At 39.3% G+C, this 144,179-nt stretch overlaps 2 protein-coding genes and 3 long non-coding RNA genes across 5 annotated transcripts; all 5 read left to right on the top strand.

Moving 5' to 3' along the window:
* The first annotated feature begins 24,472 nt into the window (after positions 1 to 24,472).
* col7a1 (collagen, type VII, alpha 1) lies at positions 24,473 to 115,410 on the top strand. Its single transcript, XM_084743036.1, has 90 exons — positions 24,473 to 24,768; positions 39,475 to 39,547; positions 39,663 to 39,843; positions 39,945 to 40,101; positions 40,974 to 41,067; positions 41,165 to 41,323; positions 41,502 to 41,659; positions 42,868 to 42,997; positions 43,092 to 43,211; positions 46,321 to 46,476; positions 48,311 to 48,430; positions 48,531 to 48,680; positions 51,541 to 51,657; positions 52,019 to 52,165; positions 52,322 to 52,447; positions 52,543 to 52,689; positions 52,904 to 53,026; positions 53,275 to 53,541; positions 54,080 to 54,223; positions 54,339 to 54,470; positions 54,640 to 54,786; positions 55,731 to 55,868; positions 55,964 to 56,113; positions 56,209 to 56,345; positions 56,906 to 57,032; positions 57,177 to 57,320; positions 58,219 to 58,388; positions 60,110 to 60,133; positions 60,295 to 60,321; positions 60,421 to 60,465; positions 60,567 to 60,686; positions 60,770 to 60,841; positions 60,939 to 60,974; positions 64,734 to 64,769; positions 64,852 to 64,896; positions 66,669 to 66,704; positions 66,814 to 66,858; positions 66,991 to 67,026; positions 67,316 to 67,348; positions 67,685 to 67,756; positions 67,873 to 67,932; positions 68,100 to 68,135; positions 68,231 to 68,311; positions 69,821 to 69,856; positions 69,972 to 70,016; positions 70,100 to 70,171; positions 70,309 to 70,353; positions 70,453 to 70,488; positions 71,647 to 71,688; positions 71,894 to 71,974; positions 73,552 to 73,640; positions 73,727 to 73,762; positions 75,380 to 75,451; positions 76,985 to 77,020; positions 77,906 to 77,941; positions 80,124 to 80,159; positions 84,367 to 84,402; positions 84,661 to 84,777; positions 84,855 to 84,926; positions 85,107 to 85,143; positions 86,775 to 86,810; positions 89,084 to 89,128; positions 89,404 to 89,466; positions 89,605 to 89,640; positions 90,569 to 90,649; positions 90,768 to 90,836; positions 98,649 to 98,684; positions 98,898 to 98,957; positions 99,874 to 99,918; positions 101,837 to 101,896; positions 101,974 to 102,099; positions 102,182 to 102,253; positions 103,887 to 103,922; positions 104,014 to 104,073; positions 104,193 to 104,237; positions 106,888 to 106,923; positions 107,257 to 107,313; positions 107,428 to 107,499; positions 108,579 to 108,650; positions 108,782 to 108,817; positions 108,916 to 108,996; positions 110,790 to 110,843; positions 111,161 to 111,214; positions 111,324 to 111,386; positions 111,465 to 111,527; positions 112,123 to 112,239; positions 113,400 to 113,477; positions 114,929 to 114,982; positions 115,131 to 115,179; positions 115,394 to 115,410. Exons 2-90 carry the CDS (start codon positions 39,484 to 39,486, stop codon positions 115,408 to 115,410), a joined length of 7,206 nt encoding a protein of 2,401 aa, XP_084599162.1. The 5' UTR covers positions 24,473 to 24,768; positions 39,475 to 39,483.
* On the top strand, positions 61,474 to 63,675 carry LOC146331615 (uncharacterized). Its single transcript, XR_014771730.1, has 5 exons — positions 61,474 to 61,588; positions 63,160 to 63,186; positions 63,286 to 63,339; positions 63,461 to 63,532; positions 63,615 to 63,675. It is a non-coding gene; the product is annotated as an uncharacterized LOC146331615 (long non-coding RNA).
* Positions 78,452 to 80,033, top strand: LOC146331614 (uncharacterized). The gene is made up of 3 exons (XR_014771731.1): positions 78,452 to 78,556; positions 78,650 to 78,715; positions 79,997 to 80,033. It is a non-coding gene; the product is annotated as an uncharacterized LOC146331614 (long non-coding RNA).
* Positions 80,246 to 84,305, top strand: LOC146331613 (uncharacterized). The gene is made up of 4 exons (XR_014771727.1): positions 80,246 to 80,294; positions 80,390 to 80,425; positions 82,805 to 82,930; positions 84,077 to 84,305. It is a non-coding gene; the product is annotated as an uncharacterized LOC146331613 (long non-coding RNA).
* Positions 115,411 to 116,984: 1,574 nt separating the features above from the next.
* On the top strand, positions 116,985 to 124,159 carry LOC146331611 (uncharacterized). The gene is made up of 5 exons (XM_084733516.1): positions 116,985 to 117,629; positions 117,876 to 118,001; positions 120,846 to 121,019; positions 121,412 to 121,594; positions 122,094 to 124,159. Exons 1-5 carry the CDS (start codon positions 117,338 to 117,340, stop codon positions 122,120 to 122,122), a joined length of 804 nt encoding a protein of 267 aa, XP_084589642.1. The 5' UTR covers positions 116,985 to 117,337; the 3' UTR covers positions 122,123 to 124,159.
* Positions 124,160 to 144,179: the final 20,020 nt, after the last annotated feature.

The raw sequence follows: 144,179 nt of genomic DNA, 5'->3' as shown, positions 1-144,179 counted from the left end.
GTGGGATTAATGTTACGACCCTCAAGTTGGGCTAGGGGGTGAGAGGTGTAACATTAAATAAATCTACCCGAGTGAAAAAGGAATAAGGGAAAACTGAGGCAAAAGTGCAAGCAAAGGTTCTTTTATTATCAAATTAAGTGTAAAATTAAGTTAACAAATTAAATAAAACAAAAGGGATGACTTAACCTACTAAATTAAAACAACACCACACGCACACAAAAGACAACAAGTGTCACAGACAACAAGTGCCTTTGCTAACTGGTGGTGCTAGCAAAGCACATGTCACACAAACCGCCACAAGCAGTCCAGCCTGCCCCTGCAGGACTGGACTGCAGACTTGCAGAGTGGCTGCACCTGCTGTCAATCACTACAGCTTACAAGGGGGAGGAGGGGTCGAATCTGGGCAGAGGAGAGCTCAGCAGCACATACACACTGAGGCACGTAACACTGAGTCAAAAAAAAACCCCTACAGTGCCCACGCTCATGCTGATGAAGGATAACGTCATCTGCTGCAATGATGTGACTCACTGTGCTGTAGTAGTTTTTGGACACAATGGAAGCGTTAGGCCACGGAGATATAAGATATATCAGACTTTGTTGTCACATGCAATACTTGTTAAAGGGAACAATTAATTGTTGGTTTGGATTATTTTCAAGGGATTTATTGAATATAAGAAACATATAGAACAGGATTTTTCAAAGTTTGAGACTGTGTTTCGCCCCTCACAAAAAGTTTGGAAAAACCTGGCCTGGTTTCACTCAATTCTTTGATGTGGATCATGATTATTCTCATTTGATCTCACAGACACTCAACAGTTGAGCCAATAGCCTAATGTTCCTGTTTTACAAAACTACACTACACTATATGAAACACATAAAAAGGTCTGCCCTAAGGCAATTATTAGTTTCTGAATCTGGGAAAGTGGGAAAAACAGTAAAATTACTGTATCCTAAAATTCAAGAACTATCTCTTTAACTAAATCACACATATTTTGGCTGTTCTGTGTGAACATGTAATAGCTAAAGTAATCATTTTTCCCTTCCCTTGAAACTGAACACCCCTGGGGAAGTCCACCTCCCACTAATGAAAGCTGCTTTCAATATACAATATTGTGAACTTTAATCATTTAAATATATTGTAAATCAAAAGCTCTTTCTTAGCATAATGGGATTTGAAAAGCAAATGTGTTCTATTTTTTTTTAACATTACACCTGCAATACATCTTTATTTCTTAACAGACAGTTGAAATTTTACACCCACAGCAGAAACAGAGCAACATTAGCATCAATTTTACTTTGTTTCTGTCCACCTAATGAATATAAGTCCAATATTCATTAGCACATTATATGCAAGTCATTTTGAATTAAAACAGTTTAAAAAGTTATTATTAATGCTTGTTTATTAACTGGCCGCTAAAATATGAAAATAAAAGATTTACAAGTGAAAAAGAATAATAAAGAATAAAATAGTACAACAAAATGATAAAGAAATAAAATAAAGAAATAAAGGAGAATAAAATATGACTAAAATTTTAAAAAATATATAATTAAACCCAGATATGTGATATCTGATGTTTGCTTTATTTAAAGAAGAAATGTACTGACGTTTTATTCATTTTCTGTTAATGAGTTCATGAAATTTCTATGAATTATAAACATTTTCTTATCCGTTTTCTTTTCTTTTCATTTCTTCATAACGCCTCTGTAAAGTTGCTGATATTGAGTTTGGCATGTGACGCAAAGGTCCACATTTCAAAGTGACCTGTCCCTAATTATCAGGCAGATTTCTTTAATTAATTTACTTCTTTCTTAATTTTCATATTGATTTTAGGTTGCCAACTTTACATCTGGTCAATAAAAATAGCCTTTTGACTAATTCGGGTATATTTATAGTAATGTTTATGAACTCCACACCCCTGTCACTTGTCCATCCTGACAACCAATCACTGACCGTTTTTCGAGTAGTCGGCCCACGTCTCTTCCTTTACAATGGAGGTTAAAGGGAAGTGATGATGTCTGAAAGACAGCGTGGGAAAAACGCCATGTGAGTCTCTGAAAAGACCAAATATCTCCGGAACCAGCCGATCAATAATCTCCCTTCACGGCAGGTGAGTGAAGGCCAGGTCTTTACTTCCCCTTGTTCCCGTTTATTTTCTTCTTTCACAAACTTTTGGTGTTTGATTTTCTGTTTGAGCATGAACCAAACAACTGACACCTGTCCACAGACCTCTAATTAACTTTGTTGGTCAGTTGATTTACTCGTTTTATTCTTTACTAAACTGAACCGCTAAAACTTTCCCACAGATCCTAATTTGATTTGTTTCGGTGAAGAGTGAAGAGGGTTTACTCCGGCCAAATTCTGAGATACTGAACTGAACAAACTGAATTCTTTTGGGGATTTATTGGTGAAGACCTGAAAAGTTGTGGTTTTATGTTTAACTATAAAGAGTTTCATATTTGTTTGGGACTTGATTGAAAATGATTCTCTCTCTTTCTCTTCTGCCTCTCTGGTTAAATGTGTTTTTTCATTGTCCCGTCAATACACTGATTTATACTGAACTGACTTGTGCTGCGTTGTCACCCTGATTATTTGCTGTGATTATTTGTGTGCTGTTGTTCTGGTCATTTTTATGACTTTTTTTATGAAGGTATTTGTGCATCCATGTGGGGGAATGACCTTTTGCTGACAGTCAATGCATCATAGTGATTTTTGCAAAATGTTGAGCAAGGGGAAGTAATGAATGACCACTACTCAAACTACCATGATCTAAACCTCTTTTTATAGATTAGGCCTCATTCAACAAAGTTTTCCCCACAGTTTTAAATGTAGTTACCCACATCCATCTTTTTAGACATGTTTTCTTATCATTCCAGTCGACTGACCTACATTTTCTATTCTTTCAGATGATCTGTGCTGCAGACTGTCGTCACTAACATGGAATCACTCCAGAATCTTTTGGGTCTCTTGACTCTTTCAGCAGTTGTCACAGGTAGGCTGTTTTTAATACAATGAAACACAGGGTTATGAGACATTTCTGAAAATAATTAATATTATTGTGGTTGGCATTATTTTCAAACCTTTATGTACATTCTGTATATGGCCTTATTTCTTAATTCAGGTTTATTATGTACATTTTTAGCTCTGTTTTCATTTTTTAATGCATAGTTATTAAAAACACTGGTTAACATTTGGGAATAATGTAATATATAATGTAAAATATAATACCTCCATTACTTGTCACAAATGTTAACCACTTTTGAAGGATTGTCACAAAAGTGTGTGTGTGCATACATACACACACGCAGTACTTTTCAAAAATTTTAGGTAGGTGTGAAGAAATACTGTAAAGTAAGAATGCTTTCAAAAATATAAAATGTAACGGTTTATTTTTTTGAAATTAATTTACAAAATGCAAAGTGAGTGAACTGAAGAAAAATCTAAATCAAATCAATATTTGGTGTGACCACCCTTTTCACGCCCAACTGGGGGTTGATGTCATTTCAACAGTGGTGGCCATTCTTGTCAGCATTACTGTGATTCTTGTGTTTGCTACGCTGATTTGATGAGTAAATAATTTTATGCGGTCATGTAGAAATTCAACGCCAGGTGTATGTGCTTGCTGGTTAGGGATAACTTGGCTTGTCTGTTATATCGCCAACAACATGTGGTCACACTGCTGCAACGTGACTAACAAGGATAAAAATGTGCAACCCATGACTTTGAACACTTTATGTAACTACCTCACCTTTTGGCAAACTCGCCATTCTAAGTTCAAAATGAGAAAAAACAGTCAGCAACTACACTGGTGTGGATCTTATGAGAAACTGGGTGGACTGGGGATGTTCAGTTAACAGTATTACCTTATGTGAGTAGTTATCTAACAAGCACCATCTACAAATTGTGTTTATAGATACTTAAAGTTTTGATATGAGTTTTACACACTCAAGTAAACAAGTTAGTCTAAGTATTTTGGATTTAAAATACACAAGTTGTCCAAGTCACAAGGACTCAAAATAAACAAGTTATTTTTACATGAAAATTTCAACTTTACTTATTTTTTGAGGCATAACTTTTTGAGTACACTCAACTTATTAGATTTTACAGTGTGGGAGATATTGTCCAATCATAGGTCTGTAAGATAGTTGAGTTTCATTTCCAAAATTTAAGTATTTGTTGACCTGGAGGAATGAAACTCAACAATCAATCTTTCTCCAGAATCACCTCCTGCACATTTAAGTGAAATATTAGCTACTGACTGTTCCACTGTATTAACCAGATGTTCAGATTTTTTTTAACCAGATAAACAATGAGTTGGAAGATGTTAAAGCTGTGTACAGGTGAGGGGAACTGCACAGCTGGCCTACAGTAGGTTCATCACTATAAGCAACTTCATTCATGTGATCCACTGTTGCTATAAAAATATAGCTGCTTTCAAATTGTCTAAAATTGTGTGTTTAAAATATGTGTTTGGACATGTGCTGGAGTGTTTGCTTGGTGGTCAGACCAGGGGTTCTGACGAAGTGGCAAAACCTCAGTCAAGAAAACGGAGCATGTTTGCTCAGTAAGAGAAGCCTAAAACACACAAGCAACACAAACAAAGACCCTGAGCATGTGGGAGGACAGACAGAGGAGAGGACAGAGAAACCAGAGAGAGATGTGGGGATGAAGTGAACATGACTGAAGCTGCTAATTCACCTCAGACAAGTACAGACACATACACTGAAACTGTGACGCACTAAATGACTCCTTCCTGGAATTCTCCACTTTATAGGTGATGTCTAAGAGTGTTGATGATGATCTGCGCATGCACATCCACAGTTGTGACGTATTAGTGTTGTGACTGTATAATTACTGGCCTTGCTTACTGAACTTGTTGATTTCCCAACAACAAACCCTCAGGATAAATTCATAAAGCTAGACACAAACACATATGAACCACGGACAAAACACACACTGAAATGCACAATCAGGCACACAGTGATTTATAGGTGTAGGCTATGTGGTGGTCAGCCAAGAGCCGGGGTTATGTGAGTGTATCAGACACACACAGATAGGTTACAGCCAGACTGCCTCCAGAAGGAAGGCCTGCAGACAGAAAGAGGCTGCCAGTCCTCTGTCATCGCATATCAGTGCAGTGCTGTCTGGCATAAACCCAGGGAGGCAGCCTGAAATACTTCACCGGTACTGTAAAATATCAGTACAAAAGTAAGAAACAGTAGTTTAAACATGAAGGCAGCAGTGATTCAGCTGCAGCAGCTGAACATATGCTCTGAAAATATCAGCTGTACTATTCTTCCATATTCTGTTAAACACACTTAAAACTGTCAGCACAAAGTCAAACCCTCGTCTCTGATCCTGTTTGTGAAGTTGATGAACAGGGTTTCAAGGCATGCAGGATTAAATCTTTGCAGATTAAGTGGCTCTGTTGGCTTCATCAGACCTTCAGCATGCACTGGGGTGGTTCACAGCTGAGTGTGAAGCAGCTGGGATGGACGGATGGATGGATGGATGGACCCTTGTAAACTCATATTATTATATTGTGAGGCATTATATTTTAAGATACAAATTATAATCCAACCACAGATAATGTGAGATTTCCATATGTTTTAAATCAGTGATTTTCAACCAGGGATACTTGAAAAATAGAAAATATGACTTAAGGCTGATCTTGAGCGTATTTACTGTCACAAAGATGCTCGGTGGAGAGGACACACCTCCCACAAACCTGAGTCAGTTTTAACATGTTGACACCATGTGCTGAAAGTGAGACTGCATGACAGCTAGTTGGCCAGTGAGCAGAGACGGTGAAAGGTAATCTGAAACTAAGCACACACAATTTCAGAATCACTGTTTTTATTATATAAATATATATATGTGTGTGTATGTGTACAACGTAATAATTTAGCTTTTAAATTTTGAATGTTCCATCCAGACACATTTTAATAAAAAATATTCTGCTATGTTTAAAGCTCTGAAAATGGCTCTGCCATTGAGAAATTCTGGATATGGCCTCATGCTCCTTGTGCTAGGTGCCAACGTTAGCGTTAGAGGAAGCATCCAAGGAATTCAGCCATATGTATTTGAGCCTCAGCCAGGCCCAGATGAGTAGTCTGTTGTGCACTAAAATTGGCAACTAGCAGACATATCAGAATGGTCTTTGTAGTTGTAGCCATCTCTTGCTCTCTGTAGCCCACTACAGTTTCAGGTTTCTTTGCCTTCATTACAGCAATTGGTTTTCAAATTTGTTACGAAAGCCAAATTTAGTTTGTCTGAGGTACGTTTGAATCTCAGATTTTAGGGAAGTAAAGAGACACATCCACCTTCAGTGGAGGAATATGAAAAAAACCTCTAAACTTTGCAGAGATGCAAGTCAGTGTACTTAAGGTCGGACATTAGGGGACATAAGCTAATAAAATAAAGATACATTTTGAGTGGAGGGGAGCTTTAAACAAGGAGCCAAAATGATGTTAAGTATTTTATTGCTGTGAGAACTGAAGAGATGATGCAGGTATAAGCTCAAATACCTGTTACCCTCACACATAAATGCCTGAAAACACTATTGCAGTGCACATCACTGGTAACAAGATATTACTAGATCCCACTATACCCTCAAGAATCCATACCACATCCATAAATCGTTAACCTGAGCAGGTATCCAAGCCTAAGATATAAACCTCATCACAGACCTCTCCCCAAAGCTATAAGTCCCCCCATCACTCAGCTCTCATCTCTTTTATGTACATTTGTCCACCCTGCAGTTCACCAGGGGGAGGAAAGCTGTCATTCATTGAAATGTCTGTTGCAGCAGTGTGTGTGCATGTGTGTGCATGTGTGTGTGTGTGTGTGTGTGTGTGTGTCCAACAGGGCTGAAAGGATTGCAGGGGGTGTGATTATGTGTACAAAAAAGACCAGGCTGGAGTCCATTCAAAAGGCCCTTGAGGACAGAAAAGACCTCTCACCCATTACGACGAATCCCCAAAAGCTTTTTTTATTTTTTCCTCATGCATCGTTGTGCTATTTACTGCAGAACTCATTTATCAGAAGAATGAAAGGAGCACATCTCGATGGGTGTGTGCATTATTAATCTGTGTAACAAAAATGGATCTCTATTCATCAACGTGTATGACTGATAAAAGCGCGGCAGTGGCTTAGTTACCAGCTGTGAGTACTGTAAACACGCAGCATAATGATGCACCAATAACTCATTAAAGCCCAGACTGAATTTCACAAAAACACTTGGATGGGCAGGGACAGCAACACTCTAATCCACGTCTTGCCTGTTATTGCTTCACTTTTTGCAGTGTCACGAACCGACAGGTCTGAACATGAAGGTGGCAACTCTGGGCAAAAGCCAGAAGGGTGGAAAACGTGTGACACTGTAAGCTACGAGTGTTCAGTGGAAAATGTCACATGTGTACAACAAGTGTCAGTTTATTATATATCCTAAATGACTAGAACTGATTGTCTTTAATCACTTTAAATTCTGTGACTAGAGTCGAGATGTATTGTTGGCCTCATGATGAGACAACACGCTCATTCTCAGCTGACTGGACTGTTTACTGTGTCTGTTGGTTTTAAACAAAAGGTCAGGGTGTCTTAGGTTTACTGTTGCTTTGTTGTTAACAAAAGATCGTCATTCTGCTTTGAACATCTCAGTCCTCTGAGTAAACTGAACTTTGACATTTACAGCTTGACTTTTCATCTGGATACTCTGCTTGAATTGCCAGTGTTGTTTTCCTTGTTGTGTCATATAATACTGGTCACTGGAGTCACCTGCTACAAATCTTGATTCGGTACAGTCAAATGAGAAGACCAATCTCTATTTCTGAATGGTATTTTATGCTTTTAGGTTGTAAAACATCCCCTTTACAAATAGATGTTATTTGTGTGAAGGATTTGAAAAATGTAATGTTTTATACATGAGAACAAAATACTGTACAGTTGTTCATTCAGACAACTGTAGGGCCAGAAAGTGACAAACATACCTCTGAGCAATAGTTAATAACTGGAACCACTGGAAAATGAAAGTGGAAATTTAGCATCAAAATCTGGGCAGACTCGAATGGGAAAGGGTTTTATGTCAAGAGCGCAAAAATGCAAGCTGGGATCAACAGGCATTCTGCTTTAGCAAAGCTATTCTTCAAAACAGAATGTTAGTCTGTTATAATAGTAGCACTATTGCAGTTGGATCATGGGAATATCAACTGAACATACTACGAACAAAACACAGCTTTAAGTTTTTCACTCTAACCACGGAGTAGACTGCAGAAGACCCAAAGAAAAATGTGTTTCCAATGTATTTAGAGCTTTTTACTGCACCATAGTGCTTCAGTAATGATCTGGTGTTTGTAATGTAAGTAATATAAGGGTCACTTACACTTTTCTGAACTGGAAAACAAATTCAAAACGGAAGTATTTGGGGGGAAATATGGTTACAACAGTATTCTCTCCTGTCATGCAGTACCATGGGGACACTGACTAAATTAAAGTTTTAATAATTTTCTCATTTGTCTTTTGGGGCCAAAGCTATTTCAAATCCCAATAATACATTTGGTGTCTTTAAACATTTGTGTTAGAATAGCCATTAATGAAGGAAAGAAGAAAAACATCAATATATCAGGTGATCCCAAACTTTTTAATGGCACTGAACATTATATATTGGCAGCAACAAATTGTTTAATATTTCATCAAGGCCACAGGAACAAAATCATGAGTTGATCTTGAAGACACAGTGTGAATCTCTGCTGCTCTCTGCAGTCAGTGCAGTTTAATGACACCTTCTTAAAATGAGCAGACATTTCCAGCCTCTCGTATTCAAGTATGTTCAGAGCATTTGTTTGCTATCAGCCCTTTAGAATAGTCTACTCATCATTTATTTTTAAATAAAGACACTTTACACTATTTACCCACATACTGTAGTAAATGAATCTTTGTTACAATCTTTTTCTTTAAATTCCACTTCCTACTTCTACTCCAGTACAATTCAGAGAAGTATGGTAATTTTTACTCTACTACATATGTGACAGCTTTAAATACTAGTTACTTTACATGTTAATTTTTTTTCATACAAAATACACAAAGAGCTTATATGATGTATTGTTATAAATCACATTACCCAGTGGTAATGTGCAGTTGAAGCAGTTGGCCAATTAATCAAGTGGTTGATTGACAGAAAATTAATTGCTAAACATTTTGTTAATTGGGATTTCTCACTATCTTTAGAATTTCTACAAACCAAACTGTGAAATCCTGCTTTTACATTATTGCATGAGTAATAATAATCCAATTATATCATATATTACCTATAATTTAACAACCAAAGGGGACATTTTTCTGCAATTACTGTTAATACTCTATATTTTCCCTTCCTTAGTTTAGTAACATTTCCAATGCTTACTTTTACTTACAGTAAGTAAAAGGTCTGAGTACTTCCTCCACCACTGTTGTCTATCTTTGATTCTGATTCAGTTTTATTCACACTGTGTGACTGTCCTGTGCTTCCCTCTACTGGTGGTGCAGTATATCTCACAACAAGCGACACAAAGGAGGGCATAAATGTGTCAAACATTATTAGATTAGGAGCAATTTAAAAACTAGTCTGCTGTAGTCTTCATTAATTTGATTATTAATTGTATACATGCACCATTGATAGTCAGATCTTTTCCACACATCGGTGTCAGTGAGTCCTTCAAAAGTGGATGCAGGAGAGGAGGAAGAGGAAGCTGATATTACCCAACACCCCAGGCTTTCTCTGCATGAATGGCTGATGTTAATCTAATATACTGTATGAAATGATAAATATAAATTTGTACTTCTACACTGAAACACTAGAGGACCCCAGAGAGTTGTTGTGTTTATCCATGGGCTCTTACCCAGTTACATTAAAACGAGACAGATGGATTGATTAGAAACCACCAAAATGTGTGTTTGAGACGATACAGAGTGAGGATTTTCTTAGTCATCTGTCTGAAAATAAAAGAAAGGATTATACAGTCAGACACACACAACCCTGAAGCTAATCCTCAACATTTCCCACCTGTGACTGTCAACATAGTTTCCTTTCATGTTCCCTTTCAAGTTCCAAATGTTGATTAACTCAATTTTCGTGCATGTTGACCACACTTAGTCACTTTTTTTTCCCTCAACATCAGAATTACAAAGAAAAGAAAAATATTTATTTTGGAAAGATACAGAGGTTGATACAAGTTGCAAGAAGTAATGATGATAAAATACTTGCACATGTTCTGAAAAGTGTTAAATGTGTACAGTGACAGCAGTTTATAACAAATGGATGCTTCATATTTACCTGCATTTGAACCTTGTTCAGGTGTCTCAGCTGGAAACTGCTTCCTGTCAAAAAAACAAGTCAGGTAAGTGACCCCTGTAAAATGGTGAATTGTTGTTTTTACACTTAAAAAGGAAGACACAAGTCCCCCCTAAAACTTTATGTACCATCATTCTCAAAGAAATATTCAACATTTTGGGAAATATGGTCATTCACTTTCATACTAAGAGTTAGATCAGAGGATTGATAACAGTCATGTCTGTAGGCGGCTGAATATAAAGCTACAACCTGGAAATCTTTCGCTTTAAGACTAGAAATGGGGGAAACGGCTAGCTTGGCTTGGTCTGAAGGTAAAGTCCAAAGCTCGCTAATTAAGAACTTGTGTGTTTAATCCATACAAAAACAAAGTGCACAATGATAAGTTGTGGTTTTGTGAGTGGTTATGTGCCTAACTATTTCTTGGCCAAGTATGCTGACTAAAACCTCAACATTTACACTGTAGGTTTTTTTTTTATTAATTAAACAAAGGAGATATAACACACATGTATGAGATATATAATTTAATGAACTTTAGAGGTGCTGGTGGGCAGATTTTGTTACCTTTCAGCTGATCAGGCGAGGTGTTTCCACCTTTCTCTTTTCTTATTGTTAACTTAAGCTCAGCTAACTAGCAGCTGACTGTAGCTTTATATTTACCATAGAAATGAGAGCGGTCTTTTCTTTGGACTCAGCAAGAAAGTGAATATCAGTGATGGATAGACGTACTCCAGTACAAGTACTGTTACGTTACTGAAATGTTACTCAATTACATGAAAAACAACTTTTGTTGAAAAAATATTTCAAGTATAAAGTATTCTTCTCAAAAACTGTTAGTTACTTTTTAAGTGTAAATGCATGCATGTAAAGGCATTCAGTCAAAAAGGGTTTCTGTTTCTCCAAATCATCAGACAAAATGACCCTAAGTCCTGCTCTGTTCTGTTCAGTGGTCATGCTAACCTCTCCAAACCTGTGCCTGCTGCCTCAGGATCATCTGTATGTCATGGTTTTCATTGCCTCATTTGCAGTCAGACGGCCTTATTGGCTCCAAAAATGCAGATGAAAGGTTTGGATATTAATTGTAATGTAATGTAATTATAACTTTGAAAGTAAAGATTATGTAGTGTAAGGTATACTCGTAAAAGTAGAATTCCTAATATCGCAAATTGCTAAACAGTTCTTTTGGCTAAGTTAATGACACTGTGGGCCTGTAGGCTGAAAAATGTTTATGGCTAACAGTCATATATACACATAAATTATCAGTTCATCTTTCATCTAAAAGACAGAGACCCTTCAAGAGAAGATGAAGTGTATCTGCAGACACACACACACACATAACTCTTGTCAGAAAAGCAGCAGTGCTCTCACTGTCAGTCACTGTGGTATTTGCAAGTCAACACTTTAAAGCCCCTGAACCCTGTTGTTGTAGAGAGTTATGTGACGGCTTGAAAGGTAAAGTGGTATTATTTTAAAAAGCTAACGCTCCAGTAAAAGCAGGACCACACCCAAAATGCGAACGTGTGATTTCTCAAAGAATTTAATTTTGCAGATGTTAATCTGGAGTATACAACATTTGCAACAGTTTTTGCTCCACTGGAGGCTCAAAGATACAGAGATTAAAAAGAAAAAACGGTGTCAACCCAAACCCACCATGCTATTTTTCTTTTTTTTTCTTCTTATCAAGGATATGACTCTCGCATGCATTTATTCCCCTTGAAACACGTCAGATCTTCTAGCCAAGAACAACGTTACCTACCATTGCAATTACTGAGGAAGGGAGCATCCAAGCCAAACTGGTGAATCATCAAAGACGGGGCCATTGTCTCCACCAGTTTGTTCAGACATGTCAGCACTCTGTTATTAGAAACTCTGTTCTAACATCAGCTGCAGCATTCTGCCTGTCTGCCTCTCGCTGCAGGTCAATGGGAACACACACACAGAGTTGTGAAAGTCAAGTTGTTACAGTAAATGAGCTGTGACCAGCCAAGAAGCAGAGAAATTATTTTCTATAACACAAAAGTGAGATCTGTAATTGATTTTTAAAATGTGGAGACATTTTATTTACTGTGAAATATTTGCAAGTTATTTCTTAAATAAAACCAGTACACGTATGCTCCTCATTTTGGACTGTGACTTTTATTGATATTACTGAAAGGCAAAACATGCATTTGTTTCTATGACATATCAAGACTTTCTTACAGACAATTTGCATGCAATTTTTTTAAAATGTAAGTGGGTTGGACATGAAAGAGCAGGTTGGTATGGTGGCATATTGTGATTTGAATGTGTGTGTATACAGGACATATGCAAGGAGATTAACATTGACTATCAGAGCACCTCACCTGGTTTAGAGCAGATCCAGGTGTGCCATTCTTTCTCTTCCAAAAGATTAAATCAATTACAGCAATAATATACTTAAACAAATTTGATCTGCCGCTAAATAAAATATAACACCTACTGAACAGAGTAATAAAGTTACATCACAATAATTGAATTGCCCATATGAATGAAATTTGGTGCCCTCAGGGGTAGTATAAAAAAAACCAGTCACAGCACTACAATTTCACCTAAATGTCTTTACATGCTTCTTTTGTCTGATAAATTCAGGTTAAAGCTGTTTGTTTACTCAAGTTTTAAGTACTTATCAATAACACATGTTTTGAATGTGTCATCTAGGAATTTTCTTTTGTTTTACTGTTCACACGCAATTTATTTTAATCTATTCCTCCCATTTTTGTTTTGTTTCTGTGCAGCATGTGTAGTGTCTTCATGTCCATGTGAGCTAGCTCTGTGCTGTGGACACATGTAGCATGATAACATCATATGTTGACTATAGTTTCAGAGCAGGGAACAGCCTGTGAGCAACCCCTCTCAGCTGCTTCTGGTTTGTTACCCCGGGGTTTCTTCTATGTTCTATATCGTGCTCTGTGTATTTGGAAAGAGGTCCTAACCTTTAAAGATAATCAAAACTTTTTGGAGTTGAAATTTATGACAAAAAAAGTGTCACTCACCATATGTTTAAAGGTCCAACGTGTAAGAGTTAGGGGGATTTATTAGGAAAATATGGCAGAAAGTGATTGATGTCTTAATTAGTGTTTAATCACCTGAAAATAAGAATCATTGTTTTTTTTGTTTCCTTAGAATGAGTCATTTATATCTACTAGGGGTGCAAGTTATCTATGAGTCCGCTATGTTGCACTGCCATGTTTGTGTAGCCCAGAATGGACAAACCAAACCCTGGCTCAAGACGGGGCCTTTCACATTTTGTTTGAGGTTCACGGCCATTGTAGGTTCTCCTAAACGCTTGAAAGGGGAGAGTGAGACAAGGTGTTTGCAATCTGCAAGGCTAATGTCACTAAATCCGACACACTGGTCCGTATAGCTACAGATAATGTAATGATAACATTGACTTGAAGTAAAAATGCCACATTTAGGGAAATATACTTTCTTGCCAAGAGTTAAATGAGAGGACTGATACCACCTATGTTTGTCTGCGAAGTACAAAAGTACCACAGCTGGCTAGATTAGCTTAGCATGAAGACTGGAAACAGGGAAGCAACTAGCCTGGCTCTGTCCAAAGATGACAAGATTCACCACCATCACATCTAAAGCAAAATAATTAAAGCTGGGTAGGCAGTTTTTTGTGGTGTCAATGGGCAAAAGTTCAATAATAACCTTTAAATATGTTATTCAAGTGGTATTCAAGTGAGAGAAAACTAGACTTCTGCTTCTCCACTTGGTTTTCAGGCTTTAGAAAATCTGGCCTGAGACAGGAGACTATTGCTGATCACAGGTCAATAAAATAGTTGATTTTCCTAAAAACTATTTTCAATATGTTCTTTCAGTTACTTTCACTCTCTCCTTTCCCCTGCTATAGTCACTGGCCTTTGTAATGGAGTTATGAGGGCAGGTCACTGTGCTGTTTGTCACCTGGACAGGTGGTATTTGAAGAGAATGCTGCAGGCGACTGAGGATCAAGACGAGAGAGCCGAGAGAGCTGTCCATCCACCTTACTCCTCTCCAACTCTGCTAGAGACAACGGGGTGAGCGCCTGTGAATTCCTGCCTCGTAATGAGGTAAACCGTGCCTCCTTCAGGTCCCTGCGGCAGAAAAACAGCCTGGGTCAGAACCAAATTGTTTTTATGGATAATGCTAAACAAAGACACTTTCTGAGCTTCGGCTCTGTCTCAGACAACATGAACGTAAGCGGATTTGCGTCTTGTCACCAGTGTGCACGCAGACAAAACACCAGATCCAATCACACAATAGTGTATTCATGAAGCTGAAAGGGAAAAAGACTCCTTACAGGACTAAATACACTCCACTCTCCTGTAACCTCTCCCATCCCCCAGGTTGACACACATCTTTAAATCCAGTTAAATCTGCTGAACATGTAGAGCAACCAGTGGTGGAGAAAAGGGAGATCAGTGTCAATCACAAAAGAAAGCACAGAAGACATCACACGTCATCAGTTAGTTCCTTTGCATTCCTCTCTCCATCTGAAAAACTAAAATAAAATAAAATGTGGTCAGTTCATGTTCTACATATTTTCTGAATTACACATGAATTCAATTAAAGAAAAATACAAAGAAATAAGCAAATAAAAACACTAATCATATGAGAAGATAAAGACAGGAGGGTATTTCATTTTGAAATGAAAAATATTATCAAATAGATGAGACTGCACTCAATATTTGTATGTAATGACACTATATATCCCAAACTTACTGAATAATCATAATAACAAGCTATACTACTTAAATGATTTTTAAATTATATCTGGTTTGTAGTTCCCATTGCCTGAAAAGCATAAGTGCTGAAAGAATGACAGAAATCTCTCACTGTTGGTTTCAAAGTTGTTTGGGGATGTTATGATAATTTTTCTCTGACATCTTCTCCTGGCTAAACATCTATGAAATAATATTGTGTAACCAAGTTGTTATCTAGCTAGTTACATGCTGCACTGCACATCAGCAACCCATTCTCATCCCATCTTGTCACTGCCCCTCAGTGTCTCATACAATCAGTCACTTCATATAAAATCAGAGTAACTCAGTTCAGTGTGCAGAAGTTTATGTTTTTACCTGAGATATTCCTGCGACTGACCAGCACCTCATCCCTGAAACTGGCTGTGCAGAGGGAGTTCTGTTTATTTAATAAGATTTTGCAGACACGCAAGGTATACTTTAGTGACTGAATCTGCCAGAAAGTCTCTTTTAGCACATGGTTAATTTTGTGAAACAGTCAGTTTTAGGCTCAAAAACTACTTGGGTTAAACTATTTTAGTACATATAAGATAAAACTATGTCTGGGTTTACGTTGCGTACATTACATTACGTACATTACGTAATGTCATTGAAGCCACCTGCAATATGAAAGTCACATGACGTGAGTCAGGTGATGCAAATGACGTGAGTCACAAGATGAAGGTACTCTGACGGAGGTCACATGAGGCATGTGACATTTTGTACCTCAAAGATTTTAATAATGTTATGGTTTCACATGGGACATGAACCCTGGCCTCTTGGGTGACAGTCCTGTGTTTGTTTGAGACATCCATCCACCACATCACCTTCAGATGTGGACAGTTGTTTTGCTAACATTAGTTAACTTTAGATGTGCCAGTATGTCACTTTTAAAAAAATTTCAAAAACAAACGAAAACAAAGTTGACCACTGGATCCACCAGGTACCATGCTTGCTCCACTGTTATTGGAGCACAGAGTAAAAAGGGGTGGGGCTTAAGAGCAATTGCAGTAAATTGCCCTCCAACACAAACTTGCCTCCCTAACCTTTAGGCAGTTTACTGTTGCAGCCTGGTTATGATTAAGACAGAGGGAAGTCACATGACACTATGTGAAGCAGAAGATTTTAAGGTGGCAAATCGTATGCAATGTGCAAATTGAAGCCATTTAAACCACAAGTCATCTTGTCTCTATTGTCCCTAACCAATACAAACGCAGTGTCAGGAGAACATACATTCTAGTGCTGGAATGTGCTTTTATTAGTGCAGCATGGTTACAATTTCAAAAGATCCAGAGCTGCACAACACATCTGCTTCACACAGATTTCTTTAGACCTCAGTCTGCCTGCCTGCCTGCCTGCCTGGATGTTTACACTAGCTCTGTCTCCACTCTCTAAAAGTACAAAAAAAAAACTGAACTGTAACTCAGTGGATAAGATAAGTAATCTTTACTATCCCTGAAGGACAGTTTGTGGCACTGTACAATCATTACACCCATCAACATACAATAATTCACACAAAGCACAGAATTACATAATGCTATTCAAAATACCAATAGCAACATGGACCAGTGAGTTCTTAAATCTGCTGGTCCTGCATCCTAGCAGATCACATCTGCGACCAGATGGAAGGAACCTGAACGAAGGGTGACTGGGGTCAGCAAGGACTGACTGGGCCATGTTTGTGACTCTGACTTTGTCCACATGGGAGTTGTCATTTAGACTTTTAGAAAGGGACTGTCCATCTGGGTAGCAAGTGTGCTGTCAAGGCTGTTTTTATTCAAACAATGGGAAAATTAAACATGCATAATAGACAAAATGTATCACACTTGGCATTACTGTCACATGGCATCATTTTAGCTCCACACATGGCAAACAATACAAAGCTGTTAACAGTACACACATATGTAGAGCATGTAGAAATACCAATTTGCATGTTATTCCCATGATTTATCTTACAGAAATCTTGTGCAAACATGAGTAACTTCATGAGAAAGTCAGTGACATGGTAAACTAATCTCTAGTGGTAAAGGGGCCCAGATGAGATCAGGAAACAGCCAGTATCAAAATAACAGCCACACACACAGCAGGACCTCACACCCAACAAAAAAACCCCACAAATAGTGCAAAGTCATAGTGTAAGACAACAATATGCAATAAAATAAAAACACATGGTGGACTAAAATACCACAGTCTATCACTCTGTACATTCAGGCACAGTTTGATGAGTATCAGTGTGACATTACCTGAACAAAAAGCATAGAATAACAATGATATTCTACATGATTGCTGGATAGTACCACCATTGTGAGAGAAACAGGGTTTTGCAGGTATTGCTATGGTAACAATAAATAGCACACACTAATTAGAGGCAACAGTGGGAGGCTGCTCTGTAAAGAATGCCGAGGAGTCTGATTTGTGTTGATGTAAATTATAGAGGTTGTTCCATAGAGAGGCTGGTGGGGGACAGCTTTTGGCAAGAAGACAACAGAATCAAGGACTGACTCTGTTAGACTATCAATATTTTTGAACTAAAGCTGCAATGATTAATTGATTACTAAATTAATCAGCAACTATTCTGATAATTCATTAATCAGTTTGATATCAGTTTCAATTTTTAGGAAAAAAACAAAAAACAAATTTTAGCTTCTTAAATGTGAATATTTTCTGTTTTCTTTACTCCTGTATGAATATTTTTGGGTTGTGAACAAAACAAGACATTTGAGGCTGTCATCTTGGACTGATCAACACTTTCTGATATTTTATGGACCAAACAACTAATCGATTAGTGGAGAAAATGACTGACAGGTTGATCAATAATGAAAATAATCGTTTGAGGAAAGACTTGAAAAATAGGTCTAAACCTGTGTAGCACACGGACGTATATATGTCCTCATGTTTGCATGTATTTTTCAACTGACAAGATTGTGACAGGATTAATTAATCAATTAATTGGGAAAATAATCAACAGATTAACCAACAATGACAGCTCTATTGAGAACAAAAATATCTGTATCATGAGGAACAGATTTCCATAGAGAGAAAATGATCTTCAGTCATGCCTGCAGCTTCAGCATGTTGATGTTTAGCAGAAATGTTTCAAATTCATTTAGTGTATTAGCATGCAAACATTCCTTAATTAGCTCCAAACACAAAGTACAGCTGAGGCTGATGGGAATGTTTATAATTTTGCCAGTATGTCACACACCAAAGTATGGGATAAATGGCTTGTAGATGGCGCTAGATGAAAAGTTGGGGATCAAATGATTGAAGTTCATCATGAAGTCAACATGAATGTGTTTCAGATTTCATGGCAATTCATCCAATAGATGTTGACTCAAAGCCACATGTCAACCTCATGGTGGTGCAAGAGGAAAAAATCAGACCACCAACAAACTCATTAGGTTTGAGCACCATGTATATCTATATCAAATTTCATGGCAACCCATGAATCTATTAGTCTATAAACTAGTCTATGTCATTATACCTGTGAAAAGCAGTGTACATAGGCAACAACATTCTAATGAATGTTTTTGTTCTTGATACTCAACTGAGGGATCTAAAAAGGACAGATCATTTAGTCCCTGGTCTGCTTTTAAAACCTCAGATGCTAGAACAGAGTCTGGGGTAGTGGGAGTCTTACTCTCTGTTACAGGAGGCATGGGAAAATATGTTTTTTGTGTGTGTGATTTGGATAAACATTGGGGAATATGTGGGAACGTTTTGGACAACCTTTGGCACATATTTCAGTGCGTATTAAACTGCTATCCCAAAATGACTGCTGCCACTAATAACTTTTCTGTATGGAGTCATGTATGTGCCACCAACTGCGGCACAAACATGTGTATCCTGTGACCATGACACGGCAGGTTTCTTTACAGCATAGGTCCTCAACATGGGGTTCATGACCCCTAGGCGACCCCTGCGATTTTGCAGTCAACTTATTATTTTGATAATAGTATATATATATAGTAGCTTTTTTCTTTATTAATACATGTCTGAAAATGCCAATTAGCATCAATCCAACATATTATTAGCAAAGATAAACAGGCCTATTTGTGCAAAAAATAATAATTATAATAATTTACACAACTTTCACAAAAGGTAGCTGAACCAATAAATCACTGTGCAGCAAACAGGTTAACGACATGTTATTGAAACTTCTTAACCAGTTAGCTGTATTATTGTCCCAGTTGAGCAGACAGCCTCGTGAGCTACAATGGATCGTTCTGTACCACCACAAGCAAGACTCTGACAGAGGTCTACCCTCCACCTCAGAAACCACCTATGAAAATGCATGGGTGAGGCTAACACACCTAACAGTAACCATACTGTTGACTTAGCAGCTACGGGGAAGTGCAAACAAGCAAAGTCTGAAAATATTCAATGCAATACATGTAGAAGGGAGCTCCTGCTTTGTCTATCTCTTAGCTGAGGGGTCCTGAAAACTGTTGAAAAACGTTTGCTGCAAACCCAGAACTTGTGACTGAGGCTGAGGAATCATCTCCTTTCATTTGCCTCATTCTCCTTCTCCTTCTGCCATCAAGTTGGGTGACCTCAATTAAGAAAAGTGAATGTAAGACTGTCTCTAAACTCTAGGTCATCCACCCCTCTCCTTGCCATTGTGGTTACTCTGCCTGCCTGAGGAAGACCAGGATTAAAAACCACTTCAGTAGACTGTCCTTAAATAATCTGAATCCACCCGGTTCCAGAAACTGAAAACAGTGACACTGCTGAGAAAACAGACCTGCATAAGAGGCAGGCGGCAGTCAGATGCCTTGTTAAAGCTCAACTCTTCTATAGCACATGTGCTGCTTCTGTGATGAGGTATGTCAAGCATCTGTGATTAGGGAAAACTTTTGTTTGGGGGCTTTTCTTGCCTTAATTTGATAGTACAGCTGAAGAGTAGAAAGGAAAGGGGGTGAAGAGAGAGGGGATAACACGCAGCAAAGGGCCACAGACAGGAGTCGAACCAGCAGCTGCTGCAGAGGACTGACGACCTCCATACATGGAGCAGACACTCTACCAACTGAGCTAAACAGCCACCCCAGATTGGGAACAAATTTTGCCCTTTTTTTGCAAGTTATGACCATTATTTGCTCCAATGATGACTACAGTTTGTGTGTCACAGTAGTAGAAAGTAAAAAAAAGCACAGGTGCAAATCATTAAAGTAATTAGGGCCTGAGCACCAGCTGGTGTAAGGAAGTGTTTTTCCTCTTTTTCTGCCAAATGAATCACATTTTGGGGTTGATAAACGTTTAAAAACTCACCAAACTTGCCACACGTGATATGGGTTTAGGTGATGTCTGTGTTTCACCTAAATGCACGAAATCTGGTATGCACATGCATCATTCCCAGATGAACAAAAAAGCCTTTCGGAGCCATAACAATAACCGAACAGGAAAATGGCCATTTCGAATTTAGTGGACATTTTTGGCGATGTCTACTCATTGTAAATTAACTCCTCCCACAAAATTAATTGGACTGACTTCAAAATCGGTGTGTGCAATCTAGACTACTTTATTAAAAGATTCAGTTATCATCATCATCATTATCATGGTATGGCATGGCTGTGGTGTGGCGTCAAATGTCAATGTTTCGCCATTAAACAGGAAGTTGCTGTAACTTTAGTGTAAAGGTTCAAATCTGCCCCAGACTTCACACTTGATAAGAGTCCCAGACTGAAGACACCTACATGACAATATTCAGTCATAGTTATAGTGCCACCTGCTGGCAAAAGGAAATTACATGTTTTATACCGTGACTGCTTCTCCTTGCAGTTTGACCAGATTCATTTCAAATGCGCTCAAACTTTAAGACCTTGATTTGAGAAGTTTTGTGAAGTTTTGTGACATTACGGCATTTTATTTTCAGAAACATTTTTCATCTTTTCAAGAGGGGTTGTGAAGTCGGACCCATATTGAGGCTCCTTAAAATGAGGTAATATCAGCTTTTATAGACTGTATTTTTGTATTCTCAAATTACAGTCAATTTTGTATTTTAATAATAATTTTCCATGCCAGTATTTATTTCACAGCATTTCAACAACTGAAACCTGGAGAGAGATCTCTAATTAACTTTGTTAGGAAGGTGATTTACTCTGTGGGGAAAAACTAAACTGAACACAGCTGAAACTTGGTAGGAGATCTTAATTATCTCCGCCAGGCATAAGTGATCACTTGTATGCATGAGCGTGCACATGTGTGATTGACCAACAGACCTGAGGCTTGTCCACAGCTGATCTCAGATACTACCAGACTGATCAGCCTATTTTTTCCATTTACAATTGTATGTTGAAGGACCTCTGTGACTCAGAACTACTGAAAAACCCTGAAGAACATTTTTTATGGCTCCACACTGGTGACAGCTGTGTCTACAGGCATTATGTTTTCAGGTCATCCTGTTCTTATGAACACAATATCATATAACACATTTTGGGAATTTCTTCTAACTTGGCACAAATGGACCTGAGGATGAACTGATTCAATTATGATGGATAAAGGTCAAAGGTCACTGTAACCCCACAAAACACATTTTTGGCCATAACAAAGAATTCATACACTAATTATGACAAAATTTCACTCAAATGCTTAATAGGATAGAATGTAATTATCTTACAAAATATGTGTAATTGTAATCCTTTACAGTTACTGTGAAAAAATATGTAATTTGATTACAGTTACTAATCAAAATGTTGGCAGTTACAAAGGGGTTATTTCAAAATGTTCTTTCTGGGTTGTCTGGCAGAGATCTGAATTCTACTAAGTGGCCTTTTCTAGTTTGATTTGTCTTGACATTGATACTGACATTGGGCCTTAATTACTGTAATTAAGTCATTTGTAGGGGTTGTTGTGTTTTTAATGTGTAATAATGCATTACACTTTTTAATTTACTGAGTAGTCAAATTAATATCCAAACCTTTCATCTATATATTTGTAGCCAATAAGGTTATGTGATGCAAACTGGCCAGTGAAAACCTTGACATATGGACCAAAACAAGCAGTAGGCACAGGATTAGAGAGGTGACTGACCACTGATCAGAACAGAGCAGGAGCTGAGTAATTCAGACTGAAGACCTGGAGAAACAAAAACCACATTCAATTGAATGATACTGCATTAAACATCAGTGTTTAAAAAGTAAAACTCTGTGTAGTTTTTTGGGAAGAATACTTTGTAGTTAAAGTTACAGTTCACCCCAAAATCACTTATAATAATCACTTTTTCCACTTACATTTTGTGCTATTGTCCATCTAGACAGTTTTCATGTGAGTTGCTGAGTTTAGGAGATATTAGCCAAAGATTAGGGGAAAATTATGGGACTGAATGGGACTACCTGGTTACTCTAGTGCAGGGGGTCAACAGATCATTTACTGTCAAAAGAGTGATTCTGGGCCAAAAAACAAAACAAAACATCTGTCTAGAGCCGCAATTCTGTATTTTCCTCTGAGACTTTTCTTTTTGGGGATTTGGCATCCAAAGTTAGTTCACAGAGACTCAAGTCTAGCCAACAGCAAATTTAGAAGAAAAGGCACTGAACTGTAGATGCAGGATATGAGGCATGTTTCAGTTGAATAAAATATTTCAAAAAAAAAGATTTGAATGTGGTGTATATGCTACATAAGAATCACTTTATGCCTACAGCAGTGATAAATGAAACTAAAAACTAAAAACTAAAAAAAAAAAGAGCCACAGGTTGCAGACCCCTGCTGTAATAGATACTCTCTTGTAGATAGAAAGTAGATTCAGTAGATTCTACTGCAGAAATTTCTGGAAAGAAACACTGTAATGATATGAGTTTTGGATTTGATAATAAATGTCTGGTTAAACATTTTAACACCAGTTTTTTTTTTTCTTTTATACATTTCTATACGTGGCTTGTGATAGAGACAATATTTTGGTAATACACCGGTTTGCCACCTGTATGAGGGGTGTATTTGTCTTGAAAGCAGTGCAAAATGTTGATGACCTCAGGCCAGTCACACTCTCACCTCATTACTTTGTTCAGAGCCGGTCCTGACCTCCCTGGGGCACTAAACAAAATTATGCTAAAGGGCCTTTCTAACTGACCCATGAGCCATATAAACCATTTTCCATTACCACACAGTCACACCTGACACCCCAGTGCTTCCACTATAACCCTCCCTCCTTTAAACCAGTTTGCTCCATCTGTTGGTCTAAGAATAAGTATATCTAAACAGAACAGAAAAGAGAATGAGAAGGTTAAAAAAAGGCTGTTTCCTGACTTTTTAGAGATTTGTGTTTCTCACAGGACAGCCACACTACAAACATGTGATGTTAAAATGAGCTCAATCTTAAACATCTACAGCAGTAAACAGCAGTGACATCAATACAGTGATAATATTAATACATCAGATATAACAACACTGACAAGGACCATCAGTGAAGCAAGCTGCAAGATGAAAGTCACATGATGCCAGTCACAGGTTTACATTGAAGTTAACAAGTACTGGGAGCGTCTGCAGGAGTTGCCAAGGGGCATGACCATACTTGCCAACCCTCCCAATCTTCCCTGGAGACTCATTGTTTCCTCCATGGTTTCCTCCAGGGGTCACAATCGTTTTTTGTCTTTTGTTTTACTCATAAAATTTTAAAGGAAATGTCAACAATTTTTCTAAGAGCAGCCTAATTAATATATCATTAGAAAACCATTTGTAAAATTAATTTTCTGTGTTGCTGCAATCAAATTTGAAATTAGACCACTGCATTTGGCTAAATGTGGTCCTATTGCGTTTTCAAGCTAATAATTGTCATAAGTTATCTGCAGGCATCTATTTGCAATATTTGTTGTTTCTTTAAAGTTACCAAAATGCAAGAAAAAAAGTCTATGACCAAAAAAAAAAAAAAAAATTAGGGGAAGATCCTTGAACCTTTGGTTTGGTTTTGAAATACTCCCTATTCTGAAACCTAATGGTTGGCAGGTATGGTCAATTTAAAACAGCTTTAGAATGAGAACGGGCTGGAATATCCGTAATTCAATCAAAAATCAAGGGATAGAGAGGTGATGCTTTGGTTAAAAATTTAAGTTTCTTGGATAAGTCAAATCAGTGTTATTCATGTAGTCATGAATTTAGAAAATATATTAGAATTTAAGTGTTTGCTCAAACTACATAGCACTTTTTTTATTGTCAAACTCCAAGTTCTTGTTTTAAATGTACGCAGGTTATGCAGTCACATGGACTGACGCGTCCTGTCATACCTGCAAAAGTAGCGGAACTGTTGGGCCAATGTTTCAGCTCCACATGGTTACACGGGGAGCTTGCAGACAGGAGCAGGGAGGGACGAGAAGCAAAGAGAATGAGGTTGGAGGGAAGAGAAAAAAAAAAAAACAGAGAGAGAGAGAGAGGGAGAGTTTAGGACTCCCCTTCAGGCATCCGAACAAGTCTGGACTGTTCTGCTGCTGCTCGTGTTCAACCTACACCGAGCGAGGCAGCCTCGGGAGTCAGAAACAGTTTCAACTGTCTCCTGCAGGGATGCACCGACAGGAGCTGAGCTAACCTCACAGTGGACGGTCGCTGAAACTTCCTTGTGCTTGTTTTTGAAGCTGTGACACTGGACATCGGTGACTGGGAGTACTGCTGCTGTGTGTCCAGACTCTGCACAGGGAGCTGGGGCTGGATATGCCACAGGTGGAGCGGTGGGAGGCGGCAGGCTGTGGCCCGGTGCACGGAGCAGAGATCCCCAGGTAAGCTGAGCCTGCAGATGAGACATTGGAGCTCTGCGATGAGTTCTGAAGGAGGGGAGCCGTTTTGATTTCTATGAAAGGGTCAAATTAAGATACATTTATGGGAATACTGATGTTGCTGCATGGAACTGAAGTTGTGCACAATGTGCACGCTGCATTTCTGCCACGGGATCAGGACCAGCGTTATGTCTGCACCATCATTTCATCATTGATTTACTCTGCATGTACATACTAGTAAGCAATAACTCGTAAACTATACGTATGGAGCAATTATGTGAATTGTGGCCAATACACCGCTCCTGTAGCCTGTTGCTTTCCCTGCAGCAACAGCCTTGACTTTGAACAAGACCAAGCAAAACATTCATCACCTTATGTTCACCCTCTCTGAAGTGTAATTGTACTCTAATACAATTGGATCAACATGCTTTGCAATATCAGGATCTTGTAGATGATTCCTGAGTGATTAGACTAAAAAAGCAATGCATTGCTAATGAAATAATGTATAACCTAGATAAAATATGCAAATTGTACTGCAACAAAATAGATCAGTGAGATTTTCTATATTAAGATCTTGCAAATGATTACTGTGAGTGATTAGATGAAAATAAACAATATATTTAAGTAAAGAATGTATAACCCACACAAAATCTGTAAATTGAACTATAATAAAATAAATCAGCAAATGCTTTGCAATATCAAGATCTTGCAAATGATTCCTCTGGATGATTAGACCAAAAACAATGCATTTGAAATGAATGAATCTATAACAGACAATCTATAAATTGTACTGCAATGAAATAGATCAGCAAGCTTTTTAATATCAAGATCTTGCGGATGATTCCACTGAATGATTAGACAAAAAAAAAAGAAGAAGCATTTTTTGATGAAATACCCCCTAAAAGTCTGTAATCGTACTCATTTGCCCTCATTTGTCTGTTTGGACAACTGTGGTGTTCACAACTATGTTGACCTCAGCTGAACTCATTTATGAGAGGGCATTACTCCTACAGTCCATGATGCTCCACAGAGGAAGAGAATCTCACTCCTACGCTTCCTCCTCTGCCTTTGTGTCTTGGTTGGTTTTGATTGTCTGGTCCACTTCCGAGGACATGCATGTCTTTGCTGTGGTTTGGCTCATGTTAGAGAAAAAAAATCCCCCCCTATTGACTTGGGATTTTTAATAATTCCAAGAGCCTTCAGCGGGGATGATTAGACTCTTCCCCTCTGCCTCACCTTCACCCTCCCTTATTTTCATTCATGGCATTGTTGCAGCCGTACTCGGCTCAGTTTTTGGCGTGCCAGTCTGGTACTGAATTGCACTGGACTGATCCCAAGTGTGTCATCTAGCCTCCATCTGGAGGACTGTTGCTGGTTACTGTGTGTGTTTGATGTGTTTGTGGGGGAACTTTTTCTGTTGTCCATACTTGAGGTTTAGGATGTGAACATGGGAACATTATTTTCAGATCTTCATCATCTATCATCACACATTTTGTGGAAGAAATTTGCAGCCAGAACTTTTACTTTGAGTGATTACTGAGTCTATTTTTAACTTGTGCTTCAATGGCTCTTAACAGTGTTTATGTTAGATTAAAGCAGCTACAAACTAGGAGATTTGACTTTTAGTCTAAGTTCATACATGTCTTTGAATGCGAAGGATAACACATTGAAGAATGTGTCTTTCTCCTGAATAAGTCCATCTGTCTTTTGTTAAAAGTAATTCAAAGCTTGTGAAACACTAAGGAAGACTAATACCAGCGAATCTTTTGAAACTTGTTCCAACAAGGGGTCAAAGAGGCTTTTCAAAAGCTGCTGTTTTTAGTAAATTTGTTTAGTTTGGAGGAAGAAATCAAATGATAATCTTTCTTGATGGAAGTGAGAAATATCTGTAGTTGAACTGAGGGTAGAGGTCAAAGGGGACAGGATCAGTCTCCCCTGGTTTTGACCCCCACACAGCCTCAGAGGAGGACTGTTCTGTTCTTACTACCAGCTTCTTGTGGCTACCAAGTACTTCAGTCCTGGTGTTGGAGCAAATTTGCAGGAGACTTTGGTAATTCACTGTGGCACCCAGCCCTCCTGACCCCTCCATCCCCCTGTGTCACTCTCTGTCCCTGAACTGATGTTATGTTGAGAGTGCTTGGCTCTTACACAATCCTGCACTCTGTCACATTGCAGTGGCCTGTGGCCCTCTGCCCCCCTGGGAGAATGGCATCTCTGCTAAACCACAGCCCTGTGATCCTGCCTGAGCTGAGCTTTCAGAAAACACAAGCCAGCCTCTGTACAGCTCTGGGATGAGTCCTAATCTCTTTTTCTTCCTGTCCCTCAAAAGTCCTTGTCTTCTTCTGTTGATGCAAGCAGGTTGTTTTTTCCTCACTGAAGACCTTTACACACCAACAGCGATGCAAATAAACACAAAGTCAAGCTTTTGAGCATAAAGCATGACACAATTTTGGGAATAAATTGCTGATGATGACCTGGTGCTCCTTTTACTTAATAAAAAGAAGAAAAAATGACTACCTGGGTACACACGATATAGAGAAAAAGGAGAACATGATGAATTTCACTGCTTAGTAAAGGAGCTGAAACTGTACCTAAGCCACTACACATTGTACTTCAGCACTGCTGCAACAGCTGGCACCGAATTGGAAGAAGCAGAGGAGTAATTTTAGAGAGCTGATTCTCCTGGAGCAGTGGCTAGCTGTAGGTAAGATGAATTGTATGATTTGTAAACAGTTCCAGCTGTCAGCAGTGCAGATTTGGTTCATTCGTACTCTGTCCTCTGCTTCTGTTGAAGCTTGTTATGCACACCGTTATCACACTGAAGCTTGTGTCTGAGATTTTTATCTCTGTATTTCTTTTTACCTTTTATCATAGTGTGATACTGCACAGATCTGTGTGGGATTGTACTACTTAAAGCATCCAACACCGTAGCAAAGACTGGGCTAGGAGAAGTGGTTGTTTCCAATCTATTTCCCTTTTATCATATAAAACAGAAAGAAGTGATCTACCATGTTTGCTGTTTAAGGTGACATTGTTAAAAACATGCAGTTGATAGGTCGGATGTGTACCTGTTGGAAAAAGATTTAAAAAAAAAAACGCAATATTGGATTCTGGATGCAAATTAAAAAATATTACTAACCTGCAAATTAATTACACGAAAGAAACAAGCATTTCTGTGGTGCAAAGGCCTTGAGACTGGGTTGCACCAAGAAAATAATAATGTTTTAATTCAAGAGTTTAATCAAAGCAAATTACTCTGCTTGCTAGCTTCTGGCCAGAGACCACAAAAGGCCAATTTTCTGCATGACCAGTCCTGACCATTGCCTGGCCGGACAGCATCACATATCTGATTCTGTGCCAGTCGTATTCACACACATAATTTGCACGATGGTCACGCCATGCGCGCAGCAGACACTGACCATAATGTCACACCCACAACAGCACTTATCACAGCAGCACACACTCAGCACACACTCAGACACATGCTTGCATGAACCTAATGTTAGCAATAGATTCTATGAACAGGGTAAAGAGAAGACAGACTGTCTACAATGAGACAGAGCAGCTGACGGTGTCATCAAACAGTGGTAAACTCTCTAGCCCTTCATGCTAATGTTAGCCAGCAGCAGATTGCTGTTCACAGACTGACAGTTAAAATCTCACCTCCTGTTCTGACTGAAGAAAAAACAACCTGTGTTGATGCATCTCCTCAAACATTTTCTCATCCAGACTCGTTTAACTTCTGCCTCTGTTGTATGTTCCACACGAGATCATGTGAAATCGCGTCTCATGAGATCCCACAAGATTCTGCGGAATCTTGCAAGATCGTGTCCCCGGGAACAGAGAGACATACATAATATCAATATATTAATGTAATAATATAACAAGGCCTGGCTGTAATGTGGCACACTTTTGGATAACATGTAAGTTATTTAATAATTTGTGTTACCATGAACATCCAATTTAAGACTGACTTAAAGTTGGAATCAGCCAAAATCATAATCGGCAGGTCAGATCCATAAAAAAATCATAATTGGCCAAAAAGATTTTAATCAGTCTCTAAACAAAACATTGTGTTTTCTGTATCTGGCTAAAAAAGTCAGTTAGCTTAGTTAGCCTACTCTTGATGACTTGGCAGAGAAGCTCTCAGTTCTCCTTGGAGAGAAACCTTTCGGTTGAATAATGAGTGATATAGCCAAATAATAGGAGATTAAAAACAGACAACAGCACAACAAGGAAAAAAGAGACCGCCTGGCAGCAACTGGAGTAAAAGAAAGACGATCATTAATCTCACCTGGGTTGAGTTCCTTAGCTTTCTTCGAGGAACTTGATAATTCTGCCCAATCTATCTCAAAAAGGCAGCTGTTTTAAAAGTTAAATCTCATCAAGGGTAAGTTTAAAGTTAATACTGGATCACATTTCAAATCAGAGTTTAAAGTTTAATCTCAGTTTAGAGTGAAAACTAAACTGAGGTTTAAAGGGAGGGTTAAGTTTAAACTTTCTGAATTCTAAGATGCAACATCATTTAAATTAAGCCATGATTTAATAAGATTTAAAAATTAATCCTTGTTGGTGCAATTTAATAGCTTCAATCTTTGCCTGATTCCTGTTGAGGGTGGCTCTTAGCAGCACTTTGCTTCTGTGTCATTGACCTTTTAACCCAGGTGTTTGGTTTAATTCCCAGGTGGCCCATAGAGGGTGTGGCCATGCCCATAAGCCAGTGACTTCATCCTTTTAAAATCCCAGGTGTTGGGGCCACCCGAGGAATGTACTTGATAAAGACTTGATGGGTGTCTTCATGTATGCTGTAATAAAGTTGCTGTAATAAAGCAGTTTATTAGAGGAAGTGGTGTGCTCCCGCTTTTGGCAGGTAATCTACCCAGTGAGTTATTTCAATAATTATTGGAAAATATATGTACCATAAGAATAACACAGATTAGGAGAGAGAATGAAAATAGAAAAGTCTGTGGGTGTGGAGTAGGAGTGGCAGGAAGGAGGAAAGAAGGAGAAACCTTGCTTTTTTGATGCATTCAGCATTTACCGCCACTTCTTTTAGTTGTCAGCTGGCATTTTTAATGGCCCTTAAATCACTAATGCCTTTCAATTATGATCTGTAAAGTTAGCCAAGATGTAGTTGCTCAGAATAGGCTGTGGGTATAAAGTGTGGTCTCAACACCTGGTTTACATAATAAAACCAGAAGTAAACATTGTTTTATTAGATTTCATACAGGAAGAAGAGGAATAACATGAAAGGTGATCGAGCTGATGTGGCACGTCAGGAGCTAATTGTACATAATTTCATTTTATAGTGTAGAAGTCTTAAAATAAGTTCTTTGAATGTTGAAAAGGGAAAGGGGCTTTACATTTGGAACATATTAAACTTTATGTGTGTGCTGCCTGTTTGGGACAAAAACTCTGAAACTGTTGGGTTTGTGGGATCTGCATCTTACAGAGGGAACAAACAGTTATGGGTAATTATGAGCTCCTGGCTTCAGGCAGTGTCTGAAAGTTTTCATTCTTGAACGAATTAAAAGAGGAGAAGGGCAATGGATTCCGGTGTCTATTTTCAGTTGTGCAAGTCTTGCGGGAATTGCTGCACTGTGTGCACTACGTACTCAGTAAACAATGGATGAAAGTATACATGTATTATTATAGAAAGACACAAGTCCTACTAAAACTTTAAGTACCACAATACTTAAAAGACAAGTTTGACATTTTAGAATATAAGCTCATTTGCTTAACTATTGAGAATTAGATTAGAACAGGGGTTTGCAATATCACAGTAAGGCTGCCTCCAACTAAAGATTTTACAAGTTGACTAGTAGTCATTAGTTAAACCCAATTGTCAAAGTCATTGCACGTTTATGATATTAATTTAATTATTTAAATATATAGATTTTGGGGTATGAAGCGAGCTGCCTGAATGTGCCTGAACCTCGTGCAAGGAGACCGAACATTTTGTTGACAGCACAGTATATCCTCACACAAGTCCTGTGTTCAAAACACGGGAATAGATAATAACCATCCTCACAAAATCAATACTCAGGGACCTGTTAACACAATGGATGATGTACTTGGAAATTAACTCGCTACAAACTTGCTGCTCGATGGCTTCATGCCTCTCTTGTCCTCAGTTGAACCTGCTGTCTTCACTATCAGAGTCTTGGTCTGAGTTACTGTGCTTCCCCTCGGTAATGGTACTGTATTCTCAATCCTCAAATCGGCCTCCGTTGGCCTCGGAGACTGTGTCCCAGTCTAATAGAACTAACTGGCTAATGGCAGCTACAACACAGTTGCACCAGTGGCTGCAGTGTTTCAAGAGAAAAGGTCCATGTCCAACAATGTCCTGGGCCTAACAGTGAGGCGCAGCTTCCAATCTGGAGTTTGAGAATTTGAGGCCTTTTTTTTCCTGTGACTAATGAATAAATGAAAACTGGGTAAAGTTTAGTTGACTATTTGGGGTCAGTCGTATACCGCAGTATGCAGTATTAACACCATTCTTTTGATAAATGGAATAATTTGGTGCATTTCACTTACTACTCTCATTATTTAATTAATGTTCATACAATTTCCCTTGACTTACCCTCAATATTACATTAGTTCAAGTGTAAAACAAGTAGGGCCTATCCTCATGAAAAAAGAAAAAGCATGGTGGTTGTTGCGATTGGCTTGTCAATAGCACAGTATTTCAAAACTGTGGTTATTGCAACAGCCCTAGTTCTCAGCTTGACACCCAAAAGAAAAATGTGGGTTTCTGTCCGGAACCCACACTTTCCGTGTTGGGGACAAGGCTGTGAGTCGGGGAAGGAATGTTAGAATTGCAGTCACAACTAGTAAGATACTGTCAGCAGCCCCACACACAGCACCTGAGCTGAACAGACCAGTGTAATAATAATAATATTCCTCTGTTTTAAGTTAATTTATGTATCACAGCATTGTCATACATTTCACTCAGTGAAAAGAGGCCTGACATCCTAAGTTTGGGATTCTATATAGAATGATACCACTCTTGTATCTGTAGGTAAATATATAGCAACAAGAACAACAAACACTAGAGACAGGAAGCAACTACTAGCTTGGCTTGTCTAAACGTAAGAAAATCTGCTTACCAGAATCACTAGTTAACACGTCATATCTTGTTTGTTTAATCCATATAAAAACCAAAGTGTAAATATGACACGTTGTGATTTGATGAGAAGTTATGTGCCAAACTATTTCTTGGCTAGGAGCAGTGACACTGTGGTTTTTGTTCTGATTGAACAAATGAGTTATAATTCTTTAATTCTTTAAATAATGAGCTTTAGAGCTGCTGCTAGGCGGATTATGTTAATGTCCAACTTGTCCAAGAACCTGTCCAAATCTGAACTGTTTCCCCCCTGTCTTCAGTCTTTATGCTAAGATAAGCTAACAGACTGCTGGCTGTAGCCTTATGTTCATCAGGCAGATATAAGAGTAGTATCAATCTTTGCATTTAACTTTTACTAAGAATTTGAATAAATGTATTCCCAAAATAGCAAACTATTCTTTTGAATGACCACAGGTTCTGTTTAGGAGTGTTGAGTTTGCAGTATCTATTGTAATGGCCAGAATAACTGTACTAACTTTGGTCCACAATGAACAACAACAAAGTGGCTGCCCTTCAATTGGGTGTCCCTTAATGTAGTTTTCTGTTTGCTGTGAATATTATCGAGTCTGTCAGCTTGTATTAACTACATATGTCTTTCATGTGGTTTAATTCTCACGGCAGCACTGACAGTCTGGTCTAGTCTGGTTTGGGTCAGTGTTCCAGCTTAAATGCCATGCAATGAAAGCGACCAAATTCCAGATGATGCTGATGTTCTTTGCATTCTTGTACAGACTCAGAAAATCACTCCTGTCTGCTCTTGTCCCGCTGTTCTCCTTTATACATCTGATTTCATCAACTTAAGTGGTTTCTCATGGTTTTGTCCCTGACAATATTTACTCTAGCTACTACCGCTCCCCAGAGTAGATCAGAGGTTTTGTTTGTTGGCTCAACATCTGTCAGCTATTTGCAGTAGCCGCTGTGACGTGCATCACCTTTGAACCTGATGTGTAAAGGTGACACAGGCCAAAAAAATCTACACTGAGAGCCAAGAGGTTCCAAAGAACAGGAACAGCAAGGATCTGATGCTTTTTTTTTTTTTTTTCAAAATGGCACATTTTGTTCATGAGGGTTTCACTCTGCATTCCAGACACACAGTAACCAAAGACAGACGCAAATCTGAGAGATGGGCTTGATTACAGGAGTGAAGTTTGGGGGGTGTCATGGGGCAACGCTGTGGCGAATGGTATGATCCTCTTCACTCTTAAAAAGAGTCATATCTGACCAAAGGACCTTTGTTTATCTGCTCTAATGAGAACAAAGACGACAGAGAGAAAGAGAAAACACACAGGCAGCATTTTACATGTCTTGGTGTATGATGTAGAGCTTGTAACAATAGGATGATGCTTGTGGTCATAAAAAATAATACATTTATGCACATTGAAACCTTAATTTCAAGGCATCGAACTTTTTGTAAATTATCAACAACAACACAGTCTTGGAATGTTATGAAGTATTTTTCTAACCGGTTGGTGTTTGAGACTAAGGCTGTCCCTGCCTGAAGATTTTCATAGTCGACTAGTAGTCGTCAGTTCAGGCCTTTTGTTGATTAGAACGATATCTATTTTTTCATACATTCATGCCTTTCTGAAATTTAATGGGGTCCACAGTATTATGGTGGTCATTTGTGTAAAACTTGTGTAAATCATCAAAGCAGCACAGCATCTCTGTTTAATGAAAAGAGGATCGTCAGTATTTATGATGATATTGAAAATCATACCGCTGGTGGCTGGGTGGCTCAGTTGTTGTCACCAATGTGCCAAGGCTGTGGGTCCCCTGCAGCAACCGTGGGCTCGACTCTCACCTGTGGCCCTTTGCTCTGTCACCCCCCTGCTCTCCCTCCCTCCTTCCTTTCCTCACTTCACCTGTCCTATCAATTAAAGGCATAAAATCCTCCCAAAAGTATATTTTAAATTCTAACAAAAAAAGGTGGTAATGTTTCTGAATGTGTCTAAACAACCAGCAAAGAGTCGGAACAGTTGTTCAAGACATGAGAGTAAATAACTTACATCTTAACAAAAACAAATACTCATGCGCTAATTAACACACTGGATGATGTATACTTAGAAATTAACTTAGTAATTAACAATACATTGCCTCAGTGCTGTACTCCCTGTCATCAAAGTGGCCTCCATTGATCTTGAAGGGCTTCCCACTCAATAGTTTAGTCGAGCATGAGTGCAAACGTTTTCATCTCAAATACCATTTTTTCAGATTATATGCGAGACCCATGTGGCAAGTTAAGTCATTAATACTCTATAGTATAGTGCAAATGTCATCTCAGTAATGGATAACACAACTTGCATCCGGCTGCTTTTGGCAACAGTTTAATGCAGGTTAGGACCGGAATTATTAATTTATCTTCAACAAACATTCGTCTGCTCTAGTTTACAGCTCATAGTATCTCATCATTTCAGTTTTGTCAGATCACAATGGAGGTAATTGAAGCAGAGCGCCTATTTTTCTCACCCTGTAACTACTTTCAGTCATTTTCAGGCTTTGCAACAGTAATGACATGCAGCAATATCACAGAGAAAGGCTTCCACCTGTGGTTTGACTCTTGGACTACAATTATTGAGAGCTAATGTTAGACATTTCATTATTTTAAAGTTAACAAGCTTATACTTAAGTCTTACGGATAAAGACTTAAGTATAAGCTTTAGGGTTTAAGTATAAGCCACAAGGAAGCATTATTTTGATTGATTCATTTGATTATAATTCGACTTAATTCCAGTGAAAACAGGATGTTCTGATGGAACATGTGTGGGCAGACATCTTCAAAACTAAAGTAAGTTCAGAAATGCTTTGTGCATAAACATTGAGTTAGTGCTTAATTCAGGGTAAGGAAGCTTACAGGGTAAACACAATAAGCTTTACAAGTAATGTATGGTCAAATATAAACATACTGCTCATGACACTGCCCAGTGTGTTTCAAATATACTTTCATTAGTGTCTGGAGGCGCAGAAAAGTAAGGAATGAGGTCAGAAATAGCAAAAAGGGAGACCAGATGTCATATTGTGAATTTTTGGCATGTCTGCTGAGTTGTACTGTCTTCAGTTATTATTTAACAACAGTACTCTATGGATAATGTAATTCTATCTTTCCAGTTGAGAAATATAATCCTGATCACATCATGACCATTAAAATCGAGCATTTAAGCTGAAGCAAGGAAAGGTCACCCAGAAGTAAGATGTGGGATGCTGAGGATATTTGATATCCTGCTCATTACTCATAAATATAATTATTCTAAACACAAGTATGGTGTAGAGAGCCAGGGAGCATGAAAGCATATACTTATATTCATCTGGGTTTGACAGAGTGGACTCATGTTTATTCTGTAAATACCTTATTATAGCCATATATTAGATTATTGTGTAATTTGTATATTATTACCTAAGTTCTAAGGTTGCAGGTCAGGGAGAGTGAGCTTTCTCTTATACATATACATATATTTGAAAACAGATTTTGGATACGTGCACATGTTCTGTAAGTCTGCCATCTTATGTTAGTACTGACAGACTTTTCATATTTAATGTGTCATTTTCCCTGACTTTAGTGTGACTTCACATCATAGATTTCTAATTTGTAAACACTGAACGTAACTGAAGTAAGCTGTACACTGTTTTCAGTGTTATTGGCGCACATATGACAGCGTAGTAGCAGGTTATAAATTAACTTGCAATATATTGGTGGCCATTTGGAAGGAAAAGGACTTACCAGCACCAACAGCACCTTGAAACAGCAATATATTAAAGTGAGTAACAGGTTGAAGTAGTGGGTTGTGCCATGCAGCGGCCACCAAAGGACAGTCCAGGATTTTGAGCAGTTGTCCCAAATCCTGTCCTGTTTCTCCTGAAGATCAACTGTTAGCCTATAATAATAATAACAAGTTAAAATGAGAACTGTCTGTACGCTGTATCAAATTACTTATGCAGACAATAATTATTACTTTTAGTTATTAAAATGTCCTGTTCCTTTTTTAAAAATATGTACAAGTATTACGTGTATTCACATGTCTCCCGCAGCTTAAGTTCGCTCTGCTGAGAAAGAAATTTGAAATGATTGTAACACACCTGTCATCTGTGCGTAATGATTCATACGTCCTGTAAACAGCCAGGACAGTGTGCTCAGAGTTAGAGCCTGATTTTACTCCAGTGTTATTCTAAACATTTTAATTTTTCTGACATTACACACTGACCCCCAATTCTCTTGTCTTGAATTTCACCTGTCCTCACCTGGTCACCTGAGCACCAGTACAGACAGCAGTGACAGCAGCAATAGATGTGTAGATGTAGATGGATGTAGAGCACTCTTATGTGAATGTGTATTTAAGTGGTCATACTATAATATGTAATATTTCCATATTGAAAAATGCTGCATGTACTATACAGTATATTTTGTTGAGTTCTATAGTTATATTAAATCAAATGTTTCCAACAATTAAATACTTTGCCATATGATGGAATCACTAGAAGGGTTTTCCTTCAACGTGGATAAAGGAAAAGCCTGGCTTATTTTGATAAGTCTGGTTAATGTGAGTATGCGATGGTAACTGACACCACTGAACTAGCCTGCTCTGTGGCAGACTGACTGTCTCAGTTTAGCTGCGTGTCAGAGAATTCCTGACAGGCAGAAACAGAATCTCAGAAGACGGCTTTTTATGCTCCCATCACTTATGTCTGTGTAGAAACACATGTTCAGAGTTTTTTCTATGTGGCCGCACATGGATTTATGTGTTTACTTAAGTCCCAAAGAACGTATTAAGAAAAAAAGTTAAGAAAATCATGTCTTACAACTTTAACTGTCTTCAAAGGCCAACAGATTATTTGACATAGAGTGAACCTTTTTATTTAAAAGATTAACCTTTATAATAAGTGCACCAAAGTTATAAAGGAGTGATTTAGTCATTCACTCTTTTGTTCAAGCTGTGAAGTTCAAACTTTATGCTGTGTTTTAATTTATACTTTCTCAGTTTTTTTATTTCTTCATCATAGATTTTTCTACTCCATGTCCAGTTTCTGACTTTCAATACCAAGTAGAACATAATGGTTTTAAGAGTCTTTGATTATATAGTTGGTAATATCAGTATGAACAGTTACTGACTTATGTCCTAGAGCAAAGTTAGAAATTTATTAACGAATACAAATAAAACAATTAGTAGGCCTGTATGTTTTTTCTAAAGTGATTTTTGTGGCTTTCTGCATTTTTCACTATATAGCTGAAGACAAGAAAAGGAAGAAAGAGAGAGGACAACATGCAGGTTGGCCTCGGGATAGAATTAAACCCGTACTGTGGTTGAGGCAGAGAGTCTACCAAGTGATTGGTGCAGGGCAGTGTGCCTTAGGATTATATAAATATTTTTAGATTTCCTTTGTCTGAGTGAATGTGTTTCAAATAAAGTCGAGTGCCAAGATATCTCCTTCACGTTGTTAATTGTGGTGGTATTGGCCTTTTTTCATTCAGTGTTGGGTTTGTTCTACAACTGAGAAGAAAACTGCTCTTGTTTTTTTTGTGACATCTTATCCTCTTTTCAATAATCAGCTGTTTTGGGCTGCTTATGTTCTTTGTGCACACTAGCAATGAAAGCTTGTTTTAGCCTGGCTTGACTTAGCGTTGACTAGGATAAGGATATCATTTAATCTAACAAAGATTAGAATCAGGCCTTTCATAGCTTAGTTAACTTTAGCCTCTACAGTTTGTCTGGAGAAATTAGCAAATACCAACTGTAACTTAACCGAGTGTCAGGATCCCACAGTTTTCCCACTCATCCTGCTGATGCCTCACATCTGTATGCACTTTTGTCTTCTTAAATGCTCAGTTTTTCAAGTTTAAAAGCTTATAAAAACTTACTTGTGTGCTTTTTACCCTGTTAGTTGTGCATCCTACCACAAAGCAGATTTTAAGCATTTTTCTGTTGTTTGCTTGCAGCCCATCATGCAATACAAACTCCACGGAGAGTAGGGATGTTCCTGGCGACTAATTTATCTGTCAGTTAAACTCAAATTTTAATTTACACTAGTTGCCTTGTCTAACAGTAAGAAAACACTCAAAATCAGTTAAAATTGACCACAATTTGTTAATTGTGTTCTCTTATGGTGTTGGCAGGGTTTAAACATTTGCTATCTTTATTTGAATGTTGAAAAGTGAGCATTATACAATACAAAGAAATGCATTTTTTGTTGTTGTTATTATTATTATTATTATTATTATTATTATTATTATTATTATTATTATTATTAATGGTATTTTTAAATAGGTGCACAATATGACCAGGGATGTGCTCTGATCATGCAAACAGAAGTTGTCCCTCAGCAGATTGTTATAATAAAGGAGGCTTCAGCCGGTAGTCAAACAGACGTTCAGAAGATGAACATGTTCAAAGGGATGATGCTGGCAGGCAGGATATCAAAGATACGAGGTGGTTCAGAACAGGTACAGGCAGGAACAATGGCTACAGCTCTAAAGCAGCGTACTGTAGACAACCTGACAAATAACAGGGCTGATCTACCCTCAGCATACACAGAGGAAGAAATGACTAATGGGATACAGCTGAACAGGAAAGTGACAAGATCAGGCAACTAGTAGGAATAGGAGGTTCAGTGGAGACATATATTAGGAAGGTAAGTAGCTGAGAGACAGAACCATTTCACCTAACAAGAGATGGTTATAACTCAGAGACGGGGGACAGCTATGACCTGGGGACACAAGAGAAGGAAGAGGAAGGAACAGGAGAAGTTATAACAAAAACATGGCCCTTTACAGTCTGCAAGCATGATACTGAAAGTGATCTTTTTTAATACCAGTTGATCCTTTAACAAGCAGTTCTGTTTTTTAAAATTAAATTATTATTATTTTCCTTCTAATAGAGATCTTAGATGACTCATAATTTCCAACAGTACAGGCAGCATTTTGGGGAAATGTGTCTAAAATTGTGCACAAAACATACAAATAACTCAATTTTGATGGGATGGTGCAGTTATAAAATTGGTTTGGATCTTTAAACATCATACAGCTTCAATAAAGTGCCAGAAAGACATGATGCACAATGATTGATACTGTCAGACAGAGTGAAATGAAATGATTTATCAATATTAATGGTCTTAAGAGGAAATAAAATGGTGGAAAATGGATATTAAGAGATTATTGGATGGATTTTACAGTATTAACTAGGTTTGGGCAATGTCTGCTGAATTGGCATATGGTGATGTCCATAGTGAAATATTACGATGGGCTATGATGTCGTTGATATCATTTTTATGTATTCTTTCTTTTATAATTTTTTATATCTATGTATGTAGGGAAGCACACAAAAGTTGCTGTTACAATAAACCCATGCTTCAGTTTTGTGCTCTCTGGCTGACACTCCTTATATATTCATCAGTTCTAAAACACTTAAATCATGATGTTATGATCGTAGGAGTTTCAGTGGAGGATGACATTATCCATCAGCCCAACCCTAAAGTTAACAGAAAACTTAAAAGGAGCACAAGATCACAAATTTGTAATTTGGTAAGACTGTTTCTTTTAAGGAGTTTTAATTGTTTCAGACATAATAAAAATATTTATTTGCCTCCTCTGTGCCCAGGTTGTGAAGATGTGGAGCTGGTTTTTCACTGTGACTGTCCTCCTGTCCTCCATGAAACAGGCTGAAGCTCAGGGTAAAAATAACTCCAGTTCTTTTCCATATTCTCCTCACGTGTTCGTGTGCCAGTTTCTGTACAGAAAGTGTGTCTCTATGTGCTCACATGTATTCTCCGTCACTTGCATGTGCAGGCAGGTGTAATAATGTGCAGGCAGCAGATATTGTTTTCCTCGTTGATGGGTCTTCCAGTATTGGCCGAGCTAACTTCCTGCAAGTGAAGGGATTTATGGCTGGAATCGTCAAGCCATTTGCCAGCTCTGTCAGCCAGTCAGGGATACGGTTTGGAGCGATACAGTACAGTGACACCTCCAGGTGAGTAACAGGATTAGTATTTAGATCATTGTGTCCCTTTGCATGCAATGACAAGGACTCTTGTATTATTTATGTATTAATGCGTGTTTCTCTCTCCACAGAGTTGAATTTACTTTTGCTACCTACGTGAATGGAACCGAGCTTGTCAACGCTGTACAAAATCTGAACTATAAGGGTGGAAACACGCGCACTGGCGCTGGTCTCAAGTTTGTCGCTGATAACTTTTTCAACCCTGCGTCCAGTCGGGACGTCCCAAAGGTCTGACGAGCAGCCATTCTGTCATGTTTCATAATTATAAAATTAAATATTCAGTAGGGCTGTAACAAATGTGTTTTTTTTACATTTGAATCTACTATTGAGGTTTCTATTGAGATTTTCAAAGTTTTTTTGAATAAAGTGATTCATCTGATAAAATAATATTTTTTTTGATGATTAAATCAACGCTCTTAGACGGCCCTGTTAATGCAGATGGTGCCTCTCTTTGTGTGTAGCAAGCAGGAGAGCAAGTAGATTTTTGACTCCAGTGAAAATGTTTGAAAGGCTACATGCTACCAAATATGGACTTAACCAGAATATTTCACTTTAGGGCGCCATTAATGAGCCAGAAGCCAGAAGTCCAAAACCCCAAGAGTCTTCATTTACTGCTGTAGCAAATGCTCACATTTAAAAACGTAGAACCAGCAAATGTTTGACACTTTTGCTTAAAAATTGACTGAAACAATTAAATGATTATCAAAATCGTTGGCAACAAATTTTCTTTGGATTGACTGATTAATTGACTAATTGTTGCAGCTCTGTTTTCTTGTGAATATCGGCAATGATGACTTCGATCTTTTGCCAATAAATTTTGACTCTTGGACTTGACAACGCTCTGGACTTAAACAATCCTATGCAGCCGCCACTAGAATCTACATATCTGCAAAGTTTCAGAACTACTGGGTTTAAACATAATGAATAGACTTGCAAAACAAAAGAAAAAAAGCTGCACAACATTCTGTTTTTGATTTAGAATTCAAATGTCAACATTATGAATTAAGGATTGAAGCTGTGAACTATTTGGTACAGCCCTAATATTTAACCTAACACTAATTATTTAATAATTCTACCTGTGTGTCCTCTTTAACTTTCAGATCACCATCCTGATCACAGACGGGAAGTCGCAGGACAGTGTGCAGGAACCGGCACAGAAACTGCGAAGTCAAGGGGTCCATGTTTTTGCAGTTGGTACGTTTCTCACTTGTAGTTTCTCCTCTCTAACTTAGCAGATTTTTGAGTGACTGTGATTTCCTTTTAACTTTGCCAATTCTTTTGTGTTTGTTAGGTATAAAGAGTGCAGACAGGGATGAATTGGCTCAGATCTCCTCCCAGCCCAGCAGTGATTTCACCTCCTTTGTTGGGGACTTCAAACTGCTGAACACTCTTCTTCCTCTAGTGAGCCCTCGAGTGTGTTCCAAAGCAGGAGGAGTGTATGCTAGCGATGGTATGTGGGCTTACTTAGATAGCATGACATCAATACACTGAAATACACACAGTCACAAATATGTGTCTGATTATTATCTCATGCTTTTTTGTCGGACTGTGAACCTGCGTTTAATTACATGTTTCATTCTGCTTCCCTCTCCTCTCCTCTCCTCTCCTCCCCTCTTCTCTTCTCTCAGAGGCGTTTTCTGGTCCATCCAACCTTCAGTTCACAGGCCAGACATCTGATTCTCTCCGGTTTCGCTGGAATCAAGCTGGGGGACCGGTGAGCGGATATGTGGTCCAGTACGTGCCGCTCTCTGGCCTGGGTCAGCCTATCACAGCAGAACTGCGTCAGGTGAGTCCAGGTGTTGGACAGTATCATTTACAGTAGCATCTACATTTATACACTACGGATAAAGAACACAACAAACCATGAATTTAAAATGTGTTTGAAAAAACTTACCACATTATTCACACAAATACATACACAGACTATATGACATTTGTTCAGCATGGAAACGGACACACATTTGCACTCTATACTTAACAAATGTAACACACCATTACTAACTCCTCCTCTGTCAAAACAATGTTGAATAAGTCGGGGACGAAGTGACATGACACAGTGTCAATCACAACTACCTAGATAATGTCAGCAATCACTGACAAATAATGTTAAACTAGCTAGTAATACACTTATCAGCAGCTAACAGACAGATTTACATTTCTGTTATTGTCCAATTTGTTCATTTTAAAGCTATCGTTACTCAGGACCTCCCTATATAAAACACAGTGACAGTAAACTCACCTTGTATTTTCATTTTGAAATCATGCAGCGATAATTTTGATAAGAATTTTTAATTTAGTTTTAGTGTTAGTTGCTTACTGAAAATTTTAGTGAGTTTAAGTCACATTTTAGTCTTTTTTTTTTTATTTTGGTCATAATTTTAGTCAATGCTTTGGTCATAGTTGTAGTTAACATTTTTGTGATAATTTTAGTTAGTGTTTTAGTCATACTTTTTGTCATTTTAAATTTTTCACTTTATTCAAAACTGTTTATTCTTTATCCTTCAATAAAGTTCAAATTGAATGGTGTGGATCTGAAATAAGCAAATTACTTTTCACTGTTACAGAAATAATGCTCTTCTTCAATTATTCATAGCATTTCTTTTGCATTTTCCTCTGCCAGTTGGCGACCCAATAAAAAAAAAAAGGGCTCTGATTCAGTTTGGGTTGCGACTCTAAGTTTGGGAAACAATGACCTAGATTGAAGTGGCAATTTGGAGTTTTAGGAGCCAAAGTCAATATTGCTTTGTGAGAAGAACACGTGCCTTCAGGCTGAGTATAGACATGTCTAATGGGTGGATCGTATTTATGTAGATGCTGTAGAGATTAAAGCTTGGAAGAGCAAAGAGTGAAATTCCCTTCTGTGTACCCTAACCTGACCCTGCCAGACCTGATGAAGATAGGAGAAAACCATCTGTCATTCGACTTGTCATTAACTTTGCAAAAACTTGTTTTAGCCTTGTCTGTATAAACACATACCTCTGTCTCTCCCTGCAGGAGACTGTCTCAGCCAGCCAGAGGACCTTTACCGCACGAGAGCTGAGATCAGGAACTGACTACCTGGTCACTGTCATCGCCCAATACCCCAACAGTGTGGGAGAGTCTATTTCTGCCAAACAACGAACCAGTGAGTGAAAAGTGAAGGACACAAATTCCTAATGGTAACACAGCCTCTCTCATGTTAAACTTAAGTTTAACATGTTACCTTTTTTTTTACATAGGGTCTTTGCCAGGGGTGTCCAGTCTACGTCTGATCCAGGCAGGCTTCTTCTCCCTCTCTGTGGGCTGGGATCAGCCTTCATCTGCTGTCCAGGGCTACAGACTCACCTATGGACCACGAGGTCAGGCACACATACATACCTCTGTTTCTATTTCTATTTCTATTTCTATTTCTATTTCTGTCTTTCTCTTTCTGTCTGCCTCCCTTCTGACTTGTGTATTTGTGTTTTTGTAATATTCAGTAACTTAGTAACAGACAGCAACATCTCTTTTGAACCCCAAAAAAAACACACATACTAAAATGCCTTTTCCTCACTTGCTTAGTTTTACTGTGGTATTCCTCAAGGGTCTGTTCTTGGGCCTCTGCTATGTTCAATTAACATGTTTTCTCTCAGTTAGATCATTCAAATGATGACACTCAGTGATGTCTAGATAGTCTCCTTGCCTTCCTCGAGGATATCAAATATGAAGCAGACTTCTAGAAACTTGGTGGAATAGTAGACGCTGATCTCTGTTCTGATGCTTAAGTGAAGAATGTCGTGCAGTCATGCTTTTCTCAGCTCTGTTTCTGTCTGATTTACACAAGGCAGTACATGCTTTCATTACGTCTTGCCTGCACGAATAATCAAATGTATTTTACCTTCCTACTCTTGCAGTTTTATAATTTTAATCACTCCCCAGTGTGTTTATGTTATTTGATCCTTCTGTTATTTATATTATTCTACTGGGTTTTACCCGATGTTAAGTTTGTTATTATCATTATTATTATTATTATTGTTATTATTAGAGAATAGCATGACAGAATTATCTTGTCACAAACACTAATCTTGGCAGAATGAAGGATTACAGTAAAAATGATGGAGGAAAAGAAGCTACAGTTATCAGTGACAGCTAATCTGTTGGTGGCAAGTTGGAAACATGTTGAGAATGTACAGCAGTGCAGGGAATATAAGCTTCTCTAACACTTTATAGAACCCTCCTCAGGCGCTGACTGTCAGTCAGGACTTTTATTGGCCAATCATTACTGAAAATATCAAGAACATTTTATCATCACCAGTCTTAAAATTGGATAGACAGAGAGAACCTTTACTTATATCATGGATTGTCAGTAATTTTGTCCTTGCATTTCTAGAGACAGGGTGTGGCACATATCATAACAGTGTCAAGATGTCTGGGTGCTTATACCATGATTCAGGAGTGAAAAGTAGCCCCTGAGGGCTGATATAAACAGTTTCTCCTCCTTCTGAACATGTGGCAGGAGTGCCAGTCTCACATGGAGCTCCTCTTCTGACTTGTTTGGCTTGTGTGTGTGTGTGTGTGTGTGTGTGTGTGTGTGTGTGTGTGTGTGTGTGTGTGTGTGTGTGTGTGTGTGTGTGTGTGTGTGTGTGTGTGTGTGTGTGTTTAAGAGTATTCAAATGAGGTCAGTGTGTATCCTGTAATGAGAGGTGCGATGTTTCTACCTGTTCCTTTGGCTGCTGGTTCTAGCAAATATACACGCTATCATGTTCTGTACAGACACACACAGACTGTGCCCCGCCTCTGAACAATATTTCAATCAGGAGAAACAAGTGAATGGAATAAAGATAAGTGTTTATTTTACAGATGATATTTAGGGATGTAACAATGCTGAAAACACAGAGTATGGCAGAATCATGATAAAAAAGTCCATGATGATGATATTTAGCATGGTATTAAAAGCCTAAGAAAAATGACAATGACACTTCCTTTATTAGTTAATAAATCTGATGTGTTAATTTTTTTTTTTGTTCTTGTAAAAATTTTCCTTTGTGCTTCTGCTTTCTTTTTTAATATATAAAATTAATCTAGCCAGCCATGAGCTAAGTATGTGGCAAAATGGGCATGTATTTTTATGCATGTGCAACTGCAAAACAAAAACAATGCAGCATTCAGTAGCAGGCCTTTTGTAAAAATAAAATAAACAAGTAGATTAATTGATTAACCATGTGATATCATGGTAGATATTGTCACGGTCCGGTACAGTATTGAAACATAGATAATAATGATAATAATGGTGATAATTCATCTTGACTTTAAGATTTTGGTGCTGAGAATTGAGGAGCGTCCTCATGGAGTCAAGACACTGTTGGTGGTGGCTGACAGCGATGGTTGGATCAGTTCTGTGGGATCAATACTTTGATAAAACTACTCATTTGGTATTGATCCCCTTTAAATAATTTAGATAATAAAATTAAATAAATACAGCACGTTGGTGGCTGCATCACTGCTTAACATTTTCTATAATTTTGTAGCATCCAATCTTTGTGCAAATAAACAGCCTGGTGTGGTGCGACTCTTAACCTGTAGATAAAAATACAGGACGATTCACTATTTGTTACAAGGAAGTGCCACATTTACCACAAACATTTCTATTACATCATACTCATATTTGCTTTTGTATTAAGTTTGTTATTGGGGATAATGATCTGTTTCATCTGACTGTCCAGTCGTTTTTGTTCTAAAAGTAATGTAATATTTTGAAAAATCACATATCTATTTAAAGGAGAAATCTGTAATATATTCACTGCACAAAATCCTAAAATAACTGTGATATGTCATCAGAAATAAGGAAACAATACTGTCTTCTCCGACAACCAGCGGCAGCCGGCTTGTTCTCCTTTATTTTGGCCTGTTTGATTCTGAACACTACATAGAGCTAAAATTAATACAGTATGTTTGCTGAATGAATTAGTGTTTGTTATAAGTCATAAGATGTCCATAGTGAAATATGTCAAATGGAGTCTGGAAGTTAGTTAAGGAGGCAGTCACTGAACTGAACTCCAGTTTGTGTATTTGTCAGAGCAGTGGGCTGGATAGAAGCTGATGGAACAGCTGAAATCACAATTGACAGCCTCAGACAATGACAGCAAGAAAATTATAAGTGAGCAGGTGTTAGAGGAGTGAAAGGCAGGATGGTAAGAGAAATAAACTACAGGCCTAAACATGCAAAAAAAAAACTGACTCAACTTTCACTGTAGCTTCATTTCTCTACAGTTGGCTGGCTGCCATTTTTAGGCTGCGTTCTCTGAGGTGAGAATGAGGTGACTTAATCAAGTGAGGACACTTTCCATATTTTCACAGCTTGTTGTCGGCTAATTAGTCTGATGACATCCTGTACAGTGTAATTATTGTGACTGCTATTAGTGCACTAATTGGTCTCCTGCATGCCCTCCATTTCTCGGTGTCCCGTCTGTTGTGTGGTTGGAAGAGCAGGTCAGCCGGCAGCTCAGCTGTTGGAGCAGTCTCTGTCTCCAGACTCCACATCCATCACCCTGGAGTCACTACAGCCCGACACGGAGTACGTCATCAGCCTCTACCCACTGTTCCCCCGAAACTCTGCATCCCCGTCCATCCTCAACGCCCGCACACGTGAGTCCACCCTCCATCCCATTGTTTTTGCCTTTTGCATTGTCATATGATGATGATAAATGCTTGTAAATTCATCAGTCATCACATAATATACAGTTGTATAATTTTGTATTATAGTTTTTCTCGCTTTGGTTATTTTTTTTTAGGTCTTAACTTTCACTGATCTGTAACTGTAATTGTCACGACCTTTTCATGCGACATCACAATACCATTGCATGCTTGCAAAAGGTCATACACTTAAAATATTTCATTCATTCTTCAAAACCAAGTTATTGTGTCAGTTATTCTGTCATCGGCTGAGCCTTCACAGAATGTTTAGATGTTTTTTCACCATGGCAGTCTACTCTAGAAATGTTTCGTGTATACAAATCTCACAAATGGTTTTGTTCTACTTTTTTGTTGACACTGATTGCTTACTGTACTATACAAGGCAGTGAGTTTTGTCTAGCTGAATGTTGTTGTGTATTGCACTAAGTGTTTTAGATTCAGATTTCAACAGTAGGTAAAAGTATACATTTGTATGTATATAGCAGATTTATTTCTATAGCAATGTGGTACATGTACTAAACAGAAAATTCACATTTAATCTTTCATGTAAACTCATATGGAATGAATAGGAAAAATGGTCACAAAATGACATCCATGCCAAAAAACCCCCCACAATGGCTGAAACGATGACAGAATGTTTAGAAGTTGTGAAGAGTTTCACTGAGGATCAAAAGGCCAACTTTATCGTAACATTATACAATCATACAGAGTACAGTTATACGGTCAGATTCAGTCTCAGTGGTGGGGGAAACAAACTCATGTTTAAATCGTAGACCATAATTCAAACCTATGCCCTTCTTTCTTTGAGATGAAAATGCTCACCACTATCTCAACAACTCATCAGTTTTCATTACCAAGACGTGTGCAAATTGTGCACAATTGTACTTATTCTTCTGCACACATGTGCCAATACAAGTGCAATTTGCTGTCGTGAACAGCAGACTAATTGTTCAGAGATTTGAAGTTATAGTCTTGAAAAAAAAAATCTTATTCTACAAATGAGCCAAAGCAAATGATAAAAACTGGGTAACAGTTTATTTGAAGTGGTGTGTATAAGCATAAGCTAAATCAGCCTTGTGCTGTACTCTGTCGTCAAACTGGCCTTATAAAATTTTAGGAGATCTTTATGACAAGTGCAAATGGTGCCACTTTAGTTGAAGTCCAGGAAATCATTCGTGACACCATTATAAAAGCATTTGCCAGTGTAATAAAACTAAGTGGCATTTTTATGACAAGTCCATTATGTACAACTTTACTTGAGGTCAAGGAAAATATTCGTGAGAAACTTGTAATGGTCTCATGACAGCTAGAGTCAAAACCAAACACATATGACAGTTTAATGTAATGTTAACACATAAAACTAAACATTTTAAGGATGTGAAGCTGTAGCGATAAAGACATTGACAGGTTATGTTGTATTGATTAATGTCAAGATGTTACAACAAAGACATTTCATACAATGTCAACGTTGCATTAAAAATGACCTAATTGAACAAATGACACTTACATTCATAAAAACTCCTTCATGCTCATGACAGGTGTCATTGCATTGTTATGACAGTGTAATGACAGTCTCATGCAAACCCTGTTAAAGAAAGTGTTACCAAAAACTGTAAGGCTACAAAATGGAGACATTTAAACAAGAGTTAAACACGATACAGTGTACGTTCACTCATACAGCAGTGATACTGTGGTACTGTGGATACTTGTGGTTTGTAATGTGTTTCAGTCTAATTACCAAATAGATTTCAAAGTGTCTGTGTGTTCATGTTTTTACACGTGTCAGTGCGCCTTGAGGCGGTGCAGCAGTTAACAGTGGAGACGGAGTCAGAGGGCAGCGTGCGTGTGCGGTGGAGAGGCGTCAGCGGTGTGAGGGCCTACCGTTTGGTCTGGGGACCGTTTACAGGTCAGGACAAGGCCGACATCGAGCAGCATCTTGGATTTCTGCCAGTTTCTACGTATTTGCATACAAATATCATGATATTTTTGTTTTCCTGTCCACAAAGGCCGAAATGTGGAGACTGTGGAGGTTGCTGGTGACAGCGAGTTTCACACTCTGTCCAACCTGCAGCCCGACACCGAGTACATCGTCACCGTCATCCCGCTGTATGAGGGCAACACTGAGGGCCCTGTAGCCACGGCCAGGTTCAAGATCGGTAGGTGTGGTTTCAATATTTCATCACAAGCTGCAAGGTATATTTATTTAATTTAGAAATTAAGGACTTTCACAGCCTGAGAGAAGAAGCTGCTCTGTCGTCTTGTCAAGAGCAGCAATTAATCAGTTACGTGTCAACTACTGAATTTGTCACATCTAATTTGATAATCAGTTATTCTTATCGATCGATTATTATTTGAGTAATTTTTTCAGTAAAAAAAAATCTATTTGCAGCTTTTTATTTGTAAATATTTTCTAGTTCTTTTCCTCTAAAACAAGACATTTGTGGACGTCACCTTGATCGATATTGTTTGTACCATTTTCATACACTTCATAGACCAAACAACTGATTGATTAATTGAGAAAATAATCAACAGATTAATCGGTAATTAAAATAGCTGTTCATTGCAGCCCAGGTCTGGTGGTACAGCAGCAGACACTTCTGTATGTCTTGCCAGACAGCAGCAGGGTGAACATGAAGTATCCTTTGGGCTCTGCACAGGCACCTCCTTGGTGTAACTGATGCTCAGTAGATGGGTACCAGTGATGTTCTGGGTGGTTTTAATCATCTGCTGCAGACTCTTCCTGTCCTGGGAAAAACACCAAACATCCCTTTCTGCTGTCTTTGAATATTCCCCTGTGTTCATTATACACTCTTCCCTCTGAAGACTCACGCACCCTAACATGGTTACTTGCCACAGATACGCTAAATTACATTCTATATTGGTGTGCTTTGTGTCTCCGATTAGTAGTTGTGGTAAAAGATTGTGTTTTGAGTGGGTGGTAGCCCTCTGCTGTGTCCTCCTGCCACGTACAGGGACAGGAAGCAGAGATGGAGAAGATGGCCCGCAGTTGTCCTCGTTGTTTGTCTCTCTTCTGCAAACCTACACATGTTACTGTTTAGTTCTGTTGAAGGCACATTTCTAGCACACCTACACACTCATTATACACACACGCCATCTGTCTCTCGTGAGTAATGCCCATATGGTGTCACTTCAGTTGCACCAGTGTTATTTGAATGGAGGCTGAGTCACTGCAGGGCTGCTGCACCGAGCAGAGAGCTGGAGGACTGGAAACCTCTGTGTGGCCTAATTCTGCTATCAAAGAAGTGAGATATTTACAGTGCTCTATGTACTGTACACCACAGTCACTTAAACTTTAGCTCAGCTTGTTTCTCCCTTGTTTGTTCCTGTTTAAACCCGTAGATTAACAACTGTCTGTTGTGTCTGTGGTTTGTGATGAGTTGGCTGTTCCCTCTCCCAAGGAAAAAATGTTGAGGTTGTTTTTTTTTTTCACTTTAAGTAAGGAACAGTTTGATTGAAGCCTTAGTATTTATTTACAAATCTATCATTACTATGAAATTTTCTAATTAAATTGTAATTGACAATAAAACCTAAACTATATGTCGGAAGACTGCATGAGTTTTAAAGTTTAAGTTACATTTTTTTATTTTGTGATTTAGGGATTTTGGTAGTTTAACCTCTTCCACATGCCCAACCACTTCAATAGCTTTGTATGGCATGTAGTCAAGAAAAATTATGTGTTGTGGAGTAAAATGTTGAATTTGTTAGTGTCTAGTCTGACAGTCAGGCCTAAAAGAGACATCAGTGAGTGTCTATTGCTCAGCCATTAGTCTGTAGAGTTTGTTTTTTTGGCCTGTGCTCTCCACTGACACTTCCCTGTTGATTTATTTCCATCACACATACAAGAAAAGACCTGTGGCCACAGGTCAGGTGTCTGTCTGTCTGTCGTGGGACTGACCCGTGTACTGATTTTTCACTCTTGGTCACAGAGAGCATTTCCTTGAACCAGGATCCACCACACCGGCAGCCTGAAGGCAGAGGTGTGATCTTGTATCTGAGATGAAAACATAACAAACAAAACAAACAACACACTAAATGATGTACCTGTCAGTGAGAGAATATTGGCTCCTCCTCAAAAGAGTCAATTTTTTAAATATTTCACAACAGAGTACTGACCCCGGAAGATGAGACCGCTGAAGTTCTAGCACGAATATGTGCAGGTTGTGTATGTGAATGTGGTAGAAATACTGCATCTGACTGTTGAGCTGCTGAATTATGGGTTTGAAATGGTTTCATAGTAGCATATTCATACTGTTCTGTTGTTTTGCTCTGGGGCAAGTGAGATACTCAGTTATGTCAAACAGAGAAGCTCAAACCCCCAATTCTCATGATGTTTCCTTACACATGACATTGAATCTCCACTACACTTTGGAAGTGAGATGCTGGCTGTTTCACTCGGAGGAATTATCTTCCGTCAGTCTTATAATTGTTTGCCTGCAGCATAAGATAAGACATGAAACCAAGTGTGATGTGTCAGGTTGTGACATTTAAGCAGACAAACCAGGATTTGTGTGTTTGAAATCTGAAGTTTCAAGTAACTGCAACTGTGTGTGTGTGTGTGTGTGTGTGTGTGTGTGTGTGTGTGTGTGTGTGTGTGTGTGTGTGTGTGTGTGTGTGGTGATGAAGTGTTGGTTATGTTGCTCAGGATGATTTACCCTTTAACTTCAGATGCAAAAATTGAAATAGAGGCTAATGTCTATAAACAGATATCTGCATATGAATGAAGATAATTTTTTAATAAAAGCTAAATTTTCATCAGATCATAGCCAGTGGGCTAAATTTCAGATGAACTTTAGAATGTATTTTGCACAGAAGCAACCACTAAACCAGTAAACTTTTCAGTGTACATATGGGCATTGTATTATTGCTTTAAGACAGACTTGAAAAAATGTGAATAATATCCTTAAACATTTTCATTATTGGATTGATAGGATTAGAGCTTTGCTCATGTCATATTACATAATGACATATTTATTACATAATGCGTGTTTCCCTCAGAGCGTCAGGAGCAGCAGGTTCTCAGGGCAGCTACCACCGGCCCCTCCTCTATTCGCCTCACCTGGAGAATCATTCAGTCCTCTCAGGGTTACCGCCTGCAGTGGCAGGAGGGAGAAGGTCAGATTTACATGTCACGCACACTCAAACATTCACTTTTCCATTTTGCCCCCTTTTTGTACTTAAGTTAAAAGTTTCTGCAGTTTTAAGGAGGAATATAATTATTATTGTGATGACATGACATTATTTTGACATGTAATGATACATGCTGTAAAGGCAAAGAAGGAATTACATTGAACTTCGTGTTCATACAAAATATAATCGTTTGAAATCTTATTTTGATTTTAATTAACCTTGTTTGTGTTAATATACTGTATGATCAGCCTGGCATGTAGTCTCATAATGTATTAGACACCAGCTCCACTTTTAAATTGCAAGTATAGAACATATATCCATCGTTCCACCATTGTTCTGTGTCCAGGAGGCCGTGTTCAGAGCCTGTCCTTTCCTAGAAGCACTACCAGCTATGAGCTAACAGGCCTTCAGCCCAACACAGAATATATCATCACCCTGTTCACCCTGTTCGAAGGTCGTGAGGAGGCCACACCTGTCTCAACCACATCCGTAGGTCAGTAACTCAGGTGGAGGGCACTAAATTCTGAATCTGGATTGATTTATGGGTCATAAACGTGCTGAGGCTGAATTCTAAGTGGTTCAAGATATGTTTCCATGTAGATATCGTTGTTTAAAAGTTTCATGATGTCCTAATCTCCTGATGTTGCAGAGGAACAGCCAGTGGGGAGGGTGTCCAACCTGAGAGTTGTGGAGTCTCTGGGCAGTACTGTCAGACTCGGCTGGACGGGTGTAGCCGGGGCCACACAGTACCGCGTCATTATCCTGAACACAGAAGGTGCAGTGTCTGATTTTATTATTTATTCTGATTCATTTTGTGCCCAGTTATGAATTAAAACATCTTGTGCATCTGTGTGTTTCATGTCGTGTCAGTGGGAACAGAGGAAATCCGTAATATCCCTGGAAACCTGACAACCCTCGACCTCAGAGACCTGACTGTGGGAGTGTCTTATGGTGTCAGTGTCACTGCACTGGTGGGGGAAAATGAAGGAGACCCAGTAACTGTCTACATTAAACCAGGTGGGCCATCGTGTTTTTTGTTACTGTAAGCCAAATCCAAAAAAATCACATCAAAACTTGAATATAATTCATTCTGTGCTGTTTTCATGTAATTATTAGCATGTTGTTACGCCTGGAGGAGATCATGCAACCTAGCATTTTTTTTGCACATCTATGACTGTATGCTCAAGCTTTGAATTTTACCACATGAGGCCCTCTATGCCCTTCATTTCAGAGCAAGGTGTTGGCAGAGTGACGAACCTCAGAGTGACAAATGCAAACAGTCGGAGAATTCGGATTGCCTGGATAGGTGTTACTGGGGCAACAGGGTACAGGGTTACCTGGAGACAAGGCAACAGTAAGTGTTATGTGTTTGTGAGCTCATCCTTTTGAATCCCTTATTATTGTATTTAGTCATTTACATCAAACTGAAGATGAGCAAAAGCTGTATTTTTAGATCTTACCTCATGATCCTGTAATAAACGGGTAGCAGCGGACTTTGAAGCTGGCTTTGCAGCTTCATATCTTTACTTCTCTCTTTGTTTTGGCTTGAAGTCATTTTTTCTATGTGCATGATTTTATATTTCCTCATGTTCTGCCTTGCAGATGCGGAGCAGTCTCGTGTTCTCGGGGCGGCGTCCACGGCCTACACTATCGACGGCCTGCAGCCAGATGAGGCGCTGGTAATTGGTGTTGCACCTGTGGTTGATCAGCGCGTTGGCGAGGTTGTCACACTGACCTCTCGGACTAATCCCCACGGTGGATCCGTGTCTGGCCTTCGTATAGTTGATGTCACATCTCAGAGGATACGCATTGCCTGGTCACTTTCCACCAGGGCAACTGGCTATAAGATCACTTGGCGCCGTGACGATGGTAAGAATTGATTAGGATTAATACAAGAGCTGCGATGATTAGTTGATTAATTAATTAAGCAATTAAAAGAAAACTATCAATGAATAGTTTCAGTTGTTTTTCAAGCAGAAGTATCAAAAAATTGCTGGTTCCTCGTTCTTAAATGTAAGGATGTGGTGCTTTTCTTTGTCATTAATGACAGTAAATGATTCTTTGGGTTTTGGACTGTTGGTTGGAAAAACAAGCTATTTGAAGATGTTGACATTTTACACATTAAAGGAGTAACTGATTAATTGTGAAAATAATTGGCAGATTAATAATAATGAAAAGAATTGTTAGTTTGCAGCCCTAATAAATACTAAGCATTTTACAAACATGAGATACATCGAAATATACGATAATGGGACAACATCATGAATAGTGTGTAGATTTGGGTAGTGCTGTGATTGTCATGTGATTGGGTTTGTGTGTGAGTTCTTGTTCCCAAACTTTAGCTATTTAAACTTCATCTGGAGACGACACAAATGTCTACGTTTAATTTGTGTTTTTCTTGGTGCAGGAACGGAAACAACTCGTACTGTCCCTGCCAACGTCTCTTCCTTCACCATTGATGGACTACAGGCAGATTCAGCCTATAGCGTGTTGGTTTCTTCGTTGAGTGGCTCTCGAGAGGGAAGTCCTTCCACCCTTGTCATCAGAACAGGTACCAAACTGAATCTGCTACTGTTATCCAGAGTGTGCTTTTGGAGAAACGTGGTTATGAGAAGGAGGATTCAAAATAGATTAAATGATTGATTGTTTCTTGTTCTGACCTTCAGAGTCAGATCAGACTGTGGTCGGGACTGTGACATCACTGCAAGTCCAGGAGACTCGTGGAGAAGTTGTCCGAGTCACTTGGGTTGGCGTGCAGGGAGCAACAGCTTATCGAGTGTTGTGGAGGAGAACAGATGGTAGATTGTCCATTTATACTTTCATACATCTCACATCTTAGAGCAGTGATCAATGTTTCTTTCAAAGCATCAGATTTCCCTTCAAATATACTTCAGAGAAATCGTATTCTTCTGTGGTGGATGTTTAATGTGTTACACTACTCACACTTGCAATTATGGGCTGTTGCAGGCGGTGAGGAGAGGAGTCAGCTGGTCGGGGGAGATGTGACTGCAGTGGATTTAGACCAGTTGGACCCCGGAGCCCAGTACGAGGTGCAGGTCATGGCTTTAGTTCAAAACCGAGAGGGAACCCCTGTGTCTGTCAGAATCACCACACGTAAGTCCCGTCTTCCTTTTTTCACACATTATTTCAAGATTCCCACAAGTTTTAATAACCCCCAGGACCCTCCTGTAGACTGGAGAAAATAAATAATGGAATTAAAGGGATAGTTCAGATAGTTCAGCCCCCAGTTTGGAGAAGCAGCAGGAGTACAGACGGGAAGTTAAGTATTGTACTGCTGTGGACAGGGTTAGCAGCAAAACATCTGTTCAAATGTACACTTTATTTAGAATATTTTCAATGCTTTACGTTTTTGTCAGACAGCCTTTTCTGGAAGGCTTTTTTTCTGGAAGGAAACATAAGCCAAATATCACTCTGTCTCACTCAACCAGACTCCTCTGGCAAAAACAGTAAGTTTGTGTTATTTTGTGACTTTGGTAAATCCGAAACCGTCCTTTTAAAACACCAAGGTCATACAATAACACAAACTAGCTGATCAAGGCAGCAGTAAACCAGCAACCCCTGTGTTCTCCAAGCTAAAATGACTGATTTTGCCCATGGAGTTGCTTGATTTGGAGAGAGCACTACTTGGCTCATTTATCAGGAGTTTTCTGTCAGAAAAGGCTGAATGGTAGCAAAGTACAGTGTTGATATTGATTTTTTTTAGGTTGGCCTTTTTAAGGTGGTTAAAATATGTTTTGTTGCTGACCCCCACTTATCTTCCATGCTGGTACCCCTCTCTGCTTCTCCAAACTGGAGGCATGTAGACTGCCATCTACTACAGGTAAAACACTACCTGTGGATAAGTTTCTAATACATCCCCACTTCAAATGATCCAAACTATCTCTCGAGGCCTTTAAAGTCTTCTTAGAAGATTCAGCAAACCTTGAACGTCACTTAAAACCCTTTGAACTTAATCCTATCATGGCAGTGCTGTCATACTCATGTGCAATAGTTGAGTATTGCACCATATATGTGTCAAATTAAATCTCTGTGCACAGCTGGTGCAGTCACCCCCCCTCCCACATTACCTGCCACAACTTTGCAAGTGGCAGAGGTTACCCAGAATTCTGTGCGGCTTGGCTGGAATCCACTACCAGGTGCCACTGGATATATTCTACGCTGGAGAGGGGAGTCAGGTGAAACATACCTTTATACATGTTAGAAATTATATTTCCTGTAGACTCTTACATGTCTGCTTCTCTACAGTCCTTTAACTGTTAACATTTCTCAGATCTTGGTCAAGGCTTGTCCGTTACGCTCCCTGCTGCGTCCAGCTCTTACCAGGTGACCGGGTTGCGTTTGGGCCGTCGATATCGTTTTACCGTGCAGCCCACCTTTGCGAGTGGATTGGGAAGAGAGAGCTCTGTAGATGAGCGCACTGGTAACACAGCAACACACAACGCACCTTACATACTTAACATACCTATAAACACCTTTTGATGCCTTACGTACCTCAACAAACTTCTCTGTCTGCAGTTTGTGTGGGCGGACGTCTGGACGTGGTGTTTCTTGTGCCGGCATCTACTGATCGGGTTAACATTGCCAGACCTCTGCGTGAACTCCTAACAAGTGCAGCAGGGTCACTCCACACTATCGGAGAACGTGACTCACAGGTACTCCTCTTGAAGGATAACGGCCCTATGTAGACGATCTATAGTGCATGGCTCAAAGTCCCTTTAGTAGCTTTATATAGCACATAATCTGAGTGCAATGGTACAACGTGCAAATGGGTTCTGTTTAGACTCTTAATTATTCATAGGTGTGTTTTGGGTGTTAAATGAAATAAACCAATCAGAATCTCATCTCCCACTCCCTTTGAGAGCCAGGTGTGTCTGCCTCTGGCACATTGCTATTTAAAAGACAGATACTATCTAAATAATGCGTCCTTTAAATAACGGGAAAATACTGCACCATTGACAGTGGTGCAGTTGCTTTCTCCTGCCTCAAGATAGCAATTTGCCAGTAATGCATCTGACCACAACACATTTTAAGACCAACACGCCCATGGGTGCACAGATGGGTGCTACGTACACAATGTGGGCCCTGGTTGTGAAAATGACAATTGAGCCAGTCAGAAAATGGCAATGACAGCTGTGCCAAGCCCAAAAAGGCATTTAGAGGTAGACTTTAGCTGTGTAATGCTAACACTTTAATTATTTTCTGCCTGTTTCAGGTGGGAGTGGTAGTGTACGGTTACAGACCCAAAATATGGTTCCTTCTTAACCGCCACAGCAGGTCTGACACACTTCTTCAAGAGATCCAGTCCACACCCTTTGATGAAAGCCCAGGGAACAACATCGGTCAGTTTTATTCTCTGTCATCTCTGATCGACATCCAGTGTTTCTGTACTTACTGAACTGCTCGGTGTGTGTGTGTGTGTGTGTGTGTGTGTGTGTGTGTGTGTGTGTATCAGCAGTTGTGATATTGTCTGTCTCCCCCTGCAGGTGAGGCGGTGACATTCACCACACAGTATCTTCTGACCCCCGCGGCTGGACGAAGACCGATGGTCCCTGGTGCTGTTGTCATCATCGCTGACAAAAAGTCAGCTGACAACCTCACTCGTGTAGCCAGCACTCTCAGAGCTACAGGTGTGCTGCAGCAGAATGAAATTTAACCTGGTTGGCCTTAACTACACATGCTATATGCACAGAGCCTTCAGTCTCTGACGAACACACTAGTCCGGCATTAGAAAGGTATGCAGTTAAAACAAGATAAGAGCTAACAGAACAAGTGTCAGCGAGAAGAAAATAACTGAATTTGTTGAAAAAGAAGCCTATTTACTATGTATGGTTGTGAAATTAAAAATTAAATTTTATAAGAAGTTGCTAAAAATGTCAGAAGGAACTCGTCTCTGGTGCAACATATACAGGAAATAATCTGCTCAAGACTCAAAATAAAAAATATAATTAATTTGTACATTTACTCCTGAATTCACAAGATCTTCAACTATTCATTTATTTTATTTATCCTTTGTTTATCCTTGAGATAGCAGAACTCTTCTTCCAGGGAGTCCTTGTCAAAACAGCAGCACAAGCAGTGTCAAATACAAACAATTTCACATGTTAGAACACATACATTACATGTAAGCAACACAAGAGAAGAGGCATACAGGTCATACCAGCAATATCCATAACACATTCCACCTTAAGTCAGTGTATGTAAAACATAAACATGTTCCCTTCAGGGCATTTTGTAAAAAAACCTTTAAAGGTATTCAAGGAGGGGAGTTCTTGTAAGGTAATGGCCCCAAAGGACTTTTGCAGCTCATTCCAAGTCAGCAGTGCATAGAAGCACAAAACAGTTTTACCAAGCTCTGAGTGCATCCTGGGGACATTTAGAAGAATCCGATTTGTAGATCTAGTCCTATAGTTACTGGTATGATAATTGCAATAAATAGCAACATACGTCTTTTTGTCCTCTACACACACAAATCCAAAAATCTGCCTCTGTTCAGTGTGACTGATGTGTTTTATGTGTATGTGCCAGGTGTGAGGGTATTAGCAGTGGGCATCGACCAGGCGGATACTGAGGAGCTGCGTCGGATGGTGACAGACGGCAGCACCCAGAACATCCTGTATGTCCGTAATGCAGCACAGTTGGACAGCATACACACTGATCTGGCAGACCTGCTCTGTGGTCTTGCCAGAATACCAGAGGTAAAAAGAAACTGGAAAATCATATGTTTTGTTTATAATCTTGTTTTATGCTGCTGCGTGGGCGCCTGTCTGGACATCTGGCCTTCTTGTGAATGTGATATCTCAAGAATGCCTTTATGGAATTCAAACAAATTTGGTAGAAATGTCCACCTGGACTTGAGGATAAACTAATTAGAATTTGGTGATCAAAAGTCAAGAATTCATACATTAATTATGGCAATTTCACACAAATATCTAACAGGATACAATGATGAATGAAGGCTTGTCTTTTGCTCCTTTTTCATACACATACGCCACTTGACTCAGTTTAACTTGGGGTGTCTGCCCAGCACAGCAGAGTTTGCATTGCTTGAAGGTGTGTGTTTACTGCTGAAGTGCACGTACTTGGGCAAGTAGCTGAACGGTGGACAAACATTTTACTTCCTATAAATCCTTCACGATAAAAGTCCCCTGTTATTTTGCTATCTAAAAGCTTTATTGTGAAGCAGCAAAATTAGAAGATGTTCCATTTTCATGAGGAGTAACCTAACACATCTTCTCTGCAGCTGAAACCAAAAATGAGATGCATATCTAGTACAAACAATACAAACAGCACAAACAGTGACACAGGAGAGAAACTAAACTTCAAACCACAGAGAATCATTGAAAATCAAAAGTATTGAGAGCTGAACAAACAGAGACATCTTTCTTTATGCTCTCCTGCACAGACGTGAACTGAGTTTCAGTGCACATGTGAAAAAAACAGAATGGTAAGAGAAGTTACTGGTAATGGGAAAAGGGCCAATCGCCTGCCTATTTTTAGTGGGTTTACCTGTGTTTGAAAAAAATGCATATATGCTAATTTTGGTGTAAAAATGGTGTAAGTGAAGACAGCATGTTTCTTATTGGAAATTATTCGCTGGAATTGCACGTCTATATAGAGAAAAATGTACTTTAGTTATCACTATATATGTTATATGAGCTTGGAAGAGACATGGATACAACTTATTGTTGGCAGTTATATAACCGCAAGGCAGTAATTCTATTTTCTTTTCACAGTCTGAATACCATTGACACGGTAATGACCAAGACCAAAACAACATATTTTCCCCATTATTTTGTTAATACAATACTCTGACTCCCCATTCAGCAAATTGATAATGTATTTATTTATGGATGGATTAGCAGGGACAACGCACAATGCAGTTATAGCAATTAGAGCAGATAATAGCTAAGAGATCATTTTCGTCTGTAGTCCCTGGTTGGAGGCCACCGCTGATGCTCAAGTTACAGAGATAACAATGGACCAAAAAACACCAAATGAAAAAAAATAACCAACCAAACAATCAACTCAGGAACAGTTCATGCTAGCTTGCATCCTCAGCAATTCCTGCACCATTAGAAAGGACAGTTTATCAGTACAAGAAATTAATTGTTAATAATTCTAATATTAATAGCTCTAACCAAACAATCAGTATCAATGCTGGCTATATTCATTGTCTTTTAGCTCGGTGCCTACAGACTTTATTATCCTTACACTATGTTTTCAATCTGACTTTAAAATCACTAGTTAAGTACTCTTTAAATGTGACATTTGGGAACAGATGCCCATAATTTTTGGTCATGGTATTTTGTGGCTTTTTTATGGAGATCGGATGGGCCTTTATTAGTGTAATAAAGAAGGATATAAGACAAAAAATGCTCTCATTTCAGCATGATCTTTCTGTTCTTGTTTTGTTTAGGACCGGTGTGTTCAGTGCCCTCGGGTGAGTTATTCTCTAACTGTATTAAAGACTCATCCCCAACTTTGAACATTTTGTAGATCTGATGACTCACAGAAACATCCTTCATGTTGTTTCCTCCTCTTTTATTGCCTTCTCTTCCTACTGTATGATCTCTAAGTTTAATCTGTCCCATTTCTTTTTAGGGTGAGAAAGGAGATCGTGGAGAGAAGGTAAAGTGCAGAATAGAGTAGCTACATTTTTTTTTACCACTCTTTTTGTAATTTGTATTTTCAGCTGTTATGGTGCCGTTTTTTGTTTGACTTTCAAAGGGTGAGAGAGGCAGAGACGGTGCAGAAGGACGCAAGGGCGAGCCTGTGAGTCATTCACCGACAAAGACTTTGATGATTCCTCCATACAGCAAGGTACTGATGTTCAGAAATCATATTGATTTTACATACCAATATGTGTGATGTAGGGTCGTGATGGTCTGCCTGGGAGGGAGGGCCCCAGAGGACCTGAAGGACGCCCAGGTCTACCAGGACATACTGTCCCCGTTGACCCCTCACGGGTGGTCAAAGGAGAAAAGGGGGAGAGGGTGAGTTCATCTGAGGTCATATAAGAACGATATGAACATGCCTTTTTAGGTCTACAGTAAGAATTGGTTTGTTTTCTGTTCAGGGTTTTCCGGGCATTGATGGAAATCCAGGGTTGCCAGGACGACCAGGTTCCCCCGGAAACGCAGGGGTCCCGGTGAGTTGAAGGACCAGAATTCATGGACTCATTGGAAGTTATCGTGTTGTCATAGTAGCATAGACATAATAAAATAATCTTTTTTGTGTGTCTGCAGGGTTCACAGGGCCTGCCAGGTATCAGAGGAGACCCAGTGAGTAAACATTTTTCTCCTGATATGCAGAGCTGTTAGGTGAATATGAAGTTAAGTGTTTTTCTGTGGATCTAGGGTGAACCAGGTGTGTCAGGGCCACCAGGGTCAAAGGGCAGCAAAGGTGAAAGGGTGAGTGATCATTTCTAAACTTGTTCCTAACTCACCTCACAAGTTTATGGTTTCTTTGCGCCACTTTGAAAAAGACAGAACACAGTGTGTGTGTTTACGGTTCTTTGCTGATGCTTCAGGGTGAACCAGGCTCAGCTGTAACTGGAGGGGGTCTTCCTGGGAGGAAAGGAGAGCCAGGCATCCCAGGAATACCGGTAAGAAACGAAACGGAGATCAGAACGTTCTTTAACAACCTTAAGACGATCATATCATCACTATCCAGATGATCACAACATGATAACAAGTGACTTGGGAGTTGGGTGTAGCTGTCTAGATGTTTTGGATTTACTAAGTCATGTAAACTAACCAGTGTGTGTGTGTTGTGTACTAAGGGTACCTTAGGTCGGCCAGGCAACGATGGGACCAAAGGTGCTTCTGGAGTTCCAGGGTCGCCAGGTCAAGATGGTCGCCCAGGTTTACCAGGAACACCAGGACTCTCCATCAAGGTGCCCCCCCCCCCCCCCTGCTGCTTGTCTCGGTTTTAAATCAATTTAGAAAGTAACTTTAGCATACTGACACCAGCTCTTAAAAAGCCTCACTTATAAATAATAGGTTGTTTGCTCTGGTCAAACCCAAATGCATTGCTACAAACCACATGAGAATGTTATTTTGCTCAGATGTGTCTGGAGTGGGAGCAAGAAAGAAAAATCAGCAAAAAAGTTCTGTGTTCTAGTGCATATTTCCATGAGAGAAATATTGCCATGCGTTTTAAGTTGGGCAGTGGTTATTATTTCGCCATTATAAAAAATACTTAACTGCTTTACACTTTGCAAAGATGACCTGTGGCCTTCACATGAGCCATATTTTGCGCAAATTTGCCGAGTACACCTGGTAGTTGGGTTGGGTCAAGGTCAGATCACATTCCTGCCCAGAGACCACCTCCTCTCAAGGGTCTGGTTGTGGTTGATTTGGTCCGCACTGCTGTGTTCACACCTGCTCAAAATGACTCGCACTGAGGGGGATAATGAGCCAGAGTCTGATTGAATTGAAGCACATGTGTGAAAACAACATATGTTTTTCAAAGGTAGAAGAAAAAACACCTCATGTCTCAAATACTAAATAAAAAGTAACAGAGAGCGTTCAGTGTTCAGTGATGTGTTCATTCTCTAATGTGATGACACTTAATGGAAAAACAATCATTGAAACTGTTTCCTCTCTGGCAGTTGTTGATAAAAACATGCAAACTTTATTTGGCAGCACCGACCATGAAAAAAGTTTTCTCAGTCCTCTTGAGGCATTTCAATACTTAATGAATGCTGTCTGGAGTCTTGTTCCCACCGCTGCTCCACGACAAGACTGTTATAGTCAGACACATGCACATGGTGGTAGCATTGAGCCACTTATGCATTTTATACAGCGGAGGCTCAAGCATTTACAGTATGTCAGATTTTAGAGGTATTTTTTGATACAATATTATTAATCATGTATCATGTATGATTTTTCCTGCATACTATTAAGTTTTGCACATTGCACTATTCCAGCACAATACTGTACAGCATTTTCATTTAAATTACAAATTGTACATGTTTTTGTAATAGCAAAATCCTTGTAATAACAAAGCTGATACCGATTTAATTTAAAATATTTTATTTTTTAGAGCACTTAATGATTTTCTTTCTATATTTTTCAGGGCGTCCATCCATCCATTTTGCTTTTTGAGACAGTTACTGTAATTTTTGTAGTGCATATCTGTGAAAACAGTTTCTCTGGAAACTCACATGAATCATACTAAAAATTCATTATAATTCTCTGCAAATTAGCATTACAACAGTTTTCAGTTCCACAACAGTGAGAACATAGTTTTTTCTGTTGATTGTTATAATAATTAAGTTTTCTTCAGGTTGTCATCTGTTTGTCTTGATGTTGAGGTATCTCATGGAGCAGCAGTCTGTGTATGAATGAACCTGTGAGTTTGTGTGTAGATTGTTAATTAGATCATCACAGAGAAACTTTCCCCAACAACAACGTTCAGCATCCTCTCTTCCCTCTCTTTGTTTCTGTCTCTCTCTTTCTGCAGGGAGACAAGGGCAGCCCAGGAGAGAGGGTGAGTCACCTCTTCACCAGCTTGTCCTCTCGCTGTTGAAATATCCCGGGGAGCACGCAAACGTAATGATTCTCAGCTCTTATCTCTCTTTGCTGACAGGGACCTCCAGGAGTCGGCAGCGGGGTGGCCGTGAAGGGCGATAAAGGCTCCCCAGTAAGTGCTGTCAATCACTGCCAATCTGCTGACATGTTTAGTTTGCAGATGAACTTTGTGCATGTGTGAAGCGGGGGGCTGGGTTGTATTTTGCATTTACTAATTGCATTTTTATCGTCAGGGTACTTCAGGACCTCCGGGGGCTGTGGGTCCTAGAGGGCTGGCGGGACCACAGGGTAGCAAAGGAGACAAGGTACTGTGGCTGCAGACTGATTCAGTGTACGAGTGGTTGAGCATGTGTGGTGTTTATCTCAGAGAATTTTTTTCTTTTTCAGGGCGACAGTGTTGACGGGCTGCCTGGACCTCCAGGCAGGCAAGGAGAGCCCGGGGACAGGGTGGGTTAAACACACAACAGTATTAGATGGCTGATGTCATGATGACAAATGATATGAATACAGTAAACATTTGGAAGCACTGACAGTACATACCATTGCTATGTCTGCACAATCCTCATCACTCCCATAACAATTACAAAAATGTCTCATCTTCAAAGACAAGACTAAGTGTCTCCTGAATGTGCGGTCAGTGTGTCGGAGGAAGGTGCAGCTTAAAAACAATGAGAAGAACTACACGCTGTAAGCAGTAAGTGAGACAGTGTGCAGGGGTTCTTCTCATAAATTTCTCCACCACATCAAGATCCAGATCTGCATCAGATAGTAACAGACTGACACAGATTTTTGGAGAATCTTGGGACTTCTAGAGTTTGTAAAAAGAGGATTTGTGCCAGATTTCAGTGTCGTAGCGCCCAGGCAAGGCAAAGCACTATCAGATTTTGCAAGGTCTCACAAAGTTTGTGCAAAATATGATTGCAACTGCTTGAGTTTAAGAATTATAGTAATTTCCATTACATTTGTTGAACATTGGATAAAATGTCAGAATGTACAGCATGTCATAAAATGTGTGGCTTATATTAATGGATATATTAGGAATGCAGAGATATGGATTTTCAAAGTTCGTACTCTACTTTAAATTAAAAAGCCATGAAGCCCAACTTCATGAAGAAGCTGTCAGACATGAAACCATTAACTAGAAGACATATTTACCTGTATTTAATTAAAATGATATAAACTATCTTATAATAAAACCTGTAATGCATGTGAATTAATGTCAAAATATATATGTATCAAAAGTGTTGGTAGGTAGCTGGTCACGATTTCCTCTGTGTTATTTATACAAGGAAGTGGCACTGTTGAGACTTCCAATTCTGTGCACACGTGCCAAAGAGTCACGTATTTCTTTATGGTTTGTATGGTGCACCTGGAAAGATTGGAGGTTGGAATTTCGAAACTTCAGCTGGAAAATTCCGACCTCCAGCTTTGACTGGAGCGCAGCACGAAACATAAATTGATGTAGTTAATACATTTATGTTCAAGCATTTCGATCATGTCTTTCAGGGTCCCCGCGGGCCTCCAGGAGAAATTGGTAGCAAGGTAAGATAAAGGTACGGAAAATGACTTCCTTTGTAAAGTGTAAATAGAACAGTGACCTCCGTCACTCTCTCTGTTCTGATAGGGTGACCGAGGACAGCCGGGTGAGCCAGGATCACAGGGAGACAGGGTGAGTTACATGATATGAGAGCCAATCAGTCAAGTGCGTGCATGTCTGTCTGTATTTGTCTGTGTGTGATAGTTTGTGGTATAAATGTGGGTTTTTAATAGTCTAAATGACTGTGAACCATATTCACAGGAAGGGTGCCAGGTTTTGTAGTACATTTTACCACATTTAATTTCTAAAAGTCAAAAAAAAAGGCAGATGTGTGTCTCATCAAGATGTGTGTCTTAGTAAAGAATGCTGGTTAAAAAGGGGTGGAGACCAGAGGTGTAGTAGTAAATACAGACGTGGGTTAACTCACTTCAAAGAGGTGGATAAACTGAGTTTTCATCCCGGGTAGAGATACAGCCAGGTGTTGTTTTTCTACAATCCAATAAAAATATTCTGCAGAGAACTTGTTTGTACCTGAACTGAAAGGCAGCTTTAATGTTGATTCTAAGGTCTTGTTATCCTACTTTCTATCTATCTTGATGATTTCTATCCTACTTCCTTCTTTCTGTTTTTTGGATGGGGTTGACATCTGTCTATGCAAGATAATGTTTATATTTGTGCACAATGAGTGGAAAGTGGAGATAAGGGGTAAATACTGTGAAGCTTCTTTGCATCAGAAAAATACTTTTACGTTATATGAAAATTCCTTGATTTTCCACACATACAGTAATAGTTATTTGCAGATGAGCCTGTGCAAGGTGAGAGGCTTTATTACAGAGTGTTGTAGAATACTCCATTCTGATTGGACAATTTATTTCTGAATAGCAGACTGCTGCTATGAATAACAGATCCTTGCTACGTATTTAGTTCTGATCATAGATTCAGGTGGACTTTGCAGAAGCAATTAAATCATTTTTAAATCAATGAAGTCTAAAAACATTGGGATGCTGTGTAAAACATAAATAAAAACAGTATGCAATGATATGCTAAAACCTTTGTCCTGTATTCACTCGAATACAGTAAAAAGACAAGATATTTAATCAAACTGATAAACTTTATTGTTTTTTGTAAATATGTACTCATTCTGAATTTGATGCCTGCAACATGTTGCAAAAAAATTGGGACAGGGGCCTGTTTACAACTGTGATACATAACCTCCTCTTTTAACAACACTCAGTAAATGGCAACTGAGGACATGAATTGTTGAAGTTTGAAAGTAAAATTCTTTCTCATTCTTGCTTGACATACAACTTCAGGTACGCAACAGTCTGCAGTCTCTGTTGTCGTGTTTTTTGCTTCGTAATGCACCACGCATTTTCATTGGGAGACAGGTCTGGACTGCAGGCAGGCCAGTCTAGTACCTGAGCTCTTTTACCGTGAAGCCACACTGTTGTAACATGTGCAGAATGTTCTTTGGCATTGTCTTCCTGAAATAAGCAGGGACGTCCCTGAAAAAGACATTGTTTGGATAGCAGGATATGTTGCTCCATCCCAGCTTTTTTGAATTGTAGTAAGCAGCTGTGTTAAAAGTGTCATAATGTACAGCAAGCTGGTCATTATTGTAAAATAAACACCGACGGATTGATGCAGGATCTTGAGAACAGGCAGTGACGACCCACTCACTGTACATTATTCCTCACTTAACAACTGCTAGAAACACACTATCCCGAGCAACTGTTGCACATTTACATTGTGATCATTTACATAATGTGTACTGTGAGTGCACCATCTGTAACAATGCGGATCACAGATCGTGCAGTTTGAACGTGCATGTGTTCATACAGGGGATATTGGGCAAAATCTACCTAGAAAACAATCAGTGAATGTGGACATGTGTCTCTTTGCAGGGGGAGAGAGGACCGTCTGGTGAAACTGGGGAGAGAGTGAGTTCAGCTCTGTTGGTTCTGATTTTAATTTAAAGTACTTCAACTGTTGACACCTCTTCCTTTTAGCGTGCTTTTGTGCTGTTATCTGAATAAATTTGTCTCTCAGGGGGACCCAGGGAAGCCAGGCCTCGCAGGAACGCCGGGTTTGAGAGTGAGTGACAGACTGACACGCAGTATTGACTAATGACAGCAGTGTGCTTTTTTGTTTCATATTTGCTGCATTTGGTCAAGTGTTACAAATTCACAGGAACTCTCACAAATGAGTGTGTGTATTTGTTTTTAGGGTTCACCAGGGCTCAGCGGACCTCCAGGAGAAAAGGTGAGGCTGATTCAATTAGGTGTAATCATACGAGAAGCAGCAGGTCAATAGCAACGTGATTCTGTCACAGAACATTTCATAATCTGATGTAATGAATTTCCAAGCCAAGATGAAAGAACAAGTGAACCTGTCTGTTCCCAGGGAAACGAAGGTGCGCGAGGGGAGCCCGGCAGGAGTGTGAGTCATCAGATAGGGGGAAAAAAAATCATGAAATATAATGATTTATTCTTCCTTTCTTTTCATTTTCCTCTGTCTGTGATGATGAGTCTTTACTTTATTGTTCATTCAGGCTCCAGGTCTTCCAGGGAAGAAAGGTGAACAGGTAAGCTATCAAATCCTGCTCTTGTATAACTTTCCTTTTTATGAGTTCACTTATCACTCATACACAGTGTTTGCACAACGTCTTTAAAGTTTTGAAAATGCCTAGGTTTAATTTAGACACTGAATATTTTTCTTATTATTGATATATGTTCCCTACGTTTTGTCAAAACATGGAAGTAATAAGACATTTATTGGGGCTTTTTTATATTATTAACAACCCCATCCACCTTTCCCTCCCTATATTGGCACAGTTAAATAAATAAATGATACAGAGAATACTTCTAAAAAGTAAAACTTCACTCTGATGATTCTCCTCTCCTTTACTGTTGTCCCTCAGGGGGAGCGAGGCCTGGCTGGTCCCGAGGGGTCGAGGGGAGAAAAAGGAGAGCCCGGACAGAGAGGAGAGAAAGTGAGCAACCAGGGGATGATGATTCTTGAGAAAATGTTGAATTTTTTGTGTGTGAGGTGCACGTAGAATCCTGGCATCTATCTAAATTACGTTTTCTTTTCTTGTCATTTTGCAAGGGGGCTTCCGGGTCAGGGGGGTCGGGTGTTCTTGGACCTAAAGGAGATCCAGGAGACAGAGTAGGTTTACGTCTCTTATTCAGAAGAACAAATGGCTCAATCATAACATTTATTGCTGCTGTGATGTATATTCCTGACAATAGCATCCATTATTCATGAATCCTTCCCTCATACCACCTGTCAACGGCTCAAACCAAAAATAAATAAAACATGTGCTTTCCCCTCAGGGACCTCCTGGTATCAGTGGAAGGCCGGGTGCCAAGGTGAGAGGCCTGCTCTGTTGTGTTTTTCTGTGTGTTTTTTTTTTATGTATTTCTATGTATTTGATTGTCAAACTGGCCTTGCTGCTGTTCTTTAGGGAGACTCAGGTGAACCAGGAGAGAGAGGCGAGAATGGGCGGCCTGGAATCCCAGGAAAACCTGGTCTTTCTGGAAAAGAGGTTAGAGTGGTGTTTGGGATCTGGCTACAATAAAGTCTGAACTGTGAAAAGTTACACAGTTCACTCTTCAACATCCTTAGTATCTTTTCTACATACTGTAGGAATTAAGGTAAAGTTAAATATTATTGTTAAACAACTTTTAGTGTGATGGTATGATCCTTAAAGCTGCAAAAAGTTTACAAAAGCGTGCACATCCAAACATCATAAATACTAGGTGGTGGACAAAAGTACATGTCAAAAAAGAAAAATAGAGACTGCTCTATGAGGTAATGCTCCCATGAACATTTATTGCTATACCATCATGTGACATTTCAGGTGCGAGCCCTTCTTCAGACAAGAGACAAAATCAGAGACACACTGTACTTAAGTACCTATCTAAAGGTCACCTTACAGAGCATAAAAAAGGAAAAAAGAAATACATAAAATGTACAATAAATAATATAATAAATAAATGAAGTATAATGAATATAATGGATCCTGTAAGTATGATTCATATGTGTAATACTGTATATTCTGAACTATACAAAAATATATCAAAACAAAATCATCAAGTAAAAAACTGTCATACTATAGGAGAAAAACCTACTCAGCACATTAGAAACTTTCGAAACACATATGATTCATAGTGAAAATATGCAAAGTTTTCTAAATATTTCACATATGCATGTAACACACATAAAAGGTGTAAAAAGCTCCATCCTACACTTCAAATGCACTTATCTGTTAGGTCAGAAACGTTGCACAGCACAGTACCAAGAGCTCAGACAAAGAAACACAGGTATTAACTGTTTTAACTTACAGTAATGCAGTAATCAAGAAGCAAAAGGAAAACACAACCTAACCTTTTAGATGCACCTCTGAAATTGTAAAAGGTGGTAACACTGGATGGAAAAATAAAAACAGTACCACAGCAATCAGAAAAGATACACAACCCTCAAGTTTAGGATATATTATACACATCAACATCAGAAAAATCACATAAACACTGGGCATATTACAAATCCATAAACAGAAAAACTGTATGTTGTAGAGGAGCATGTTGTTGTTGAGAAAGCTAAAGTGATTAATGATGAGTAATGTTTAGTTAAGTGACAGATATTTTGATAGATGACTAATCATTGAGATTTCTTGTAGTAAGTTACTGCAAAACCTTTCACATTTTTCTTTTACTGGTTTGACAACACAATAAATGTTGCAGTACATTATAATATTGTAAAAATATAATCAAGCAGTTATTGTTATTACATGTTGCTTTCAGTGCTGTGATCAACTCATCATCAGATTACCTGTTAAGCTTTCTTCTGTCCTTTCCAACATGCATCTCTTTCTAATGATGCCATTTCAGAGGTAAAACAAACACTTTGTGTATATGAAATGCACATGACAATTCATTTGTATATGTTCTATGTTTTCTCTAGTCAGTTGAAGTAGCAGATTTTAAAATGTAATGACACCAAGGTTTCCTATCGGTTGAATTGTATAAATTGTGTACACTTGTTTGTTTTCCAGGGAGCTCCAGGAGAGAAGGGTGATGAAGGCACACCTGTACGTATGATCCTTCCTCTTATTCTTGCTAACGTCTCAACAGCGACTCTCATCATAAAGTGTGTGTTTTTGGTAAATATTTGTCTGTATAAGTCACTGCACTTGTTTTCATCAGGGGGAGTCTGGACTTCCTGGGAAGCCAGGTGAAAGAGGACTGAGGGTAGGTCAGAAGTGTCTTTGGAAACTGTAAAACTACAAAGTGAAGTCAGTGGAAAGTTCTGATATTTTTATTGACCCCCTCAGGGACTCGCCGGTCAACCGGGACGACCGGGAGAGAAAGGAGACATGGGAGACCCAGGAGAGCACGGGCGAAATGTGAGACACACATTCATGTAGCATCATACAGACAGCTTTTCAGTATGCTCTTGTGCTGTTCCACTGAGGCCTTGAGAGAAGAAACAGTGAGGAAGGTCAGATTCTCAGCATCTTTATTGATCTGTGTTCGATCACAGGGCAGCCCCGGACCTGCGGGACCCAGAGGAGAAAAAGGAGAACAGGTCTGTAGTTTGCTTTGCCTCTACAAAGTGCTTTTATAACTTTAAATCTGCTGTTATTCTACTGTGAGTGGATTCACATACTTCACTCTCTTCTTCAAGGGACCACAAGGGCCTCCAGGACCACCAGGAAAAATGGTGGGTATCACGAAGTGGCAATCACAAAAATAACAGTCCTGGTTGATTAGGCGACATGCAGTTACTGGAGGTAACAGGAAATGTGATTTAATACTACAGGTTACAGGAAAACAAACTATTGTTGTTTTGAGATCATTGGCCTTTTTCCATCATTCTGTGATCGACCGTGATCAGATTTTATGCCATGCGGCATGAGTCTGTGAACAGAGTTGGAGTTGGCTACCTTGTTGAGAAGTTGGAGTGAAGCCTGATTACCTCCAGCGATTCATCTAGCAGCTCACTGTGGCTTTCCCTCCTTGTTCCATTACTCCCTGCAATATTTCAAAATGATTCACTGTCAAAGCAATGCCAAAAATGTCCGTTGTCTTGTTTTGCATTAGCATTTTTGATTAACGATAGCAGTAAATGCCACGGTCACTGACAAACATGTTGTGTTTCCTGTGGTAACTTCATAATAAAAGTCAGCTCTGACAGTTAAATGCTTTTAATGTGAAGCTGCAGCAGTAAGAAATGTCTGGTTTCTATTGTCAGCAGTCTCAGAACCCATCGGCTACCATCTGATGATGATTCAACACTCTGTATTCATATGCAGATATCTGTTTATAGAGATTTCATTAGGAGTAACTTAAAGGACTAGTATGTAGGGTGAAGTGGCAACTAACAGTAAACTTGCAGATTGCAAACGCTTTGGCTCACCCTCCCTTTCCAAGCATTACTTGGATTAACTACCTACGGTATCTGCAAAAGTTGGTCGTATCTATTATTATACGCTAATGAAAACATACTTATTACTTACGTACTTCTGAATATTATATTCATTTTCTACCAGTAAATCCTAGTAGATCTTACACACTGGACGTTTAATACAGCTTTTTTTTTCCTGGGAATGTTGCCACAGATACCCAGTTCATAATACTGCAAATAAAGTAAAGTTAACTTTTATCAGTGGCTCATTAAACATTGTGTTACGTCATTTGGCAATAGATAGTTACTTCACAGACAGAATATCTTGGAGATTACCACTTAAATGGAAAGGAAACTAGATTTAGCAACACGACAGTCTCCAGCATCTCGTTACCATTGAATGAACTATTTACACCCCAGTTCAACACAGTTATGAGACTACATGCAACCTTCTGTGTTTCTTCTCTCCAACAGGCTGATATCCAGGGACAGCTGAAAGGAGAGAGAGGCGAGAAGGTATGTACTGTACCTGTGAAGAGTGTATGAGTTGCAAGTATCCTCTGAATCTATCTCTTCTGTTCATCCTATTGCAGCTATTATGCAGAGACACAGTGGAAAAAGTCCTAAATAAAATGAGTGTGGAAACCATGAGTAGGTGAAAGTTAATTGGGTGAAAAAAAAACAAGAGCCCAGCTAAAACTTACGTCACTGTGATTCCCAGGGCGAAGATGGCGACCCAGGAGAGCACGGCAGCAAAGGTCAGAAAGGCGAAGCAGGGACTCCAGGAGCCCCAGGCTTACGAGTGAGTTTACCTCATTGTCGCAATTTGTAAATGCTTCTGTGAGCATCCGATAAGCCACTGTACATACATCTGTATGTGCGCTGACCCCTTTCCCTGTTGATTTAGTATGCGTGACTGATGATCCTCTGTGACTTCTTGTTCTTTCCCTGCTGTCTGTAAAAGGGTTCTGAGGGACAACGTGGACTCCCAGGCACACGAGTGAGTTTGCTTTTTATCGCCGCTTCTCTGCTTCAGTTCTCATACTGAATATCTGTAACATATCTGAATCATTTTGCTCATTTCCTCTCACACACATTCACATCACTTCCACTTCTAATATATCTTATGTCGTACATTTCCAGGGCGACACAGGAGAAAGAGGAGCGCCGGGAGAGAAGGTTTGAAATAAATCAGAGTGACTGTACTGACCCATGTAATTTTATCAATATTAAAGATTGAAGGATTTTCCGCTTTCTGGCGAGTGTCAGGTCTCGCTGTCCTTCATTCCTCTGGATTCTGTTTCCTGTGCCGTAGATTCCCAGTGGGATGAAGTGCAGAGGGTCTGGCAGAAAGCTTCATGACTAAAAGTTGAATTGGGCCACAAAAACTATTCTCATTTACTGTTTCAGACATTGACATACATAAAGATGGATGACATGACAGCTCCCCAAAAGTAGACTTGCAATCAGTCTCAAGCTCAAATTGGCTTGATGCCACTGATGTTTCTGTCATGTCATAGGGGGGCTACTCCAAAAACAAAACCCACAATATTTCTGATTTCTGAAATTTACTCTATTTCCATTGCTAACTTATTTTTAGTAATTATTTTAGTTATTAACTTATTTTAGTTATCCGTGCATTGGACACAGGCTCAAGTAAAGGTAACTCTTCTGTCCGTTCAAACTGGCCTTCAATACTACTTCAGTACTGTTGAAAATGGGTAGCTGAGCATTGCTGAGCATTTGTCTGTGCTTTCATCAAACGTAGAATTATGTTTTTATTTCAATTGTATATGAAGGGGTAGTTTAATGATTGGTTTGAAACAACTAGAAAAAAATCTAGTAAATAAAAACATTTTTAGGATGGATTTTGGACGTTATGCCATGAGACAGAGGGAGGGGGAGTGGGAGCCAGAAATGGCAATTTGAGGTACCTGCACTAAACACTTAACTCAGTAGAGAATGAGGACAGTCTCCCAGCTTTTGTTGCCAAAACTGGGTGAAAACAATTAGAGCACTGGAAAACAAAACAAAACAAAAAAAACCAATTACTGAAGCAATCCAACATCTTTAGGGCGTCCCTTCCTACTGGGACGATAACATTGTGTGCTTACTACTGAGTAGAATGGGGGGAGAGCATCATGTCCAGTAAGACGTGTCCTTGAGGGTTTTTTAGTGGTTGTACAGCACTGGTCACTGCTGCACAGACTGTGACTACAAATTACACAACAAGGGCAACATGGCAGCTCTCGTATCTGGAATATCATGCTTCATTTTTGGATAGCGGGAGGACAAGGAGACACGTCATCCATCTTTACATCCAGTCAGTGGTTTCAGATTGAAATCTTAATGTCTAACCATGATCCTCTGTGTGATCAGGGAGAAAGGGGAGCGTCTGGGTTAGATGGACGTCCTGGTCTGGATGGTAAACCAGGTGCTACTGGACCACCTGGTCAGAGGGTATGTCAGTTCGTGCCATCTTTTCAAACATCTACTTCACATGTGTGGAAAAATGTGCGTGTAGTTGATACACAGTTTTTCTTTGTGTTTACAGGGTGATCCTGGGAAACAAGGGGATCCAGGGAGAGATGTGAGATTCCCTTTTCCTCTGTTTGTCTGTTTGAAAAACACAATGGGCCCTGATTTGTATTAATGATAAATAATTTTGATGTGTGTGTTACGCTCACTTTAGCAATGAGATTTGCATTTATTTAGTAAGTTGTTTTAAAACTTTGATTTTCATGATATTACCCAGATTCTGTATTAAACACAGTTTCAGTAAACACATCTGCCCGTGAACTGCACTTGCATATGTGCACTTTACTTGTACGTGCTGCAGAGGGCACTGTGGAGGTGTTAAAACTCACTGTTCACCCCTGTGGCCAGTTGCATAAGCCGACTGTATAGGGAAAGACGTTCCCAGTACAGTTTCACAGGAGATTATTATGTAATATTGACCATAATAATGATTCTGAAAGTCCACTACAGCTTAACTTAGAGTTTAGTTAGAGAGCCTAAATCCCATTTTAAGGGGCAGACGTGTGACAGCTCTATGAGAGTTTCTGCTGTACGACCAAAACAAATTGCAGTTGAAAATTCTGTCATCTGCAGTCCCACAGTATACACATTACATTTTCTTAGAGGATGAGAAATGGTCGACATTTAAGTGTTTTACACGACTAAATATACACGTCCTGAACTCTCCACTGCATGGTGCAAAATCTGACCAAATCTAAATCAGTTTTAGTTTACCAGCCATTTAGTTTGAATAAGTGTGGGCTTTTACATGTGCATTTGAATCCTGGTTCTGAGCCCTATCCTGGTTTTTACTATATTCGGAATATGGCATTTACGTGAAACATGAAAAACCAGTGTATTTATCCTTGTATACATGATATGTTTTAAGCAATGATTTAAAAACAGGCAATGAGTTGACATGTTTAATCTCCTCAGGCAGAGAAATCCATAGTTTCAGGGCGCTGATGGTAAAAGCCCAGTCATCCTTAGTCACCAGCCTTCACCTAGGGACAGCTAACCAGAGTAAGTTAGAAGACCTCAAGTCAAGAGGTCAAAAGCACTGTAATAAAGCTGAGGAACAGACCATGTAGGGCCTTAAAAGTTATTTTAAGAATCTTAAAATCAACCCTGAATGCAACTGGCAACGACTGAAGATAGGCGAGAGTTGGAGTGATATGGGACCTACAGCTGGTCTCAGCTACAATATGAGCCGATAATTCTGCGGAAGCGATGGATCAAGGTCAGACTTTTTTTAAATAAAGCTACTGTTTTGCATAAAGTATTAGGGGATGAAGCCAGAGGTCAGGGAGCAGTTAGTAATGTGAAGTAAACTAGGGCTGACGACACCCACCATCTCTTTCAGGATTGGGGTGGATAAGATGTCAAGAGGGCTCAATGAGGAACACATGAGACATGGTTTCACTGATCGTGGAAAACACGTTTGCTGAAAATGGCTGAGCAGTTTAGGACAGACAGAGTAATCATAAATATCTGCATCACCAGGTGTAATAGGAATGGTATTAGACCTAATGTCAGTGCTAAAAAGGATAAAAACATTTCAGAGCTGTTTACAATGCAATACTTAATCAGGATACTCCAAGAACCCGATCACATCCTGGATAACTTCTACGTAAACCAAGTCAGTGAGATTAAACCATTCTCTGTGATGTGTGTTGGTTTTATTTACCAGGGTTTATCAGGACTTAGAGGGGAACAGGGCCCGCTGGGGCCTGTTGGGCCTCCAGGCACTCCAGGGACACCTGTGAGTAAACACACGCACACACAGACTTTTATTTCTGTCTTCATCAGTCTCATCCTTTGGTCTGTTTCTTTACATCTCAGTCTTCTGTCAAACACATTCACTTAGTTGTCTCATCATCGTTGCTAGAACTGGGTGGTATTGATCATTTTTGATCATTTTTATTTCCTAGTTCTTAATAAAGCCCAGGAAGAAAGTGGTGAATCTAATGACTTTATTTATCAAAAAACACAGGTAAAAGACTAATGTTTATGTTAACAAAACAATGAAAAACACACACAAAAATAAATATAAAAATGCATAAAATGAATCTCACCTTGATGGAAGCTGACCTGTCCTTTTTTATTAAGTTTCCTCACTGTCTGCTCGAGCTGCAACAGTTAATCGAATAATTAATTATTAATTAATTATAAATTAATTGCCCATTATTTAATAATTAATTCATTAATTTCAGTATTTTTTTAAGGAAAAAAAGTCAAACCTCTCCGATTCTATCTTCTTAAATGTGAATATAATCTGTTTTCAGAATGGGGACTGAGATTTTATGGACCGAACAAATAATTGATTTCGCAAGAAAATGATTGATGGATTAATCAGTAAAGAAAATAATCATTGCAACAAAGAGTTGAAAAATTGGTCCAAACATATGGAGCACATGGACGTACTGTATGCCGTACGAAAAAGGACCTGTTTTTCAAGTGACAAGATGATGAGAGGATTGAATCATTGAGAAAATAACTGACAAATTAATCGAAAATGAAAACAACTGTCAATCACACCCATTTTCTCACTCCACGCTGTTTCTGTTGTTGTGTCACATTTTGATGATGTAACTGAACGACACACCTGTTAAATGACTGGCTGTTTGCGTGTCAGTTGTAGCACCCTCTGTTATTAAGGGATATTATCAGCTGTTTATAAGCCAGGGAGGTTGCATTTAATGTATTTTAGTGAAACAATTAAACATTTTATTTAACAATCGTCTTATTCCTATTGATGACATTTCTGTTGCAGATACGTATCACTATTTACTTATTAGTTTTATTGCCTAGGCCTGATCCTTGCTGTTATATTTCAGGGTAAAGCAGGTGAAGATGGTAAACCTGGGGCTCCTGGCAAAATGGTAACTTCTTACTATAACTTCTGTCAACTGACATGTTTCTGCATCTTGAATGTAATAATGTAACTCTCGCTGACATGCTGTAATGTGACAGTTTGCACAATATATCAGTGACTTGACTGACATATTTTGATATTGATTCTGTTCAGTCAGAGTATGAACCTTGTCAGTAGTGCTTGTGTTTTCTCTCAGTATGTCTCTCTATCATTCTCTAGTGGGTAATAGCCTTGACGTGCTTTTCCCTGTGCTCAGTGTTTACTGATCAAAAGCAGTGCAGACGTTTATGTCGGGGCTCTGCTGCGTAATGGCTGTCTTGGCATAATGGCACTGAATTATCTGAGTGCTCCTGCAGCGGACCGGCCATTACTCAGTTTGTTCCTGTGGAGTCCATAATGCATTCTCGTTCTGGCTTACAGGGAGAGGACGGTGTCCCAGGTGAAGACGGCAGGAAGGTTTGTGGCCGTTTATCAGTTTATGTGATCATGTGGCACTGACAGGATGATGCTTAGTCATGCATAGTTTTAGGATTCTTTTCAATGAAAGTAATTTAAAAGGACAGTTCAACCAAAATACAAAATGCATTTTTTTCCCTCTTACCTATAGTCCTATATATCCATCTATATAGTTTCAGTGTGAGTTGCAGAGTTTGGGCATATCGGCCAGAGAGATTGTCTACATTTTTAAAAACTCAACATGATTTCTCTTCCCAGAAATCACGACCCAGTTACTCAAGATAACGATGATTTTTCTAAACCTAACCAAGTAGTTTTAGTGCCTAACCCAGTAAATAGTGATAATAATTTTAGACTCATTTGACTTACCATCTTTAATTATTCATTAAGTCACCAATAAGCTTCATATGGGAGTCAAGCCCAAGTCTCCAGGGTGGAAGTCCTATGCTTAACCTGTCCAGCCTGCTCGTGATGTGGACTTTGTCACTCTTTATCCTATGTCACATGTTTTCCTAAAGCCTTTCTGCCAGAAAGCCATTTCTGGTAGACAGTTTTTTCTGGGCTCTCTGACAGAAAGATTTCTGTCAGAAACTCAGCAGTTCACACTAAAACAAACTAGGTGGATAAATGGCACTACAAGTAAGAGGAGAAGTGTACAATTTTGATTTTGGGGTGAATTGTCACTTTAAGTTGACCAGCAATAAAATGCTAATTATACAGGACACATCTCATGTAAAACCATCAAAGTGACTAAACATGAAGTTAAACGGTATTTTAGATATGTAGGACTAATGCCTTTTTTCTTTGAATACGTTTTGATTTTATGAAAATTGTGTTTATAATGTAAGTCTTTGTGAAACTGACTCTGCTGTCTCTACTCTGCAGGGTGACAAAGGAGAAGCAGGAGCTGCTGGAAGAGACGTCAGTTTTGCCAAATCTCCTTCATATTATTATATCTTTAACTTTATTTGTCAGTTTAGTTTCTACAGTCCTGTCTGACTCTACCTGCCCTACTCCCCCCCCCTCCTTCCTATACTGATCCTACCTAATACTTTATGGTATTACACGTCAGCTTTCCTCCTTTCTATTCTCCTCATCACTTTCCCCTTCAAGTGTGTATTTATCCACTGTAGTTTACTCTGACATTGACATTACCATCACACACTCACTCACTGCAGAATCAATAGGCTTCTCAGGAGCAGCTATATTCACTAGCTTCTAATCATCAAGCTTAGCCTTTAAGGGGGAGCCACTTCTGAGAGGCACCAAATGTCAGAATGCTGTTTTCATGTGCAAATTCATATTAATTATCTCTAGAACATCAGTGGAGGGGTGGCAGTGGCCACCTGCTTTGATTTTATAGTTCACTCTACTATAGCGCAGGAGGAAGTAACCTTGAGCCTCAGTTGTGTAATTGCATGCGTTTTCTAGGGCCGTGACGGGCTGAAAGGAGACCGGGGCATTCCTGGGCCTGTAGGACCCTCTGGCCCTCCGGGGCCTGCGGGAGTACCTGGCAACATCGGTCCTCCAGGACAGGTACAACTGATGTAGACATATTTGAGAAATGCCATGAATGGGACTGATGAGTTTTTCATTTTTACCAATTTGTACACTGTCCCTGTCTCTCAGGTTGTGTATGTAAAAGGAGCTGAAGCAGCACCAATCCCAGGCCCTCAAGGGCCTCCAGGAACCCCTGTGAGTCTGCATGACTTTGCCGAATTTTGACATTGTTGTTAACTACCTTTTTTAAATGGATGTTGCACTCTAACACACACATGGCTGCCTCTCCTGCAGTGTTGTGTGCTAGAAATAATACAGACCTGCAAGGGCTGCATTAAAAGTATTGTTTGAATTATTTGAAGTGGATTTGTTGGAGGTATTTATTGACGGTCAGGGTATTACAGTAGATGGCGGTCAGTACGAGAGGAGTACCAGTACGGATGCTAAGCAAGGTACTTCTGTGAACAGGTTCATCACAAAATTTATTTTGGCCGCTTAAAATAAGGTCCACCTAAAAAGAATTAAGATCAGCTTGACCTCTGCTGACAAGAAACCAACGTCACATGAGCCAAATACTGGTCTCTCCAAACTAACCAAACTCTATAGGTGAAATCATTCATTTTGCCCCGCAGAACATAGGAGTTCTGTTTGATTTGTTAGCTTGTGTTGTTGTGTGACTCCAAAGTCACACAATAACACAAGCAAACTAACAGATTGAGGCAGTGGTAGTCGAACAACTCCTGTGTTCTGTGAGGTAAAATCGCAGATCTCGCCTGTCGAGTTTGCTTGGTTTGGAGAGAGCAGTATTTGGCTTCCATAACAGCAGTTTACCATTGGAAAAGGCTATGTGATTGCAAGGTAAAGCAGTGAAAACTTTCTGAATAGAAACTGATATTGATTTCTGTTTGTAACTTCTGGTGGACCTTTATTAAGTGGCTAAAATATGCCTTGCTGCTGACCCCGTCCACAGCAGTTCATTTCATAGCTTCCGAGCTGGTGCTCCCCTCTTCTTCTGACATCTACTGCAGATAAAACACTGACTATCTACTATTAATAGGACCAGATGTTACAATACCTGAATCTTCAAGGATTGTAACACTCAGTCCTATTACTGAATCTCGAACAATCCTACATCAAATAATCTGAACTACCCCTTCAAACTAATTTGCATCTGTAGTCACTTGGAAGGTCAAAACACAGAAATGCCACAGTCACACATCCTCTGCATGTAATTGCGCTTTTTCATATGACTGTTTCTTTTTGCATAGTGACATACAAAAGGTAATTTTACAGAAACATTAGCCAGAAACAGCATATATCTCTTGATTGGTCATGTTATCCCCCCAGCATCGCTCTCCCACATGTAGCAGCAGAGACATGTTGTGTTTTATCTACATCTGTCTCTGCATGCTGCTGCAGGCCTCCCACAGTCTTATCTGTTGATGTTTTTATCAATGCCCTTGCTCTGTCCTTCAGGGTGTACCTGGGATCCCAGGAGCTGTGGGTGCCAGAGTAAGTGGTGGTTGTCTTTATTGATCTCACTTTGTTTTAGATTGGTAACCACTTAGTTTGCTTTTTGACCTTCTAACTTTCTTTGTTCCAGGGGGACAGAGGTCCACCTGGCCTTAAAGGTGAAGCTGTAAGTACAACTTCCGTCCATGTTATAATGAAAGTGTGAGGTTTTATGTGTGTTTGTGATGACATTTTGCTATTTTTTAATCGGCAGGGAGACCCTGGAGAAGACGGAGCACCAGGCAAACCAGGGACAGCAGTGGTAAGACATCAGCACATCACCTGTGATGACTCAGCTGTGACTTGTGGGAATATTTAATGTCAATATTCTTTATCTCTGTGTGTTTCTCTTACCAGGATGTACAGAAGGCCCTGGCCAGCCTTGGGATTCAGGTATGCAGACTTAATGATTTGCAGATTAAAGGTAACATTTGATTGGGTTGGTAAAGCATCCTGAGCACTGCAAAATAATGAGAAAATAAGGAAATACAGGCAGAGGGCATGGATGATGACACTTAGGGATGATTCAGAGGGATTATGTTTATATGAGTATGTGCAATGTTTTTTGAGTAAAATGTTGCATTATACCTTTAAAGATTCTGTATTGTTTGTTATGCCTCTACATTCAGAGTGCAGCACAAATCAAAATTTTTGGCTCATTTGTGACCTGTTTTTTTTTCTGAACAGTGTGACCAACACAAATCACCTGGGATCTGATCTTTTCAATTCTGATTTGGGCCACTTTTAAATGTGGTCTTAATCAGATATAGGTCTGATTTTTTTCTAGTGCAATGTCATATTGGAATTCATGCAACTTTTATGTCACTGGCCTGAAAACTCTCGTGGAGAGGGGCTGACAGATGTAATTAAAAGTATCCCTTGACATCCTGAAATTTTGGATGAAATCTGTTTCTGTGAAGCCATTGACATCACAGTTCCACCTCTCCTGGCTCCGACTCTGCATCCGCACACACCTCTGCACAGAAGTATCAGCCATTGCTGCACCAAAAGCCATAATTAAAAGTTTGGCTCTGTTTCACCTTGTCCTCGTTATCACATGCTCATGAATCCTCTGGCTTCCAGTGCAAATCAACTTAAAAATGAAACTATAAACACTGACTTCAGTGACCTCCATGTTTATTTCTGTATGACAGCAGGCTGCATGTAAAGTCTTTGTGGCTGTTCTTTTGTGCATCTGGGTCAGTTCAAGACTGTGACCAGCTCACACAGACTACATTTTAAAGATAATGTGAATGAATGAAAAAAAAATCAGATCTGAACAATAATTCAGGATTGAAAACAAAGACTTGCAGTGTGGACAGAGCCTAAAAGGTGTAGAAAGGTTTTTAGTGTGCAGCATTTTATCCCACGTACTGTAAATGCAGTTGACACACCTTAAAATGGGATTTGAACATGATGAAGTTGCAAATGTCTGTTAGCATCCATGAAGACTAATGCCTGCGCTAATGATTGTTAGTCTTTTCATCAATGCTTATTTCCTATGGCCTTGCATCTACATGTATTGTACATATAATAACATTCCCACTAATGTCTGTCAGTGTCGCACATTTTTTAAAATTCCTAAATCAGGGCTATTCAATTACTTTTTTTAGAAGGGACAGATTTCAAAAAAGGGGGTGGACGTTTACATTTCCTGTGTCCAACCTATAAAACTTGTCATTTATATGTTTATAACAACACACCTTTTTTTTCTCCACTTTAACAGTTTCACAAGTGGAAAAGTTACATTATGTAGAAAAGTACAGGAAAAAGAGTTAAAAAGTATCTGTGCTAAACAACAGATTTAACCAAGGAATTGGCTAATTAACTAACTAATAAAATGATGATCCTCTTATGTAAACACCTTTAAAGATGTTAGCAAAAAATGATAAAAAAGAATGTTAGCAATGGTGTCTTAAGGACGCGATTCATCTCATGGGCCACTAATCGAACAGGCCTGCCCTAAATGTTCCTCCCATTAGTCAGCTAATGTTTGTGAGACATATTTCAAATGTCCAATTTTGAACATGCATTCTGCAAACCGTAAAACCCAATAAGAAGAAGAGATCAACACAACCTCAATCTCAATTCTTACTCATGGATCCATTATGGATATGTGGATAAATATTTTACCATAATTGTTTTGGTAAATGGAAAATTTCCTGGAACTTTTGCAAAGCATTATATTTGTCCATTTGTTTTCACAAATGTCAGTATACCATTTGGAGCCTCCAGATATATTTATAACTCGTATCAAACAGCTAATTAGTTTGAAAAGAAAAATGTCTTCAATCCAACAAAAGTGGATTAACAGAGTTGGAACGGTCAAATATGGGATTTGTTCTCGGTTTAGGGGCTTTATAAAAATAGGACTGCAAGTAATTTAAACCCACAGTAGCATGTGGGGGTTGATGTCACAGACATAGACCAAAGACTGACGTAGGTCTGTGACTGAATTGTCATTTCTTAGAATAAACATAGTCCAGACGGTGTGGAGGAGTTTGTAACCCTGATTTAGTTGTCTTATAGATGACAGAGAAGAGATCTCAACCTCTTACAGCAAAACTATATGTATATATTTGGGTTTATGTAGAAATATATTTTAAAATGAAGATTAGACCTTGGACTCAGCAGGTGACACAGAGTCCAAGCAACTTTCCATCTGCTGAGATAAAATCAAAATGGCTGGTCTTTAGCTGACACCAAAAGCATTTCACAGACTGAAAGTTATGAAGCTCTTACCAACATTTCCCTTGTCTGTCTTTTACACAGGTGTCTGATCTGAAGGTGGTTGTGGACAGAAAGGACACACTACAAGGTCCTACACTGCAGAGGGCCGAGAAAGGTGCAAAAGGAGACAGAGGTGAATCTGGACAAAGAGGACTACCTGGTTTAGATGTAAGTGTGGGTTACGTTAAAAATGAATAACTTGATGAAGACCCCCAGTAAGTTCACAGAGAAAGATACAAGCCCAGATACACTACATTAAATGTTTATGAAGTTGGCAATTCCGCTGGCCGCATAAATCAGAAATTTCACCAAACTGCTTTGAAAACTCTGCAAGTTTTTGTCCTACAAACACAAACATCCTCTGAAACCTTCAACAGATTACTTTAAAATATAGAGCATGTCTAGGAAGTGAATTTATTTCATAGAAGTATGTGAGAGAAATATAAAGAACAACCTGCACATTTCAGTCTCTGAGTCAGAAAGCAGCTCTCGATTTATCTTTCTGCAAATAGAGCTATTGATAAAGTCCCCAGTCATTATTGGGCCATTATGAGGCAAGAATACATGTGGAAATGCCCAATTTGACTCCTACAAACAGGTAGGTGGACAGACAGGGTGGAGGGGCACTAATAACAGAAAACAGAAATATCACTCCAAAGTTCTGTTACTAGTTGTCAAACCACATGAATTTTATTTTTAGTAATTGTTTTTGGGCATTTTTGCCTTTATTTAATAGGAACAGCTAAAGATATAACAGGAAAGGGGGTAGAGAGAGAGAGAGGATGACATACAGCAAAGGTGGGAGTCATTTTGTTTGTTTTGTTTTGTTTTGTTTTTTAAAGTATTTCAGCAGAATCTTTGAAATAGTTTTTTTAAAAGTGTATTTTTACAGTTGATTTTAAACAAAACAAATAAATTGACATTGTGCTGAATCTAATCATATGCAGCACTTTCTGGGGGTGAATGTTTTTACTGAAATATGTAAAAATGTTAAAGGGACAGTTCACCCAAAAATGAAAACTGTCAGCTCACCCTGCTGCCTGTTGAAGATCAAGTTTAGTTTCAACACTGCTGGAGTTTCACAGGAGAACAGCGTTGCAGAATCTCCCAGACAATGCAAGTGAATGGTGACCAGTTTTCAAATGGAATAAACAACTGAAAAAGGCATAAATTGGTTTCACAAAGGGCACAGCTGATTGTAAAGTCAATGCTCTTGGCATTGTCATTGTGTTGTTTTTACACTTTCCAAAATAATAAAAAATATTATTTAAAAATATATTTGATTACCCCTTTCTATTTCCTGTTTGGCACCAGGGAGCTCGTGGTGTTCCAGGAGAGAGGGGAACAAAAGGCGACCAAGGTGAGCGAGGACCCGTGGGACCAACTGGGCCTACAGGTAGAGCCATTGGAGAGCGAGGGCCAGAGGGACCTCCAGGACCTGCTGGAGAGTCAGGCAAGCCAGGAATTCCAGGAGTTCCTGGACGAGCTGGGGAACTCGGGGAGGTTGGCAGACCAGGAGATAAGGTGAAGAGGAGAGTTGAGTAAACAAATGATTTTTAATTTTCCTGGATATGATTCTGCTAATGTGTACATCTGTATTTCAGGGGACAAGTGGAGAGAAAGGTGACAAAGGAGACCCTGTGAGTGCTGTTACATTTGTGTTGTTTTCTTTGGTCTTCTGCATCAATGTCGTGAGAAGAAATCTTATGTAATCACGTCCACACTGAACTGAGAGCTTCTTCTGTTTATCAGGGAAGAGTTGGGCTGACAGGACCAGCCGGCCCACCAGGTCAAAAGGTAAACTCCTCCACGTCCTTGTTATTGATTCAGTGAAACCACGGAGACTTCACATATTTTAGGTATAAGATACATATAGAACAGAATTTGTGTGTGTGTAGGGAGCATCTGCTGACTCAGTACTGGCTGGTTCCCCTGGGGTCAGAGGTCCTCCAGGAGTTGCGGGACAGAAGGGAGAGCCTGGTGCTGCAGGACCATCAGGACCTAAAGGAGACAGAGTAAGATAACATATATATTATATAATACACTGTCGTATCATGGGTTCCTATATGGCTGCTTTTGATGTGTCTAACAGGGTTTTGCGGGACCTCGTGGTGATAAAGGAGACAGAGGAGAGTCCGGAGAAAGAGGGCGTGATGGCTCTCAGGTGAGCTGGCTCTCAGGTGTCATCTAGATTACAGTGTTGTAATGATCACAAACTCCTAACATGAGAAAAACAGATTTTGATCTAAATATACTGTTGTACACTCAAGTCATGATGAAAAACTATGACATTATTGTGCTTTTTTTTTTTTTTTTTTTAGAAATCTGTGGTTTGTCATTTCAGGGAATACCAGGAGAACCAGGAAAACCTGGTCAGGATGGTAAACCGGTAGGTGTGAAGTACTGTATGTCAACTAAGTTATACCTGTGAAGTTGAAAATGACAATTTTGTTTTTAGATTGTTTTTAATTTTCACAAAGAGCATGAATTAGTCATGGCTTTTTTGGTTTGAATGCACTTATAAGTAATCTAAGTTAAGATGTATTTGTCCCATAAGGGTAATTTAGGAAGCATAAAGTGAAACAGGAAAAACACATGAAATAGTAAAAGTAAAAGTTAAAACAAACTTAGCACTGCATCAGTGAGCAGCATAATCATCGAAAAAGCAGTAACAACCAAAATAATGATGACTAACCTGTTACCCTTCTACATAAAGTATGACTTACATAACATAACACACACAATACGTCAACAAAAGCATCCAGCAAAACTAAAATCGTCATGCTACAAAGAAACCTACATACTCATGATGGACAAGCTGCCTCCTATTTCCTGCATAATAAGGAGGGTAAAGTCTGTGGGGATGAATGAGTGTTTGTATCTGTTTGTCTTCATTTGTGAAGTTAGTGAATATTTGTCAAGACTTGGTAAGTTTGTTTTTATACAATCACTTATAATTATTATGTTGTTGTATTATGTTATTTTATGTATTTATAATTGGCTATTCTTGCTTATTGAATATTTGTCTTTATAAATTTAAAGTATTGTGCAATGTAAATATAGAAGTATTAATGCATATGAAAGACATACAGTAATGCACCTGCTGATTTTTTTAAAATATTAAACCAGCAGGATTTTCCCTTACCATAGTATTTATTATGATTACAAAAAGCCCAAACCATAGACTGGAAATAAAGATGGATGACGTGTCTCCACTTCCTCCCACTGTACAGAACTGAAGCCAAAATATTCCTGATCCGAGCGCTGCCATCTTGCATTTGGAGCTAGAATCTGTGCAGTAGTGATCAGAGTTTGAGCCACGGTATCAACGTCCTGCCGATACAGCCGACTGACTCAGTCACGCACAGAGCTCAGCTGTCAATCGTGATGTGAAAACTCCTCTTTATAACATCAAATATTAAAACCAAACTTATCAGAACATGGAACACTTGAACAAACATGATCATGATAAGAATTACCTAAACTTCACTTTTAGGGAGCTGTCATGTTGTCCATCTTTATATACTGAACATCAACGGCCCAAACTCACTCATCAAATTATGTTCTATATGTCATGATTGCTGAGAGAGGGGAGATATTAAGCACTTCCTCACACTTTTTGTTTTCCTTCCCTCCATGTCGGAGCAGGGCCCAACAGGGCCCGCTGGTCCTCGAGGCCAACCAGTGAGTAAACCAGTGACCCAGCAAATGGGCCTTCCCTTAGGCTTGATCTTCAGAGAAAACCACTGGGTTGGCTGCAAGCACTGACCTGACAGAGCTCTCTTTTCCCCCTTTTGGGCCGAGGCTTCATAGATTTGTAGACAGTAACCTTTTGCAGCTGTGCAGCTAGCTCTTCACTCTCTAACTTCCTCTTTCTCTCCTCATATGTGCCTTTTCTCTGTCTGTTTCCGTGTCTCTGTTGTTTGTTTCCCCTCTTCCATCGCTGTTCTCCACCCACCTGTCCCCCCCACCCTCCTGTCATCCACCTTCCTCTGTCTTTCATCCTCTCCAGGGCCTGCCTGGGTTCCCAGGAGTTCTAGGCAGACCGGTAGGTTTTCTGCTGTTGGCTGGCATGCTTGAGCTCTGGACAAGGGTGGGCTGGGAGAACCGGTCCCTGTAGCATCAGATACAAGAAGGAGAAAGAGGAGTGGACCAAAGATGTAAAGAAGCCAGTGGGTTTTAGCTTAGACAGCAAGTAGCTCAATAGAAGTTAACAACAGGAGACTAGAACGACAGATCATCAGGATGCACACACCGTCATGTACCTTGCAGGCAAATTTCACCCCTTTAATCTTTATTCATTTGTATTGGAAACATCCTTCTGGGAGCTGGGGTCTGGGCTAAGAGTCAGATCTTGATCGGTTGATCATGAAATATTAATCAAGACCACCTGTCCCCAAAGAATCTGTGTCAAACTCAAGAGTTGAGTTTTGCAGTTGAATTTTTAAGCTTGTAAAACACCACAGATTTGTTGGAGGAGATGAAAGGAAGTCAGCTGACATCCTGAGCCGAAGCTCTCACCAGGATCCGACGTGCAATAGCAGGGGGGGAATTGGGTGCTCTCCAAAAAGTACTGTGTTGTCGATTCGCTTGAGTCTGCTTATCGTGCATGCAGCTGTGCCTGCTGCTGTCTGTTGTGTGCTTATCCCTCTCACAGCACTGATTTTTCAGAGCTTACTGTGCGAGTGTCTCTTTGTTGACATTGTTGATCCTCTGTGTGTGTATTGTCCTACCTGTTGTCAGAAGTCAGTCAGATGTTTATGTGTTTATTTGTGTCTCCTGCAGAGATGCTCACATCTCTCTGTGATATGTCTGCGCATTATTTATGTTAAAGGGATAGTTTGGATGTTTTAAAGTAGCGTTTAATGACGTGCTTATCCATATTCAGTGTATTATCTACAGTAGATGGCAGTCGACAATGCCCGCAGTTTGGAGAAGCAACAGTAGTACTGAGTCAGCAGCAAATGATATATAGCTATCTAAAAGCTTCAGCACCAGTTTAAGTGTACACTATATTTAGAATATTTTCACTGCTTAACTGTACATTTTCTGACAGGAAACTTCCTATATTAGAGAATTATTGATCTCTCCAAAGCCACCAGACCCCTTCTGGAAAAAGAGTAATTTTACAGTGCAATTGCTGGTCTACATCTGCCTCCACTGGTTAGTTTTCTTTGTGTTATTTTGTGACTTTGGTGAATCCAAACTACCCCATAAAAGCAGTGAAGTAACTCAGTATACCAAATTGACTAATGGATCAAAGTAGTGGTAGACCAGCAAGTCCCGTGTTCTGTGAGGTAGAATTACTGCTTTTGCAAAAAGAGTTTGGTGGCTTTGGACAGAGCGATATTTTGTTTATATAGTGGTGGTTTCCCATCAGAAGAAGCTGTCTGGCAGCAAGATAGGGTGGCGAAAATACTCTAACACTTAAACAGATTTTTTTAGATCGCTAAATATGTTGCCGACCCTGTCCACAGGGTCCACAGCAGTACATCGCTTATCTTTCTACTCCTGCTGCCTCTCCAATGGAGAATACAGTGATTATAGTGAAGTACCTCATGCAGTCAAACTTTAAAACAACCACACTTCAGCGCCATGTTGTCCAATATTTGCACATAAAAATGCATATACTTTTTTATGTGATCAATTTTTACAAACATATTTACACATAAATATGTGTTGTGTGCAGTACTATTTGTTAGCTGGGTGCAAAACACAAGAGTGATATTAATCTTCAATAACTTAAATAGGGTTTTCTAAAATGTCAAAAAATCCTTTAAAATATGTCATGTGTGTAGTTTAGTGAGTATATTATGATGTGACTGTGCTGTATATGACTTTTTTTTTATTCTAGGGAAACCCAGGAGAGCCCGGTATAAGAGGGCCGACTGTAAGTATAACACACATGACAAACCATTCAAACACTGGGAATGGGTGGATCGATTGATACTTTGATACTTTGATTCCTTTAAAAAGTATTGATAATAATATTATATAATATAAAATGTGTGCGGCTGCATCACTACCATCAGTCTTTTTGTATGATGTTTGTGCTGAAACAGCCCTGACACTACTTAGCTTTCTATGTTGCTATGCTGTGCTTTTTATGTGAGAAAAGCAAGATGCACCATGAGTATAATGTTTTTTTTCTAAAAAAGTGCCATTATTTTGAAAAAAATACATACCAATTTAAGAAATGATCATTGTCTGTATTATTAATTTTGTAACAAAAAGTTTAGTATCACCCATTCCCAGCGCTCACATTGACAGACTCTTATTGACAGCAGCAGTTTACATGTTGGTGATATCTGTTTCATTTAGGGTCCCATGGGTCCCAACGGGCTCCCAGGTCCAGCAGGTGTGAAGGTAAATGCATCTCAGTTTGCTACCTGTCACAGAACGTATGCTGAAGTTCTTCTGTTTGTAACTTAACCGACCAAACTCATAAAAAGTTTGTTTTCCTCAGGGTAATCAAGGAGAGCCGGGTGTCGGTGTCCAGGTAAAACAGCTCCAGCGGTATTTCACATCCTGACAAGATCGATCAAATTGCCCCAGGACATAGTCACATAACAGTCTAGACAGTGAATGTATGAAATGTAGAACAGGTCTACAGTGTGTGAGTGTGTTTCTTCTCTCTGCAGGGGCCTCCCGGTGCCCAGGGGAGCACAGGTCTGCCGGGACCACCAGGCCCCCCAGGAGCTGTAGTAAGTGTTCCTATAAATCACAGACACTCTTCAGGGAAAAAAACTGCTTTCTTGTTTCCTCATTCATTGAAAATCTCACACGTGTGTGTATCATATTGTGTTCCCTCATATACCTCTGTATTTATTTCTCCCCTGCAGGGTCCACAGGGCCCCCCAGGATTGCCAGGGCAGGTGGTGAGTATGCAATCTTGATCTGGCTGCTCCTGTTGCTGCGCAGTGAGGAAGTGTTAAAATTGAAGAAATGTTTTTGAGCCTGAGGCATTTTGGTTATACAACTGAAAAATGGGAAGGTAATTAAATAAAAATGCCAAAGCATGTGTACAGAGCTTTTGTTGATAAATGGCGGCTTCAGCTGAGTTTTGTGCTCATAATTTGAAAACACACATTGCAGAACAAGTGATTTGTTGTAACTTCAGCTGAAAAACAAGCAACTCCCTCAGCATGTCAAGTACACGATTCTGACTTTTTATCAACAGTGACCACTGCAACCAGCTACCATCATTTTCTTGTTATTATTTTTGTTGTTTGTGTCAAAATAAAAAGAAAATACATTAATAATAAATGAATTATTTTTAAAGAGTAACTTCAGTATTTTTCAGTTTGGACCCTATTTTCCCATGTGCCTCTGTCAACAATTTTTGAAATTGGTCCAGTATTGTGGGAGTGAAAAGGGTTGACTTGAAAAGAGTTTCAATGAAGATGACGATAAAATTACTGTTTCTACACTGGTCGAGTTTGGTGAGAGCAATACAACAGCCATTTTAGGGTCTTACTCTTTAACACAAAGGTCTATCACTGTAGTGATCCTTTCCATAATGACACTTAGAATAACTGAGCTTGTGGCAAAAACAAGCAGAACCATGGGAAAATGTTGAAATCCAGGTTGGAAAAATACCAGAGTATCCCTTTAAGAGGAGATTTTCTAAGCAAAAACTTTGAAAATGCACTTCTGTGCTGATGGAGAATCTTATATGAATACATAAACAAATTGGATTTTTAAAAACATTTCTTTTTTAATATAAATTAAGTAATCATAAATATGTGCAGTCACATTTACATTTAAATACATATGCTGTGTACTGAAGTATGTGCTGCTCCTCAGGGTGAAGCAGGTAAACCAGGAGTCCCTGGAAGAGACGGGGTGCCAGGCAAAGAAGGACTACCTGGACTACCAGGAAAGCAGGTGTGTGTGTGTGTGTGTGTGTGCTCATGTAGTCGACTGTGTATATCATGTTCAGTGTGCACTGTGCCTTTTTTATCAGGTCCTCCTCGATGTCATCATCTTGTAATTTGTTCCTCAGGGCATTGCTGGACCTCCAGGCCTGGCTGGCTTAAAGGGGGAGCAGGGAGACAGTGGTCCCCCGGGAAAGGTGAGAACATGTGGTATCTACCGAGCAGCCTCTGGCGAGAAGGACAGTCAATGAAATTGGTTTTGTGGTTGCTTTTATTGGATGTGATCCCAGCAACAGAATGATTTGTTGCCTGAAGTAATAAAACAACATTTCTCTAGCGCTATTATTAGCTTCCTCCTGCACGAGTTTTCATCTGATCCACAACACTGGGTGGTCCTAGTATGAGTCTTCCTTTAGGAGCTGCAGCCAGGATGCTGTTGTTTGTCCACCTGGGGCTGCGACTGCCTGTAACCCAACCAGTGCTCCAGATAAATTCCCTTGCTATTTGTACATTTCTTATAGCTGCCCTTAGTCCCATTGTTAGTTATATTCTGCTGCTCACCATCTGTGTGACCTCTGATATTTAAACTCCTCACAAACAGAAAACAACAGATTATAGACATGTTCTCTCTGACTCTGTTGATGTAAAGTCATTTCTGTTTGAACAAATGTTTGCCTCTGCATATGCAGGCAGTGAGTTGTCTCTGTGGAAACACAGCTGCCTCTGCTATCTGTGCTGCTGTAAGTGAGAACAGATCTGTATGAAAACTGTTTTGACTATTTGGTCTTCATTCATTTTGTTCAAAGTTCATGCTAGCCAGAAACGGGATACATTTCTCAGTACTAATACAACACTTTATTTGATGGGATGTGCGACGTGACTGATATGACACTTGTCATGAACATGAGGTAGTCTTATGAATGTTTCTAACTGTTGTCATTTAGTGTCATTTGGTCAATTATGCCATTTTTATTGCCACGTTACAGCCGAAATACATGGGACACTGCTGCTCATCTGTAGTTGGCCTATTTTTTTTTCTCCATGCACAGCTAAACAGCCCTTTAATAGGTAAAAACTACATAATTTTTGGTTTGTCTGTTCTGGGCTACTGTAGAAACATGTTACTGCAACATGGTGAACTCTATGGAAGAGGACCCACACCCTCTGTAGATATAAATGGCTCACTCTAAGGTAACAAAAAGACAATGACTCAGGGGATTATACATTATAGATGTAACATACTGATGAATATTAACGATCCCCATAAATCTTATGCACTAGACCTTTAAGAATGATTACTTTGTTGTACTGGAGGCAACGCGACACAGCAGAACAACCTTGGTAGTGTTTTTACACTGCAGGTTAAGATTCAATCAATCAGTCAAATCAATGTGCATCCATTAACCTGTAGTTAAAACATGATCTGGTTAATTAATTCAGTAGCAGTTTATAAAGCCTATGCTATACTCTGCACCCAATCCCTGTATAAGCATCAGCATTATACTGATTATACTTGCATGCAAACAGTGAAGCCAATCATCTATCCTCCTTTAAATCTCCTCAGACAACACAGCAGGCCTGCAACCACACACTACAAAGAGGGAGTCTGTATAGAAAATATAAAAAAACTCATCTCCACCCTGCATATGTGAGGCCCTGCATCTGAGTCCATGTATTTTGCCCATTAAGGTTAGGTTTAGTGTTCCTGACCATGTCAACTTTGCATTAGAAATGACATAACTGATCCTGTGACAACAGTCATAAAGATTCCCTCACGTTCATCAGTGTTAAGTGAGCCTTGTGCACTCCTCTTAAAATAAAGCGAAGTGAAGTCTGTCAGTGAGCTATTTACTGTAATATTAAATACCCAAAATAAACATCCCTTGCCATTTGAAGAGTATTTTGAGCTTGGATTAGGCAGTAACACAAGAACGTCATCTTCCCGTGCTGGCTGTCTCAGTGGGATTTCTCTGTTGTGTGACTGTTATTGATTTGACATTCAAACAGCAAATTCTCCAGCACTTTCTGACCCAGTGAAATTAGTTTTCACATGCCTGAAACATAATAAGTCGCTCCTTTTTGTGTTCAGTCTCCCCTCACAGGTCTACATTATCTGGTGCAGTACAGCCCTGCTGGAGTTTTTTTGTGGAGAATTGTAGCCAAATAGAGGGAAAACCCTGTGGAGGCCTGTAGTGCCTTAAACTCTAAAAATAACCAGCTATGAATGTGAATTTCAGCTAAATCCTTGCATAAATTTATGGATAATTGCTTCTAGAGTTCTGTTAAAGCACTTTACCAGCCTGTCAGTCTGCAAGTGGCAGAAACTGCTCTGGATTCTCTTGTATCAGTTCATATATTGTATTATGTGACCTGTAAAGATCTCTGGCTGGAATCTTATTATGGACTTCACCCTTATCAAGTAAAAAAAAAGCCTTGAGAACACTCACGACAAATATTTAGTTCTAGTTTAAGATTTTGTCTGCTGCAGACTCACAACCAGCACAAAGGAATAAATATTAGGTGTAAGTGCTCATCATCTACTCATGCATCATCATGCACAAAAAACATCTGGCAGGAACTGGAAAAGCAGAGTGAACTGGATGTTCCATTATAGCTGCTCCCATCTTCAGGTTGTCATGACCAGTTTGAAGTTCTATTAAATTAACTGATTTACTTACAAAAAACTTTCATTAAATTACAACAGAGAGGAGAGGTGCAGGACAGTAAAGTCAGTGGTGTCTTAATGTCTCCCATCCTCACACCGTACTTTCCACACACCCACTCACTTACACCAAACAAAGAGTTTTATCAAGAGAACTAATGCTTGAAACTTGAACATTTCTGACATCGTACTAGAGAAAATACAATAGAACACCACTCAAAGTTCAAAGAGTTCCTACTTGTGAACTCAAATCCATCTGGCCAAACTTCATGAAGAATTTGTTGTCTGAAGTCTCACACCAATGACGGCACACACAGAAGCCTAAAATAATACACACCATCATACAGTAAAATCTGTTCTGCATGGGAATTTGTGTCTTAATATATCACCTATGTTATTAAGTGTTATAATATATAATGTTTAATGGTATCTGAGACGACATGCACCGTTTTTCCTCCTCTGTGTTGTTTATTCAAAGAGCGTGCACCTCTGAGGGTTTACTTGTTTGTGCACACAAAGAGACTCAATTAGTCATGGCGAGCCATGTTTTTCGTTTACTTTTGTCCAATAATTAAGTAATGACTGGGAGCACTGTGCCCAGGTATTCCCAATCAGCCCAAATGGACTGCTGCACCTACAAGTTAGCCTGCACAAACCTGCAAAAGATGAGCAACAAGGTACAACCAAACAGGCCAGTGGGCCGTCACTCGGTCAAGACGTCCATCAGGGTTTCTGCATGTGCTTAAAAACTCTAAAATCCAGTCATCTCAAATTTAGGCCTTAACATTAAATTCACTTTTATTAGTATAGAACCACATCATAATAAAGTTAACTCATGGCATTTTTCAAATAGCGCAGGTCTAGACCGCACTCTTTACAGAGCCAGTTGTTCCCACCAAGAGCAAGCACTGAGGCGACTGGCGACAAAAAAACCCCTTCTAACAGGCTTGAGTGGATCCAGGCTCTTTATTAAGGGAGAGAACCGTCCGCTGGAACCAGAAAGAAGGAGGGGAAGGAAGGAAGGAGGGAGGGAAAGAGAGGGAGGGAGGGAGGGAGGGAGGCAGCAGTATCAACAAGATGATCAATTTGGGAGGAACCAAAGTTAGAATCCTCTGTTATATTGAAACATGACTGTGACTTAAAAGCAGATGGAATGACTTCCTTAAATTTAGCTACAGGTCTGTCAGAAAGACATCTGATGTAGGAGTTTTCTAATGATGTGTAGTCCAATAATGGGAGTTCAGAAGTTATTAAATAATGGTTTGATAAAAGAGGATTTTGTGAAAAAAAATATTAAATTAGCAATTTCAAATCCCTATGCCAGAGCAAGTCTTTAAATGTCTTAAATATGATTAAAATTGATTGGGTTATGATGTTTATGTTACTTTTATTAAGTGGCATTAATGTCAGTCTCACTCACTGTATAGCTCTTCAAAATGAAACCAACATGGACTCTGATTTTCCTTCATGTGGTTCATACTTCCTGATATGGATGTGAAATAGGTCTCCGTTAGTTATTGCTTGAATGAAACATTCCTCCTTACAATGTTGCCTATATCTACGTCTTAGGTGCAGAAGACTCTTTGATAGTCCCACCTCTGTTCTGCCATTATTTGACAGTGCTGCTTATCCTTCAAATGGAAACTACCTTAGCACTGACACTGAAATATGATTGCCTGCCAGTTGTCTGTATTTGAATGACTGCAGACATCTGTTAATTGGAATTGGCTCGGCTCGACAGAGTCTGAGCCAATTCTGATGGTGAGGATCTCAGTTATGCCAAATTTCAGCTCAGTGAGACTGAAAATGACAGAGAAGGTCACACACATTTATAACTTTCTCTATGCAGAACTTAATACATCATCAGATTTATTCTTTGTTTTTATTTGCATTATCAATGCAACGCAGATACCAACAACAATCAGACTAATTTTAATATTTATTCAACTGCTACCAAGATATTAGTAACCGATGCATGCACCTGCCCTTATCTTGTAAAATGATATGCAGTATACTCTGACTTTTCTGTTGCTGGTGCAACAGATTCCCTCTTGTCTGAGCCAGGAGTGATCAAACCTTTACGCCTGCAGCACGGCTTTTTGTAATGCAAAACAGCAGGTTTGCTGCCAGATTTCATAACGGCATGTAGTAGCGCACACATTTACTAGCTGTAAACTCACGACTGCAGTGTTTTCCAAGCATTTTGAGAGAAATTCAGTGTATAGATGTGGAACAGCTGTTTCAGAGTTGAAATGTCTGTTTGGCAGTATGTAATAAGGCTTGAGCTGTTCAGATAAGCATCCCAAAAACATGTTTATTGAACCACAGAAAGGGCTTCATCATCCTCAACAACAAGAAAAAAACATCCCTCCTAATTTCTATGTTATCAGCTTAGCTTTGTTGTCATGTTTCTCACAGCTCTTTGTTGTTTCCACTAGTGTTTTATGCTCCAACTCCTTTTTCCCGTTGACAGTGTTTGCTTGTAAAACGTCATCATATTGCTTTACATGTGGTCTCTACAGGTGTTTTATCGAATATATTGTGGCAGGTAGTTGTTCTCAGGCTCACATGCTACACTAGAGAAGCTCTTTTGGGACATGATGCTACTTTTCTTTTTGTATGGTTGCACAAAGTGTGTGCATTTACATTATGTCTTAGGGAATATATGTCACCAGTTCAGAGGTTAGTCAGAAACTCTTGTGCAATATAAGTGAAATATAAAATATAAGGTGTATAAGGAGTAAATGCAAAGAAATGGTGACAAATAGAATAGCAATGAAGGTAAGAGAAGCAAAAAAATAAGCCAAAAAAATATATATATATTATTTGCAAATACACTGAAAGTAGTTTCCCATTATGCCTAGTGGACTGCGTACTTAAGTTTGCTCTTTTATATTACAAAATGTAAATTTATAGGGATAGTGTTTGTTAAGAACATGGTGATTTATGTTAGTTATTATCATTTTTGTGCTGTGAGGTGGTTATCTTTCTTGGGACAAACTATATTTTGCATAATATTTTGCGTTTGTCACTTATGCCTTTAAGGGGGTTTATGTCACTGAGAGCTGCTGCTGCTTCTGTGCTGCTTGCTATATTTTATTTTATTCTACATAACCATCTGCTGATTATCTCACGACCACTGCACTAGACCACCAAGCCATGTTTGTTTAAAAACAGTTGAAATTACTATTGTAGTTCCTGTCTGCTGGCAAATAGTGTCTGGAGGGTAAAAGACACAAATATGGAGCTTGCTTGTCAGGTTCTCAGTATTCGCTGCCACTCCTGCTGTTTGGGTTGTTGACATGAATCGTGATGAGTGTCTCAAACAGCTCCCCTCACTGCAGACAGCCTCAGGTTCAGCACCTTGGACAGAGCCTCAGTGACACTGTCAGTGAGTTCACTTGCTTGATAAATAACCAGGCAACACTTGTCCATCTGCTCAGCGCCTTTACCATTTCTCTTCACACGCGAACACACACACGCACACACACACACACAGAAACAAACATGAAGTGACACTGCATTTTCCAGCACCACAGCAGCTGCAATGGACTTAGATGATGGACATGTTTAAAGCTTTCTTTTTTTCCCTTCACAATTATTTATTCAGTAGAATATTTCCATCTATAAGATGTAAAATAAAATGCATTAAAAACACTAACAGTAACACAATAATTTTATACAATACAACAAAGGACAAAAGAAAATATAAGTCATATATATGAGTCAAATGCAGGTATGGGGCCTCTGCATCTTTTGATCTCCCACTTTTGAATCCTTGAATAAATATTAAGTAATATCTTTTATAGGAAAATGATTAATCAGGGAAAAGAAAATCTTAACCATAAATTTACAAGCATTTTATGGGGCCCTTGGTAGTTTGGGGCCTAAGGTAACTGCCAGTCTTTGCCTAGTGGATGTCAGTCAGTGTCACTCTGAAATATGCACAAGCAGCATATCTCCTTAGGTTTAGGAAGGAAGGAGCAGGTTCTATCAGTAGGCTCTATAGACCCTTTTACAGTTTGTAAACAGTGAGAAAACTGCGTGTGCATTTTGGCAATGGAAGTACAACGGACCACATCAGTTTGTCAATGGCCACTGCAAACATGAGCAGTTTTAATCACATCCTCAGTTCAGGCAACATATTTAATAGCTTGCAGCCATAAACCCCACCAGTTGCTCTGAAGCGATAATGATCCTGTCAGAATTTTGAACGATTCTGAAGTATCATATATTCAACAAACAGACATTTTGGTGATTTAGGTGCTGGAAAAATGTTAAATTCAACCTTTTCAGCTTGATAATTGCATGCAGTTTTTTGATGACGTTTGCTTTAAAAGGGTCTATACTCTATGTTTGGTGTAATGTTAACTGTAATGTAATGTTGGCAGTATCAGTCGTCTTGCCAGCAGGTTTACAAAGGCTGTGGTTTGTTTCATCGATGCAGACAGAGAGGAGTGAAAGATACCAAACAAAGCTGTGAGCGGATTTGGTGCAACTGTTTCTGAGCTGGTTTTAAAAATCTCTGTCCAGTAGTTATGAAAGGCTGGATGTAATAAAAACATGTGTATGTAATTCATTTGGCAGTGCTGGTAGTGACATGCAGGATAAACACTGTGATTTTAGATAATCTAGGATTAATGTAGTGGATACTTGCATAAGAGCATGTCTTCACAGATAAAAGATCTATGAACCCAGTGTAAAATGTCAGACCACAGTTCATCATTTCTTCTCCTGAGTCCTGCTCAGGCCCTCATGGAGTTAGATGTATGCAGACAATGCAAGCTTTCCAGCTGCCAGCATTTTTTTGGTTTCAGTGCTTCTGAATCCAAACACTCGGTGGGCTTCCACTTTGTGTCATTTACTCATTCTTGACCCAGACGATTTGTCAGAGACTGTCATTCTGTCAAGACAGGGGGCACTGTGGGGGCACCTGAAGAAGAAACTACATTTGATAACAATTGATGCCTGAGCGACAATATCAACAAATTGTTCCTTGAATTAACCATCTTGTCTAGTTTCTCTTTCAGCCGTGTCAATTGTACAGACATGTTATTAACACAAGACTTTTAGGGGAAGTGTACTAAGATTTTTGCCTGCTACGGAGCAGAAAAGTTTAGATCTTTCAGTCGGTCTTTCACTCCGGTGTTGTGCGTTTGTGGGCTGTCCTTGCCGAAAGACGTCAAGGCTCTTAATCTTTTCAAGCTGCGAGCCTAATGGTTTGGCCGATATATACTTGAGTACCCAGGCTTTTAAGTACATATTTATGTCTTTTCATCGACAAGCATCCATACTGTGCTGCTCAGGTAATTACTCTTATTTTCTCCCTTTTTCTGCACTCTTACAGGCTGTAGCTGGACCTCCTGGACCCAAAGGAGAGAAGGTGAGTCATTCTTATTGGCATTAACATGGAAGTACTGACATTAACCTTTTTTTCCCCATTTTAGCTGTCACATTGACTGGTGAATACAAGTATTGAATGTGGATGCATATTACTCTCAAATAATACAGCCAAGGTCGGAAATGACAGAAGAAGTGTACAGAATAAAGCTGAAAAGAGCAGGTAACACAACCTTCCTCTCTCTGACTGATGCAGGGTCTTCCTGGTCATACTCTGCCAGGCGTAACAGGAGAGAGAGGTCTACCTGGAGAAAAGGTAAGTCCGACTAGAGGTGGGAAGTAACTAAGAACAAATACTTAGTTATGTTATTGTTCTTGAGTTTTCAGGTATCTCTACTTTACTTGAGTGTTGTTGTTTTTTTTTACTAAAATTTATTTGGTGGAATTTATTGATTATTTATATTTTGCATCATTGTGCCCTCCTGACATCAAGACAGATTTTAACAATAATGATACATAGAACATAGACAATAACACAGAAAAAACAATTCATTGGTTTATTCATTAGGAGTGTAAATCACAATGTATTATTATATTGATTTGATCTACAAAGATGAAAAATGACGTACAAGATGAAAAAGATAAAAAATGACATAAAAGACCAAATGACGAAAAAGACAAGACAAGAGACATAAAAGATGCAACATTTTGTAAAATGACAAAAAGATAAGACAGACAAGATAAAAAAAAAACTGTAAAAGACATAAGACGAAAAGATGTTACATAACAAAAAATGCCAAAAAAAAGACATAGCAAGACAAAAACAGATGTAAGAAAATAAAATTACATAAAAGATATAACAAGATGAAAATGACTTAACAAGACAAACAAAATATGATATAACAAGACGAAAAGGATGTAACAAGATGAAACAGAAAGCGGGAGACTCTACTGCTGAGAAGATGTGAGGTTCAGTCAGCTGTTCCCATAAACAGGCAGCAGAAATGCCCTTCAGAGGACTATGTTTTACTTTTGAGTACATTTCAGAGCCTGTACTTTTTCACTTTTACCAACAAACTGAGTCAGTACTTCTACTTTTACCGTCTTTTTTGTCACAAATATCTGTACTTCTACTTGAGTAAAGCATGTGAAACTTTTGCCACCTCTAAGCCCTCAGACAGCGTGAAACTGTGCGCTTTCATTAAAACTGTTTGATATCTTCTGTCTGTCAGGGGTCCAGGGGAGACAAAGGTACTGCTGGCAACAAAGGAGAGAGAGTGAGTACCATCACACTGTGGATTTACACAAATACATGATGTGAACACAACAACAGACTGACAACATGTTATCTGTCATCATTGTAGGGAGTGGCTGGTGAAGCAGGAGAACCTGGAGAAGATGTGAGTAATCAGCCTCCACTTCTTGTGTCTAGACTGTTTAGACGGTGCTCTTAGTTTTTAAATAGACTCTCAGGTGTTATGTTACTGAATGTAGTTGTTTAAAGTCTAATGCTATCATCTATCAGTGAAGGTTTAATCCCACCATTTCATTACCATTAGCACTGTGTACTTTAAGATAAAATCTTGGCAGGATTTAATGGTCGATGTGAACAAAGTTGTCTGCTGATCAACAAACGGCTTACATTTGAACTGTAGATTTTATCTCTGTGTAAAGAGTAAAGTTTTCTTTGCACATTTTGGAACTATTATTAATTCTTTATTGAGCAAATGTATCTAAACTTTTTATTTAAGGAATTGTTTATTTTTTTTTATAAAATACATCTGAAAGGAAAACAGGAAACTGGAAAAACAAACAAAGAACACATCAGCTTAAATAATTCTGATATGTAAGATGTAATTATTGTCCAAAAGAAATCACAGGAAGGTAGCGTCCTCTTCCAACATTATGCAGACAGCCTGTTTCTCACATTTTCTGAGGAAGGTTGCTCTTCATCCTTTCTATTACAAAGATTTCTTTGACTATATTCGTCCACTGCTTGAAGCTTGGAGGCTCAGGTTTGTACCATTACTTTATGATCTTTTTTTTACTTGCAATAAACATTTTTTTTTTACAGATACTAATCTTTTAATAATCACATCTTCTCTTATTACACCAAGATAGAGATCTTAACATCATTAGGCATTTCATATCTCAAAATCTTTCTTAGAACTGAACATATTTTCCCCAAAATATTTGACTCTTGACAGTTTTGATTTAAAATCTATGATAAATATAATTTTGTTACCCAATTTGCTGTTGCAGCCATGAAAGGAGTTTGCTTGTTTTTGATAACAAAGTATGTAATTATTCAAATTTAACATCCAGCTCAAACTGCTATATGAAAACCATCCAGTGCAGAATATTGATATTGTCTACTTGAAGGCTCCGAATTAGAGGCTGCAACTAATGATTATTTTCATTATCATCATTTCATAATCTGTTCAGTATTTTAGTTAAAAAAAAAATGTGAAAAATGCTTTGTTCTTAAACATATATTTTAAGAAATTTCTGTTATCCTGAAATCACACAAAAGTGGAACAAGTATATAATAAACACAAGAAAATATATTGGGTTTTGTTTTTGTTTTGTTTCAGGTTTTTTTTTTTTGCCTTTTTTGTTGCCACACATTGAAATTTGTATTATTTTTGTCAAGCTCTTTCACTCCAAGACCAGTCCAATTATTTAATCTTACCTTAATCAGCCATTTTTCTATTGCAGTGTGATTAAAGTCTCTGCACCTTCTATCTGAAAGTGTCAAGTGAGATCTGCTCTGATGATCGAGGTTTTGATTATTTGTCATCTGTGAGGTTAACGAGGCATGTTAACTGTAATGACAGCCGAGCCGCTGACACTGGTACTGATGTAATGTGTCTTCACCAGCATAATAATGAGTTGCAAAAAAAAAAACACAATTTAAACTGAACTGAACTAAAACTGCACATATTGTTGTTGTTATTATTATTATTCTTATTAATATGAACAAAATACATATAGAGTATTTTTTCTATTTTCTTTCCAATAAAGTAATATTGGTATTAATACCTTTTATTTTAACACCCCCATATTTGTTTATAATGTAGGGAGCACCAGGATCTTCTGGTCCAAAAGGAGATAAGGTGAGTTTTTTTCCGTGTGTTTTATTAATTTGCCTGAAACTAGATTCATGTGACAGTTGTGACAAACTGTGTATTTCAGGGAGAGAAGGGCATTGGACAGTCAGGTCCTCCAGGTCGGACAGGGCCTCCAGGTTTAAAGGTGGGTAACTCTTGAATCAGTTATTGTGGTTTATCAGATGTGACAGAGGTCAGAATCTGACTGTGACTGGATTTCAGGGAGATCCAGGACTTCCTGGTTCAGCTGGATCACCAGGTCCACCAGGGAAGGCAGGAGACACCGGGCCACCTGGTCTGAGAGGAGAGATTGGACAGCCTGGACCTCCTGGACCTCAAGGGGAGAGGGTCAGTGGAGCTGCTGATCACACAATATTGTCTGCTTTCAGCCATAATCTCTGATTTTCAACTGCTGAAGTCTCATTTTCAGGGTCTCCAAGGCTTTGCGGGCCGTCCAGGAAATATCGGACCTCCTGGTCCCCCTGGACCTCAGGGAGCAGCAGTGAGTTCAGTTTTTATTACTGTGACGTACATCAGACACAAATGTGAAATGCTTCAACTTTGGAATAGACTTGCAACAAAAAAAAATATTTAATTGGTACATTTTGCATGGTTATCCGAACAAGATGAAATCCTTTCTTCTGTAACGGGTAACTTTGTAACTTTGTACTTTGATTAGGAGTAATATGTTTGTTGTGCATAAAGAAAAATCCGTTGATGTATGGTATAAACCAAATTTGCAAACTTACTGTCTCATTAAAGAATTTATGTAATGTAGAATCTTACATGAAGTATAACTTAAACAAAAGACAAAGATCCTTATGTGCAGTTACATTCAAGAACAGTACTATTATTACTACTATTAACCCTCGAGATCGGCAAGTTTAATGCTACTCCAGTGGAGGACAGAGTTTGTTGAAAATAAAAGGAAATCAAGTACCTGAGTTTAGCTAAATGTAGTCATATTTAGGCTTTATTTTAGTGCTGGACTTCAGTGGTCACCCCCTGTAATTATTGAGTGGTATTTTAGCCACACCCATCGCTAACAGGTGCATAAAATCCACCACATAGCCATTGTGACATGAAAGCACGTAGGAGCAACAACAGCTCAGCCACAAAGTGGTATAAAACTTCACAGACAGGGGCCAACAAGTGCTGGAACATGTAGCGCCTAAAAATCGCCTATCATCTGTGCCATCACTCACTGCAGAGTACCAGACTTCTACCGCAAGCAACATCAGCAGATGAGATGATTTTCCATGGCTGAACAGCTGCATGAAAGCCTGACATCACCATGCTCAATGTCAAGGGTCGCCTGGGTTGGTGTGAAGTACGCCACAAATATAGTGACACTTAGGAGCTAGTTCATGCAGTCAGCTTGAGCTGCACTGCTGCGCACATGTGACGTGCCTCACTCTCCACAGTATGTACCAAACGCACCCTTCTAATCTGGAGGTCTATTTAAATTGCAAAAACCTCCCATCTCTTCCTCTGCCTGTCAACGCCATTGCTACCTTGCATCAGTGTCGCTGCCACTCCCCTTTTAGCCCCACCACCACCCCACTGCAGTGGGGGGTTTAAGATATTTGCTCATCAATATCACTATGTGAATATTATTATAGCTGCAAAAGTGGTTTCAACTCCAAATTAGACTCAGGACTGAGGACAGTGTCCCACCTTTCGTTGCTAAAACTGTGTGGAAACAGAATAAAAAAAAGTCCACTGCTGAGCCAGTCCACAGTCTTTAGGGCAGCCCTTCATATTAGGTGGTGACATCAAGTGTTTAGTACTGAGGAGTATGGGATGAGAGCATTGTTTCCCTGACAGGTTTGTCCTTGAAAAAGTGTAAGTGACATAGGTTTATTAGCAGCCAATCTATCAATTACCATGCATTTAGAAATCCCCGGACAATCAGTGAGTGGTAAGATCTCTAATTGTCTGATATAACGAGGCTAAGTCCATATTAATGTCCATGGCTTTAGAATAAGATGTCTCAAAGGCTTATATACATGTGATGTTCAGGTGTCCACTGACACTTTTTAGAAAGTAATAAGCCTGAGAGAGAATGTGAGGAGGGGAAATGTACAGTGACAGATGTGATTTATGATTTATATGATTAATATTTTGTTTTATAGGGCTCTCCTGGTACCAACGGAGTCAAAGGGGACAAGGTGACTATCAAAGCTGACACATATTTCCGTCTACCTGCTTAAATGTTAATGGACTCCTTTGAAGGGTGTAACATATTATTTCTGTTGCCAGGGGGAGGTTGGCGTTGGAGTCCCGGGTCCCAGAGGAGAGAGAGGAGATTCAGGGCCTCGAGTAAGACATTGCTTACATCACCGTATCACTGAAGATGTGATCTGATATGAATTTGCCTCTGGATGATACAATCAAACACTTGTGTCTTTGTGTGTCTTTCTCTGTCTGTCATGTCTTAGGGAGAGGAGGGTCGTGCTGGCGTGGATGGAGAGAGAGGGCCAACGGTACATATCAAATGTTTCCTTTTTTATCCGTCACGCAGGAACATGACGTACACTAACAGTGGGTCTCTTCCAGGGTTGTGTCTTTCAAAATGCAGTCTGTATGGAAGCATAAAGGAGGAAACATAAGCATAAATCATTTTTATGTATTATAGAGGAATTTTTCTTCATGAAGACATGATGTGTTCTTTAGATTGTAAACTAATCATTCAATAACCCTTGTCCTCCCTCGCAGTCACTGTGGTTACATGGACAATATTTCTTCAACCTGGCTTAAATCATTCTGATTACACACTCAAATTTAACCGTATACACAGACGCTAAATAAAGACAGCTGATAAAATTTGCATTTACATCCTCTAAAGCTTTTAATCAGAATATAACTTTTTCTGACACATTAGCTAATGCTATTAAGACTGAATTTACCAGTGATGCTGCTGTCCTCTTGAGAAGGAGCAGGATCCTCAGGCGTCTCCAACCCAACGTCCTCGCCATAGCAATTCATGTTCGCCAAAGGTCGCGCTCCCCAGGGCTTCAAACTCAATTTCATCCCGGGCCACATCAGCATTATGGCTGCTCTGAAAGGGCTGGTTGTAATTGTGAGACTGTATAAATGTGTCTACTTGTTATCATATCACATAATTGCCTCAGCATTGGATTATCATTGGTTTTAGTAATAGCTTCATAATGAATAGCTACTTCTGGAAGCAGAAGTCTAAAAATAATGGCAAACAGACATTCAAGTGTACAGTTATAATAAAATGTATTTAAAAAATGGAATATAAGACAAAGACATGCTGGCTTGTCCTCATTAATCACATTTTCACTCCCATATCTTTCATTAAATTGCTTTACCTGAGCATCAACTTTTCTTTAATTGGACATTATGCTTGTCTGCTACTTTTAACACTGATATCTACAACCACTTGTCTAGAGTGTATGTGATATTTAGATGCTAGGGGGTGGCTGTGGCTCAGGTGGTAGAGCAGGTTGTCCATGGATGGCAGATTCCGCTGTTCAGTCCCCATGTCAAAGTGGTTTTGAGCAAGGCACTGTACCCCGGTTTGCTCCCCAGCCACTGGGGATGCACAAGCCAGTACATTCCCTAAATGTCCAGTCCCAAACCTGGAAGAATGGGAAGAGTTGCATGAGTAAGGGCATCCAGCGTAAAAATCAAATTCCAAATCATTTAAGCAGATCTGTGCAGGTTTGGGCGGAAAGCCTGTCTCCCATCGAGCTGATGATCGACTGTGGTGACCGCTAACAGGAGAAGCAGAAAGATAAAGAAATCAAAAATCATATGTGTTCTGAGACATGTAATTTATGGACACTGCACAAATTATATTCTTTTCATGCTCTTGTGGGCCACATAAAATGAGTTGCCTGGCCAGATTTGGTCCACAGGCCTTGTCTTTGACATATATGTATTAGGTCTTCCATAAGATAGTAAAATTGAAAACTGTCTGGGTCAGAACAATTTTTGCCTTTTTCACTTGTACCCTTGTAATAGGCGGCCTTCAAACTTTTCCAGCAGTTTTTGATTTGGTAGATGGACATTTTCCATCTTTTCAGTCGTCCTCAAGTCTTTTAAGGTCTCCAACAAAAAAGTTCCATCAGTCACAGACCAGTTTTGTATTTCTGCTGCCATGTTTCTGTCCTTTCTGGAATCTTGCATTTACGTCCACATGGGCCAAACATTAGGTATGTAACAATATATCAAATATCACATTGTCACGATAAAAAAATGTCCTTAAACCACACCAGACTGTGACAATATCTACCATGGTATTAGGGCTAATTATTATATTATTTGTATTTTATTTTATAAAAGGACTGATAATGACCACAGCATTGTTTTTGTTTTGCATTTGTACATAATTCAGACATTCATTGCCAAAGAATTCCTGCATTTTTTTTCACATTTAGGTCATGTCTGGCTACTTTTATTTTATTTAATTTAAAGACAGAACAAAGAAGCATTTTAAGTTAAAAGGAAAACAAATGTTATACAAACAAAAAAATGCAGTACACATCAGATTTATTATTTTAAGAAATGATGTCATTTTTCTTTGGTTTTTAACGTTGCGATAAATATTGTGTTGTGGGCTTTTTATCACTGTACTATAGTGCCATGAGTATTGGTATCACTACATCCCTAATTTACGTGGTTATTAATGTAGGTGCTAATATTTCCCATTGAACGGATTATCAAAGGTTTACACCACCCCTCTCAACCCAATTGAAAATTCCTTCTCTTCAGGCCCGATTGAGGCGGTTGAGGTAATTACATGAAGCATTTTTATTCTAACTGGGCTCTTAGACTGATGACTATTAGAACATTAGAGTCCATGTAAATGCAGCTAGTGTTTCAGGGCCCATCACTTTAAAATGAGATCAACCTGTGCTCACTGTGAAGTCATACAGTATGTAACAGGGTACGGCGTGTGTGTGTGTGTGTGTGTGTGTGTTTGTGTGTCCATCAGGGTCCCCCAGGGATTCGTGGCGCTCGGGGAGAGAAGGTGAATACTACCAGTCCTTTTCCTATTTCTCTGTGTCATCATGCCCCCGAGGTTCTGCTCATGTAAAGTAGTGAATTAAATCGACACGCTTCAATTAAATGTTTGGCTCTCAATCTTTTTTTTTTTTTTTTCAGGGAGACATCGGGCTGCAAGGTGACAAAGGAGAGAAGGTGTGCATTTTAATGTCTAATAAGCTCCACTTGCTGCTCACACTCTTTCCGTCTGTGTTGCTTGAGTATTTGTTTATGTTTGTAAATGCCAGTGACACAGAAATGGAGAAAGAGGAGACTAAGGCATATTTGTGTCAGCGGCAGCTGTTTTGAAAGAGCTCTTTCATGAGATTTACTCTGTAGAGAGCAGGAGGAATATATGAATACACACAATGTTAATGAGCTGTGATACTATTGAGTGGCACAGCGTAAGAAAAGGTAACAGGATGAAACGTGTGTTGGCGTTTTGGCTTTGGGGTGAAGCCAGATGTTTACAGATGTTGTCACTCACAGGGGGACACAGTGCTGGTGGGAGGACCTGCTGGAGAAAAGGGCAACAAAGGAGAAACAGTCAGTGAAGACCTGCATGGGTCAAAATGTTTCATATAGTAAAATATCCACTTTTGTTCTGTGCTTATGGTGCGTGTTCTGCTCGTTGTGGATTTCACTGTTGTTCCATTTTAGGGTGACAGGGGACCCAAAGGTGTGCAGGGAGAAAAGGGAACAAAGGGTCAAGAGGGGCCTCCAGGGGAGCAGGTAAAGTTGTTTACTCTTGTTAGAACAGATGTGATGGTTTTAAGTCTGCTTTTTAATTAATATTTAATAACACCTAATAATACTTAATTCAACTTTAATTTAACCGGGTAAATAAACAGTTGAGATAAAAATCTCTTTTTCAATGGCGATCTGGCCAAGAGGACAAAAAAGTAACACATCAAGTGGATGTCAACTTAATCCATACAATAAGAGTCAAGATAAGACACTACAAGTAGTACAGAATAAAAGAATAATGTCCCCACATCAACAGAAAAGGTCAAATGAACACAGAGAGTGTATTCCAAATTTAATAACATAATACACTAATATAATATACCAAGAGCATTTTGTAACAAAAACTAGTTAGCTTTTGTTTAAAACTGGTTAAAGAGATGAAGGAGGGAACATTGAGTTTAGCCTGCAGGTCATTTCAAGACCAGGGGACATAACAAGATAGACTCATTTTTCCAGTTTCGGCTTGTGCCAGCCATTAAGCTCAGCTCATTGTTGGAGATAGGAGATAAATACAGACTTAGAGCCTATCTATGTACAGAACAGCCTTGTACATTAGTACCAGTGTTGCAGCCTGTGCATAGCAACTGAAGACCATCTGACCAGCAGGCACAATGTGCTGTAATGAGTCCCGTACTCTGAGTTTGAAATGTGTCTCAAAGCAGCTTGATGAAGTGGGTCATGTAAGGTCAAAGCAGAGGGAAAGGAAAATCTGCAAATGGTATCGGACAGGAAGAGATAGACTGCGGTGATACCATTTACAGATTTGAAAACTGTTTGAAAAACTTGCTCAATCGACTAGTGGTTTCTGGTTTACCTTTTAAATGTATTAAGACTAAGCTAGGGTTGGATGATACGTATATTGTCATTAGTCATATGGATTTAAGCAGACCGAGGAGCTGATCGGTTAATTAACAGTCAGATAAGATCAGAAATGTGAATCGCTTAACGATGACATTTAAGCAATATTCTGATCGGACAGAGCAGTAACCAAAACCCAAGATAAGATGTCCCTGTATTGATGTTGCAAATGATCAGTATCCATATTTCTGTGTATTTGACCTCAGGGTCTGAGGGGAGAGCCTGGAGAAAGAGGATCCACTGGATTCCCAGGTGCCCGCGGCCCCGGTGGACAGAAGGCGAGTGACACAGAGCGTGGCTGATCATCGTGATTAAATGAGTATCATAATTAATATCAGAGCCAGTCGGTAGACGGTGCAGGTAATAATTTTACTGCTCTAATTACCGCAATTCTGTCATCTCTCTGCAGGGGGAAGCCGGCCAACCTGGAGTACCTGGTGAAGCGGTCCGTGATTTTTGCTTCCATCCTAATACAGATTGTCTGTGTGTGGTTTTCTCTCTTTAGTGGACAGAACGATGCATGATTTCTTTTTTGTCTTCCAGGGTTTACCAGGAGTAGACGGGATGCTGGGTCGTAAGGGGGAGAAGGGAGAGATTGGTATCTTAGGAATGAGAGGAATCAAGGTATTTTCAGTGTTTGTGTGTGATTGAAGCAGTGTTTGTTCGTTCTGTGCAGTTTTAACCTTGAAGCATCTTTCAGAGGTCGGTGACGACCTGATAATAACATAAAATTGATATGATTACAGAGAATTAATGCAAATTGTGTCAAAAATGTTCGTGCTGAATACTTGCTTTCACCCTAACATTATGATGATTAATACCTGAAAATGGCTGTTTTGCTCAGCCTTAATTTCCATTTTCTTTAACTTCATCCATTCATTTGAATTCTAGTTGGATCACTGAACCAATCAAAAATGTGGGCAATAATTCAGAGGTGTGGAGCTATGCTAGGTTTTATATTTGTATTATAATACCCTTTATTTAATCAGGTAGTCATTGAGATAATAATCATTGAGCACAATAGGAAAAATTCAACGCACAGCAAAGACAGCCAGTCACAGACAAGCATATCCATAAACAGCGTCAGAAGCCATCACAGACATCTCTTAAAATCATACAAATTCTAAATTCGTTCAGTGGGATGAGACATCAAAACATTAAACAAATAGTTTGACATTTTGAGAAATATGAGTTAAATGAGAAAACCACTGCTGCCACCCTCATGTCTGTTCTGTAAATGTGTAGTTGAAACCGGCCACCAGTTAGCTTAGCTTAGCCTAAACATTAGAACTGGGGGAAACAGCTTTACTGGCTCTGTTCAAAGGTGACAAAAAGTATAATTATGACATTTCACCATTTTACAGGAGGTCATGTGCCAGACTTTTTCTTGGCCTGGACTACTAACTTCCTGGAGACTCTGCTGGTTGCCTGGCAACTGGTCCTGGCCAAGAAATAGTCTCAGATCCTGGCATCGCAAGGCTACTTTGCAAACATGAATTAATCTGGAATCTCTCTGTTCATTTTTGATTTCTAAGGGGCATTATCAACATATGCAGGTAAAAATGCCTCTGGATGCAGTTGGATAGAACTACAAACAAGCAGAGCAATGAAACATGATCTACAACCAATCAGAGCAATGGAATATGTGGCGTAGCTTGGTCTTAGGTCTTGGATTTTAGTGGACTTGGTGGGAAAAGTGATGCATTGACTGGACACAATTGGATAAACCTATAACCAGTCAAAGCTGCAAAACATGAGACGTAACTTTTCAAATCTGGATCAGGATGCTCCTCTGTCAATCATTATATTGAGCCAAAATGGATCTAAGGCAGGCAGAATTCTGTCTGAATGGAAGAGGGGGGTCAGACGTACCTGCCAGAGGAAATGATTTTTTTGCAATTTGTTTTTTGCACAGAAAAAACAAACAAGACAAATGTGAGTTTTAAAGGTGCTGGTTGGGCAAATTTTGTTACTTTTGCACAATGCTAGACTGTTGTTTCCACAATTTTATTTATTGATGAAGAAGTACCAGTGTGCTATCAGAAGCCATTTGCTGTGTTTTTTCAGCATAGTTGGGCCAGAAAACATCGTCCACTCTGAGTCCTCTGCAGCTGCCACTTATCTTGCTTTTACTTGTCATTGTCCAAACACCCATTATCAGGAAAATTATAGCATTCAGTTCTGCGTCATATCCGCTGCTGTTTGAAACTCGCTACACAAAGTGATTCATGAACGTGTGAGTGTGTGTGCGTGTGTACCTACAGTAAAAGCACAGTGATTCAGCCTGAGTGGCAGGTGAGAGGACTGTCTGTGTAAAGATGGGCTCTCTGTCTGGCTGGTTTGGTGCATTTTGGTCCCTTTGTGACTCAGGAGCCTCCTTGTGTACCTCTGTCAATGATGAAGTTGTGTGTTTCCAGGGTGACCGAGGACCCAAGGGTACCTGTGGAGGCGAAGGACCCAAAGGAGACAAGGTGGGATTGAGACGAGACACAAAATGTGATTTGTAGGAGGAGGAGGATCAGAAATGGGCATAAGTGAAGAAATGTCTAACCCGCTGGGATTTTGACAATGTGGGGTTTTTATTCTGTCTAAATAATGAAGAAATAAACGGAAGCAGGTTGACATTTCACTGCTGCCTGCTGAATAAAATACATACATACTGTACCCTTTGGTTTGATCATATGTTAAACTTTAAGAGGTTCACGCAAGAAGAATGAGTCACACGTGTGTGAGTCATGTACTGTGTGGTTAGTGCTTGAACATTAAATGACTGAGTGTTTGTCTGCAGGGGGACGCTGGTATTCCTGGACGATCAGGCCTGCCAGGAAGAAAAGGTGAACAGGTACGATGAATATCTGTGTTAGAAAAACAGGCATCATGCCCTGTATTACATGCATCTGTGTGCTCCTTAAAGTTTGGTTCTCTACAGGAATGCTCTCTATGTTTTCCAGGGAGAAGTTGGACCTTCTGGGGCCCCAGGGACCCCCGGAAAAGAGGGACTAGTGGGTCCCAAGGTATGTGCCATGTAACTTTTCTTTGTGCATAATCTGTGTCCAAATGCAAAGGATAACCACTTTCCTTTGTCTGTGTAGGGTGACCGCGGTTTTGACGGACTTGCAGGACCCAAAGGGTCTCAGGGGGAGAAAGGAGAACGGGTGAGTTTGTAACTTCTACTTCTGGAGTTCAGTGTGCACATACAAAATTAAAAATAGTCCATTTATAATTGATCCTTCCTGTCCCCCTTTTTGCTCTGTGCTCCAATAACAGTTGAACAAGCTTTGTCACAGACTCTGTGAACTTTCTCCTTTCCTGTTTCCTGTACTTAGCTAAGATATGCTAAGTGCTAGGCTTGTCCAGAGCTCCCTAAAAACTTGATATTTCATCCGGATGGGTGTGGTTTTGTAGGAGGTAGCAGTGCATACTTCGTTTTTAATGTTAGCATTTTGCTAACATTAGCTAACTTAAGAAGTGACTATATGATGCTTTTACAGGTCCCCCTGCAGTGTCTTTTAACAATCCTCAAAATGTAGTTTTCTTTTCAGCATAGACAAGCCTAGCATATCTAAGTACAGGAAAGAGGAAAGGATAAAACCACAGGTTCTGTGAAAAGATGTATGACTTTGGGAGGGTCAGTGGTAATGAGGCCACATGCTTTACCTGATTTCCATACATGCAACATCAGAAGCACAACATCACTCGTCCTCACAACTACCTGAGATACATAACCAACTGTCTCTGTGTTTCATGTAGGGTCCACCTGGGGTACCTGGTCCTCCTGGTCCCAGAGGAGCGGATGGAGCACCAGGCCTGACAGGCGCTCAGGGACCAACTGGTGCTAAAGGCCCAGAGGGGCTCCAGGGACAGAAGGTGACTATTTTACTTTGACTTGATGATTCTACACACTGGTCACATATTTTATATGTGGGGGCAGACATCTGTTAAAGAGAAGATGAGATGGGATATGATAGCATTTCAACAACCAGCAAATTGTTACACCGTCAGTTATGGCTGTGCACAGATTTGATGGTGATTTAGCAAAGAAAAATACAGTATAATGGAAGCAGTAATAGACAAAAGTGTCAATTACGTCACTGAAAGAGTGCACAAAATAGCAGCGGTCAGAGGCATCTGAGTGGTGAAGAGGCAACAAAGATGAAACTTTTGTTTATGACAGTTTTGACATTAAATGTATGATGCAAGACTGGTATAAAAGGAATACAGTCTTTTTGTATTTTCCCTTAATTTGTTCTCCTCTTTCTTCTTCACCTGCCTGGTGGTTTTGTTTGATTGCTGTGTATTGCTTCATGATGATTGAGAGTTTGATGGGTCGTGCGTCTGACTGGCTTGTCTGCTGCATCATCAAGTAAATAAAGGAAGCTGGTGACAGGAGAGCAGAGCCATATCTGTCTCTCTGATGGATGCACCTTTTATTCAAACTGAGATGCTCTCCTGAGTAAACCTGGCTGCATTATTTTCCTAAACAAATATTTTGCTTTGGTGCAGCATGAAAGGAAGCCTGAGTGTGTGATATAGAAAGGAAGTAAACACTGTAAACCTTTACTGACATGACATATAATATATAGAAATTCTGTATAAGAATATAAAAGAAGTGGTGAAATGGTTATTATTGTGGTCATGTATTCATTTTATCCTAACATGTATGTGCTTTAGCTGCAATGTAGGTACAAGACCTTATGTACCAGAAGTGCATATGAGACTGTGTATTCTCTGCAGCCTTGGTGTGTGCAGCATTGTGAGGTAACTTTAAGATACTGTGTGTGTGGATTAAAGCAGCGTAGGAACAGTACATACAGAAAAGAAGATACCAGTGGAAATAGTGTGCAACATAAACTGTTATCTTTCCTGGAGTTATGCAGGTTAATAGCACCTGTCCAAGGACTATGTATATGGAAGCAGCGGGGTATTACTGTTGTATTTTTACTTGCAGTGTAAGTTCAAACTACATTTGTCAGATGCAGACATGTTGATGTTGTTTTCATGTTGATGTTGTTTTTCTTGTGTGTCAGGGGGAGAGAGGTCCAATCGGTCCAGCCACAGTGGGTCCACGCGGTATCCCAGGCATCCCGGGGGAGCGAGGAGAGCCAGTTAGTGTTAAACTAAGTCTCTTGTTTTTTTTGTACAGCCACCTTTAAGACAAAACACTGCAGGCAAAAACATTGAGCCTCATGCAAGAACCACTTGTACTAACAGACTTGTTCTAAAGTGGTACAGGTACCTGAATTCCACTGCTGATGCAGTTAAAATGACAGACTTTACTTTACTGATCTCTGAAAGTAGGATGTCAGACCATTTGCATGAATGAAACACTTCCTGACATATGGTGCTGGAAGAGTAGCTTTATATGGTATTATTGTGACGTTAATTACGGTAATTTACAAGTCTCATGCATGTGCATTCAGATATGCACAGGTGTTTACACAGTTATCTTAAGTTAGAAGCATTTGGTGAATCTGACGTGGGATGTCCATACAAGCCCGATGTACCAAAAAGTATGAGAAATTTAAGATAAGACTAAAAAGAAATGTTGGCATGAGGCCCATTGAATTTTAATTCAGTTTTCTGCTTTACATTTGTATGCAAATCAGTGTTTAATACATAATGAATCATTTGCATATTTAAACATAAAATTTAAGAAAATGTGTAAAACAAAAAATTATTGTCTCAATGTAAGAAATCAAATGTGGATGTTTAATGGTGATATCGGTTAGTTAAAATGTTTAAATTATTTAACTGTAGCCTTTTTTTTGGTCTGAGGTGTGTTGAATTATACTATCTTTAAAGGCCACCTCCTCAAAAGTTTTTCTTCAATGGCACTTACATTTTTTCCCAATATTCTGAAGGGTTTTTTTTAGGGTTTGTACATATATCATTCACAGCCTGATTTATATAACTTTTTATTCCTTTTATGGAGTGACGAGAAGACTTATCCAAAACTCCCTCTTTAAAAACCTTTAATTCTCATATGTCACCAAAATGAAACAAGAACTTTGAACCTGGTTTTATGTTCAAGATGGTGATTTCTCTTCTGGACATGTATGCGAATTTGCACACATTTAATTAGAAAAGGTTCCATTTGCATATTCAAACATAAACTTTTGGGAAAACTTGTAATACACAAAATAATGATCCTAAACTAGGTAATCAGCTATGGAAATACTTCAGTACTTATTGAACTTCACTCTACATTCCGATCATTTTTCCAGCTAGGATAAATTGTTCTTGTGAGCTCCTCAGGCTCAGCCTTTGTCACTTTGACAGTTACTTATTTGTAAGGAAGAAAAAGTGGTTATTAAAATGGTACACACATGTTATTAAAACTTTTGTAGCTTTAATAATATAAATGTTTGCTTAGGACACCAAATACATCCAATAATACTTGAAGTCTAATCTTAAAGTCACACTTGCTGGTTTAACCTTTCACTTTGACTTTGCATTTAGTTCATGCGCAGCACCTGTGTCTCAGTCTAATGAATTAATGTGCTGCGAGCCTCTCTGTGGGTCGTCGTGTGTGTCCTAATACCTGTCCATGTTGCAGGGAGAGATGGGCCCAGATGGAGCCAAGGGAGACAGTGGAGAGCCAGGCATGACGGTCAGTGTTTAGCCTTACCGCAGGGCTCAATCTGAAGACGATGACACCAAGCAGCAAACACACACACACACACACACTCTCTCTCTTACGCAGAGTTGATATTAGGGTTGCGTTTGTAAGTTTGTTTTGGTCTTTATTTTGAATTCAGGAGGATGAAGTCAGACAGTACGTTCGCTCCGAGATGAGTCAGCACTGTGGTGAGTCTTTCATGCAGCTTGCATTGCTAATTTATAACAGAGATGTCCCCAAGTAGAACTTCAGACGGCAATCACAGTAGATGAGTCACAACCTCAGCTTAACTCTATGAAAGTGTGATTCAAAAGGAGCTGCAGCCATGCCATGACTCTCTAAACTGACCTTTATTCTTCCCTCTCTTTCTGCTTCCTTCCTGTCCATCTGTCTGATCCTCAGCGTGTGGAGGTGAGTGAGCCATTCAGCTTCAGTGGAGAGAACAGGGTGGACAGAAGGCCTGTGATTTAGCATGAGTCACAGCGGTACACTATACCACATATGGTGCTGCAGAATCTGTAGATTGAGCAGTCAGTGACATATATTACATCTTTTTAACAGTGCAGCTTCAGTGCACACAGTTAGCATGCCCTTGCTCAGTACTTTTGTGCAGTTTAAAGGAGTTAAATGCATTATCATTTAAATTCATGCGCACAAATGAACAAAAAATTGAACAAAATAACAAGATGGTGTTAAAGATACTGATTCAATGGGCTCTTCTCTACAGAAGCTCTGAGAGGCAAGCGAGAAACAAATCTGGTGACTCATTTTCTAAGTCTGATCTAAATTGTTTTCTGTATGGTGTCCACTTAAGAACTGGTGAAAAAATGGTTAGGGAAGGTAAATGTTTTTTTTAAAAAAAATCCCATCTGTGAAGCATGAGGAATAAAAAGTTTTACCAGGTTTAAAAAAGAAAGTTTTATTCAGCCACAAGAGGCTGAGGCACAACACAACACCATGTTTTAAAAAGGACTAACTCCTTTTCTAAAACACAAACATCACATCATCATCATGGCCACATGACACTGAAGCATCTGTCAGTATGGGGTCTTGTTCATGCATTTCAAAAATCAGCAGCAAGTGAGCAGCCAGACTCTGTGCAGTATGCAGTTTTCCTTTGATATGTGTGAATACTTATGATCTGTTTGTGTGTAATGAGTGTGTGGTTGAGCCAAAGAGAGGCTGTGCCAGGGTCTGCACTCAAAGCAGAAGGGAAGTTTAGGAGTGAAGTTGTCTTGTGGCAGTAAGTGTACATTTGAAGTTACAGTTTGCCCATGAACAAACTCTGCAGAAGAAGTTCAAGAAGTCCCTGTGTCTTGTTTCCCAGCCGCTGGGTAAAGTGAATTAAAAAGCATTTCTGTCACGTGAGACATGCAAGTGAAAATCACATCTGACTCACTTGCGGTTGAGACATGGGGTAAAAATGTTCATGTTTTCTTCCAGGTGAGTTTTAATTTCTCCATGCACTCAAAACACGAGGTACAATATAATATAATATTGTGTGTTAGAATGTTTTGAAACATAATGTCATGTCTTTCTTTTGGCTGCCAATATTTGACACAGATTAAACTACATTTCTAGCCAAAAAAATGATCCTGACCCACTTTTTTTTTTTGCTTGTTCTTAAGTGATAATCAGACGTAGAAAATGGATCACCAGAATCTGATGTTTGTTTTTACTTTTCAGTCTCAAATGCCTCTAAAATATAAATAAATCTCTTTAATAATGTCTTTGCCAACACACAATACTCTGACCAAGTCAGTGACCTTCTGTTTTATTGTTTATTATATAAACATGCAAGACTCAACAGTTTTCTCCAATCAATGAACACAATCTAAATGTACTCACAGTGAAAAGGGATAACATTTTTTTTTTTAGCAAATTAACAAAAAGAGAATTAGCAAAATATTATCAACTTTCCCCAAGTTTGAACTAATGTGTTTGTTGTCTGAGCAGTTTATCAAGGCGAGATTTCATCAGTGTTGTGTAGCAGCGTGAGATGAGTGATAGTGAGGCAGGCTGTTAATAGTTATGCAGTGTTACTGAAAATGAGGCTAAAACAAACATTTTACTCATGTTTAATTCATTTCTCATTATCTAAGAGATGGTTGTGTGTTTCATTATGTTCAGTTCATTAATTGTTCAGGACTGCAATCTTTCATTGAATCAGTACTGATTTGACTTGGACTCAAGTCAAAAAATGTTTGACTCGAGTGCGACACAAGTCCATATAGCAGCGGCTTGAGTCCTTAAAGGATTGCAAACAGTTTTTGGAAGACTGCCCCTTATTGAGCAGTCTTACAAAAACTTTGTAAATCCTTTTAGCTGGTGTGTTGGAACGGTGGAATGATTTTTGTGGTGCTTTGGGTTGTTGTGGCTGAATGTTTTACTACCAGAATGTTCTTTCCTTCCTTTTTTCATCATGTTACCTCTCTGGACCCCCCCTGTTCTCCCTCCTGGGTAACACTTACCTGGTCCCCCTCACTCCCTGACTCCTGTCTCTGCTCCCTCGGTGTCCTTGTTCGATCCTTCTTGTCCTATCTGGCTCTCTCAGGTTTAAGCCCAGAGACTCGGTCCCTGCCCCCGGTCAGGGCTCGGCCTGCACCAGAGCAACAACTGATCCTGAAGGGTGAGGAGGGTGAGTGTGTCCATCCACCACTCTGCCTGTTGGCCTGGATCTGTTTGTTTGTCTGTGTCCGTCTCTAACAAACAGGTTTAATTTGGTGGTGCTGCGTCTGGAGACCTCTGAACATTGGGTGGTTTTCTCATCAAGAAAACAGAGGACTCCGTTTGTGTTTATCTCCCACATATAGTACATGCATATCCAGACATACAAATGGCAGAGTAGAGGCTTCTGAACTGTGTGGCGTTGCTCTTCTCTCAGGCCGTGAGCTGCGTGTGGTGGTGAACACCAACGACCCAGACTACGAGCACATCTACTCCATCGAGTCCTACGATGACCCCCTGGATGAGCTGCTCTTCTTCACTCCCTCTTCCAACCAGAGTGATGGTACTGTGTTTCATACTGTGTACAAGGCTATCAGACAGTCAAGCAGCACTTCACTGAGTACCGCCTCAACCAACCTGGTCTTTGTCCTAAAAACCTGAATGTGTTTTTTCTGTTTGCAAGTGAAAGAAATACCCCAAAAAATTTCACGTTGATATTTGCTGTTCCTCACCTCAAAGTACTATTTGACTATTTTTTTTTATCCAGTTGATTGTTTTTAAAATATCTGTTTCTGGATGAAGCTGCAGTTCCCTCAGTCTCCTCTTTTTGCATCCATTGTGGGTTTTTTTTTTTTTTATTCCTTTTAGCTCTCTCCAAACAGACTACAGTTAGAAAAGCTTTGGTCCTCGTTTGACAAAGGGAAACGAGGTCAGAGAGGAGGCGTCATGGCAGTTTGATGCACCTAACAACGCTCTTGGTACCTGTGTTCTGCCATGTGAAACAACAGGTGTACTTTGAAACACGCACAGCATAGGCTTTCAGTGCGTTTGGGCTTTTTGAAGGGATAATTCTGTCATTTATCTACTCATCATGCCGATTAAAGGTCAGGTTTATCTTTTCAGCCCACAAGACACTGCTATAGTTTGCCAGGAAAACAGTGTTGCAAAATTTAAAAAACAGCTTAAGTAAATGGTGACCAGTTTTCAAATGGAAAAAAACAACCAAAGAGCATAAAATGCCTCCATACTGCTCATCTGGCATAATCAAAGTCTCCTAAAGCCCCAAGATGCTGTTCATTCACATACCATCACATCACTCATGCACACCAATTCAGACAGTGTGCACACGCACATGAACGTGGATCTATGCTAAAGATCTACAGTGAGACTAAAAACATGGTGTAAATTACATCTTTCAAGTCAGCTTGGCATGTTAGGGCTTTAGGAGGCTCTTCCAGAGGAGCAGTATGGAGGCATTTCCTGTTTTTTATCTCTTGTTTTTTTTACATTTGAAAACTGGTCACCATTTACTTACATTGTTTGGGAGATTCTGCAATGCTGTTTTCTTGTGAAACTCTAGCAGTTTCTTGTGGACTTAAAAAAAAACGAAAATGAAAAGTATTTATGTTAGTTCAGAACAGCCACACTGGAGGGGGGAGTGAAAAGCCAGCCGTCAGATAGAGTGGGGACTATAGTGATTTTTTAAATATATCCATAACAGTGCACAGTTTTAGCCAATCTTTCGGTTGTTCTCATTAAAAGTGACAGAAAAGTTATGCAACAAATAGAAATAAAACAGCTGAGAAAGATATGCTGTCTTCAAATTAAACTTGTGGTTATGACATGGAAACTACTGTACACATTATGCTTGGTGTGTAAGTAATTAAGCTACAGCAGCATTGATGCTAAAAGACTCTTTTTTCGTTATTAGCTAGCAAGCGGGTGACATAATGCAGGAAAGGAAGGCATGATGAAAAGTTAAGGCCGTTGGTAATGTCAGACATATTATTAAATTACCAAAAAACTAAAATCACAATATATTAACCCACCATCTACTGAAAACTGAACCTCCATGGCCTGCGCCATTTCTGAAAGTGTCAGTAAACGCATCACGCATCATGAACTAAAAGCTGTCACAAAATTTCAACTTCTGAGGTTGTGAATGGTCATTAATGGTCAGACAAAACCTGTCCCCACTTTGACGTTGGAAAGGTGTGGGGGAAAGAGGGTTTCCAAAACACCACCTGACAAGTACATGCAGCTTAAGCCCTGACAATTTTTAATGCAATTCTAAAACATTTGCAAAATTGATTTTTGGAAGATTTTGAAATCTGTATATATTAACATATACGTCTAAATCTTCCTTGATGTTGCTATATTCTGTGGCACCACCAACTGTAGATCAGAAGAATGATGTGAAACCAGTGGCAGGACTGTGTTGTCTTGCCCACTTGCATGCTCGCATGAATGTGTGTCCTATGTGTGTGCAGAAGACATCGCTCCACACAGCACTAAAAGTAGTCACAAACTCCACAGGATACTCTTTTAATACAACATTAAAACAGCACAGTGGACGTCTGGGGTTGTTTGAAGTTCCGAAAGGCAGGTCAGTATATACAGCTCACCTAGAGCAACCTTTGTTGAACTCCCAAATTAGTTTTTTCAGGAAATGACTAAATCACTACCCTATCCTTTAAAAAAATGTCAGTATTCCTAACATCCATTATGACTTAACATGCCTATCTATTATGACATTATGCGATTAAGTCTGGGTTTTCCAAATCTATTGTCAAGTCAAGTCCGTTTTATTTATGTAACCTACACATCACACTTTACCACAAGGGCCTTTACAATCTGTATAGCATAGCAATGAAGGTGGTGATAAAACATTGTAATTACCAAAAATCACAATCAACAAAATATGAGAATAAGAACCAGATTATCAAACACCAGAATTCCCCTTTAATTAAACTATTTTCGTCACTTAACTATGACCCTGACATTAACCAAATTAGTTTACATGCTACAGACTTATCATGTGATAAACAGAGGATGGCGTTTCAAATTTGTGCTCATGTCCCGTAATTCAGTTTATTCAATCAGCACATAATCCAATTTGTGCTGTGAGGAGCGAGTCTCATATTATGTATGCGTTCCACTTTGTGTTCATTTCATGACATTATGACACTGTGTTGGCCTTGCGTACCTCCTCACACAGCCTGCTGCAAGCACACATCACCCTGGATCTGTGACCTTTCATGCAGATACACGATCTTTACACTCCTGTCACGACGTTAATGTATTTTTCTTTTCTGTTTAGGCTGAACATGTTCATTCTGTGTCTGTTTGTGTGTGTGTGCCTGTGTGTTTATGTGTGTGTGTTTTGTGTTTCTGTGTGTGTCGACAGGTAAGGCTGTCAAAGATGAAACTGTCAAAACAATCAAAGTTGAACCAAACAAACCAGCCAGTGCTGGCGTTAGGAGAGCAGCAAGAGTTGCTGGTCAGAGAACAGTCAAAGTTACACCTGTGAAAGCAGCCCAGTCCAGATCAGTCAGGTCCAAGAGGAGTGTCACAGGGGAAGGTAAACCAGCTCATTTGCTGTTTGGGAATTTATTATTAAGGGTTAACTCTGCCTGCCTGGTGTTTGGCCCTCTCTGCATGTCTCAGGCTGCATTGGCTGTTTTACTGCTGACTTAAAGGCATAAATGCTTTCAGTAAAATAAAATACAAGTGCAAAGAACAATATATCAGCAACAATAAGCTACTTTGCATCTATAAAATTTACAATTATTGAAATAAAAAGGTTGTTTTTGATTGAGTTTTTATCTCAGTGGTCATGAATGCTTGTTTTGGGGCTCCTCTATTGCTGTTCTGCCTTTGCTCCTCTTTACCTGGCCTGCCCTCTCCTCATGGTGCATGTCTTCTTTGTGTCTGTGTGTGCGCACTCCTCACCTGTGTGTTTGTGTGGTGCAGCTCCAGCGGATCTGTGCCTGCTGCCCATGGAGGAGGGGAGCTGTGGACGATACACCCTGCGCTGGTACTTCAGCGCAAAGGCTCAGGCCTGCAGGCCCTTCATCTACAGCGGCTGTGAAGGAAACGACAACCGCTTCCTTCACCTGGAGGAGTGTGAGGAGGTCTGCCTCGGGGAGGTCGAAGGTACACACACACACACACACACACACACGCTAGTTTACAGGGTTCATGCACCATATGGAAAAGCGGCATTATTTTTCCAAGCTATGAGCACGAATTTAGATATTGACAGGTTTGAGAAGTTTAGAAAGGAAGCTCTTGTGGATGACTTTTAGTCACTTTTCTGCACAAGGAAACCTTTATGGCTGCATATAATATATAATAATATAATATTCTTTAATCAATATGTTGAGGGAAAACAATGCAAATATAGATAGCACCAGTTTGTTTATTTCCTCTTTGCTCAGAGATGTGCTCAACTTTCTGTTCAGGAGTGTAGACTGAACAGCCACAATGGCTAAATGCAAGCTGTTTGAGGACAGTCCCAAATATAAAGCTTGGTAGCAAAAGATTCCAAATGAGAAAAGAAACCTAGATATCAAATATAGTCTGAAATGTGCAGAAACTTGAGTTTATTTCAGGTATTGAATGTATGTGGACTAACGACTGATCTGTGGTGCAGGTTCTCATCCCCCGAAGACAGCTCGATGATTGTTGGCCAAATCCTCCTCAGCCACAGGAATGTTAGCATTTATATTGCTTTTATAGATCATAATTTGTTAAATATCAATGGTCAAGATTTTTGTTTTTGTTTATTTATTGCTTCTATAAACCCAGCCAAAGTTATTCCATGGTTGAGAGGGTATACAAAGAGTGTTGCCTCCTTGCTTTATGTTCTCAATTCCAGGCATACAACAGACAAAATGGTGTTTATTAGGTTTAGAAATACTTTATTTTGGTTGTAAAACACTTTTTAACAACTTTTGCACACAGAAGAGGAGAGTCTTTGCTTTGTTCTGTTTTTCTTAGTTTAACTTTACCAAAGTATTGAGGTACTCCAGTACTTTTTCCTATTGCATGTTGCACAGAGATAATAAGACTTATCATCTGCATACAGAAATGGAGTGGACAAATTACCAGACTCACCTTACAATCTAATGCAATAATCCTTAAGTAAATACCAATATGGTGAAGCTCATGATGTTTCATTAACTCAATAGTGTTCAGTCATTATGTGTGTTTACATGGAGCCTATTACTCCACTAATTATTAGAGCAAGAAAACTGAAAGAAAATTCCTTCCCACTCGACTCAGTGTTCCCTTAGTTTGGTATTTACAAGCGCTTTGTTCCAGTTAAGTCATGTCAGTTTTTGTTTCTATTTATTATATAGTCCCAAATCACAATTTACCTCAATGGTATAAAACACAAATTCACAGCAGTAAACAAAGCATTTGACTCAGTTTCATTCTCTTTAAAGGGTTTTGTGGAGGTGCTGGCTGTGGAGTTTGGATATCATTTTATTTTGCAGTCATTAAACTTTAGTGAGTTGTTGGTCGAATGCTTGCATTAAGGAGGAAGAACGTTGATTTCTTGTGTTTGGTTAATGTTAATCATCTGAATCTGATGCAAGTTGTAACAATTTTGGCCTTTTTTATACCTCTGTGCTTCTTCTTGCCTTAAAGGGTAATTTCAGTATTTTTCAACCTAGGGCCTATTTTTTTACATATATTGGATTCTAAATGACTAAAAGGTACAAAACGTTTTTGAAATGGTCCAGTAGATCCTGTCAGCCGGCAGCTGCGAAAAAGACTGCAGTTGCTGTCCGCTAAAGGTGTTTGTTTTTGCCACTGACAGGCCCAGATTGGTATCCTAACTGTCAGACATCATTATGACAAGAATCCCAACAGAGAGAGATCTTTTTTGGAATAGTAAAACACTTTTGTTTAACAAGAAACAGTTCTGTTCAAAGCCACCAGAATCCACTGATAAAACCGTAACCTTTTACCTCGCAGAGGACAGGAGCTTCTCTAATATTAGTTGGATAACAATGTGAGCCTGTCAGTGGTAAAAATAAAAAAACAAGCACGTACTTTGATGGACGCGTTTGCCTCCGAGGATTATGTTGCAACCATTGCAGTCCATTTCATGGCTGAGGTGATTTTGGCACCCACATATATAATAGTAGGGCCCAGCTTTAAAAATACCAGAATCACCCTCAGTGACACTTAAAAGACCCCTATTACAGCTGCTAATTGGTATTCAACTTGCTATGACTCACTTGTGTTGCTGCCTTTGTAGTCGGGACTTTCAGCGTTTGTTGCCTGAATTGTGATGTGTCAAGGAGAAAAGCACAAAACTGTACAACTAAACACATGACAGCTGCATTGGTGAAGGGGAACACAAGTACACTGAATGAAATACACACAACATGACATGTTGTCAAAAGACTGCACAAACTGCACCCTTTATGAACTTAACCAAACTGGCAGTTACTGTAAGGATGCTGAATTATGAGGTGTTTTTATTATTTTGCCCACTTCTCATGTGCACACACTGTTCATACTACTTAGTAAAGAAGCTAAGAGGGCAGACTTGTTGGTTCTGGAAGTATTTTCCCTGTTTTCTTTCATGATAATCTGACTATTAATGTCAACAAAGAAACACAGGAGTCACCTGGATAAAGTAACAATATTTTAGTTTTCTATACAGCTTTGTTTCTGCTTTTGCAATCAGTTTGGTTAGCAAATGGCTCTAAATACTGTTGTATTTAGTAGTAGCTACTGCACTCATTGCTGTGGACAAGAAAAAAGCCAGCGGTGCAAATCATAGCTTCAATAAAAAAACAAGAATGAATGTTGAATTCATCCAAAATTGATCCACAGAATCAGAATCATAGAATGTGAATCAGTTTTACTTTTTTCCACAAAACTACGTTAATCTTTAGTCTCTTTAAAAAGATAAGTACACTATCATTGTATGACAAAAAAGTACAAGAAGTATAAGAAACTAGATCAATAAAGCTAAAATAATTTATACAACAAGCTTTGGCCCTTAACAATGCACAGGTTGTCATTGTTTATTTTCTTTACCACAGTGCTTCTCCAAGAAGTTTTTATGTACATGGTATGGTACTTTTGACTTTTTATCAAAGAAGCAGATTTTTTTTCAATCTGGTGGAAATGAATTAATTTAAATTGGAGTGTCACTTGATATTATCTGTGGACTTTTATTTTCATAACCTCTGCTACCTGAAATAACTCTTCTCACAGTTCTCTACATGGTAACTATGCAAGCACAGCTATATTGGGTTATTATTATAATGGATATAGTTTTATCATTTGTATTAAATATGAAGAATCAAGCACAATATTCTGACAATATTTTGTACATAATGTTTTTTTTTATTATTGTTTTGGGGAAAGTTGTGTTTCTGATCACAACTGCATGTTTACCTGCCAGAGGTGCTATTTTTTAAAGGTATTTTTATACTGTGTATTGAAGATGGAAACTTGTGTTTTTATGTGGTGCAAACTTGTTTCTGTAGTATTATGGAACATTTTAATAAAAAAAAGCATTTCTAATAAACCAAATGTTTATGTAAAAACAAGCTTCATGCATTCTCTGATTTTAGCTTTTAATCTTTTCACAGCTTCTAGCTTTAAAGGACCAGTGTGTAGGAATTAGTGGCAACCGTCTGTAGATATAAATGGCTCATTCTGAGGTACTGAGAACATGCTGGAATCCTCAGCAATGATCCTTACAAATTACCAAAGAAATAATCATCCATGGATTGTGACATGTGGCCAGGAAGTGGGTTTCCTGACATTTAGCATAATATAAACTTGATTTCGATGCCAGGGAAATACAAAACTCTTGATGCTTGGTTGTAACATTTCTTCAAGGCGGCTTTTGTTGGTAAAATTAATTTGACATGGACACCAAAGCATATTCATGTTGGATGTGGACAAGTCTGTACAGATTTTTTTTTATTTTATTATGTTCACTGGCAGCAATGTTAATGTGAGGATGCACGATGCAACATGTGTCTGTAGAACAAAAGGCTCAGTTACACAAATATAAATGAACATTGTTAAATATTTAACTGATGAGTCACAACAGTCAATACAGTTAGTCTACAGTATATAACTTAAGATATGAATTTTACCCCAAAATTCAACACACATGTTCAACACATGACACAAAACTGCAACTGCAAAACCATGTTTCAGTCCTTGGATTCCAGTTGATGTTGTGAATTGCAGCAATTCATGTGCTTCTTTTTTCTTTCGCTTCTTGCAGTTTGTAAAAAGATCACTCGGATTGAATCTATTTGTATTGTCAAAACACAACAGCTCTTTCTCATTTTAGATGTTTTTTTGTGCTGTGTGGTGTTCAAGCTAATTGCAAACACTGTCACTCTCTTTGTCTTTTTGCCACTCAGTATGAATAACTGCACTGACAGCATGTCTGTGATGTCACATACGTACCCTCTATTCATGTCTGCTATATTCTGCCAGTAGATCCTCCTATATATTACTCACTGAACCTTTAAAACGTCTAAGCAGATTAGTACTGTATACACAAAACTCACCACACTGTAGAAACACAGCCTGTCAACCTTCTCATTAGTCTGTTTGACAACTAAGATCAAATAATCTTAATCCATGTGCACACGAGAATGGGATGTTTCCAATCACAGAAAATTCACTACATCATTTTTCAGTGGAGGGGTTAATGGAGATTAAGAGATAAGTCATCGTGTGTGTCTCTCTCTCTGATGTAGATGTTCTAATTTCATCAGCAGATTTTCTTAATGAGAGGATTTTCTGCTTGTTGGCCACGACTCCTCCTCCCTTGGTTTTTCCATGCTCTCTGCCCTCGGTTGATTTCCCCTGGTGGAAGACACACACTGACTCCATGTACACTTCATCACACATCAACAGGCTGCGCGCGCTTCTGTCGTCACCTCACCCTCTTCCTTTACCTGATTTAATTTCAAAAGTTTCCTCACTCAGCACAATATAATGCTTTAGGCTTACATGTGTTTGTCAGCGGCTGTATGTCGGCCTTAACAAATGATGACTGTGGCAAGGAGGACAAGATCATGACACACTGACAGTGATTGCAGACGAAATGATAAATACATGGAAAAGGCTCCTCAGGTGACGGGCCGCGGTGCACACTGCTGAGTGTCACACTGAATTACCACCATAGACACTGCTAAATTTTTATGTGCTGAGTAATGTTGGCATTTTAGTTGAAGGTAACTATTGTTCAAAGGTATAAGTATAAATAGGATTTGTCAGTTGCTGCTTGTATAAACAGACCAGAAAGAAAATTGATGGTTGAGTCTTAACCAAGAATGTCGAATGCTAACATTTTGCATTGGTAAAGCATCCCAAGCACAGCAAGGAAATGAGAAAACAAGGGTAAAGAGCAGGGCTTCTGTGGATGCAAGCGCTGCCACACACTTCTGTTGGGTCATGGGTAATGAAGAGTCTATGCACTGTTCTTTGGGAAGTTCATAGTTTGTCTTTAATATTCAGGTTTTTAGTTTGCACTTTGGTAGAATAAATTATATTAGAATTATTTTGAAATTGTAAACTTATCAAAGCTTTTAAGAATGATCTCCACATGTTATCTGATAATCAAGTATGTGTTTAATATATAGGCCTTATGTCTTATGTCTATGTTTCATAGGCTATGTAATGCTGCCAGAGAATATGCAATAATATAAATAAATACAAATTTGATTGAGGCAGGAAAAACGCATTTGGTATTGTTTGGTATAAGCAAAATTTGTATATTTTTTTTAATAACAATCAATCAATGAATTGATTGTTAATGATTGATTAAGGAAAACACTTACAATTTGCAGCCTTTGTTCCGGTTCATCTAAAAGTATTGGGGGTTAGACCTGTCAAATTCTTCCACAGTGAACTCAGAAAAAAAAACATTTCTTTAAAGGGAAAGTTCACCCCAAGATCAAAACGACATATTTACTCTTACCTGCAGTGCTATTTATCCATCTAGATAGTTTTTTTGTGTGAGCTGGAGAGTTTTGGAGATTTCTGCCTTCTGTCCAACTGGAACTACTTTCTGTCTGCTAGACAGACAACTGTTCTGTTCTCAAAAAGGTCTGTGAATAATCCTAAATCATAATTTCTGGAAAGAGGAATTGTTGTTGACTTTTTCTCTATTTAGTATATTTTGGGGCTTTTATATTTTATTTAATAGGACAGCTGAAGTGAGAACAGGAAAGGGGGAGAAAGAGTGAGGGAGGGGACATGCAGCAAAGGGCTGCAGGCAGTAGTCAAACACACAGCCACTGCAGAGGACTCACAGCCTCGGCACACTCTACCAACTGAGCTACCAGGCCACCGTGCTGTTGAGTTTTTCAAATGTATTGTTTTGGGGGGGCACTTTGAGCACGACTGTTATCCAGTTGCATTATATTGGACATAAGGCAGACATTCTGATGGCTGATATCTCCAAAACTCTGCAAATCACACCAAAATAATCTAAATGAATAAAGTTAAGAGAAAAAAAATGCATTTTTGATTTGGGGCAGAACTGTCCCTTTATGGACTTTCCTTTGTGTTGTTGGGCGAAGCTGGAAGCACACTATTGTCTAAAATATCACTGTATGCTATGTCCAGTGGTATTTTACTTAAATAAAAGTATATACTATATATTTTATTACAGTTAACAGTTTTAAGTGTAATTTAATTCCCACTTTCATAGTGTTTTCACTGTTTTATTTACCAGCTGCAACAGTATGACTCGTATTTTTTTTCCCTGTAAGTGTGTTGAGTAATCGTCGCAAAAAGTGGTCCTGGAGACGCTACTGCAGCAGGAACTACCACAGAAAAAGTTAAAAGTAAGCTGAACAGCAATTGTGTAGGATATCATTTTCTAGTCTATGAACCACTCAAACCACTCAAAGTGCTTTACAACACGTTAAGAGACACTCAAACTGATGGCAGGGGCTGTCATGCAGGGTGTCAACTTGCTCATCAGGAGTGATACAACACTTTCTATCCAAAACACCCCACAATGATTCTATGCTCACTCATTCACACACACAGTAATTTTCAGTGTCTTACCCAAGGACATCTCAACATGCAGACTGGAGGAGTTGAGGATCAAACCACTGACCTTCTGATTAGCGGATGACCCTCTCTACCTCCTGAAGAATATAACAGAATATAAAGTGACATAAATAACTGAAATGCCTCAAAATTGCCCTTAAATGCACTACTGGAGTAGATTATAATTAATGTAATTCCTTTTAACCACTGGCAGTAACATTAAGATTCTCCGTTTCTCTGTTGGGAGTAAAGATCCAAAGTATGTGTTCTGTCCACATACTTTTGGCCATATTGTGCATTCACATCAAGAAATTAATGAGTCTCTTTAAACATCTTCTATAGCAAACTGCTGTGTGCAAAGTAGACACATAAATGTGGGTTGTGTTTTGGGATCAAATGTACTTAAACACTTCTAAATTTCAAAGCAGCAGCACGCCATGATACCACAGCATGAGGCTGACTTCTCTCAGCTACCTGAGCCGAGCCTGAAACACTGCGGCTTCATCATCCAGGCTGACTTATGTAACGAGCTGTTTTTATAAACCTTATATGATCCACACTGTAGTGTCAGAGAACGAAGACGGAGGACATTTTGGGAACCGATCTCTGACACGACTCGGAAATACAAGCCTACATGTATGAATTTATGCTTCTCACACTTCTCCGCTCTCTGCCTTTCCTCCAGTCTACTCCATTCCTCTGGCCTGTTATGCCTGTCTGTGTGTGTGTGTGTGTGTGTGTGTGTGTGTGTGTGTGTGTGTGTGTGTGTGTGTGTGTGTTTCATCATGATTCATGTGTGTGTGGAGATACATTTCACATATCCTAAAAATAGCAGCCATCACTGATTTCAGCAGCCGTAACCAGTCGGCTTTACACAAGACACCAAAGCCTTTAGAGCAGTCTTACAAGTCTTTCAGAGGACATGTGAGGATAGTAAATGTATGTGTACGTGTGTGTGTGTGTGTACATGGGGGGCTTGTTTGTAGATCGACTGTGAACTTCTATGAAACAAGGGGAGCTTTAATAACCTTAAACTAATTTGATATTCACTATGCTACCTCTGGAGCTCATAAGGGCTCTCTCCGTCTCTGAACACACACACACTGATTTCGTGCCTCAAGGTTTGTCCTTCACAGAACTATGCTAATGTGTGTGTGAGTGTTGGATATAACTGAATTGTAATTTAATATGAACTATGCCTCACTGCATTTATGTGCTGAGCTATATTGATGTTATTGTAATTCCCACCAGAACAGCAGTACTGCTGGAATAAAAGTTTTGCTCAGAATGGAAAATTAGAGAGATTATGAGCTTCTGAATACAAAATCGGTAGGGCTGGGAGAATTACTTTAAAAATACATTCCAATACAATTACCAGTTACCTGTTACAAAATGTAGTCAGTGACCTAATCCAAGTATCATGATTACTTTCGGTTATTTTTGGATTACCTCAATACAAAATATGGTGAAATTGTTTAGCCTAATATAATGTTTTGTGTTCATTCTAGGTTTGTCCTTAGTTATGAGTGGATGCACGTTCAGAGTAATAGACGTAATTATACACATTTAAATGTACTTTGTTGCGTTTGCTGTTCACACTTCCCACTCAAACTTCAGGTAAATCGCTATGAAGTCTGAGTATTTTTTACCCACACACCGTCCCAGTCATCAGTATCACCACACAGTCCCAAAATATTTTTCAGTAACAGTAGTAGTAGTAGCAGTACTAGTAGTAGATATTGGCAGGTTAGCTAGCTAACTGGATTTCTGTGTAGCTAACATTAGAGGTTTGTCTGTGAAGCTAATCTTAGCGGATAGTTTATGTGGCGAACTTTCAAAGTTGGTCTGTATAGCTGGTGTTAATGGTTTATCCGTGTAGCTAACCTTAGCAGTTGGTCTTACCTGTAAATGTGTCTGTAAATTAGATGTTGAGTTCTTGGATGATGACAGTATTTTCACAGCCACACAACTAACTGTCACTGTACTGTGATATTGCTCCCTTCCATGATTTAAAGACAAAATAATGTTGCAATTTCCACCTAGTGAAGCGCCTTTTCATTAGAGGATTAGCTAGTTTCACTGGAGACCAGAGGGGTGTTGTTAGACTTCTTAAGATTTGTAATACTGTATGTGCATGGTAGCATATCATTATTTATTTTAATATGTATTATATATACACATACGTACAGTTACATACAGTTTTTTGTCTACTAATTATATAATCCTGTTGCATGTAATCTATTATTTCCAGGCCTGAAAATAGGAAGCATGTCCAGGACTGACTGTCTGATTTTTCAAATATGGACAAAATGGATGTTGAGTGCTGCTGTTTTTCACTAAAAAACTGAAAACGCTGCCAGACAGAGCCTTTCAAATGAAGAACAATAAGGATTAAATCCCTTTTTCGTTTCCCGTGACCCTTCAAGGGTATTTCACAGCCACCATGATCCTTCTGCTGGTATGTAGTGGGTCTTGTGGAGGACAATCACGCACATGCCGTGAGTACAATGGTGGCTCCCTCTGTCTGTTTGAGGCAGAACTGCTCCTCTACATTGCTCTCTCTCTCTCTCTCTCTCTCTCAGATGTGGAGTATGCAGAAACACGTTTAGGAGTTGTTCATTTTTCCTCTTCAGTGACCTTGACTGTTTAAAGCCCCAGGGTCTCGGGTTGGCAGGGAGCTCGATTGGTAGAACCTCGCCAAGAGAGAGAGAGGAGCAAGCCAAAGTCTCTCCCTCTCTCCCTCCGTCACTCTGCTCACTCTTGCTCTTTTTTCTGCCACCCACTTCCCTCCACAAGTACAAAGGCTGTTGCTATAGCAATGAAACATGCTAGAAATGTGCTCAATCTCACTTTTACCCTCTCAGCCATATTAGCATATGATCCGTATCACTTCTGACTTTATTTCTATCCCACTTGCTCGCACATATTGCTCATTAAGCCAAACATAGGAACCATTTGTGTGTGGGTGCATATACACTTGCTCGTCTATACGCACGTGTGTGAGCAGGATCAGGAGAAAAATGAAAAAACATGCAGCGTGGGATTACTGTAAAGCTCGTGTGTGCTGTTCACAGCAGATTCTCCCCCGATGCTTTGACCCCAAGTTTTTCTCTGTTATCTCCCGGTGTAGTTTCTGAGTGTGCAGAAGTTCCCTCTGTCCTGTAAGTCTTTCAGTTGAGCACTCACAGTTGTGCCAGCCTAAGCATTTATTCAGTCTATTGATCTGAGCATTTGTGTTAACCTCTCTGGGCTCCCGGCTGTACTGAGCACTTTCACACAAAGTAGTTTCAATTAAAAACAGATATTACACAACAATTCTGATCCCCTCATATTTTACTGACTTTGAGTCTAGATTTTCATCCATGGCAGATTTGTGCTTAATGATATGATTAAAAAAATGTCAGTATCTATAGAGTGTTTTCACAGCACGCCATCAGTCCGGAGATCGGCCATGTTGGGGGTACTGAGCATAAACAACGCAACCAAACTGGCAACCGTTCCTGATTATTTGTTGTCTTCAAATGGGTTTGTGTTCACCGTGATCACAAGCAGTGTTCATATGAATGCCCCCTCTTGTGGTATACACAACCTCATAAGTGGTAAACTTTCTGAAAGCTCTGACTTCTCGAGTTGTGTCGCGTGTAGTTTGCAAGTTCCCTTTGAAGGCAGCAAATTGCTGCACTGTTGCTCAAAATGGTCAGTTTTGGTCGGCCAAATATAACAAACTAAGTAGATAAATAAATGTAAAAAATGGTTGAGGAGGGACATTTTAATTATTTAATTGTTCATGACAAATCAGTTTTTTGATTCATAAAGTTGAACTAGTAGACTATCAGACAGAAAATCCTTGGACAGACAGACAGGCATACAGACAGACAGACAGATAGATAGATCTGGCGCTTCTCTTACCTCCTGACACCATCTGGTTGTGAGATTCACATCCTTTGTAACATTTAAGGTCTTTAGTTGTGTGTGGGTTTGGTGAAAAAATGCAACCCGTTCTCATCCCTCCTTGTCACTGCTGCTCAGTGTGTCATACTGGCACACAAAGTACCCCACAGTATGATAAATCCTCCTTTAACTTGTGGTTGGGGTTTTCATAGTTTGGGTTGGTTCAGGCAACAAAACTTATCGGTAGGTTTAGGATAACATCATGTTTGGGATTACAACTACTTTAGTACATCACTGAAGCAACTGGCAAGACAAAAGTCACATGACACGAGTGACGTCAGCATGTCTGGTCATTCCCAGATGAAGGAGCCAGCTTGTACGGCTCTTCACCACCTATTAACCTTAGTTTCTCAGTTTTTGCACCCTTTCCTGATGAAGTCCTTCGCTTTAAGTTTTAGTAGCTTCCACATGTTTTTATGAACTTTTCGGTTGTTTAGACATCCTAAAGTTGGCTTAAATTGAATATTCAGCGTCTTACCTCCAATATGGTCACTCATTCGTGTTACTGAATAAACCATGACGTGAGTACAAACAGTCTATAGGGAAGCAAAATGAATATGTACTGCCATATATACTGCACAGTGGTGAAAAGTAACTAAGTGCATTTACTTAAGAACTGTACTTAAGTGCAATTTTGAAGTAGTTGTACTTTACTTGAGTTTTTCCATATTTTGCTACCTTATGCTTTTACTCCACTACACTCCAGAGGCAAATATTGTACTTTTTTACTCCCCTAAATTTACTGACCACTGTAATTACTAGTTACTTGCATATGCAGATTGATAATACAAATGCTGATTAAGCACTAAATTATGATGTAAATCATAGATTAACATAAAATTTCATTGAAACTCACAAGCTAGCCAGTAGATAAAGTATGTAAAGTGGTTAACATTAGCTCCATATTTAGCTGCAACATTAAAGTGATAATTATGTGAATGCATTAATAATTATAATCCAATAATATCAGACGCATCATTCTGAAAAGGGCCGTACTGCATTATGCATATTTTTTACTTGTGGCACTTTAAGTATGTTTTGATGCCAACACTTTTGTACTTTTACTTAACTCTGAAACCTGACTACTTCCTCCACCACTGCAGACACATTAGCTGTCCATTAACTGTGGCTAATTGTTGAGATTTTGCATTGAACAACTCAGTGCTTTTGTCTGGCAGCGCTTTCATTGCTCCCTCCATTGCACCCATCTCCCTCCCTCCCTGCCTCTTCCTCACTTTGTCTCCTCTCCTGTCCATCTCCTCCGTACACTAACAGAGAGCAGCAAAAGTGTTGTTTACTTTGTTTAATGTTTTCTTCCAGCAGATGAGTCAGCTATTAGCATATTCTCTTCATTATGGTAGTGATGAGCACGGGCCACCTGAGTGTCACAATGCCTCAGCATTATTAAAAGGCCCTCATGGGATATCTCAGGCGTATAAACCCAAATTAGCATATGCCATTTCTCATCTCTTCCTGCTGTCATTCAGCAGGCCATGCTCTATTTCAATTTATGCTCAAACTACGGATGGCCTGAAATTTCTTAGTTTCTCAGCTCTCCCTATCCATCGCTCTCTCCCTCCCATCTTTTGCCTCTCTCCTTCAATCTTTCTGCCCTCCAGCGATCCACTTCCCTCTCTTGACTGTAAGCAAATCTCTGATCTGTAATTTTGCAGCTGACTAGGAAGCAGAGAGTGGTGGAAATTGTTAGTTATTGGAAAAGAGGGGGGGATGGCAATAACATAGGATCCTGTAAGTCATTCTGCTTGTTGGAACTGGTGCAACACCTAGAATGGACCTATTCCTGATAGGATGGTGTAGAAGGATGGCAAGACAGACACAGGTATCCGTGGCTTATCCCTGCATCTCATTACCTCTGATGACAAGTTTTCATATGACTGCCATTTTGGTCAGAGACACTTACATAAGTACATTTACCAATTATAGTAAATTGGTATACAGTTAAATTTAGTGGAAAATGCTCCCCCCCTTTGAGGATTCTCTCAAAGAGCATAAAGAGTGTTAATGAGAAAACTAATCTTCCTTGGACAAACAAATATAGCATTCACATTCACATTTAGACTGGGTTACACAACAAAGAAGTACGCAGATTAGTTTAGCAAAACTAGGTTCAAAATGGCTGATCCAGATTTAAAGCAGAGCTCTGTTGTACAATTAAAAGCTAATCTTAGTTTAATAAATTAAAGTTTAGGTGTGTAATCCAAAGTTAAAAAGAGTTGTTATATTGTTTGCTAGCTATAAGTTAACTGATCACATTTTCAATTGGAGTTTAAAGTTTTGGTGTAACGAACAGGTTTAGAGTAAAAAACATACTGAGGTTTAAATTGAATCTTTCTTAATTTTAACCTAAATGTTTACTGCAACATGATTTAAAGTTAAATCATGATTTAAGTGGGTTTGAAATTTCATTCTTCTCGGTGCAACCAGCCTTAGTTAAATCAACAGCAACACATGCGGTGGTTGAGTTGGTGTGGGGAGCTACAGCACAGATGGCTCATGAGCATATCAGCAGGTAAATAGTGAGAAGTGCCAGATTAAAATAGCCACACTGTACACCTGTATGGTTATGATTGGATGTAACTAGTCAGCTGGTAGCCAATAAGCTGATGGTTAAAGCCAAACTTATACTTTCTGTAACTGTGAGTACAAGAGGGTCCGCGTTGTCATTTGTTGTGACCTCGCTGACTTGTCTATAAGGCCTCTATCTTACAACAACCTACACCATCTGTGCATGTGTGGAACAAATCCAAGCGTACTCCATAAGGTAGTGTAAACAGAACTCCTATGTGCCCGTGGTGTCTGCAGCTGTCCATGGATGCATCCATTTGGGAGTATATTCAGGCTTTAAGCCTGTGATTATGAAGCAGAAATGAAGCAACTGATGCCAGTCAGCTAAAGCAAGGGCAACTTCATTGATCTGCCTGAAATTAGGCCATGATGAAAATACTCTGAATAAACAGAAAGTTATTATTTCTATTAATGTTTCAACAACTGTTGGAAGCTTTGGCATGAAATTTTGAGCAGACATTTGTGGTTCCCAGAAGATAAATCCTACTGGCTTTGTTGGTCCCTTGATATTTCCTCTGTGTCGACATCACTGAAACTGGCTGGTCAAAGCAACCAGCACCTATTTCTGTGCTGCATTCATTGTCTGGATAGGAATATAATATATATACGGCTCTCTATACAGTCAGCTGTCCATAGTCGGCACATGCACTTCAAAAGATCAGGAGCAAGATATTTTAACATGGATAGCTTGTTTGTTGAGTGCATTAGTTCCTCTTATATGACCAGAATATCTCTGTAAAATGCATTGCATCCACTTGTTATACTTCTTAGCAGCATTTTAAGGTCCAGTGTGTGAGATTTATGTGGGTTTATTGGCAGAGTAAAGCAGGAATGGAATTCATGAATTTATTTTATAGTATGGTATAGTCACCAGAAAATCAGGATCATTGTGTGTTCATTACCTTAGAATGAGGTGTGTGAATGAACAGAGGATGTGGGTGCTCTTCCATGGAGGTCGCCAAGTAGCTCTAGATATGGCTGTTCGTGTTTTGTTTCGTGGTGACTTTACGTTTTTCTATACACTTGGAATGGGAGAAGGAGACGAGATATTTGCGATCTACAAGCTCACCTCTAAATCACCACTAGATCACGAAATCCTACACACTGGACCTCTAAATAAGTTGCAACACAAACATGTTCATATAGAAGACAATGATATGAGGATTTGTGCTGAGTCCTGTATTTTACTAAGTACTTTGGTTATAACTCTTGTGAACTGGCAAGGTTACACAGCTGTCTGCAACATTTACCTACAGAGAGGTGCTCCCAGGAGCCTCCAAACCCATGCTACTGATAATTGGTAAATGGATTCACACACTATACACACCCTGTTACACTGATACAATAAACTACAATGGTTAACATGGTGAACAAACATGCTAAACATCAGCATGTTAAGGGAGAAATCTGTAATGTATTTACTGTACTAAATCATAACTTGACCATGATATGTCAGCCCTACAGCTGTGGTGGCCCCCTTTGACATTTATATTCCAGCATGTAATTTGTAGGATGTTGGAGTAGATGTTTATAAATTGAGCAACATCTTAATGGAGTCTGAGAGGCAGTAGGACAGGCAGTCACTAAACTCCAATTGTATTTTCAGAGTAGTGTGCTTTTGTTTTCCGGATAACAAGCTTAGCTTTTCATTGACATTCAACTGACATTTATAAACAGCTGATCAACTTGCATTGTAGGACTCATCAGTAGTTATTGTCAGTTTACAATGTTGCTCTCATCCTCATCCTGCAGTGTTGATGCAGCCTGCCCGAGCTTTGACGAGTCTGAGAAGGAGGGGGCGGGGGGAACAATTTGCCTCAACCATAGTCTGCATATTAAATAGGATTTCAGCCTACTTAATACACTGTCTATCGCTCCAGCTTGCTATTTGTATTTCTGTGCTTTTGCTGTATTTTTGAACACACAATTGTTACATATTGCTCTTTCAACACTGTCATTGTAAGCATTCAGTACGGACTCACAGAACGGCCATCACAGCTGCAGACTCTGTTAGTCTGTTTGACATTTATGATGCTCATAATTCCACAAACCTCAACCTCATCAGTTTGTTTGCGTAACCAACAGCATCACACTCTCAGACGGGGTTAGGGTTCGACGCACAGTCTGTTGACCTCTGACCCCACTTAGCGAGCAGCCCGAGCTGCCAGACGTCCTTGTCAGTGAGATCCTGCTGCAGCTTTCAGCTCACATTTCAGTTTTGATTTTGGACAAGTAAAGTTTGTCTTCAGCTTTTAACTCACTTCGATATCTGATTGCCGTAATAGCTGTGAAGCACTATATTTTTTTTTTGCTATTAATTCCCTTCATGACTCAAATTGTCCTGTTGCTCTGGACCCACGGGGTCATTACCTGAATGACATTGCCAGTCTCTACTCCCTAACTGACCTCATGTGACCACTACAGCTTCCCTAACTAATTGCCTATTGATTCATTAAAATCTGTCCAGTTGCGTCCTTTCACTCAATACTGCCATGTTGCAACAACTCAACATTAAAACTCAGAGAGAAAAGGAGAGAAAGGGACGACACTGATGTACAGAAATTGTCATTTAGTGGCGATAGAGGAAGAGTGAAGAGTGGCGAGGTGAGACAGAAGATATGTCCTTCTTGTCTGTGTAGATGGAAGCTGTCTGTGAGGATGTATCAGTTTGGATTACTGGGCTCCAGGGCTCCGTCTCTCCTATTCGGCATATTATCTCTGGCAGGCTTCAAGTAATATCTTCACTCTGAATCAAATAGCACCCAAGGGCTCCGGTGTAAAAAAGAAAACAGATACCACTTTGTACAAGTAGTGGCTCATTTAAAGGGATAGTTTGGATTATGTGATGTGGTGTTGTATGAGGTACGTGTCAATAGTCACTGTATTACCTAGAGTGGATGGTAGTCAGCACACCCCCAGAGAAAGGCACCAACATGGATGCTAAGCAATGTACTGCTGTGGGTGCAGTCATCAACGATACAAATTTTAGCCACTTTTTTTTTAAAAAAGGGGGCTACCTAAAAAATAAATAAATATGTGCACACAAAAATTACAAAAAAAAAAAAAATAAAGTCTTCATTGTCAAAACAAACTCTGATCAATTTTGTCATCAAGCCTTCATCAGGAAGGCAAAAAAAAGAGGCTGAAACGCATCAGAGTTTGTTTCAAGGTCTGATATGACCATGCTGTCATCATAAATGCATTTTTATTTTTTAAGTCCCTGTAAAGGAAAAAGGGGTTTTCTTCTAAACACATTGTACATGTTAGAACATAGTTGCTGAAAACATATTAAAACACTGAACAACTATGTGGTTCTGAACTGTGAAGTTAGACTGGTGGACTCTTGTTCACAAATTCTGTGTTCAGGACTTTTGGGCGGACTGGAAACATGGCTCGGTGACGTGCCAGAGCCACGTTCCCCCAACACTATATAAGCCCCATGAACTGACACCGTCTCTGTTCTTGGACTCTGGTGGCTCAAACATGTCTGGATGTGTCCAATAAAGCTGCTCGATGGAGCGTCCCTGTTCCCTTCCAGACACGACTGATTTCAACAGAGACTCCTGACACTCAAATCAAACTGATCAATATACCTAACTGTTCTGTTATTTCACCACCTATTTCTCACCGAACATATTTTAGTGCACTGTTTAACAGCTATATGAGAAAGTTGCTCACCAGGCTGCCATGTTGAAAACAGACAGAGGGAAAACCAAGAGGGACTCGCATGCGCACATAGACAAACATGAACACGTGACGTCCTGGCTAAATAGAGAACACTAAATAATAATAAAACCCCAGGGAGTGTGATGTCAGTTTCTGCTCGGGAAGGCATTACTCAGTTATATGTTTATAATTGTGTTCTGACATGAGGCTGAAGGTTTTCTTTAGCACCTTTAAACTCAGAGCATTTTTTGGCTAAAATATGTTTTGATGCTGACCCTGTCCACAGCAGCACATTTCTTATCTTCCACACTGGTGCTTCATTCTGCTTCTCCTAACTTTGGGCGTGTCAACTGTCATCTCCTATAGCTAATACACTGACTATCGACAAGTACCTCATCCAACTGCAAATATCATTTTAAAATGTTTGAGAATGAGGACGAGATTATCAAGCTTATGCATGCAGGTGGGGTACAGAACAGGAGAGTCCTGCTTTTGCTGTGCCGGAGAAGTGAAGTGTGGCTGAGTGGGGATGGGAGGGAAGTGACAGGCTGTACGTGTGGACGAGGAACAGGAGGGCTGGACTAGCTGAAGACTGGGCCGTGGATGTCAGATGGCGCCCAGGGAGAGCAGACCGCACAGGCAGGAGGTCAGGAAGGAAGGGGCCCAGAGTGGACGCAGGGGGGTTAAAGTGACAGGTCAGTGCACGTCTCATCTTCCATCCATCACACAGTCCCTTTGTGGTTCAATCAAACCAGAAATGCCTTGACTGAACTTGACTGCAGGAGCTCAGGTGAATGTGTAGTCATGCAGACACCTGTGCCCACTTGTGCATATCAGGCAAAAATATCATCTAGTCAGATAAAAAGATATGCTGAAACCTGTACACACTGGTCAAATGTGTTATTCCTTAACTGAAGCATGCATATGTAAATTGAGAATATGAGCATTTTTATGATGATGATTGTAATTTAGGGTTAAAATGCATTTTCTAAACCCAGCCTTTAGAGAGTCTAGATAGTCCAGAATTGTTCTGTAGCCATATTGTGCACGGAGATAAAACTAATTTCACAGCCCATTAGACTTATTTGAAAAGCAGCAGCCAGTAGACTCACAGTGGGGCACGCAGCATCAAGAAAATTATAGTTTACAGTCACCACCAAATACCAGCTAAAGGTGAATGGCCGTGGGTCACAGTCATGGTGACACAGTCAATATTAGACCCACTGTGCAGGTCCACAGCTACTTCCTGGGTACACTAATGAGAGGGTATATCAAGCTGTCATTCTACTCCCTCCTTAGGCAGGACACCGTGAGCTTTTACACTTAAGAAGTGGCATTTAGTGAAGCTCCTGGCTCTCACTCCCCTTCTTCATGCTGGAAAAAGGTAGATTTGTTTCTCCTCATTCATAATGCAGGATTGTAATTGGCTGGACTCAGCCTCTATAGATGATTGTCTTTTTCTCTTCCCTTTCTTTCCCTCACTCACTTTATCTACTTTACTCCCTCTTTCTCTCTCTCTTCCTTGGCTGTCTTTGTCACTCCACCTCACCCATAATCCCCTCTGTCTGCCCCATGCCCCCGGCCCTGCGTTTGCCTCCGTCAAACCTCAACTCAAGGTCACTTTGTCAAACCACAGTGGTTTTCCAAAGACTCTTTGTCTCTCCTTCTATTGTCTCCTCTTTTTTCTCATAACACCTCATGCAAACAGTTTAGCCAAATTTTAATTAAGGGGATAGTTCAAATTGTTTGAGGTGGGATTGTATGAGGTACTTATGCATAGACAGTGCATTAGCTACAGAAGATGCTAGTTGGCAGGTCCTCAGTTTGGAGAAGCAGAGAGGGGCACCAACACAGAAATGAAGCAAGGCCCTGATGTGGACAGGGTCAGCAACAAAAGATATTTTAGCCACATTAAAAACAATATTAGTGTACACTGTAATTTTAGAATATTTCATCACTTTACTTTGCCATCAGACAGCCATTTCTTACGGGAAATTACCATGTGACTTTGGTGGTTTATAAGGATAGTTCAGATTCAGCTGAATCACAAGATCACAAACACACTCGGATGGATAGATAGATAGATAGATAGATAGATAGATAGATAGATAGATAGATAGATAGATAGATAGATAGATCCTGGTTGGTTCAGAGGGGTGCCACCTCATACCGTCTGTCTGATAGTAACAGCTGATATGCTCTAAATAGGGGATGTACTTCCTCTCTAATAATTGCTTTTCCCTTTCTCACCACTGGGGACTCACAGATCTTCGTCATGCAGTTCTGCTGTTGTCCAGCAATCTTACTGGACATGTTGACTATCTTATGCAGTTTGTTTTTGTTATTAACAAACAATGAAAAATATCAGGAACAATAGGTTAATATAATATAATGCTGTTTTCCTGCCAGACAAGGAATGAAAATGTTAATAAAATACCTTTTGTTGCTGACTCTGTCCTCAGCAGTTCATTGTTTAGCTTCCATACTAGTGCCCCTCTCTGCATCCCCTAACTCTGGGCGTGCCGACTATCAATAAGTACTTCATAAAACCCTGCATCAAATAGTCTAAACTATCATTTTACTATTCTAGTTAATACTCTCTCCCCTTGTATAAGTATTGGGTGAACTGCTCTGCTCTCAGTATCAGCTGGAATTCAATTCAATGTGATCACCTTGTTGTTCCTAATGTTTCCTCTCCTCTCTGGTCTGCCTGATCAGTCTCACCTCTTATGTTCAAGTGCCTTTCATTTGAGCAGGAAGTGTAGCTGAGTCAGTGGGTGACGTGGTGAGGCATCGTGACATTTTAATTTGCACTGTCTCAGTTTTATGGGACACTCCAGCTGGCCATCTCTCCGTCTATGACTATAATAAGGTCAGCTTTAAGTATGTGTCCACAGCATGTTTCTGTCACATTCAAGGGCACACCTATCTGTGTCTGAATATAAATCAGTGCTTAAACGCATCCCAGTTATGTTGTCAAGATATTTAATACCTGTTCTAAGAGCTTAAAATTCAATTTTCAGACCTTGGTGGAAAATGAAGGTGGGTGTTATCCTTACTGGCAGCTCTCAGGTCTGTGGTAGAAGTTCTTTATGTTTTGGATGCCACCAGGATGGTTGATAGAGGGGAAACAGATGAAGAGTTCACTTGCAAAAACAGATATAATTTTGTTTCAGTTTCCTGAATTATGCTTTTTTTTTTAATGTGCTATTATGCGCTCAAGGCAACATCAATTAAAGATGTGTTGTTTTATTCATTTTAAGAATTGCTTTTATCTGTTTTTGCATATGAAGTCTTCAAATAACAAAAATAGACCAATTAAATTATATTAAAAAAAAACAAAAAAACAGTTTGTCTCTTCACAAATGTTTCTCTGTTTATTATGTGCATTTAAACACACAAACACTATCAGCTGTTTTTAGCCAAGCTAGTGGTATGTCCCTTGAGATGATATGGTGATGGGCGGACTGATGATCTGTAGGTTGGTCCACCACTTTGGTCCAGACTGAAATATCTCACCATCAGATGGATAAACATGATCAAAAGGTTTTGGATAGGCATCCGTGGTTCCCAGGCAATGTACCCTATTTCCAGTTAATTTTTCCTCTAGCGCCACCATGAGGTTGAAATGTTTGTTTTTTATTGAAATATCTAAACAATTATTGGGTGAACGTCCGTGAAATGTACAGACATTCATGGCAGGCTGACGATTGGAAGGAACCAAATTCACCATAGTTTTGTTGCATTACTTCACTGCAAATATAATGTGTGCTGGTCCTGGTTCTCCCAGTATGTCTGTTGCTTTGGAGGCGTAACATTATCTTTGTAATCCTTGCTTCCGTTAAACTGAGTGCTTTTTCATAAAACTTGCTGACTGATGGTATTTTTATTTGCATTAATGTCCACGTTTGGTCATATTGTGAATACTTTCCCCTTTGCAAGTAGTTTCAGTAAAGTGCATTGAAAAATGTATGTAGCTATCAATAATGTTATTAGTTACACCTGTGTGTACACCCTGCATTGGTAACCAGTGGGTAAAGACAGCTAACTGTATGTGCAGGTTCTGCATTTCTGTGAGTTTGTGTGAGGTGCCTTTGGTGCGACCAGACCTCCCTCTCACTTTCTGTTGACTGGTCAGTGGGGTTGAAGCCAGGCTGGTTCCCGGTGTGACATGTGTCCAGGTTTGCCAGAGGTTCTGCCGGGGTCTTTGATGCTCTGCCGGACAGACGGAGCCACAGACCACCTCAGTGCCACACATGCTGTTAGACAGGACACAGGGACGGACTCAATAACCCAGTCCAAAGAGGCTTCAGTAAATATATGAGTCATAGCATATTATCACTCCAATAAATGTTTCATTTTCAATTGATCCAGAAAAGTGACCACACACTGTTTACATGCACTACCCTGTAAAGAAAATAAAGCCACAGGGAGGACAGCTGATCTAATGCTTTATTGATAATCTCTCTCTAGGGATGAAACAGGGAGGTCACAGTAGCTACCATACACTATTGACTACAGAAAAAAACATCCTTGTATCTTGTAGGGATTAATTTACAGTACAGAAAACTTTAAACGTCACCAGGTATAATGAAAACTCTCTACTGCTGTGACACATTAGAGAACAGGGTCACATTTTCATATCACTACATGAAATCAAAGAGCAGGGGTTTCTTTTCAGCTGTAGCATTTTGCATTGACATTTAACAACCATATGTGAAGAAATCCTCTGCAGGAGGGAGAGATAAGAGATTCTCTATAGACTCAGTCACATGCTGCATTTAGATTCTCCTGATTGGAAAACCTCGTGCTCTCCTTTAACCCCATGGCTGCACAGAGCAAGTTCATGCCCCTTGGCTCGGTGTTGCTGAAAGGGATTCTGGGACATACAGGAAATCAGTAAAATACATAAGGTTATAGAGTACACAAGGTATGGGAAGGTGTATACATCGAAACAGTAAATATACATAATTTATCTTAAGGAAGCTGCTGAGCTGAAAATTACTATTGGATGATACATTACAACATGGAGAAGCTTCATGTTGCACAGATTCTTGCAGTGACAGGTGTCCCGCTGTTTTTCACTGTCATCTTGTTGTATAGGCTGCAGTATGTCTCAGCACATAAATGTTTAGCGTATGAATGAGTGTTTATATGTGTGTTTTCACGTGCACGTCTGAGCCTTTCTGTCTGTTTATTTTCATTTGCTTACTGGTAGTGTGTGTTCATGTTTAGATGTTTTTCTGCATTTTTCCTTGGCTGAGTGACACAGGCATATGGTATGTGGGTGTTTGGCAGATGCTCCTGATCACTGGCTAGCTTTGCATTCGTATGTGACTGTTTTCACAAGAAATTCAGATCGGTAGCAAGGGCAATTCGCTGCGTTCTTGTGTTTGTCGAAATAAAGATGTGGCTGCAGGCTCACAGGGGGGTCTCGTGTCCTGTAAAATGTGTGGCACAGTGAAAGTGACAA

This window comes from Lutjanus erythropterus, chromosome 2 (genome assembly GCF_056507025.1).
Source record: "Lutjanus erythropterus isolate fLutEry1 chromosome 2, fLutEry1.hap2, whole genome shotgun sequence".
NCBI lineage: Eukaryota > Metazoa > Chordata > Actinopteri > Lutjaniformes > Lutjanidae > Lutjanus > Lutjanus erythropterus.
This window is presented reverse-complemented; position numbering and strand designations above follow the sequence as displayed.

Bases quoted from the DNA above. Each gene is read 5' to 3' on its own strand.
- LOC146331611 (XM_084733516.1), top strand. From the start codon at position 117,338: ATGATTTTTGTGGTGCTTTGGGTTGTTGTGGCTGAATGTTTTACTACC. The intron at 117,630-117,875 runs GTGAGTGTGTCC...CTCTTCTCTCAG, and splicing joins GATCCTGAAGGGTGAGGAGG to GCCGTGAGCTGCGTGTGGTG. The intron at 121,595-122,093 runs GTACACACACAC...TCTGTGGTGCAG, and splicing joins CTGCCTCGGGGAGGTCGAAG to GTTCTCATCCCCCGAAGACA.
- col7a1 (XM_084743036.1), top strand. From the start codon at position 39,484: ATGTGGAGCTGGTTTTTCACTGTGACTGTCCTCCTGTCCTCCATGAAA. The intron at 41,068-41,164 runs GTACGTTTCTCA...TGTGTTTGTTAG, and splicing joins GGTCCATGTTTTTGCAGTTG to GTATAAAGAGTGCAGACAGG. The intron at 107,500-108,578 runs GTAAAGTTGTTT...ATTTGACCTCAG, and splicing joins AGGGGCCTCCAGGGGAGCAG to GGTCTGAGGGGAGAGCCTGG.